The sequence below is a fragment of the Melanostigma gelatinosum genome (genome assembly GCF_949748355.1).
Source record: "Melanostigma gelatinosum genome assembly, chromosome: 2".
NCBI classification, from domain to species: Eukaryota; Metazoa; Chordata; class Actinopteri; order Perciformes; family Zoarcidae; genus Melanostigma; species Melanostigma gelatinosum.
This window is the reverse complement of record NC_136635.1, coordinates 6014396-6158574: the sequence shown is the minus strand read 5'-3', so window position 1 is coordinate 6158574 and position 144179 is coordinate 6014396. Positions and strand designations below refer to the sequence as shown.

General features: G+C 44.0%; 2 protein-coding genes across 2 annotated transcripts in view; one reads left to right on the top strand and one right to left on the bottom strand.

Annotated features, from left to right (window-relative positions):
• Window positions 1-43082: 43082 nt before the first annotated feature.
• On the bottom strand, window positions 43083-113996 carry mtss1lb (MTSS I-BAR domain containing 2b; the record flags this gene model as incomplete). Its single annotated transcript, XM_079289135.1, has 15 exons — window positions 43083-44750; window positions 47890-48055; window positions 48893-49075; window positions 49527-49682; window positions 53469-53543; window positions 53673-53943; window positions 55754-55851; window positions 55965-56072; window positions 56982-57139; window positions 61031-61105; window positions 62161-62252; window positions 63048-63132; window positions 92403-92476; window positions 93127-93188; window positions 113910-113996. 15 exons carry the CDS (start codon window positions 113994-113996, stop codon window positions 43864-43866), a joined length of 2577 nt encoding a protein of 858 aa, XP_079145261.1. The 3' UTR covers window positions 43083-43863.
• Window positions 113997-143490: 29494 nt separating this feature from the next.
• Window positions 143491-144179, top strand: part of dhcr7 (7-dehydrocholesterol reductase) — a 6424-nt gene continuing 5735 nt past the window's right edge. Inside the window, exon 1 of the mRNA XM_079289160.1 lies at window positions 143491-143595. The gene's annotated coding sequence lies outside the window, so the exon portion shown is untranslated. The remainder of the gene's footprint in view (window positions 143596-144179) is intronic.

Below are 144179 nucleotides of genomic sequence, written 5' to 3'. Positions count from 1 at the left end.
CCCAACAAAGAGGAATTATCGTAATAAGCATAGCCACAAGAAACGGCAATAATCCCAGATAAGATATTCAGGATATTTAAATCTTGTGATACATCATGTCACCTCCCACTAACAACAATTACAGTAGCTAAAGGAGTTTCACAGTAGGCTATGAGTTTAAGTGTTGTTGTTTTTTGAGATTTCATGACTAGATTACATAACTAATCACTTTCTAATCAGTGTTGTGAGCCTTATATAACTTCTGTGTTCGCCATTAGTCGGCCTCTGAGCAGCCTGGCTCAGTGTGGTTGGCCCATGGACGCAGCATCGCGGACAACTCAGCTGCCGGGCAGCGAGAGCGGGGGGGGGCCTTTATTGATATGCTAATGCTGTCCTTCATTAGTCGCCTTTAATTAGAGAGTGTGCTGCTGTGGTGCTTCTGGCTAAATGCAGCCACCAACACCTTATCAAACAGACAAGAGACACACCAATACCAAACAGCCTGGGAGAGAGAGAGAGCAAACTGCATCATAAATATTTGTTGATGGAAAGCAACGTTTTTGGGGGGAATTTGGGGGAAAAGAAGACCGAGGGATATTGGGAAATTGGTAAGAATGAGGAGGGAAGAGGAACAAAAGTGAATAAGTTTGCGAGGGAATAACGGGGTATAGACAAAACATGATTATCTCTCATCCAATCAATAGAAAACCCAATCACGTCTTCAGCACAATTTGATTTGTTGCAGGGCAACTTCATATTTTGCACATTAAGCAGGGCCTATGTTATTTGATTTCAGACACCAGTGTCTCTCAACCATGTGCAATCAAAATATAACTGAACCATTTGGAACCACTATCTTAAACACGGTTAGTAGTTTGTACTTATTCATGACCTTTACTCGCACTCTATTGAGTTATTGACTTCCTGTCTCGTCTCATACACTAATGTTGGCAAATGTAAATAACTGCAAAGAAATATATGTTTAACATAATTTAATGTAGGCTACATTAAAAACATTCATGGGATATAAATATAACATACTTAGGCTGTATGAAGACTGACTTATGTATCTATAAATATATCGGTAGACGCATCAATTTAAAGATGTTCCCTAAACATCTCATATGTAGCCTACTGCTGTCCAGCGACTCCACATTGCAGCCTGCAACAACATGAGGCTACTGTTTGAAGATCAAAGATTACATTTATTATTCAGAGCACTCACATACGAACGTAGCACTGGCAGATCGCTTGGTGTATTTTGAATTGATGAACGAATCTCTGTCAAAATCAGCTGAGGGCGGTGCTTAGAAACAGCTGTGGCGGCATGTCGTGAGGAGCTGTTTATTCCCGTTTCCACATCAATGCAAGATGGCTTGGCATCACCTGTAGCCATTGATACAGGCATTGTTGTTCACAGCTACAGTATTTCATAAATCCACAGATACTTTCTTTGGTTACTCTGACTATTTACACAGGTTTGTGCTTGTGACGGTTTGTATGCATTTTATTGAATTGTGCTTGCATTATTATATAAAGCTAATTACTAATGCTAAATAAACAACTAATGTGGATTTCAACTGTGTGTCATTTTAGCCAGTGCTCATTTAATCTCATTTTCCATAGTAGTACAGTTTGTTTGTTCCTTCAAAATTCATAGCCGCCCCCGGAGCTCTTCCTATCAGAATTCTCTGGCGCTGATGCTGATAATGTCCCCAGGAAAAGTAATTTTTCTTATTTTGTATCAAAATGTTGCTCCACTGGAGTAAAGGTATACAGATAGTGATGTCATAACCCAAACGTGTTTCTCTAGAGTTTGGTGGGGTTTTTAGGCCTGGCTGGTATAATCCTTAGGGGGCCCCGGGGCAAAACTGTGCATTTCTCCCTCTCTGTGGTGTATGTTGTATGGAGGCTACCTAATGTAGCTCAAGCGCAAGTTCAGTCAGGAAGACACTCACGAGTAATCTCTGTCTTTCCTCTCCTTGTAATTACTCTATTAGCTGATTGGGGGCATGCACTTTTAAGTAACCAACCAGATTCTGCACACCGGTTCCTCAAGCCAATCATATCGTTGCTGTCAAACGTTAAATAGTGTCCTCCTCTCTGCTGCTGTCAGTGGTCATTCCAGCTAAGCAGATGCAACCCGCCTCTACCCCAGTCGCCTCCAGCCAGCATCACAGTCATGCTCCTGATTCATCATCAGATTGCAACAACTCCTTTCATCACCACCACCAGTGTCTGGACTCCAGGGGGGATTAGGCCTGTTGGACCTCAGTATCCCTACCCTCGGTGATAGTACTTCAGGATGGAGTCCAATCGCCAAAGACTTTGTACTTTTCACATTTGAAGCTTGTATAATAAATCATTGTTGAATTATGAAACAAGTCTCTCCTGATTGAAATACCCTTCAAGGCCCATTAGAGCAGGGGTGTCAAACTCATTTTCACTCTGGGCCACATCAGCATCACGGTCGCCCTCAAAGGGCCGGTTGTAACTGTAAGACTGTATAACTAACCTCTCCTAACATATTGTTAAATAACTCTCTCTGCATTTGATTATTGTTTATTCAAGTGTAAACATATTGTACATGCAGTTATAGAAATGAAAAATGATATTTAAACACATTTCTGTTATAACATAAATCATTTTAATTTAGGGTTAAGAAACCCACATGACTCTATCAAAGATCAAACTATTAAAGAAAATAACAAAGACAAATATCATCAAGCACAAGTTATGACATTAACTTTGTTCAAAGCTGTTTGTGTCACCTCTCTGCATCACTAATGTTCCTCTCTGTCGTCGTCCTGTGCATGCAGCTACATCCAAGAGCTGCTCACTGAGAGTCAGGTCTGATGAACATGATAGATGATGTATCCGTGTTGTCTGTGCTTTCATCAGCAGTTCATTAGAAACACAAGTACCTGCTCGTCTCTTAGCTAGCTGTGTTGTTAGATTGCTGCTAGTTCATCAACTCGGTCTGCGATGGTGTTTCTTCACAAACTGACATTTGTAAAAGTCTGTATCTGGTCGGAGCTCTGCTCACATACCTTCAGCATGCACTGGGCTGTAGCTGTGTAAATATATTCTGCTGTGATTGCGTCTGCCTTTTAATTCTTGGACAGTTTGATGTTTTTCTTGGAGGCTAAATTCAGCTCCGTGTTTGGTGTCAAAATGCCGACGTGAATTGTATCCTTCATCACCGACACGCCTCATAGCACAGAAGACAGACCCGTTGTTCTCCTTGAAGCACAAACATGTATTCACTTTCCCATCTTTCATTACATTTTCTTCCCTCTGCATCAATTTTTCTCTTCGTGGACATTTTGGGATTATTTGTCGATCTTTTTCAATTGTTGGAAAACCTCTTTTCGGGCTGTTGCCTCTCCTGTCCACCTGTTGTGATAGTTTTAATGTCGGTACACAGACAACATGCTATCTCATAATTTCAACTTTCTATCTCATAATTTCGACCATGGGGATACTTTTATTTTCAAGTCTAACTTTTAATTATTTTTCCAAAAAGAAAAAAATATATATATATTTTTTGGTTTTGCTGGCGGATTCGTGGGCCACATAAAATGACGTGGCGGGCCGGATTCGGCCCGCGGGCCTTGAGTTTGACACATGTGCCATAGAGTATACAGAGCAAACAAAGCATGACACGCTTCATTATATTTTGCCTGGAGCAATGCTGGAATACCAAGCCCAGGTTTGCTGCTTGTTAAATTAGTGAACAATTATTTGATTAAACATAAATATACTGAGGTCTGGCCACAGTACAGTGGCCTGTCTTTGTCTGGTTGGCAATCCAGACTGGATTTAAGGCAATTTGTGATATTAATGTAATATCGTAGTGTGTATGTGAGCATTAAAAGGTGAAATCTTTGAGATTTCAGTCCTGGGTTTCTTCTGTAATCCAATATAAGAGCTGTTGTGTCTGTTTACAGTGCAGAAAAACAAACAGCATTGTTTTAATGAAGATGTCAGTCAATAACTGACCCGCACTGCGATCTGAACTCAATATTACCCAAGCTACCTCGGCACGTGGTCTGGTTGATCCCAATTCAGCAAGATCTGAACTCAGTGTGCAGACTTAACACTTGATGTGTCCTGGCATGATCAGATGACAGAAGTTGCAGGTCCTACAGTAGTAAGTTTTATGTGGGAAAGACACATTAGTGGTCAGATGATCAGATGGATTGTAGTCAAAAATCACATCAGTGATCTGACGAAAGTGAAGTCTCACGAGCTGGCCCTGAGATGTCCTACCAAGGCCACCATCTATGGGACTCGTGATTTGAAAGATTCTGTCAAGTGCTAGCGTATCAGTGAACACATAGCATTCTGTTATAATTTATACACGAGTCTGTGTTTGTTTTCATCTCTCAGTGTTACTATTCACAGACGTACTTTCTCGTATTGTGTTTTTTCCCGTTTTGTCATTCACTCTGTTGTGGACATTCTATGAGAGCATACAGCCCGTAATTTACTGAGACAGGTTTTCCTCCATCAAGCTTCTCTTCTCGAGGCCACTCGGTATGCAGATGAGAGGCTCTTGATGGTTTCGGAGGTACTCTGTGATTTCTGATCTGGCTTCTTCTTCTCATCTCTCCCTGAAGCCTGCCAGGCATGTGGGGGTATGATGAGAACCACCAAATGCAGAGAAGACAGATGTTTTTCTGTCATCCTCTCAGACACCAAAACTCCAGACATCCTTTTCATCTCCAGCAACCTTGCTTTGTTATTCTCTCCGTTGACCCCCCCCCCCCCCACCACCATCACACACCCCCTCCATTTTCAATAATATATATATTTAAACATGAGATCTGCCTGATTCATTGTGAGGTCTCACAATAGGCCACATATCAGTGTGATAATCAAAACATGTCACTCTGTAGCCTTCTTGCTCCATGATTAGAATTCCATCACAAGCAATCTATCACTCTTTATGCTAACAGTTTGTCGTCATGCTGTGTCAAAACCTTATTTTTTAAATAACCGTTATTGGATGAATGTTTTAAGAGGTTGTCTCTTGATATGCATTGCAGTATCTCGCAGTAAAACTAACATTGGTAGGACTAGTGCAGCGCAGAATGCTTGGCCTGTGGTTTTAATGCATGCAGCTTTGTAGAGAACTGCTCATACAAAAACCGGAACACATACTCCTACATTGCTCAGAAAAATATCACATGGGGCAGACTTTACTATCAGTGAAGGTGGGCAACCTGGGCCTGGGACCGTCAACTAAAAGGGCCCCGAACAGGTATAGATACACTGTAACGAATTGCTGTAAATTTATGGTGGATTTTCAACGGTATCTTACATTATTTCATTTGACTGTGATATACAGTTAATTGTTCATCCCTCGCATGTAAATGAACAGTTAATGCCGTAAATTAACAGTTAATGCTGTGAATTAACAATAACAGCAGAGTACTGTAAATTATCAGCATGATACAGTATTTTTTGTGAAGTGGTGGATATATGCATCTCTATACAAGTTCAGTGAATCACAATGAATCTACATCGTACTGTCTATTGTAGGTGAATGTGTCTGTAATGACGATAGAATATTTTTATTTTTCAAGTCATTTTTGAGTGACAAGACGTGACCGACTGCTCCTAAACGTGACTTTGGACATAACAGCTTCAGTTCATCCTTCACAGCCATGTGGAGATCAACCGAGGAGCCGCTTATCATCTGAAATTAAAATTCAAAGTCTCCGTTATTGTTCTGTCTTCATGATTATTTGAACTGTTAACATCTCAGATAATGTTTCACTTGTTCCGTTTCGTTTCATTAGGTTGCTAATATTGGTGGAGCTAGCTCTGTGACGTTAGCTAGCTCGAGCTCAATTAGCCTCAGAAAGGTTAGCTAGCTAACAGCATAGCAAGTTAATTTAACATAAATAAAGTTAATCACCAATTACAGTATTAAGATGTAACGTTAGTAACATAACTTGTGCCGTTATTGAACCGACTGTAGGACTGCAATCGGGACAATAATCAAAAGGGAGAGCGGACCAGAAATCGCAATCGTGTGTTCAAGACGATGAACAATTAAGATAACGCTAACAGTAATGTTATGTGTGTGTTATCCCAGGAGCAACATTAAAACCAGATCAAACTCATTTTATTGTTGCACATTAGTCCATTGTGGTAATACCTGTCTTATACCTGTCATCACATAGGAAAGTCTGTTATTTTAACTGTATGGTACACATCCAGGACCATACTTCTGTCCTTCACAATAACATGACTAGCAAATTACATGAAAACTCCATTTTGCAGTACCAGCTCCTTAAGTTAACGTCAATGCTGTCAACACATTCAGGACTATACTTCTGACCATACTTTAAACTGTCCTGATTTCAATCACCAGCAAAATACCAGCTGGTGCATGACAATTAAAAAAAAAAAGTTTTTGGTTTAGTTGATGAGGGACAGTGCACATTAATACAAAACATTTCTGTAAATGCGCCAGAGTTAGCCAAGAGACAATTTTTCATCTGTAGTCCCAATTAACAATTTTGCATCCACATACCGTATGTATAAAACAATTACTATTTTTAGAGCAGCGTTAGATTCGCCTGTAACTATTTTATGAAACAGTAATTTTTTTTTCAACAAAGACAAATGACTAGAGCAAATTATGGAAGAGATGATTTATTCAGTGCTGGCTGACTCGAAATGCTGAAGTGAGCATTTAAAGCACTTCTCATCATAGATGTTTTTAAAACTGCGTCCTGTCTGCAGATGTGTCTCCGAGAACTGAATTTGAAAACATACTGAGCAACAGAGAGTTGAAATGTTACTACATTGGGGATCAATTTAAATTCCAAACCATTAATCAATATGAAATTGAACGATACAAATTCTATCACTTTTATCTGGAGCATGTTGCCCTCAGTGGACATTTTACATTCAAAACTGGTGTCAGGGGTCATTGGCTATACTATAGGACCAATACTTTATCGTAAACTACACGGATTTTGTGATTAATAAAAATATATGTTTGGTTTTGAATAGAGAAAGTGTAACACTTAATATTGTAAATAGTAAGAAGACCGTGAGGCTACATCCACACTACTACGTTGTTTCCATTTTAAAACGCATATATTTTGCTATGTTTACGCCAAGCGTCCACACTTATTTATTTATTTATTTATTTTTCAGGGACAATGCACACTAATCAACAGTTACACTGTAAGTGCGCCAGAGTTAGCCAGAGAGGCTAATTTCCATCTGCTGTCCCCGGGCAGATGTTTCAAGGCAGAAAATCTCAAATTGAAACTGAGTTAAAATTCAAAGAGAAAAGGACAGCAACATACAGACAAAACCGAAACACAGCAAAAGAAAAGTGTACGACATTAAAGCAGAGCAGACATAACAGGTTTCAGAATGCGTCATGCAGAACAGACCCACCAACAGGACAAGCACATGTAACACTGAAGCACTTCACATACACAGCAAAGAAATGGAAAGTAGCAACACTGATCAAGACAAATGCACATATAGGCAAAACAAGCAGGCAGGACAGACAGTACATCAATGCTGGCACACCTGATTGGCAACAAGCCATTTCTTTAAGTAATGCTTGAATGTTTGGTACGTGTTTTGTGTGCGTATGTGTGGTGGCACAGCATTCCACGAGTGAGCTGCCTTCACAGAGAATGTAGATTTACTGAACGAGCTTGACCTATGTGGAATGACACAATCACCTCTTGAAGCAGATCTAGTGAGTCTGCTGCTTTGAGTGCTTTGTTTAATAAAATCACTAAGTGGAGGTGGGGCCATACCATGTAAAATTTTAAAAACCAGACTACTACACGACTCCGGGGTTTGAAAAAGCTACAGACGCCGTGTTCGTTTGAAAACTCCTCGCCTCGTAGTGCAGACGGGCGGAGACCTTTAAAAACGATGTCGAACTGTTCTACCTTTCTTTCACTCTTGAAAGTCAGATAACATAAAGAACAAGCCATCTAAAAGCTAATTACCTGGAAACTGATCAATATTTTCACCTCAAGACAATCCTAAATATGACTTAGTGAGGGTATTATGATGTTTGGTTATGAAAAGTATTGAAGTATATTACTATTCTATCTCAGCATACCCTGAAATAACTTAAATAAATGCACCCAAAGCGCTTAGAAAATATGCAGCTTCTTATTCAGAGGACAACTTTGTCATACTTTAATCACTAAATCCGCCCTTGAAACTCACACTCAGGTCTGGCCTACCAGCGCATATGTATTTTTTATTTTTATTTATTTATTTATTATACTATATTGATCTCGGCAGAGGAAATTTGTCTCTGCATTTGACCCATCCCTGTATATAGGGAGCAGTGGCAATGACAGGCGCCCGGGGAGCAGTGTATTGCTCAGGTACACTTCAACACGTGACACGTCCCAGCCAAGGATCGAACCGTTGACCTTCCGGTTACCAGACAACCCTCTTAACCCAGTGAGCCACAGTCGCAATTTGCTGGCAGTAAAGTTATTAGTTATACGTTAATATCAAGTCTTACAACAGAGAAATTTACTCACAGAAAAACACACCCAAGTAGCACGGGACGCAACATCAGTGAAATACACTTCGTAGAGATATTCATTTCCAAATTGGCACATTAGTTGCTTGCTTTCACATATCCTCCACAGTTATACAGTAGAGCATGGATTTAATAAGAGTGATGCTGTTCCTGTGTCAGAAAGGTTCCAGCATTTATTTAGCATTAGCAGGCTATTTCCAGGATCCAGCAGCAAACATGATGTGACAGGGCCCGTCCCAGCTGCTGCACAGAGTGCTGTGTGCTTGTTTGTGTAGGTGATAATGCCCTACGAGATGTCCGTTATCAGGAATAAATGGATGACGTTGCAAAGTGTGTGACGCGAAGGCCATTCATTCTTGTGTTTTGATGCTTTTAATGGTTTTATGTGAAGCACTTTGAATTACCTTGTTGTTGAAATGTGCTATACAAATAAACTTGCCTTGCCTATTTACACCTCAAAAGGCATTACACTGCTTATACCATGGTCTCTTGCAAAGAAAAGAAAAGACAAAAAATGCAAGATTCAAAGTCAATAACGTTGCGTACGGTTAACAAACAGTAAATACAATTAGTCAGTATGTTTAACAAGAAGACTAGCTAGCTATCCTGCCATGTCATTGCACCCCAATCAATATTTCCATGAAATCTTTATTAGCATATCACATTGAATCGCGAATGGGATGTGAAAGACGATCGCTTATGTGTCAGTAAGTTCAGAGGGGCAGAGTAACCCTGTGGTGTGGTGTTGGGAACTAAAGGAGCGTGTTTGGGTTATCAGCATTTAAGAAACTGAATTCTTGACATCAATAGAATTATTGATGTATGTAACAATTATTAATGATTATTAATAAAAACGGGGCACCACCCTGCGAACAGGGACCAATAACCAAACGATAAAACTAAGTCTCATAATTAGTAGTCACTCATAATGTCAATAGTCTGCGTATGACATCAGTGACAGTGAAGGTTTTTAAGTTCGAGCACAGGCTACTACATACAGTCTTATCAAATACATATGCACAAGTAATCACAGACGACTGCTCCTGAAAGTATAACAGAGTTTATTGAATCAAAATAATAAATGATCAAATCAATTAATATTGCAACCAACCAACGTTATCATACAATTTTATATGCCTAAACTAAAGAATGAATAAAATGGATGAGGGTGTATGTCTGTGTGTGTATGTGTATGTGTGTGTGTGGGTCTGTGGGTGAACAGGAAGGAGTCTTACAGCTACGCTAAAGACTACAAAGATGGCGGCGTCGAGTGACGCTGGCAAAAGGGGAGGGGCCTTAAGAACTACAGCTAAAAACTACAAAGATGGCGGAGTCGAGTGGCTCAGACAAAATGGCAGTTAGGCTGCTGTATGTAATCACGTGTGCCTGGGCAGCACGTGTGTTGTGAGGCGATCGTTTCAACGGGGTTTTTCCCGGGGTAGAGCTAGGAGCTGTGTGTGTGCGTGTTACGTGAGAGGAGGAAAGAGAAAAAGGAGCCAGAACTCGAAGTGAATCACGCTTCAGCGTGCGATGTGGTAGGGAGCCTGAGTTGCTGGTTCTATCATGCATAAATATACCGCTGTCGTCTTTGAACTGCCGGTAACTTATGCCGTGATAAGCCACGCACCTCAGCTCACTCACCGAGTCGAGTTAATGAAAAGAGAACTTCCACACGGAGTGGAAGACAATGAATAAAAATAATCCCAAAGAAACAGTCATAGCAGTTAATACACGAATACAGCGGCGCTTCTCTGCGCCGTAATGATTGCGTAATACCTCAATATCACGCGGCAGTAACTTAACACACAAAAACACGGGAATATCAACATATAAATGAATGGCCTGAATTAAACTTAAGTTAATTTAAGCTATTCTATGCCCAAATGCCAAGAATCTTACTTGTAGATGCTTCGTTGCAACGTGGAAGTGTTCGTGGCAAATTTGTCCTTTTTCTTCGAGAGGAAGGGGGGGGGGGTGCTTCTCAGCGCGGCGTTTGAGCTGGCGCTGTTTCGGTCCGTCGTGGCGCAGCTCGCTCTGGAGCAAACGCAGACGTGATCTATCCTCGCGGCAGGGAGGGTGATCTAACTTCGGCTGACGGCGTGGTCCGTGCGTCTTACCGGGAATCGTCGGTGAAGGAGGGAGGCGTTGTCGTCTTTCCTTCGCCGGAATGTGTGCACCAAAAGAAAAAGAAACAAAAAGCACTGAACTGATCGCTGAAGCAGATTCGTTATCGCGGGCTGTTTCTTCCAGCGAAATGGCTTGTCAGGGTTTGAGTAGGAGATAAGGGCCGTTGCTTCCTCGTGGCCTCCGCCGTGCTGGAGGGGGGAGGAGAGGCCGATGTATCTTCATGCGTCCAGGACGAAGGTCCGGGTGAAGAGCGGTTGCGTGCTCCCTAACTCAACCGAGGTCGATTGGAAAAGCTGGATTCTCTGTGGCCTGGACGGGGGAGTGGTCCGGGCGAAGAGAGCGGTGTGTGCCTCCTGTTAACCCCGGAGGGAGAGTTGGAAAAAAGCAAGGAGGTGTGATCTGCAGGCACTTTTGTTGGACAGTGGTTGAACCACAGGGGTCCTGGGGTCTCTTGGCCTTCGGCCAATGAGATTGCAGCGGTGCATTCAGGTGACTTCAGGAACCATAGTTTTTTTGGGGGGAGGGGGAATTCACACCCTAGTGTGACATTCCTTTGCTCTCCTCAAACTACAACTCAGGATGAGACCTTTGCTTGAAACAGTGAAGGCCAGATTCTCTTTGTCCACAGCACATGTTTAAGCCATATGGTCAGCGCCCAACATCCCCCCTTTGTTCTGAAGAGCGAGATGTTGGCTTCGGTCTTTAGAGCAAACCAAGGGCTGGCATGTGCATCCATGTGGTGGGGAAACCTGAAGAGGTGAGACAGTCCAAGTGTTCCTGAGACCAAAAGCAGTGGTTAAAACAGGCAGTGTTCATTGTTCATAGAGTTCAAAGTTCATAGTGGTCAAGTTCATGGTGTTCAAGTTCAGAGTTCATTGGCATCTGGGCAGATGACTAAGGTGGCATCTGGGCAGATGACTTTAACTACTTCTACCTACATCTACTATCATACACAATTCAAATCATAGGTGAGCAAAACATTATTCCCAAATAATTCAATCGCTATTATGATGTTGTGATATTCTAGCATTGCGGCATAGTGTCAAAGAAAGTAACAACCCAAATAAACAAAACAAAACACAAAAGAGAGAGAGGGAAAGAATAGAAAGACAAGAAGCAGGTGAGGGGCAAACAGTGGTTACTGGTTCAACTCCTAGACAGGACTGGAGTCCGTCGGCGGAGCAGTCGTAGGTTGGCTACGTGGTGTTACGAATAGGAGGGAATCCAGTTTAGTCTGTCGCTTCTGGATCTATTAGTACATGATATGTGCGTCTACCTCTCTCTAATCGGTAGATTTAGAGCGAGTCCTGTGTCTAAGTTTTGGAATCTATCGATATTGGAGTTGCGTTGCCAAGACTATAGGCCAGAGGTACCTGTGAGGATTGCATAACAGTAGTGGTAGCAGATTTACAGATTTCATTAGCACGGCTAGTGTGACTAGCTAGGCTGGTCCCTCGCTGCTCCAGCTGTTGACAGCTGGGCCTTCTCGGATGAGGTCCTGGGTTAAATCTGACTGCTACGGCAGAGGTTATGTCTTCTTTGGTTACTTCTGGTAGAGTCTATAAAGCATGCAAAGGGTTCTCTATGAGAGTGGAGCATCAGTTTACAGTCACAATGGTTTGTCAGGTCATGCAACTGTTCTGGTTGAAGTTGGCTGTGTTAGCGGTTAGTGCATGTCTACAGGGTGAGTTGGAGCATGCAGTTAAACGTTAGTAGTCAATAGTAAGCTGCCATTCTGCCGGTTGGTTTCGGCACTGGCGAGATTAGAGTGTACTTCCTGTGAAGTGCATCTCTCTAAGTTTCTGTTGTCAGAGATCCCACCCCCCCTCGCGCTGTTCAAGTGGCGAGGGCAGATATCCCACGTTACCGCCAGCACTCAGGGAAACGTCGCGAACAGTTTCACTCTGGAGTGTGTCATGGCGGGCTGGTGATATCTCCCTCCCCCCACCCTCCTAATTAGAGATGGAGACAGGTCCGGCACACAGGTCAAGTTCAGTTACCTACGGCACTGGCGACTTGACAGGCCCGGGCGATGACTCGGCTGAAAGAAGGCGGTGGCTTCGTTGAACAAGCTGGAGGTGGCTCATGCTGAGAGAGCAGGAGAACAAGGCTTAGTTGACGTAAGATTTTACGAGCTAGGGTGCTCGAAGGGCCTCTAAGGTTGTGGCACCCTAGAGGTGTATGCGAAAAGGTGGGGGAACACATGAGGCTCGTTTCTGACCCGGAGTCAGGTAGAGCAAGAGTGTTATGACCCCCCAGTAAGACTGAAGAATATGTATAGATTTATACATAACGGGCATTGCCTTTGCGAACAAGGTCGCCCAAGAAGGTTGAAGAACGAGGTGCGAAATGGGAGTGGTCGTTTACGGAAGTGTGCTGAGTTCTCTTCCCCCCCCCCTACCATGTCGACTTGGCAGCAGGGGGAAAAGTCACTTGGCTTAGTCAGGTGGGCTGCGAGTCAGCGTTACCTGATGTGTTGCCCTTGAGGGCGTCTTTCACCCCCCTGGTTCCGTTGGTCTTTCGACCGCCAGGGTCGTCTGTTCCTCGGGGGTGACCAGGGCTCGCTAGGCCAAGTCCTCTCGTCGTCTTCCGACGCTAGGTCGGAGTCGCTCGACTGTTGGATGCCTAAGACTATGGCGGTGTCTTCGTACCGATTTGTCGGCCGTCCGCGTGTCTCCCATGCAAGTTGCGCGTATTTCCTAATCTCTGGCATGGTGAGGTTACTCGTTCTGCAGTGCATAGTAACATCGTATCTCACGTTGTCGTGGAGATTGTGCAAGAAAAGCGACTTGAAGGCATGGTCTTCTTCTAGACCTGGGGCGTTACGTCCTTGGAAGTACGCAGATCTCAAGCGCCTGAAGTAGTCTCTCGGAGACTCTAGCCTTTCCTGGGAAATGGCAAAGGCGCCGAGGGTGGCAGAAGCTGGGTCGGTGTACAGGGAGTACTCCTCCCTAAGGGCGTGACAAAGGGATGAATAGCGGTCGCGGATGCTCGGCTGGAGCGTTTCAATGAAAGCGTGGACGCTTCGCGCAGTGGTTTTCCACACTAGCTTTAGCTTTTCGCGCGATGACGGGCGCGATAGGTCGAGGAGGCAGTGATCGATCTCCCTAAGGTAGTCATCGATGCTCGAGTCGTGATTATCGGGATTAAAGCACTCTACGTCTTTTGCCAGAGACTCAATCTGTCGAGTGCGCAGGCCTCCAAGGTTGATGGGGCCTGGGCCGTCCGAGTCGTCTGAGTCTCCATACTCGCGATGGTGGTAACGACTATCATCCTCCCTCCCTGAGGGGGATGGGGTCAGTTCTTGTCGCGCGCGTGAACTGCGTGGAGGATTGCGTTCGCCTGAGGTGGTTTTGAAGCAACCTGGGCCGACTAGGACCTGGTGTTGGTCCTCTCTCCTCCTGGTTGGGGATGTCGCTTTCAAGAAATGCAAGGTGGTTCGGGTCTCGGGGAATGAGGGAGCCGAGACCAAGAAATGACTGGGCTGAAAGGCTCGATAGGGGGTAGCAGTACCTACCGGGGTTGCTGGAACACCTTGAAGCGCTTTCAGTTTGTCATCACTCTCTGATGCTTTAGAGAGTTCTAGGTTGACCTCTCTGAGGTCACTGCGCAGGCTACTATTTTCTGACTGTAGGGCTCTACAGTCACGTGACAACTCCTGAACCTCTGTTCGGAGTGTCCAGATCTCGCGTTGCTGCTCGTCGCTCTGTGCCCGGGTTCGGGCAGCTTGCAGCTGCATTTTCTGATGATAGATGAGCAGTATTTCGCCGATTACGTCCTGAATCAGGCGCTCTCTGTTACCTGCTGGGTTATTTACATAAGCCACCAGCTGCTCTAATTGCTCGTCGCATAGGACAGCAGTGTATTTTTCAAAGTACTCTCTTTCCTTTGCTGTGAGTCCGAGGACATCAGCCACCGCATCTCGTAATGCGGTGTCTTCTGGAGCTACAGCTCCAGGAATGGGGGATTTCTCGTTGCTCATTCTCTCTAATGAGCACGACTCCCAGTGGTTGTTAATTCCCTAGTGTTAGAACGGAAACTGTTAGTGTTTACGGTTCTCAGTGAAATGTCTAGTTCTGTAACTTAGGATTTCTACTGTTAGATGTTAATTACTGTTAGTGTTACGGTTCATGCAGGCGCACAGTGAAATGTCTAGCTCTGTGACTTACGTTTCTACTGTTGCTGCTCTGAGGTATCACTACTGCTTTGCAGCCAGAGGTGCGAAAATGCTAATGTGGTTTAGCACTTTGGGCCTGTGACAGCTGTGTGTAACTTCTTTGAGGGATTTAAGAAAACAAGCAAGGTATTACAAATAAACGGTCAAATCTACTACACAGCTGGCTGTTAGTTTTAGAAATGAAACGAATCATTAAACCTGGAAGGGAAACGAAATAAAATTTCGAGAAGGGAATTAAAGAATAAGATTAAAAATCAAAATTTAAAATCAAAAATTTAATTACAATAAGACAAGATTTTGAAGATCAAAGCCTACCTATTTTGGGAAATAAGTTTCAGGAATTTGGATCATTCAAAAGAAGAAAAGAAATAATTTTTCGAAAGAAAATATTTTTTGGGAAAATTAATTATTCAAAAATAATTATGGATTAATGTGCATATATACTGTAACAAAACTGGAATAACGTAGCCTCACACGGGGCACCATTATGTTGGGAACTAAAGGAGCGTGTTTGGGTTATCAGCATTTAAGAAACTGAATTCTTGACATCAATAGAATTATTGATGTATGTAACAATTATTAATGATTATTAATAAAAACGGGGCACCACCCTGCGAACAGGGACCAATAACCAAACGATAAAACTAAGTCTCATAATTAGTAGTCACTCATAATGTCAATAGTCTGCGTATGACTATACATTCAGTGACAGTGAAGGTTTTTAAGTTCGAGCACAGGCTACTACATACAGTCTTATCAAATACATATGCACAAGTAATCACACACGACTGCTCCTGAAAGTATAACAGAGTTTATTGAATCAAAATAATAAATGATCAAATCAATTAATATTGCAACCAACCAACATTATCATACAATTTTATATGCCTAAACTAAAGAATGAATAAAATGGATGAGGGTGTATGTCTGTGTGTGTATGTGTATGTGTGTGTGTGGGTCTGTGGGTGAACAGGAAGGAGTCTTACAGCTACGCTAAAGACTACAAAGATGGCGGCGTCGAGTGACGCTGGCAAAAGGGGAGGGGCCTTAAGAACTACAGCTAAAAACTACAAAGATGGCGGAGTCGAGTGGCTCAGACAAAATGGCAGTTAGGCTGCTGTATGTAATCACGTGTGCCTGGGCAGCACGTGTGTTGTGAGGCGATCGTTTCAACGGGGTTTTTCCCGGGGTAGAGCTAGGAGCTGTGTGTGTGCGTGTTACGTGAGAGGAGGAAAGAGAAAAAGGAGCGAGAACTCGAAGTGAATCACGCTTCAGCGTGCGATGTGGTAGGGAGCCTGAGTTGCTGGTTCTATCATGCATAAATATACCGCTGTCGTCTTTGAACTGCCGGTAACTTATGCCGTGATAAGCCACGCACCTCAGCTCACTCACCGAGTCGAGTTAATGAAAAGAGAACTTCCACACGGAGTGGAAGACAATGAATGAAAATAATCCCAAAGAAACAGTCATAGCAGTTAATACACGAATACAGCGGCGCTTCTCTGCGCCGTAATGATTGCGTAATACCTCAATATCACGCGGCAGTAACTTAACACACAAAAACACGGGAATATCAACATATAAATGAATGGCCTGAATTAAACTTAAGTTAATTTAAGCTATTCTATGCCCAAATGCCAAGAATCTTACTTGTAGATGCTTCGTTGCAACGTGGAAGTGTTCGTGGCAAATTTGTCCTTTTTCTTCGAGAGGAAGGGGGGGGGGGTGCTTCTCAGCGCAGCGTTTGAGCTGGCGCTGTTTCGGTCCGTCGTGGCGCAGCTCGCTCTGGAGCAAACGCAGACGTGATCTATCCTCGCGGCAGGGAGGGTGATCTAACTTCGGCTGACGGCGTGGTCCGTGCGTCTTACCGGGAATCGTCGGTGAAGGAGGGAGGCGTTGTCGTCTTTCCTTCGCCGGAATGTGTGCACCAAAAGAAAAAGAAACAAAAAGCACTGAACTGATCGCTGAAGCAGATTCGTTATCGCGGGCTGTTTCTTCCAGCGAAATGGCTTGTCAGGGTTTGAGTAGGGGATAAGGGCCGTTGCTTCCTCGTGGCCTCCGCCGTGCTGGAGGGGGGAGGAGAGGCCGATGTATCTTCATGCGTCCAGGACGAAGGTCCGGGTGAAGAGCGGTTGCGTGCTCCCTAACTCAACCGAGGTCGATTGGAAAAGCTGGATTCTCTGTGGCCTGGACGGGGGGGTGGTCCGGGCGAAGAGAGCGGTGTGTGCCTCCTGTTAACCCCGGAGGGAGAGTTGGAAAAAAGCAAGGAGGTGTGATCTGCAGGCACTTTTGTTGGACAGTGGTTGAACCACAGGGGTCCTGGGGTCTCTTGGCCTTCGGCCAATGAGATTGCAGCGGTGCATTCAGGTGACTTCAGGAACCATAGTTTTTTTGGGGGGAGGGGGAATTCACACCCTAGTGTGACATTCCTTTGCTCTCCTCAAACTACAACTCAGGATGAGACCTTTGCTTGAAACAGTGAAGGTGTTGATAAAATTAGCTTATATACAGCTTTAATCAGCAATTAGCTTATATACAGCTTTAATCAGCAGCTAGCTTATATGCAGCTTTAAGTAGCAATTGGCTTATATACAGTTTAATTAATCACTAGTATATTAGTAGTTTTAATAATCATTAGCTTATGCAGCTCTATTAACCACTCATACAGTGCCCACAGCACACACTAGGGCCAGAGAGAAGCAGGAGGGAGATTACTGACTTAACTGCGCCACAAGGAACAGGACGCCATCTTTAGAGAAGATAAGGAAGGAACAATAGACAGAGAGATTCAGGGACAACGCCCTAAGTAGCCTTCTCTCTTGACAACTTGTTTCTCAGGTCCGCACTCATGCAACATTTCACGCACACTGATAGAAGAAGACGCCTTCTGGGAGGGGCCAAGGTGAACGGACGTTCACGGCTTCCAACCAGGTTGTATTCACATACAAATGTGCTCCGCCTGCATCTTTGATTTTGACAAATGGACATCAAGGGGTGGAACCCTATATTAAGTTTCACACTGCTGTGTTGAAGTGTGTCTCATGGTGAATCTCTGCGAAGTGCAACCATTAGCACCCAAGCTTGTTTGATTGCTGGGCTGAATAACTCTGTTGATAAATAAATCTATTGCTTTAATATAACTATACGCCTCTGAGAGCTTCTGTTTCATTCTTAAATCCGCTCTAAGTGTGAAAGACAGCTTTATTTTCACAACAAATGCCAGATTCTCTTTGTCCACAGCACATGTTTAAGCCATATGGTCAGCGCCCAACAGTGGTGAGGCACTGAAGATTACACTCATTGTTGTAAATTAGATATTGATATTAATTTTGTTTTAGGTTTCCAGCAAATCAATTGAGAACAGTGAACAGACAGTGTAACCACAACTACTTAGTAGGTATCCATTATCAGGAATGAATGGATGCCCTGCAGCCAATCAGATTGGAGTATTAATCCAGACCATGGTATAATCAAAGTTTATCAATATTGAACGCGTCACATGTTCAAATTGCACTGCATTTGACAAAGCACTTCACGGAGTCCCTAGCAATACATCCGTCAAGTGTGAAGTAGATCGGATGAGCGGTTCTCAAGATATGTGATGAAACACTGACTAAAGTCAGATTCATTGCTTCATAGTGAGATGTTCAATGAAACATATGACAGGAAAGAAAGAAAGAGAGGACGAATGGAGGCAAAGAAACAAGGGAAAAAGAAAATATAAAATTTCAGAGACCGTGCCAAGATGGTATCGGATAAAGAGAAGCAATCCATAAAAATAGTATGATAGTTTCTAGAAGCCATATTCATACCCAGACATATCAGATTACACAATTGATAATATGAAGCTGCATGATCTCCCAGTCAGATATAGAGGGTCTCTCAATATCAAGTCACCAATTGAACCCAAGCATAAACAGGATATAAGCAATGAATGCTGCAAATGAAACACCAATAACTGGTGTTTAATGTGTAAAGATTACAGACTTAAGATCATTGAACCATTGTTCGTAAGAGCCTGATACCTTCTCTTTCATTGGTGGTGTGCTGTAAAGCACTTCTGCTGCCACAACGGCACATTTGTAACTGAATAAGAATTCAGCTGTCAGCTTTATGCATCGCATCCATTAGATCATCCATTTGCACTGCACCATCCAAATGTGTGGCGACTCCCTAGCTGTTCTATCTGTGAGCGAAATCAACCTGATAATGATCTGATGAACAGCCGGGATGGATTTGTACCGATAGCCAGACTCCCCTACACCTTGCAATAAACTGCGACAATTAGTAATAAGCACAGATCAGGTGATGCGGCAACATGTGTGCTACGTGTATATATATATATGAATGAATGAATGAATGAATTTTATTTATATAGCGCTTTTCACAGACAGTACTATCACAAAGTGCTTAACAGAGCAGACATTTAAAAGCATAAAAAACACAATGTGACCCTAGGGTCAATAAATTACATACACAGAGTGAATAAAAAATGTTAAAGAATAAAATAAAAATAAAATAAAAATGTAAAACAAATGTTAAGAGCAGGTCTAGGACATGGGTTTACTTTTACACAAACGCCAGCCTAAACAGGTGGGTTTTTAGCTGGCTTTTAAAAGTATCCACAGTATCTGCGAGGCGTAGAGTTGCAGGCAGAGCATTCCAGAGCCTCGGGGCCACTGCCTCAAAGGCTCGGTCACCACGGGTCTTAAATCGTGTGCGTGGGACTGACAGAAGACCTAGAGCATTTGACCTGAGAGTGCGGGCGGGTGAATAGGGGCGAAGTAGATCAGCTACATAAGTCGGAGCCTGACCGTGAAGTGCTCTGTAAGTGATGGTGAGAATTTTGAAGTGTATCCGAGATGCTACAGGAAGCCAGTGGAGAGATCGGAGTACGGGGGTGATGTGAGACCGTCGGTTTGTCCTGGTGAGTAATCTGGCGGCAGCATTTTGGATGACCTGCAGACGGTTAAGAGCAGATACACTGAGTGATGTGAAAAGTGAGTTGCAGTAGTCAATGCGAGAGGAGATAAATGTGTGTATGATCATTTCTAATTCAGGCGTTGATAATACAGATCTCAGTTTACTGATATTTCTTAGATGGAAGAAACATGACCTGGACAGCTGCTTAACATGAGGGTCAAATGACATGGAGCGATCAAAGAAAATCCCAAGATTGCGCAGGTTGCAATGGGAAGCAGAGGAGAGAGGACCAATAATCTGCCTGATCATGGGGACAAACTCCTCTGGAGCAATAACTAGGACCTCCGTCTTAGAGTCGTTGAGTTGCAGGCAGTTTTCTGCCGTCCAGTCTCTGATGGCATTGACACAGTCCAGGAGCCTAGTTAATGTGAATGCCTCGCTGGGTTTGAATGACAGATGAAGTTGGATGTCGTCTGCATATAAGTGATAGGACACATTATAGCTTTTCATGATCGGTCCCAAAGGTAACAGATAAAGGGAAAATAACAGAGGCCCCAGAACCGAGCCCTGCGGTACACCACAAGACAGTGGAGAGGTAACAGACACAAAAGCACCCACAGAGACATTGAAACTTCTGTCACTGAGGTAAGATGTAAACCAGTCTAACGCTATGCCAGTTATGCCCACCCAATCACGTAGCCTCTTAATCAGGATGTCATGGTCTACAGTGTCAAATGCAGAACTTAGGTCCAGAAGAACTAACACAGAGCAGTCACCTGCATCAGCACACATGAGAATGTCATTTGAAACCCTCAGGAGAGCGGTTTCAGTAGAGTGTTGCTTACGAAACCCAGACTGGAACTTGTCGTACATGTTGTGCCTCTCCAGTGCAGCAGTAAGTTGTTTGGCCACCACTTTCTCTAAAAGTTTGGACAGGAAAGGCAGTTTTGATATGGGCCTGTAGTTCATGGGCAGAGCTGGATCTAAGTTAGGTTTCTTTAATGTGGGCTGGATAGTGGCATGTTTGAAATAGGAAGGGACAATTCCTGTAGACAATGAGGAATTGACAATAGATGTTACTGCAGGGCCAATAGTTAACAGAACGTTCTTAAATAGAGAGGATGGAATTATATCCAGAGGGCAAGATGATGGCTTTGTTTTGTTAATTAAGTCCATCAGGTCTTGAAGGCTGATAGGCTGGAAAGAGCCCATAACAGCAGGAGATTGCGCGTTGCTGTTGTGTGTCAAGCAACAGAGGACATGATCACCTATGAAAAACATGAGGGGAAGACGGATGTGATATACAATTATTTTTAACTAGTTCATTGATTTATACAACTTCTACTTCAGCATTCTCTGCTCACTAAGAAGCAGCTTCTTGCGCCACATTCAAAAGTAGCTGGCCTGAGGCCACATGACAATATACCCGGCCCATGGGTGATATGTGGAAGGTTCTGTATTGGTTTATTATATTTTTTCTACTTCCTACCTACCCCACTTACATTTAGTTTGTTGCGGGCCACAAGCCCAAAGTCTTGGTCTAACAATAAAGTTGTTTTATATACCAGTGCTGCTGGAGTTCTTTCCCTTCTCCATGCACCTTGGCAGTTGGTTAAGTTGTTGCAGAAATCCCTACTCCCTACAAAAGTCAGATTCTTGGCGCGTGTGATTTCAAGAGCTTTGTCCCTGTCTGAAACTATTTCACGATGGCTGTTACGAATCACTGAAAAATACGTCATAATGTGCGTAGGCATGTCGCAACAATGGCTGCACCTTGTGAAACCATGCATTCCTCCCAGGCAGCAACCTCCGGTTCTGCCGAGTGAAACCAATGCAGAAATGTCTTAAACTTGCATTCTCTCTACTGACCAGCAGGGGGCGACTCCTCGGGTTGCAAAAAGAAGTCTGATTGTATAGAAGTCTATGAGAAAATGACTCTACTTCTCTTGATTTATTCCCTCAGTAAACATTGTAAACATGAGTTTATGGTCTCAGTCTCTAGTTTCAAGTCTTCTTCAATACAGCATGATGTTCATTTCGTAAATTATGGTCCATAATAGTCAAATAACAGACCATAAAGCGGAGTATGCTTTAGGGCGGGCTTATTGTGATTGACAGGTCGCTTCCGCTAGCAGAGCCGTATACTGCGTCTCTACATCGCTCCTCGGCATTCCAAATATGGTAACGTCTGTTCATTGGTTGTGAAAAAAACAACATGGCGACAGTCGCAATCCAAGATGGCTTCAAAACGGCAGTTCACAAACCAATGAGTGACGTCACGATGACTATGTCAATTTCTTATATCGTCGAAGATTCTTCCAGACAACAAGCTGCAGCTAAACAAAACCTCACCCACGATCCTCTCAAGTGTGGAAGTATTTTAGACAAAGACAACAACATGGTTCTCTGTAAACTCTGGAAATTGGAAATGACTGCTGTGGACGAACACTTCAGAAAGCAAGTCTCGCTTTGTCAAGACGCCAACAGCAGCACGACAACATCGAATGTTTACTTTTTTTGCCCACCATGCATTGATATACTATCAACATGCAGAACGTGTTTCGTTAGTAGTAGTCACTTGAAATACGTTTTCCAGATGTTCTTCATTGCCCCCATGTCAAAAGTGATGTCTGCACTGCTGCTGTTATAGTCACGTTACTTTACACCATGTGTCAACGTTGTTATTCGGCCGTGATATTTTATGTTTACTTTACTGGCCATGTCTGACTGAGAAAATAGGTGAAATTAATGTCATACCATATTAAAGTTTTTATGCTAATATTAAAGTCAAGTACTTAAATAAAGATACTTATTCTTCAGTTCAGGAAATGGTTGCTATGACATACGGTGACAGATATTTAATCTATGTGTCACAACAATCCTTTGGAATTTGAGCTCCAGTACATTGGACAAATAGGGTTTATTATCTTGTTACATTTGTTTGTTTTCAAGAGAAGATGATTGAATCACTGTTTATTTTCATTGTTTGTGTGGGGGGTAAATTAATAGTTAAATACACATTTAATTAAAAAATACACTTTAGAATAATCTATAAATTAGTCGTTAAATGAATCAACTAATTGTAAAAAATAAACATCATTAGATGCAGCCCTATAACGCTCAGTATTAGAGCAGGGTCGTCCTTGGGCAAGACACTTAACCCCAGACATCCTGTGTGAATGGGTATGAATGCATAGATAGTTCTGATGGGCAGGTGGCACCTTGCATGGTAGGCCCTGCCATCAGTGTATGAATGGGTGTGAAAGGGTGAATGACATGTAATGTTAAAGTGCTTTGAGTGGTTGGTAGACTTGAAGTCCATTTACTGTTTACACAATTTTCTCAAAAGAGTTATTCAAAAGTTGTGATTTAGACCTATTTTCATATTCGCAAAGTCTGTATTTTACTGACATTAACTGCACACAGTGTGTGATTGTCTGCACCCCAGTACCAGTACCTAAGGAGAAATAATACAGTGCCAGTGGCTCATGCTCAGACTGGAGGTGCTGCACCGTCGACAGGGTGGTGATATCGCTGAAAAGGTGCACGGACGAATCTCTGCTTTGCCAAAACCACAGCTAATCAAGTTAAGGACTCAGTCAACCAAACTGCCCCAGCTCTGCCTCAGCAGTAGAATCACTGCTGACTTCCAAGCATGGAACATTTTCTGTGCCATTTTACAATGTTGTGAATCCATACGAGCTGTAATATTCCCTAAACATCCGCACTGCATCCACAAAAGGTGTTTTGTCTTAACTGCTCCGATTAGACTGCGTCTCACATTATTCCCAGCAAAGCTCCACCTCACTGGAGGTCTAATCAGCAGGTTAATGGGAAACACCTGTGTGGGTGTGCTGGGCCTTTCGGTTATTGGCATTGCTTAATCCTGTAGCTACATGTGTATTAGTTTGATGGGGTTATTAGGAGTGGTGTTAACTAAATATGTACATTTACTCAAGTACAGTACTTGTCATTTTTTGGGGGGTATTTCAAATTCAGACTGCTTTGTCTTATAGGGAAATATGATACCTTTTCACACCACTACATTTACTTAACAGTTGTAGTTACTATGCAGATTATGATTTCACATACAATATATTTGGTATGTTTCCTAAATTCTATCAATTGTTGTAGATTAAACTCCCTGGCAGTACATATTTGAATGCAGGAGATGTTCTTGTCATGTAATATTTTTTATAGTTTGGTAAAGGACATATTGGACATATACTGTAGTGAATTACAGGGTTTCCGTGATTCTGTTCACTTATTGCACATTTAAGTATTGTTTTGATGCTTTTATTTCAAAAGGCAAGACCTGCGCACCAGAAGTTACTTTGACATAAACCATGATCTGCTTTGCTCCTGGGTTATGTTCTTCCTTCGTTCTGTCACAATCGGAGAGCAGGCCAAACACAGACCAGGTAGGCAGTAAATGCCAGTTTGATGATTTAACAAAATAATTTCTTACAAACTGAGGCCTCAAAAAAAGCAGACAGGTAATGGGCGAACTAAACTCCATGTGAAAACAAACAATGAAAGACGAACCGACAAAAGACAATGGGAGCACAGAGACTAAATACTCAAGGAAAGGAGAGAGATAACGAGAGACAAGTGACAGCAAATTTAAAGTTACGCTGCGGACCAGCGGGTTGGAGGCTAGCTAGCTGTGTGCTAGCAGGCACCAGACTGGATGCAAGTTGACTGGGCTGCAGGGTGGAGGTTAGCCAACTGGGAGACAGGCTGGGAGTCAGAGAGGTTGATTAAGTCCAGAAGCCACCCATGTAAACAACTCCTTAACCATGGCTTATAGAGGAAACCTCCACGCATGCCAGCTTCAGAGCAGCCTGTTTAAACCCCCCACCAGGAGCTCGTGTCCGTTCCCCACGCAAGCATCCGAGGAAATATACCAGTTCACAAAGGTCATCATCAAAAACATCTGCTGGGTTCATAATTGGCTGGTTGGTACGGCCACAGTCTGCAGAGCAGGCAGCATGGGATGGACCCAAACGCAGACAAAGAGGAGGAGGCAGCAGAAACAAAGCCTTTGGAAAAGCTTACCAGCTTGATTCCAACAGAACAGGCAGGAAGCAGGAGGCAAGGATAACTGGTACAAAGCTCCGAAGACAAACCGACAAAGAACAAAGCAAACTGGGCTGGTATGTGTAGTAACTGACAAATTGGGATTTGGGAAAAGGTAAGCAGGCGGTCTGGCGACTGCAGAGCTGATGTGAGACAGGTGAAACTAATCAGGGCGAGGCATACGATCAACACAGGTGGGAAAACGAACAAAAAGGCAAGGAAGTAAAAGCAGACAGGATACACGGGGAGAGTGGACTTACAAAATAAAAGCACAAAACCTAAATAAATAACCATCACCCACATGAAGCGAAGAAAACCCAAAACTCAAACTCCTCCAGAAACACAGTCCAGTCTTTGCGTTAAAAGTCAGAGGGCATAGAGCCAGATTGTGACATGTGATAACGGACATAACGCTATGAATTGTGGGTAGTTTGTCCATGCAATGGAAAGTGTTCATAAAGGGCTCAAAATGTCTTTGAGAGAGGACTTGATGATTTTGACAGTGGGAATCCCCTTTCTCTGTTGCCAGTTCGTCGTCGTGCTTCGTAGTCTAGTGCAAGGAGAGTTAAAAGAGATGTCACTGCTCCGTATCACAGCGTCGGGGTACAACACATGCACAGGACAATCTGGTCTGCACTTGCCAAAAGGCTCACTAGCTGGTGCACGACCATATAACATGAGAACAATTCATTTGTTTGGTTTGATTCGCTGCATGGAGGGTTTCATAGATATATGGGTGAGAATTACCATGCTGCAATTATTGAGCAGATCTTTAATAAACGACCATGAACAAATTCTTTCTATTGGAAAACGTTACATCGTATATATCGGCTGCCATCAAATCCAGCGTGCCCGAAACATTCTGTCAGGCCAAGCGCACCCAAAGAGCACCCGAGTGCTTTCCTAGTGGCATGCAGACCTTTCTTTAGAGTTTTTCTCATCGCCTCAGCCCAGTGATTTTGGATACAGTGGATGACGGGTCTGATGTAGTTTTCTTTCCCAGAGAGCTTTTGTTCTGAACGTGCTCTTAGGCTTCACCTGTATAATATAAAGTTAACTGACCCAAATTTTCCGAAAAGTCTTTTCAATGTTTTTTTTGTTTTTCTCAATCAATAATAACAATAGTTTATTGTACATTTTGGCACAGCAGTAGGTAAAATAATGATGCTCAATAACCTGGAAAATAGGTGCTGCTTTGATAATTGTAAAATCATTCGTGTGACTAAATGATGTGTGACGTGATGTGGAATTGGTCTTTTTTGCTCATGGACACAGGACATACACCGTACGTCCCAGTGCATGAAATCATGCACAACAGATGCGACTGTGCACCGCAGAACAAAGGAGGCGGGAAAGGTTGAGACCATGAAGTAAAGTGTGACAGTAATCATGTTAGATGATGTTTCCAGGGCTTCATGTGCATGTCGATTTAAAAAGCTAGAAACCTCTCCAGCATTATTCATGAGTTCTCATTCTTCGGTTTCACCCTCACTGTGTTGTGTGTTGTGTCAGATAAAGGGACACCTTTAACCCGTCTTTTATCTTCAAAGAGACTAAATGGACACCCACACACACACTAAACACACCTCCTGCACTGTACCTATCATCTCTAGAACAATGAGGTGAGTGAGAAAGAGGCAGCAGACATGTGTATATTCCACACACTCTACCCTTCAAAGTGCAAAATCAAAACAGAAGGAAATAATGTTGACAGGCAGAATAGAAGGAACAAATACATGAATAACATAAACAAGTTATATTTTAAAGAAAATGCAGCAGTAAATATGAAATATAGTGACTGTCACAGTGTGTCAGATGTGAGCTTGTTACATTTCACCATGTTTGATCTTTGGAGTAACAAGCCAGTCTCTGGTGACTGAGGGAGTTCATGTTGTAAAAGCAACTTTGAGATGTATATTCGCACTAAACCAGTGGGTAAACAAGCAGCACTATTCCAAAATCAATTCAGTGATGCACTGAAAGCACAACTCTCACAAGCTGCAGTCTTGCTAATGATGTGTTGACACCAAACGCGAAGTCAACTTTTACATACAAAGTCAATGCGAACACGAGTGAATGAAAGCTAATTGGTTCGGGGCCATGAGGCAAATATGCGAAATTTGTCTCATTCGCAAAGTTGCGTGAGTTTAATTTTGTGTGTCGTTTAATGCCGATCAGCGGTGAGATTTTCTTCTTGTTGCCACTAACCTCAACATGTTGTTGAATCAGAAATGTAGGAAAACATATTGTAGTTGTCTGTGGACACCCAGAGCTCGATATAGGTGAACATATATCCGAAATGCTGAGAGTACTTCGAGGAAGTTCGAAGATGTGTGTGAAGTCAATCAGTCGGTAGTTGGAATTTAATTTTCACTTGTTTTTGGAGTTTCATGGTTTGTAGTTATCGCTGTTTTCTTTGGTTGTTTGGCTTTAGTAACGTTGACTCGTAACCAGGTGGCAACCTCTGGTTCTGAAAAGTGAGGCCAATGTGGAAGTGCCTTAAACCTGCCGTCTTTCTACTGGCCACCAGGGGGCGACTCCTCTGATTGAAGGCGACTGTGGCTAAGTGGATAGCAGGGCCGTCCTTCAATCAGAGGATCGGTGGTTCGATCCCCGGTTCTGGCTACGCTAATGGCACGTCAATGTGTCCTTGAGCGAGACACTTAACCCCAAAAATTGCTCCTGTAGCTCTGCCTACGGTGTAGAAATGGGATTGAATCTGAATTGTAAGTCGCTTTGGATAAAAGCGTCTGCTAAATGACTAATGTAATAATGTATAGAAGTCTATGAGAAAATGACTCTACTTCTCACTTGATTTACTCCCTCAGGTCTGTGGCTCCGCCTTTCCTCTCTGGTGGAACAACTACTGCTGGTTGATGGAAAGCGTGTCACTAACTATGGATCTGCTTTTTCCCGGGAATGATACCACAGCCAGACACTTTGCAATACTGCAAATGCAAGGTCTTGTGTTCCCTCATTTATTGATAGACAGCGACTGAACAGACATTTTCTCAAATGAAAGGATAAATGATTGCTTTCAGGATTATAACAGATCAGGTAACAATTTGTATGACTGCTGGTGTTGGCTGTCAAAAGACAAATTAAAACACAAGGACACACTCACTACAGCAGCTGCCAGTAAACACTCATCATAAAACATAGTTAATTAAATGAGAGTTCATATTTGGTGGATTTTTGCCCTCAGATAACATAATATCATCAGTCACATAAACACTGAACCTTATTCCCAATAATAAGCTACTGTGCAGCGGTCATGTAATGAAGAAATACAGTAACAGTGTTTTTTTTTATGATAATATGGCATCATGTTCACACATACTCAGTGTTAGTTTATATCCTTAAAGGTTTGTTAATTATATTTTTTGTATGTATTTAAGTGTAATCAACGTGTCATTCAACTGTGTTTCTTTGCAAAACTTGTACCCAGGAGAGAGTGTAGAGGTTGACTAAAAAGGGGCCCAGGGTTTAGACCTTGGGGAACTTCATATGCTACTTTGTCTGCGTGCTGCACTTCAAGTGATTATTTTCAATGTGTCATCCAGCAGCCTGCTACTCATTGCACTAATGCTGAGCCACACCATTGTAGCACTTAATTAGAGAACCAACATGAGAAGGACAGAGAGGCAGAGATGCACTCCCACTCACTTCTCTATCGTTTCAGCCGAGCACTCGCACCCACACACACACACACCCACACACAAAAGAGAGTACATCAGGTTTACAGTCTCAAGCTGCTGCAAGTTTGAATGAAGTGTGCCTCCCTCAGATCAATTTTGGCCCACATATTCTTAATTAAAGTTCCTTTGTGTGATTCGGTGCTGGTAAAGTGGGAGTAGGTGTAAGTGGGGGTAAGTAAAAGATGTCTGTCCTTGCTCTGTCAGTGTGGTTTAATCAAGGCGGGCTGACAAGATGTGCTTCAGTTAACCAAGAGGCTATTCACTGATTCTCAGCAGATGATGGCTTTGACCTTTTTCTTGGTTTGATGCTTTAAAATAAATACTTTTACCCATCTTCATACTGTATAAGCTCACGAATAAAAGTAAACATATCTTGGCTGCTTCTCTGTCATATCTGCATTGAAATGGCCTGTAGAGAAGCAGTGTGTGTACTGCCATTGCGCCGTTTGCCTCAGAGTGGCTTCTGCATGTGCAAGTTAAAGGTCTTGGGCACCCCCTAGCAGCACACAATAGAACATAAAACGTTTCCTCATTTCCTTCTCTCTGAGTACTCTACAACTCTCCGTCATGGGAAATGACCTGGAGACAGGACACTAAGCATCCACTTAGGGAAACTGTAATGTCCACTGAGGTGTGGACACGACCTGTTTTACCGTCTCTGCTCTAGTCATCCTAATCAGTCTCTGGATTACGATAGAGTATAGGGCCACATTGAGAAAGAATCTAATATTTTGAGATTAAAGGCTGTGATAGTTGGACTGAAACTGGAAGCTGGCTCCACAGAAGATGAGCTTGATAACTGAAGCCTCTGGCTCCCATCTTGCTTTTTGAGACTCTGGAACCACAAATAACGCTGAATTTAGGGAGCGCAGCTCTCTAGTGGGGTAATATGCCTGATTTTTGCAATGTTACGTAGATAAAAAAGGGCACTCCTTGAAATTTGTTTTAGCTAGGTGTTAAAGGACATATCCTGATCAAAGACTGATCCTGATCAAAGATTCTTTATGGTGGTGCTGGATCCCAGGGCAATGCCATCTAGAGAAACTATATCATCAGATAACTGATTTCTGAGGTGTAGTAGAATACCTTTGTCATCAGACATCAGAGTTTAACATCATCAAGTTGCAGGTCATCCAGGTATTTATGTCCTTAAGGCTGCTTAAAGCTTAGCAAAGTGGTTGGTTTTGTCTGGCTTGATCGACTGATCGAGTATCATCTGCACAACAGTGAAAGTTGATGGAGTATTTTCTGCCTAATGGAAGCATATCTAAGGTGAATACAATTCATGGTCACTCTGTGACCATGATCTGATAAATAGGACTTAAACCAGCTTAGTACACTTCCTTTAATGCCAATCAACTGTTCTCGTCTCTGTAATAGCATGTGATGGTCGATGGTGTCGAACGCAGCCCTAAAGTCCAACGAGACAAGTCCTTTGTCTGATGCAATTAGAGTCATGAGTAGTTTTCACCAGTGCCATCATGAAGGGTAGCGAGTCTGGTAGTCAGAGATGTCTACAGTAGCTGGGCAGAGTTGTACTAGCAATGCACCCTCTGTGAAACTTTCAAAATGCTTTTTCTCAGGCACGATTTCTCTGCTGCCACATGGAAATCAATTGGGAGAAATCTTCTGAAAGGATTTCAAGAATTTGCTAATCAAGCCAGCCAGCCACCTCTTCAGTGCACAGTGACCTGAAGACAAGCTTTCTTAAGTTTGTGAGCTGCCGAGGCCAGGCTTTTCCTCAGGCATGTTTTAGATGTTTTTTCTTCTGTTGATGTTGATGATAGAAGTGCTTAACAACTATGAATGTAGGAAGATGATCACTGCAGCTTCTCTGCCAGAAATCTTGGATGAAATATGATGAAATATGACACAATATGACGGAAAAAACAATGCTTGTCATTAAAGCAGCCACAGATGGATCTCAACTCCAGGGAACTGACTGAGATCTACAGTGACCTCTGACCAACACCAAAGATGTGAAAGGTACCTACAAGGATGCCATGGAAGGAAGCAGACACGGCACCAAGATACATTGGGGAACTTAGCGCTGTTGGGGTCTGACCATATGGCTTCAACATGTGCTGTGGACAAAGAGAATCAGGCCTTCCCTTTTTCAAGCAAAGGTTTCTTCCTGATTTGCAGTTTGATGAGAGCAAACCTCCTCTGAAGGTGTGAATTTCCCCCCCCCACAAAAACTATGGTTCCTGAAGTCACCTGAATGCACCGCTGCAATCTCATTGGCCGAAGGCCAAGAGACCCCAGGACCCCTGTGGTCCAACCACTGTCCAACAAAACTGCCTGCAGATCACACCTCATTGCTTTTTCCATTCGAACTCCGTCAAACAGGGAGCACACAACGCTCTCTTCGCCCTGGGACCCGTCCTTGGACATATGAAGACACACCAGCCTCCTACCTCCAGCGCGACGCTGGCCACGCAGGCCACGAGGAAGCAACCGCCTTCTCCCCTCCTCAAACCCTGACAGGTCACAAGCCATTTCGCTGGTCGAAACAGCCGTGTTTTCTTTTTCTGAGTTAAGGCCCCTTTACCCCGCCGAGACGAATCCCTCCCACGACCCGTCTCCGCTTCTTTTTCTTTTTGTGCACACAACCCGGCGAAGGAGCACGACTAAGCCTCCCTCCTTCTCCGACGATTACCGGAAAGACGGACGGACCACGCCGTCTTAGCCGAAGTTAAACGATCCTCCTCCCTGCAGCGAGGAGAGATCACATCTGCGTTTGCTCCAGAGCCACGCCAACGGACCGAAGCCGCACCAGCAAAAGCCGTGCGAGACACAGCACCCGCTGCAAGGCCGCGCTGCAAGCTCCCCCTGCCCCCCTTCCTGACGAGGAAAAAGGACAACCTCCCCACGAACACTTCAACGAAGCATCGACAGGTGAGGTTCATGGTATCTGGGCGTAGCTTAGCTTAAATTAACTTAAATTTAATTCAGCCATTCATTTATATGTTGATATTCCCGTGTTTTTGTGTGTTTAAGTTACTGTCGCGTGATATCGAGGTATTGCGCAACACCTCGCGGATCAGAAGATCCGCTCTAGGGTACATTCCCGTATTCTGTTTGTGTTAAGACACTGTCGCATTATACGGAGGTATTTACGCAATCATTACGGACCACAGCAGCTCCACTGTATTTGTGTATTAACTGCTATGACTGTTTATTTGGGGATTATTTTCATTCAGTGTCTCCCACTCCGTGTGGGAGTTCTCTCTTCATTAACTCGACTCTGTGAGTGAGCTGAGGTGCGTGGCTTATCACGGCATAAATTACCGGCAGTTCAAAGATGACAGCGGTATACTTATGCGTGATAGAACCAGCAAACTCAGGCTCCCTACAACATCGCACGCCGAAGTGTGATTCACGTCGAGTTCTCGCTCCTTTTTCCTTTTCTTCCTCCTCTCACGTAACACGCACACACAGCTCCTATCTCTGCCCCTGGGGAAACCCCGTTCAATCGATGGCCTCACACACACACACGTGCTGCCCAGAACACACGTGATTACATACAGCAGTCTCACCGCCACTTGGTCCGAGTCACTCGACTCCGCCATCTGGTGGTAGTTTAGCTGTAGTATCTTAAGGTCCCTCCCCTTTTGGTCCGCGTCACTCGACGCCGCCATCTTTGTAGTCTTTAGCTGTAGCTTTAAGACTCACCTTTCTTTACACACACACACATACACACACACACACACACAGACATACACCCTCATCCATTTTATTCATTCTTTAGTTTAGGCATATATAATTGTATGATAACGTTTGTTGGTTGCAATATTAATTGATTTGATCATTTATTATTTTGATTTAATAAACTCTGTTATACTTTAAGGAGCAGTCGTCTGTGATTACTTGTGCATATGTATTTGATAAACCTGTATGTAGTAGCCTGTGCTCGAACTTAAAAACCTTCACTGTCACTGAATGTATAGTCATACGCAGACTATTGACATTATGAGTGACCACTAATTATGAGACTTAGTTTTATCGTTTGGTTATTGGTCCCTGTTCGCAGGGTGGTGCCCCGTTGTTATTAATAATCATTAATAATTGTTACATACATTAATAATTCTATTGATGTCAAGAATTCAGTTTCTTAAATGCTGATAACCCAAACACGCTCCTTTACGTTCCCAACAGCGCAGAAATGTTTGGATGGTTTTTGAGGTTCTACACTGGCTCTGATTTTCTGGTGTCTTGTGAAAGTGGAGTTTACAGTTGAGACCAATTTCACTAGAAGGCCAATTGGACGTACAGGTGTCTGACAGCCTCGATCATTTTCCTGACTTTCCATCTCGAGAACATCTGGGTATTGGACATTGTGTCGGCAGGAACTGTGATGTCAAATGTCGTTGCTGAATGTTGAATAAGGTGAAAAATTAACACTTTTGTACAAACTGTGCAAAGAAACATTCATTAAATAAAACACAAGCTGAGAAAGGCTGTTCTTATTCAATGGAATATTGTATCTTAAATACAGAGAACCTGTTTGATCAGTTACGATCAACTTGTGTTGCTAATGGTTGTAGTCAGTGGATTCAATTTGTGGTCAGGGATTTTAAAAGCAGTTGAAAGAAAATGATTTTCTCAGGAGTATTTGCATAAATTGACCATTGTTTGTATACTTCCTTATATTAGATTTATTTTAAATACTTTCAGGACATTTTGCTGCTATTACGGACTCGTACTTGATATTTCCAATGCTGTTCAAAGACTGATACTCTCAAGGTCAATTGCAAATTCCATGCATGAATTCATTCTGAATTCATTGTTCAGTGTTTGTATACTTAACAAGTTAAGTTCATGTAATAGTGTGTTTGAGTAATGTTCGAATCATGAACGGCATGAGAGATTTTATATATTTCTTCTGCAGTAATGGAATGTCACTCAGGCACCGTACTTAAATGTAGGTTGTACGGAATTTAATTATTTTCATTCTCTGCTAGTATATATTTTTACTCCTCTACAATTCAGAGGAAACATTTTCAAAACCGCTCTGCTGTCCTCTTCTGCTCCAGAGTCGTGACGAGGATACTGTGAGAATGGGGCGTCCTCAGTGTAAACGACGGGCAGGCCTTGATCTTATTGTGTGTGACAATAAATATCCAAATAAAGTAGTTGCAGTCAACAGAAGCACTGTCATTGCACTAGAAATGCATGGTTTTAAATATCCCTATACTGACATGTAATGTAAAAAAACAGCCTGTCACACTGTTGTTTTATTGTTCGATTTTGACATCAGATGAGCGCACCAACTTCATTTTTTGAATTACGTTTGAATCCATAACAAGAGTATCTGCACACTGTGTACACACCCCTACACGGCGTGTACACAGTGTGCAGATACTCTGTTTGCGCAGCATCCCCCCCAGCAATGACTCTATCTCTTGATTTGCCGTTCTGCATCCACAAATGAAGCTTCCTTCTCCTGCGTAATGGTCTGAATTATTTCTACGCTGGAACATCTGTATTTCCCTGACATGCCCATTTTACATTTGCCTTCATCCACATTACGGTCCGTGTTCAGTGCAGCGGGGTCTCTGCTGTATTAGGGTTCCTGACGTTGGCAGAGAAGCTGTGGATCCAAAATCTTGACAACCAATCTCATTGTTTCTTGAAAAAACTACAGACCCCTTTGAAGAGCATGCAAATGTACTCAAAATATTACAACACTTTTTGTCTTGTAAAGTTATGACTTTATTCTTGTAATATTTACCCTTTTTGTCATTAGGTTAGGCCTTTATTCTGGTAATATTCACATTTTAGTCTCATAATATTATGACTTTATTGTTGAAATCTCAATTCTTTCCCTCTCAATGTGGCCCGATACTCTGTCGTACTCTCTGGAAGGTTACTTCCTGTATAATGAAACAGGGCTTTTCCAACACTCGATGTCTGTTGTTACAATGCCTACATTTTGCTATAAAAGCTAGGGTTGGTAATACTCATCAAAAACATTTTTTGTTATATTTGTTGAAATTCTCTTTAGAGCCCAAAAGTCAGTAAAAAATCAAATGCTCTGACAAAAAAAAGACACTTTGGCTGTAGAAGGAATGTAATAAAGCCATTTAATCATTTGATTCAGCATTGTATTGTATTGCAATAGTATAGATGTAATTTAACACAGCTGTGGTTTCCAACCTTCTTTAGAGCAAAGCAGTGTTTACTGGCAACCTCATGTCTCATGTTGTGACCAGTTCAACAAGAGTCACGTTCACTTCATACATTGTTTAGTATTTAGTGACCTGAAGAGGTTAATCGATTCAGTATTCCAACATAAAAATGGGACAATAGTCAGAGAAATTAGCATCATTTGGAGAGACAAAAATGTTTGATTTCCCTATTTCATATCTTGGTTATCATCCTGTGACCCCTCAGATTTAGGGGCCCAGACCTCCAGGTAAGGAGCCACTATTCAACACTTTTCTTTCATATTATTTCACCTGCAAACTAAATATGAACAAGACATATCTTGTTAAAAAATACGTCAGAATGTAGAATGTATTCAGACATTGAGCAATACTTACATACAAATTGTGTTATGGATCGGTAAATCCTGATGCATGTGCTTTTTAGATCATGTAATACAATGCAATGTATTCTATCTAACTTTGAGAACGCTGCACCCTTCAGACCAGCGTGAGCTTCAGTACCCACAACTATGAAAGATAAGTTGTCAATATTTTCATATGACATTTTCTCAGTGGTGTCCAGTCCCCTTAAAGATCAAGATAGAATCCAATAAGTGGACATTTATTTTGCTAAATGAGTTGAAAGGATACAGAACTTGCTTTGTATTGATACTTTTTATTTGAATATGATGAGAATATTGTTTTCGTAGCTATGGTGACATATAGGTTACATGACTGATCAGGTAACTGGACACCACCTCATACTAAATATGTCACAGCATTTGACATGACACTTAGTTATTATTTAGTCAGAAATAAAGCAATGAATTCATATCTGAATATATTATTGGTTTATTTTAGCATTGGTGGTCACTTTCTTTACTGCTACAACATTTAAGAACAGTGTGTACACAAATGTCTTCTTTTACTCACGATATCTGATTTAAGTTAATATTGTTGCTGATGAACGTTCAGCTGATATATAATCTCTTCCACACACATTTCATCACGCAGAACTTTCACTGTAAAATAGCATGATGATGTTATTAATGTTTAGGTTCATTGCCAGCAGTTAGCCTCTCTGACCCCTAGTGACCGTCAGAAGGCATACCAACAATTGACCGAGTCTGACCCATATTCATTCCCTTCTCTCAGCGCACAGAATCTCCTGAACCGGCTCAGGACCGTAACCCCGTTTCCCTGTTGATTAATAAGACCCGTTTCACACGGCAGCGCACAGTTTAAGTACAACTTTTATTAATACTGGAATCATCACAGTGCGTTTTGTTACATTAGCAGTGACTAAAGTTAACAAAAAAAGGGTCAATTTTACAAAAAGGAAGACAGAAAAAAGAAAACCTTATCATCAGCGACAGAGGCCAAACAACTGCAGAACTCAAGTCACAATAAATTAAAGAAGAGCAGAAGAGTGGACAGGAGGAGGAGCAAAAGAGAAAGACGGGACCACAGCGGGGGGCAAGATATCGGTTTGTACAGACGTAAAGCAGATGTCACAATGTTATCCCTTGAACACAATCGGCCTTGATGTCAACGCCCCACTGGTGAGTTGCGGAGAGATTTCATTGTGGAGGCCGCAGAGGGAGAAGAAGAGATGGAGAGCGAGCGAGAGACACGACTGAGAGCTGGAGTATTGACAGCGAGACATTCAGTTCAGTCACGGCGGCACCAGGAGGCCTCTTCGGCCACTCCGCTGCGCTCTGCACGGCTGTGTGACGGGAAGTTGCAACGTGTTTCGTCATGACCCCACCCCCCCCCCCCCCCCGGAGGACTTTATCTCTGGAGAATCTACCTTAGTCATGTTTTCAGGTGTGTGTGTGTGTGTGGTGGGTTTCTTCAGTATTAGACAGCAGGACAGATTGACAGATTGTGTGTGGGAGGGAGGACAGAACAGTAGGGGTCAATGCGTAACACACATCCATGCAGCCATCCACATTCAATGTAACCTGGGCAGATGGCTAAAGGAGCGGGATGTACATCCATGCAGATTCACAATACCTCTCACAATCCGTCCTTTAATGGCACACACGGGGGTCGTCCTTATTTGAATCAGTCGGAAAAAGATCTTCAGCGTGTTCGTCTCGGTTATTGTAAATAGGTGACATGTTAAATCAAGTCAAAAGCATGGGATGCATGTTTCGTTTATCTTTCTTTTCTTTTTTTTGGAATACTCAAACTGATTTGGTAATTTAAAGTATTAAATCAAGACTTTGACATCATCTTGTTTTTAACGTCTACTTAAAGTATGACGAAATGACCTCTTACTAATTAACAGTCAAATTCAAGGGCGATCAAACCAACCTTTTCTCAGTTCAATACAGTTGTTGCCTCTACACTTGTTTTACCAATAATGAATGGCTGCTAATGTTAGCAAACGTTAGCAGCTTTAAATAGATGTTTAAAGCGGGTTTTAAACATCTATTTAAAACCTGATTCAGGTTTTTACTTTACAATTTGTTCCATCTTCTGCTAATGCTCCATTACATCTTAGCATTCAGGATTATGCTTTAATTGTCACTTGTGGCAACAACATTTGCTTCGTTTCCCTTTGAGTGGATTTTTATTTCAGCCAGTTAAGCTCAATTTACCAGAAGTACCGATACCCTTTATTGCAGTCTGTTGACAGCCATGGTCTCCTAAAAAGTACGTACCCCTACAACAACACTGCATGGTCAATTATGTTTCAAAGGCATCTTATTGTTGTCCGTAACATGGGAAACCAAAAGTCAACATTCATTTATATTTGTTCTGTAAGTTAAATAACGCAACAAACGTACTTGATTTAAGTTAATTAAACCACGATATTTTACTCAACCAAACTAATCTTTTTTTTTTTGTGTTTCAATTTGTTTAAAACCAAAATTGTTTTTGCGGAGATACTATTTTCCTCCTTTAACGCCTTTGGGAATGCAGTTTAGTTGCATGTAAACGTCATTTTTTAGGAGACGGGGTCGGTTTTGATGGTCTTACCTCCACTGTGCATTACACACTGGCCGATTCCTTGAGACGGCAACGTGGTTAAAATAGTCCCACTGCATGTTGAATTACTGCTCACATTTGCATCTTTAGGTTTCTTCGACAGAAGCTCACCAAGAAGCCATCAAAGTAATATAAACTGCCTGTGAGATGATGCCAAAAAAAGATGTCTCAAAAAGCCTGATCAAAATTAATTAAAAAGTAATCTTGCACTGAGATGGAGCGTCTGGCTGCCTTGAAGCCAGCTCATGTTGCAGTGTGCAGCGGGAGAAGTTTATCCAAGCTAATGCTTCCAGACCTTCTTTGAACAACACACCCCGGACCCATAATGGTACCACCCGTTAGCCATTACCACACACACCCACATCCGAACCCTGGCACACACTCATACCTTCAATACAGAGACACACACGGGGAGGGAAGAGAGTGAAGGGGAGACACAGACAGAGAGAGAGAGAGAGAGAGAGAGAGAGAGAGAGCTGAACTAATATTAACTGTGGAGTGAATGAAGACTTCATCAGAATTATTTTTCATTAGCTTTGATGGGTTGCGAGGCACGAAGAGACCGAGTGCAGCCGATGGGACTCTCGTCATGACAAGCATTGTTTTATAACTTGTCAGCTAAATGGCATCCCTGGGGGTTCTGCACCAGCGGATGGAGGTCAGAAAAGGAGAAGATTATAGAGAGGAATAAGGAGAGAGGGACGGGTGTAAAAAGGTCTCCATACATATGGACTTGAGATTCTGTAGGCCTACACCTCCAGGCTTTCAGACAATGGTGCTGTTGAGTGTTTAAGTCTCCATCCTACTGTGGTTCCACCATCTCGACAGACTTCCCCAAGTTCTCATCGAAGAGTGAAGGAAAAGCTCAACATTTTGGAGGATTAGCTTTTTAGCCGGCGTTATTTGTTTTCTCTCTACCTTTTTATCACTGGGTGCCAGGCAACCAGCCGAGACTCCAGGAAGTCACTCGACCTGGCCGAGAAATAATCCAGCACATTACCCCCCCCCCCATAAAACCACATGTTTATAACTATCTTCATCTTTAGAGATGGATAATTTAATGTGGCAATAGGCAGGTTTCCCAACTACCATTGTTGTTGGTGCCGCTGTAAAAACCAAAGCGCTAACCTCTTCCTGTTGTGACTGCGCAATGGTTGACGCACTTCCTTTGTGCCAAAAATGGAGCTTTAATTTTACCAGGAGACGTAACACAGGACCGAAATGAATGCATAGTGAAAGCAAGGTTTATAGGGAACCAATCTAAATGCCAATGGTTTCATTATTTTAAAGCCATTATATTGTGCAATCAACATTTAAATAAGTCAAAGCAAAAGACAACATGTGTATTGCCACTTTAACTTTGGACAAAGCCAGCTAGCTGATTCCCTGTGTACCAGTTTGTATGTCGAGCTAAGCTAACCATTCGCTGGTGGGTATTTCCCAAAATGTCAAACAATTCTGTGAGCGTTTGACGGTCTGTGTGCGCTCATATTAGTCAAAGGTACATGCGTAATACTCAACAGCACTATAATCGGTCGGGCTAGCTGTATGTGTGGAGACACAGTGTCATCATTTCAACTTTGAATCAAGTGTGCTTACTTTATAGAAATCACTGTAAAATGAAAGAACTGCACCATGTTCCAAGTTTGTCCTAATCCAGATGTTGCCCAGCTCACACGCTAGCTTTGCTAGGCAACAAGACCGCTAATGGCAGAAGGAATTCTAATGCAGTAATGTCACTGAAGGTTCAGATGGGATATTTTCAACCAATTAAACTCAATACAATTCTGAAATGAATGTTAAAATGTTGCTTTTTACAGTGCTAGTTGGACATGCTGTACAGTAGTTAGTTAGGACTGTGCTGCTTTCTCAGTTGAGGAAGAGAGGATTGTTTTGTGTGTATATCCTATGACGTGTGTGTGTGTGTGTGTGTACGCACGCATGCCTGCACGCATGTCAACCTGGTTATGTGTCTCTGTATGTTACAGAGCGTCCTGTTGTCCGTGTAGCCCCTGCCTTGCCCTCGTGCCTGTCGGCCTATACGTCTACCCAAATACACATACACTCGTCAAAATGGGCATATTGACACAACTGTAGCAGAAAGTAGTTATTTCAGCTCATTTAGACAGTTAGTTCAGTACACAGTAATTCAGCATGTTTAAAAAAAACAAAAAAACATTATTGTTTAGTTAGATCACTTTTTTTTTTGTGCTGTTAACTGGGCATTTTAAAGGAAATAGCAGTGTTGTCTCCCACTCATTCTACAGCCAGTGGTGTGACCTGACCGTCTTGTCACATACATTGTGAGCGTCCTGGTCGTTGTTCTGAGTTGGTATCCATTATTGGGGCAGTATTTTCTCAAGCAATAACTTACTGTAGATAACTGGCAGTTTGCACTGGAATTACACATTCAGACTAACATCCAGAGCCGTGCCATGTGGCATAGCTTTTAGACCAGGGGAACACAAGTGGACAAAACAGTGGTATTTTCCTTTGACGCGCCCACACTGGAGCATCATTGTGAATGTACGCACATGCACACTGCCGCTGTATTGCTTTCTGACTGTTTTAAACTTCATTCGGTTGTAGAAGAACAAAGTTCTGACATCGCAACGGTTCAGCCACGTCAAACCCGCACAGCAACGCCCCCCCCTTTCACCTTGCAGTACATTCAGCATACGTACGTATGTTCATGTACAGTGACCTCGACGGGCGGTCTTACGCAGCAGACTCTTCAGATGAACCTTTTCACGCCCGGAATGTGGTTTTTTTGGGGGGGGGGGGGGGGGGTTATGGAGCCCAAGCCCACTGCTCTCCCCTTCCACCCTTTTAACCAGTCAGATTCAGCTGATACGACACACACCATCCACATGTGACAACACACATACAGTAGTCCCACCCCCCCCCTGCCTGCCAAAGCACCGTTTTTAAAGTTCAACAAAGAAGAAACGTGTGCTGGCAGAAGGTGACAATTAAAAAAAAAAAAACATTCTCCTCTCGTTCTCTTTAAATTAAATATCATCACAATGTTCTTAACAAACAGCCAGAACTCAGGAATAAGTCAACAGAAACGGGGTCTGTGAGAGCGCTGATGAGCAGCTAAGAGCGTACAGACATGTGATGAAGAGTTCACCAGCCAAACAAGGACACACTCACTCTCCCCCCCACACACGCTATCCATATATTACACAACCTAGGTTTGTTCTAATTGTATTTATTTTTTTACATGAATTAATATTAAGACTAAATATTCAAAAAAATAACAGAAATACTGGAACTGAATATTCCATGTAATGTTTTCTAACAAACCTTTTAAATCTGTGCGCCTGATTCCCATTTACAAGTACAGCACATACAGTACATATTGTATGAACAGGCAGTGAAACGCTCACTCCGCACACACACGCACACACATCTCCCTCTCTCTGTCAGCTTCAATAGTCTAACTCAAACCCTCCTGCTTCTTTGTCGCCGGCGAGCGGCATGGACCGGCCTTTACCGTTTCTCACATCTGAGTGTCCGTAAACAATCCTTTCATACAGCTGCGTCCTGAGCTGAACGGGGTTTATTCTGCACTGAGCTGAGCTGAACCGTACTGGGGTAAAGTACTGTCCACACAAAGAACCTGATTACTGGGAATACGTTGACGTTCGGTGACTGGATACATTTGTTTTTTACGTTTCAAGGGACACCGCTCATCAGTAGCCAGTGTTGGGCAACTTACTTGAGAAATGTAATCAGTTACTCAACAGCAATAGTAGCTGTTTACATTACTTTAGAGAAGTCCTATTCCCAACTGACGGGCCTGGGAACAGACAAAGCTACTCATTGCTAGCTAGCAGATAGCTACTGCCCAACACTGAGCAACCAACTGTACGTGTTCTCTCTCTGCTTTTTCAGTTTTTTTGCCTCTTACGGTAACACTATTGCCACTATCATCCTTTGTGCTCGGTTTCTTCATGGTGTCCTTTTAGAGGAAAATGACTAGTTATTGAAGGTTTTAACTGGAGCCAATCTGGGACACAATTCAGCTATGTTCAAGGTTTAACTTTCCCATAATGCAAAAATATACAATATTTATAGGTGAGACTGTATCTGCAGAGGAGCTGGCGTGCCGATGTGTATTTGCACATGGACGTGGACATTGGCAGTCCCACAGCCTGTTGAAAACGGCACAATATAATTATGCATTTCCAACAAACATAATCTACTCCCTGCAAATATTTTCAAGTCCATTGTCGATGAATGCTTAAGTCTTGTTGAACCCAAATTACAAAGACACATATTTTCTATGCGTGTTGATAGTTTTAGTTTTATCTGTCCAGGTTTCTGCATCCACCCCAACACAACGGAGAGAAAACTATTTGCATGCTACCGAGAAAATACGTTTGTTTGTCACATGGGTCAACCAACCGTTTAAACTTTGAAGCATATATCTAAAAGCAGTCTGACCTTTCTGTACAGTGTATTGTTTTTGCATTATGTGTTCAGATACAAGTGCAACCACATGATGACGAGCTTCCTTACCATTCTCAATGCACAGCTTGTAGAATCCTTAAGAGTCCAGACACTCAACCCATTGTTGGATAAATATTTTTGCTCTACTTTTGCCTTCTCTCATTTGACCAATCACTCCGATTCCACCGGTCTTCATCACTTCCTCTTTTTCCCCTCCCTGTCTTATGCTTCCTCTACGAATTCAATCATTTACTTCCCACTTATTGGCAACCATCTCTCCCATTTCCACGCTCCCTATGATTCAGTTTGACAACCGCGACACCCATTGGCTTGTGTACATGCTGTATTACCTATCAAAGTGCTTTACAGTTATTTCTTTCAGCATTTGTGTGATCTATTTCCTGCACCATAAAGAGACAGGGACAGGGAGAGAGACACACGCCAAAATAACGGCGAGGCATGAATTCACAGTCGATGTGTAATTTAGCATTCCTGATGATTGCCTGAATGTGACAAAGGAGAACCTTGCGGTCCCCCATCGATTCTCCTCTCGGAAACAAGAAAATAAAATACATTTATTGCTCCATTTCTGATTTAACATTTTCTCTCTGGTTCTAGAAAATATATATGAATATATCTATGCGCCTAGATTACTCCTCGTAGCTTCTCGTACGCTTGTAACAAGGTAAATGACGTCACGATAGGAACAAGAAAACACACGTACGACACACAGGAGAAAAGAAGCCCTGCCCTCGTTGGGTAACCAGCTGTCCTGCAGCAGAGCTCTACCCGCACCCCGCCCACCCCCCCCCCCCCCCCACACGCACACACTCAATCACGTGTGCACACACACGCTTTCATTTTCACATGCCTACACATGAATCCACGCACACACAGAGAGAGAGAGAGAGAGAGAGAGAGAGAGGGAGAGAGGGAGAGAGAGAGAGGGAGAGAGAGAGAGAGAGAGAGAGAGAGAGAGAGAGAGAGAGAGAGAGGGGAAGGGGGCACTAGCACGGTTCAATGCCAACAGTATTTTTTTTTCTTTTTAACATTAGGATGAACCAGAGGAGCCCTCTGGCTTGTTAGCTCCCCGTGCTAATACCAAAGCTTCAGTTCAGTGGACTAATAAGTACATTAACGTATGTTGCTGCTGAGACAGCCGGGGTTCTAATCCAGCTGGTCACATGGCACTCTGACCCCCCCTCTCTCTCTCTCGCCCCCACAGGGCCCTCCTTCAGTCCTCACTCTTTCATCTGGGATTAGACAGCCGGGTTATTTGGAGAAGAGGATGGGGAAGGGTGTAAGTCGACAAACGGGAACCCAGTCTTTCCCTCTTTCTCTTGCTTTTTCTTCTTTTAATCGTATCTGTCTTTCCTGCGAGTCTTTCCGTCCCTGGATGAAGGTGTAGAGAAGACAAACATGCGTCCAACACACACTAGTTATAGTGGCCTGCTAGGAGCCTGTCAATATTCAGTATTTCACTTGTAATTGTCAGCATGAGTTAACATTATTAATGTTATTATCATTATATTATATATCATTTACTCTAATGGTGTCTTTAAACTCATTTTTTGTGTTTGTTTTAATTCATCTTCTGTTATATTATATCTTTCCCTATGTAGTTAAGTGCCTGTGTATGTACTAGGCGGTTGGGTTGCACCACACCAACACCTGACTCCCTATTGGCTGACAAGTAACATCCTCTCGTTGCTTCTCCTCCAATCACAAAATGCGTGGCGCCGAGCGGTCATTGGAGACGGTCTTGCGCAGGCGGACTCCTCTCCTGATGGTGGTCAACATGTCACCGGACCCTTCTGCCCCCTCCGACCCTGACGGAGCATCGGTGGGGCCGGTTGGCGGCAGGGCCGGGTCATCGGGGAGGGCCGGGTAAGGAAACTGCCCCTCTCCGAGAGCGTGCGCGCTGGCTACCAACTCACCGATCTGCTCCACGAGGCTGTGCCGATTGGCTGCGATCATCTGATCCTCCTCTGATCCGGCCCCAGAGCCCGTTCCCATTGGAAGGCCTCCGTACTGCTGGGCGTAGACCTCCAGCGCCGCCCCCGATCCCCAGGCGGTGTTAGGCAGGCTGAGGCGCTTCGGTGACGCCTTCACATAATCGAGCGCTCCCTGCCCATCCTCGACTCCGGTGAAGAACACACACTCCTCACTGCCTACACGCACAGGCACGCCACCTGAGTGCCCTCCACCGGCGTACCCACCACCAGCTGCGCCGGGTGAATGCGAGTCTCCGGGGACTGTGGGTGTCTTGACGGGCACGATGGGTGGTCGGATGGGTATTGGCCCCGCACTGGACAGCGTGCGCCTCACGCCCGGTTTGGTAGACGGGGTTCGGCGGATGGTGGCGGTGCCTGGAGTACCTGCTCCACCTCCACCAGCTCCGCCGGGTTGTCCTGGTATCCCATGACCCCCAGGACCAAGAACCCCACTGGGTAGGCCAGCTGTGCTAGCCGGCCTCTTGGTCTGGATCATGCGCCGGTAGTTCTGGGCGATGTTAGAGTGTCGAGGAATGGTGGAGGACTTGTCAAACTCTGTCTGTCCATCTGGTCCTTCAGCATCACCGTTCACTGAGTAGCAGTCATAATCTGAACCTAATGTGGGGAAGGGAGAAAAAAGACACGTGATTGAGGAGAGAATCGCCATCAAAGGAAAGAGTAAAGACAATGTGCTGTGGACACGTTATTAGATCAACACGGGGATGAAAACATAATTTGGATGAAGGAAGCATTGTGTGGCTCAAACACATCAAATATTATTCAATTACATCTTGTTATTGTCATCTTCCAGCTGTTGTCAAGGAAACTGTCAGAACCCTCATACACTGTGCTGTGCGTGGATGATTCGGGATCATTTACTTTGTTTGATTTTGGAATCTTCTGGTGAAAGTGATGAAGTCAAAATTTGGCAGAGCTTGTGAATATTGATATTTCTCTTCAGGTTGGCTTTCCTGAGATTTGACTAAATATAAAATGATGAATACCAGGAGGTATGTCATAAATGGGGGGTCCTTGGAATGAACAAGAGTAACTGCAACAGTAGTTAGAGCAGCAGAGTATTCCCATGTTTCCTCAGAAGCCAATGGGTGCTGCCATGACAAATGATAACTTAGGGACAGCTTGTCAAGTTTACACTGTCTACATGCATGCAAAATTAACTTTCATCGTAGCTTTACTTGATTTTTTAGCTTTACTTGCGCAATGAAACAATGTGGTTACGTTTAGGCAACAAAACCTGTTGTGGTTTGGGTAAAAAAAAAGAAAGTTTGTTGCACAGGTCCATCCTCTTGCCATCTAAACTACATCAGTCGCTCTAATAACGCTAAGGGGCACTGACCAAGCTGAAACATGACGACATGACTCTCCTAACGAACTCACGAGCAGACCACTGCCTCCTCGACTCTCCCACAGCATCACGTTAAGTACGTTAAGCTCTACTGCTGCCTTCAAAAGTATAAAGTGTTTCCTGAACCGTACTTTAACTATTTTCTACCTACGTATTTGCATCTGTGCTTTTGTAATTCTTTGCCCTCGACACCTTCAGAGACACAAGACAGTTAACGACGATGTTGACGTCGCTAACATTAGGCCATTGCTTCACATCATGTATTCCCACTCTGTAAGAAGTGACCGCTGAGGCACCGTTCAAGATCTGATCTGATCTGTTCTGTGTATCCACTCCAGATTCTTGGTAATGTGGTCTATTTTCCATTGACGGATATGTATGCACATTTTGGAGCATTGCATTAGAAAAGCTTCAAATTGGAAGTTCGATAAAACTTAAAAAAAATAAATTACTCTCACTCGATGTGGATGTTGCATGTTGTAAAAAAGTTGATGAGCAAAATGGGAAATGGAGACATGTCTGCAGAATACATTCTGACATAGCGAGTAAAATATTCAAATGTAAATGCTTGTCTTCGTCTCCGGACAGCATGAAACATGGCCAGTATTAGCTGACATGATACAATAAGACCAACACAATGACACAATTATTAAAAATTTGAAACAAATTTCTCAATACCGCTCTTGCTTTTTCCATCTTCGATGTGTTAGATGGCCAAGGTGACTTGCTTGTTTCTACTTCTTCTACTGTGTTTACTGGCTGATTACAGACATGCGTAGCCTGTAACTTGTGTCCAAACTACGCTGTAGCCTAGTTCAGTGATTCTTAACCATAGGGCCGCGGCCCATAATTGGGCCGCGAGCGCCACCTAGAGGGCCGCGAAAAACTTTCAGTTTTGCACCTGTGGGCCGCGAGGGCCGCGGGACCGCATAGGTTATCAATTGACGACACCAGAGATATTACTGTTATCCATGAGATGCTCAGTTACAATATAGCTTCCCACCACCTGGTGGCGGTAATGCGTCAGTCAGTTGTTTAACAAGCTGCAATAAGCAGAAGAAGACACTCAGCTAGCCGCTAGCCTGTAGCGAAAGTTATGGATAAGTTATTAAAAAGAAAAAATGAAGACGACAGTGGTGCCATACCCCCCCCCCCCCCCCCCCCCAAAGTCTAAATGTGTGCGCAAGTACCACCCTGACTTTCTTAAGTACGGCTTTGTGAACGGAGGCAACGAGGCAGAGCCGAGTGCTCAGTGTGTGGAATGTGGGATAATGCTATCAAACGAAGCACTGGAGGCTAATGCTATCAAACGAAGCACTGGAGCCTTCAAAAATAAAGCGACACCAAGTGACGAAACATCCAACGCTCGTGAGAAAGTCTGTTGGGCTTCTTGTTGTGTATGCAGGTTTACATACACATGATAATAGATGTATTTGTGATCATCACATTGTATCATCTCATTTATTTAACAAGGGTTTTGCCTGTTCAACACCGGCATCCTCGATCCCCTCCTTCCGTTCCTACAGCTTGTTTGCGCAAATACGTCACAAAACATGTCCGTGTTTGGTATCCCAGCATGCCCAAAATCCTCATCTTTGCAAAGAAATCATCGATTTTCTTTCATTTCTTATGGTTTCTCCACAAAAGGAGCCCACACACACACTGTCCAAAGTCGCCATAACCGCTGCAAGTCGTATCTTGCAGCATTTCGACGGAAAAAGACACATTACAGACCCGACAACGTGCTAGCGGATGTTACCATGGAGCTACTGCCTTCATAAAACGCTAGTACTTATAGTACAAACCTTATCCTCCTCTTCCATAAGCCGTCAACCAACGTTTGCGTAACTGAGCTATTCTCATTCTCGTTCGTGCGCTCGGTCGCAGCCATTACGCACAGCAAGTCCGCTACTCACACACCATGTCTTCGACCATATATACATCGTTTTTGCAATTTGCAAAGGCTAAAACCTGTACAGATACAGCCACCGGCAGTTATTTATACTGAAAGATACTTTTTTATTTTATGCGGACAAACATCTTAAATTTGTACTGACTCCAAAGGCCCACTGCTCTGTTTCTGTATGACCTACAGGTTGTCTGACACTTTTGATGCATATAGTCAGAGTGGGCCCCGGGACACTTTGTACTTGAAAAGTTGGGCCCCAAGGTCAAAAAGGTTAAGAACCCCTGGCCTAGTTCATTTGCTCAAAAAATGGAAACACAACTTTTTTTGGGACATTTCCAAAGTTCCTTTAGAATTAGCTTGACTTGACTAATGACACAACACAATTAAACCACCAGAGGAGGAATACCGGCTTCTACAACTAATCATGGGTAAACACTCGGGTGTGAGGACAAAAGGTGGACAGCAGGTTAGAGTTTCACCTTGTGAAGGAATGGTGTCCTCAGAGCAGGATGGGGTTGTGGTCTCTGTGCTGTAGCCACTGGAGTAATGCAGGGAGTCTCTGTTGCTTTTCTGCTGGTCCATACTCAGTCCTCTGGTCAGCACCATGGCCAGGTCACTGGCTGCTGGAGACACCTCCTCTCCATGCTGAGGACAGATGGACAGAGGCAACGTTGGAATGACGTTTAAAAAAGCGTGTATATATATATATATATATACATATATATATATATATACATATATATATATATATATATATGTTAGTTCACATGCTGCTATTGCTTATTGTCTCATCCTCAAATGAGATCAAAGTGGAAAAGCTTCTCAGGCATAAAATGCACCAACGTCTGGCTGGATTTGGCTTCAGGTAAAGACATAACTATACAAGCCCTGAGCACATGTTAAGCCACTACAGAGCTGCTCTTTAGTTCATCAGCTTCTGTTATTTACGTTGTTAATCAACTGGATCTGTTTTCAACTAACCTTTGTCCGGTTACGAGTACTTTTAATGTTGAGACACATTACTGGGCGTCTCCATGTTGTCTCTTGTGGAAAGCACGGTTAATTCGTATTTAATATTACCTTCATTGAACCTACCCTGAGTGGGCTAATATGTGCTTGCATTTATGCATGGGTTCATCTTTACAAAGGCATGTAGAATAACCACCAGCAATTGGTTTGGGTTCATTGTGGGTCACACCCTGAGGAAGGCGAGTGTACTGATACCTGTTGGTGTATTTTTTTTTTTACTTATTTTATTAACTCATGAGGCACCATAGGCACACTTTTGTATTCTCTGTATGAACTTGTTGTATTTGGCAGATCTGACTGGGCAGCTTATCAAACTCACTGTACAGTAATTGGAAGATGCTCTGCTCTTGCAGCCGAAATGTTCCAATATCCTTCCCCACGCTGTCCTAATCTATTTCCTAGAGTTGTTCTACTGCCATTCTCCGTTATCTCCGGCCTGCTTGTCGCCGTTACCTTGGCAGCGATGGTAGCCGGGGTCATCCTGTGTCTCTGCGCGTCATCGGGGTGCGACGGCCCGGCATATCCCTGGGAGCTCGGCGACATCTCGTTCTCCCTCAGTCGATCGAGGGGTTCCTTCCTCCTCTGAACCGCCGCCGCGGCCACCGGCTGCTCGTACTGACCTGCTTTGGACCAATCCTGAAGGGGCGAGTCAAATTAATACACAGGAAGTAGCTAGGTGGGATTAGCAGGAGAGACTTGTCCACTATCCAGCAGTTTGAAGCCCTTCATCTGAGTGCAGAGAGGGGGGGCCTACACGGGGTGGGATTGTGCGTGGGTTGCTTGGAGGAGTGTGTGTGTGGCCAGGGTTTTTTTTGGAGCGTTTGAATGTGTTTATGTTGATGAGTTCGGTTGGTCAGCTCCCCAAACCCTGCTGAGTGAGCCAGGGGGGGCCGAAAAAAAAGAAAGAAAATAATGCATGCAACAGCAGGTGGGGATGAACACTTTGAGGAAGTGAAGCAATGTGGTTATGAATTAATTGATCAGGTGTTGAAAATGAAAAAAAAAAATGCAATAACTGAAACGTATTAAACAGAAACAGAAGGAAAATGGTACAACTGAAGAAATGGAAGCTAATGGAGAAACAAACCTTCCAGATAGGAACCTTTGATGTGGGAGAGGAGGAGCTGGATCCGGGGGGGCAGTTATAGGGTGGGGACTCAGGAACAGGAAGAATGACAGAGAGAGGCCTGGTGGAGCCAGAGTGAGAGAGAGTGGGGCGGAAGGTAGCGAAGGACGAGCCAAACTGCGGGATGAGAGACACAGTCACGTCGTCAGAGGAAGACTAAGACAGCGACCGAGACAGACACACGGAGACTGTGGTGAGGTGGAGGAGCCCTCGGCCCAACACAGGAGAATAAAAGCAACACAAGTATGCACACACACCTCCTGCACGACACACACTCACACAAGTCCTCAGTGTGAAACTGATGAGCGGGAAGAGATAAGCAGCAGGTTTAGAATAGAAGAGGCCTCGAGTGGCTGCTGTCCATGCATCTAAAATGACTAGAAGAACTAAGTCAGTGATTTCTAGAAGGCCTACAGCTCACAGCTACTTTAAACATCTGTTAGAAAGGCGATGTAATGTGTGTTAAAGCACAGGCATTTAAAAACCAGACGCATTTGGTTTTTCACAGTTACGACTTCAGTGCAGTGATTGTGCATCATTGCAGCACAGAGTTAGACGACGGTAACTCGATGAAAAAACGTTTTTGCTGATGTGCTCATTGTATTGCTGGTGGAGCCGTGTTTCGGATCCAAAGTGTAAAAGACAGTCTTGGATTGTCGCTGTAAAGAAAAGCTCAGAGCAGCGTCTGTGCACTGCTCTTCATCACAGGTGGGGAAGTTGACCTTCATCCCTTCAGTCTTTTCTCCTGTAAAACTAATCGAAGTCGGTTTTTGAGTGCTGCGTCTTCTTCGTCTCATTGCTGCCCCACTGAGGACTGAGTATGGACCTTCTGCAGCAGCAGCTGCAGTCATGTAAGTGTTTTTTTTCAGCCACAAGGGGCAGCAGTGAGTTTATTGTCTGTTTTCTCTGAAATTCCCTTTATATTCTGACAGCAATCATTAAATCAAATGCTCTGACAGAAATAAATGCGGGACCAGTGGCTGCTGCAGGACTGTAATAAGGTCGTTGAATACATTTGAGCCGATGATGATAATTAGACGGGCTACCTCATCGCACTCTGCTCGAGACCTCGTTTCACGTCACCAGAGTGATCCACAAGATGCCGACACAGATGTGAGTATTAGTAAAAGCCGTGTTCTTAGTTTACATTCATAGTGATAGTTTTGCAGAAGAAGCTTTGAGGGATTACTGTTGCCGACTAGGTGACTCTCTCGCTAGATTTAGTGATTTTTTTTTAGAGCTCGTGCCAGCTGCTGTAATTGGGAAAGATTTTAATTGGGAAAGACTTGGCAACACTGGGCTGGGTTTTAGCTTTTTCTATTTTTATTTTTGTATCTATTGCACTCTTGCTAGTTTCTCCTGTATTACCAAACCCAGCTTTAAATGTTAGTACTCAGTTTTACTTGGTATTGTCTCAATGAAAGTGACCAAAAGTAACATACCAAAAACTGACAATTCAAAATGTGCAATATAAACAACCATTCAGTCCGAATATCATATTTTATTTTTTGTTGTTTTTACTTATTTATTATCCCTTTAATGGGATTAATTATTTATTATACTTGTTTTGATCTTTGTTCGTTTGCACTATCCACTCCTCTGCTGTAATCCTGCAAATGTCCCCGCTGTGGAACTAATAAAGGGTTTTCTTATTTTATCTTAACTCCAAAACTACCAAAAGCCTGTTTAAGTCTTTACACGGTTATAGAGATGAAACTTAAACCAACACAGAGCACAGCCATCACACCATGTTGTTATAATTACTGCTCGCTCTGCTTTTGTCACAGGCAGATGCTGTTTGATACGGACACAGAGAGATGGCAGCTGTTGAAACTGATATGAGCTGTTTCAATTATGTTAGGAGTAGAGAACTTATAATACCCGGATACAACCAACAAGTTTCATGTGCAGAGGAGAACAGAAGTTTGCGTTATTGTGTTGTCCTCATGGTGGTGTGCGATTTAATCAAGCTAACCAGTGGCTGTGGTGCACGCGATCCATCTCCACCATGCGCTCCACTTCAACTGGAGACGTATCACACACACACAATCAGATGGTTGTAAAGGGCGTGAATCAACCGAGAGGGAAGGCAGTCATTTGCGCAAGCTGTTGCGGATGACAGGTGCTGCCGAAAAAAAATCCGACATGAATATTTACTTTGCCTCGCGAGCATCATTTGAATTGGATTGGTGTTGCAGACAGATGTGCGTACTGGTCAAAGGATGCACAATGCTGCGAATCTTAAAAGCTAAATTGTAAGTGTCACTGAATTGCCACACTCCGCTGGGGCGAGCCACCAATATACAGCAATATGGGAAACGTAAGTAGGGAAAGAAAATATTCTCTTTGTGCTCAGGAGGACTCCACTTTGCATTTGTTTATTGGGAAAGCATGAAAATACATTTATTCAACAAAAACCTCATGTCTGAGGTGTGCTTTTCAGTCATTGTTCTCTCGCAGGTCGATGGCGGTACATTTGACGGTGCTTGATGTTCCACCAAAAAGCATTCTCTGCTGGAGAGCCCGTGCAGCCCACAGAGAGCTGCTGCTGTCTGTGGGCTGCAGGTTTCCAGACTATCCAGATGTCTCCCACTGGTTTCAAAAACCCATTCAACTTTTAACACAAAACTCCTGCTATCTTTGGTCCACGTACCTCATCATTCTAAACAGCATGCGTGCTGTAGTTCTGTCCTATAATGCTTTTTATCCTACCACAACCAGCACAGTTGTTTGAACAATGGTCCCCCTTTTTTTTACGAGAAATGAAGGTTCTTCCACCAGAAAAAAAAAAGTAAATGGAAATGTGTGAAGTAAAGTAAAGTTTTATCTGCAAGCTGTTTTAATGGATTCCCTGAAATCACTAAGAGACCAATTTGGGTTGATGAGCAAACTTGCTGCCGAACAGATGGCGGTATCCTCTGGCCGTGGCAAAGACATCAGAGGCTTTGGACGCTGATGGATGGAGGGATAAAGACCCTTTAGGTCGATTGTCTCATCTGTTTGTTGCCCAAATGAAATTTCTGGACACAATTCAAAATTCTAAACTTAACCTTGTGCCTCACCGAACAAAAAGGTGCTCTGATGTCCAAAAATGTCATCCAATTATGTATTTATGTTATTTTCCACTTTCACGCAAATATTTTAACCAACTTCAGTCTCTATCACCAGCACCGAATGTTCAGTCATTTTCATAATTTCAATCCTTTAAATGCCAGTGGGTTTACATAATGCCACTGTTTTTATAAATATAAAAAAACACAAAAAATGAATTATTTTCTGTATACTAAAGGCAAGAGAGGTTTTTTTACAGTCTGGAATCTGTCAATGATTCACAGCAACACTGATTTTGATACGTTGCATTAACAATGCAGTGCTCCATAATACAGCAGCAGCGCCCCTAGAGGAAATCAGGAGAATATCATGTATTAGCCACTGTATGCATTAACACAGCCAACATGACTGAAGCATTAAGGGGTTTGGGAGACACTCCCTTCAGAGATAGCTGGACTCATCTTTGTTTTTGATTAAATCTGCCAGGCTGGTAAATATGGACATGATGCGCACAGTTCACTGATGTTACGTTTTGAGGATTTCTGGGTAATGAAATCCTCAGTTATCCCCAGCTGCTAATGGGGTTCAATTCCTTATGTATTTGTAAAAAAAAAAAAAAAACCCATCCAGACTCTTTTAATCCATAAATGATGTTTTTAAGAATTGTGTTCATTTATTGGCCTCTGTTGTGAAATAAACATATTTAAAGCTCCGACGAGTTGAACTGATACCAAACTGTACCTGTACTTCCTCTATTTGTGCCACACTTTCATTGCTTTTAACTTCTTCATTTGGCTTGAGTGCTATGCTGCGTGGGACTGCTTACTGTACAGTATGAATGAGAGTACTTACGGTGGTGGGGGAGCTGCATTCACTGACTGACTGGCATGTTTCTGAGGCCTCTGACGATGCGGAGCTGGATGACTTCTACAGCGGGAAAACAGAAAAAACACACATTTAAAAAAAACACGTTTGTGTAAGTGAGCATCAAGTGTGAAAAGCTTAAATGTACTTTTTTTTTGTTTTATTCAACATGCACAAAAAACAGTGATTTACCTGGCTAGTGATGTCCGAGGGCATGGGCGAGGGGGGCTTGGAGTAGATGTTCGCATCCTGGGACACAAAGCCCGAATCGTGGGAGGAGACGCTGCTGAGGCGGTGGGCGGCGATGCCCCCCGGTGGCAGAGGCTGATGCGGCAGGCTGCTGCGGTAGCGATAGGAGGAGGAGGAGGAGGATGAGGTGGGTGAGTGGGGCAGCGAACCTCCACCAACCCCGCCGCCTCCCCCCGATGAACGGGAGGCGCTACTGTGGGCGCTGTTGACACTGCTGCAGGAGGAGGAAGGTGCAGAAGAGCAGGGAGGGGGTGTAGGAATGATGGAAGGGTGAGGAGTGTGACGGGAGGATGAAGGTGACGATTGCCATCAGTATTTAGGGGGATGGAGCACGATGACCGGGACGTGTTGAGTCCATTCAAGGGGAGGAAGTTGACAGAAAATTTGTAAAATATGAGGGGTTGGTTTTTGGCGAAGATGATGAAATTGATGATTGGAGGGTTGCGATGGAGGGGTTTTGCGATTGGTGTGCGTGATGAGGTGAGGTTCAGGAGTAGTTCATAGCAGGTTGTTGGTTCAGCAGACGCATCAAAGTCACACACGAGTCACAGTTAAAAAAGCGGAGACCCCCGGGAAAGAGAAAAGGAAAGGAAGTAAGCAAAGAAACCGAGAGAGAGGGTAAATCACATAACCGAGAGAAAGAGGGCAAATCAACCAATCACAGGATTGCACGCAAACAAGAAGCAAAAAAATAAATAAATAAAAGACAGACAAGTGGAGAAAGAAACAAGTACAGAGAATGACGGTTATGGTGAGGGAAAAGGGGGGAGAGGAAAGGGCGAGAGAGGGAGGAGGGGGGAGACAGAGAGTGTGTAAGCTCCGGGGCACACACACACACACACATACGCACACAAACACGCACACAAAACACTGCAGGCAAAAGGCTGTGATCGTGCATGCTTTAGAGCAGGGGTCTCAAACTCATTTTCACTCAGGGCCACATCAGCATCATGGTCGCAAAGGGCCGGTTGTAAATGTAACTACTCGTAACATATTGTTAAATAACTGTCTCTGCATTTGATTATTGTTTATTCAAGTGTAAAAATATTGTACATGTAGTTATATAAATGTAAAAATATATTTAAGCACATTTCTGTTATTATAACTTAAATCCTTTTAATTTAGGGTTAAGAAATCCACATGACTATCAAAGATCAAAATATTAAAGAAAATAACAAAGACAAGTTATTACAATAACTTTGTTCAATGCTTAAAATCCTTTCAAGGGTGCGTTTGCACAATCCCACGTGAAGTATTTCCTGTGTTGTAAAGACACGTTTAAAGTAGTCTCAATGTGCTCACAGTACATTTCCATTTCAAGTGTACAGTAACCAGCCAAAGAGCTGCTTCTGTGACTGTGTATCTCATCATTTTGACTTTCTATCTCACAATTTTGACTTTCTATCATAGATATGCCTTTCTATCTCATAATATCGACGATGGGGATATTTTTATTATCAAGTCTAACTTTAAAAACAAAATTATTATATATATATTTTTTTACTTTTTTTTTTTTTGCTGGCGGATTCGCGGGCCACATAAAATGACGTGGCGGGCCGGTAGTTTGAGACCCCTGCTTTAGAGCGTCGCCTTAAGGGCGACTGCTACTACATGCAAACACTGACGGGGAGTGACGCTTCTCAGACAAAGAACTACAGAAATACACGTCTAGTTTACTCTCTTACTCTTGCAGTATTCATTTTGTTATTCATAGATTCTGAATGGGAGTATTGGACGCATCTGCGCCTAAAGAACGCTGACACTCGTTTATGCAAAAAATTCGATATCTTTCCTCATGTCAAAAATATACGTAGTTCTACAGAATGTTTCAGAAGGTGACTTGAGCGACGCAGTAATGATGGACTGACACGCAGACAGACCGGCGGATGGACAGACTGAACAGTCACAGTGAAACAGACAAAATCGGTGAAGGCTCCTCTTTCTGAAATCAACGGAAAGCACCCTGCAACAGCAGGCGAAAGGTGTGTGTGTGCGTGTGTGTGTGTGTGTTTGTGTGCGAGTACCTGCACATGCTGCTCTTGCGGGAGCAGGAGCTGCTCGGGGACGAAGGAGGGGTCTGATAGGACCAGCTGTAATCGGACCCCTTCAGATCCTTAATCACCTGAGAGAGAGAGAGAGAGAGAGAGAGAGAGAGAGAGAGAGAGAGAGAGTTTGAGCCGCATTAGTTTCTTTCATCTTTCATGGTGTGTGTGTGTGTGTGTGTGTGTGTTTTACCTGTTCACTAGCTGGGGGCAGTTTGTGAGGATCGGTGGTCAGCACAGTGAGGTCATCAATGATGGCCTGGAGGTGGGTGATCTCTCCCAGCATGGCGATCTCTCCGTTCTAACAAGAAACAAAGCAAGGACTCTTATTTCCCGCTGACCTCGCTGTCCTCCAATCAAAGCCCAAAACACTTGTCATACAATATTGAGCGCTGTAGTATAATCGGAGGTGTGGTGTTTGACCAGATCCTTTTAATAACACTTGGACGGTCACTTGTGGAGCGCTAGATATTCTTACAGGTCCTCCTGGCTTACTGTGACAGCTATAACAGAGGGGGATGACACGCCATCACAAAACAAGCTACGATGTGTCAATCAAGAGAGACAATCTTAAAATCCCACGATTAAATTCTAATTGACAGTCGTGCTGTCGTGTAGACTTGTGTCGAAACGATAGGACTTCAGTTCATTTTTGTCTCGCACATGTTAGTGTTTCTAATGGCTCATCGTTTATGTTCATTGCATATTTTCTTTATGATTTTCCCTAAGTTTGATATATATCACAATATATATATATATATATATATATATATATATATATGTATATATATACATATATATATATATATATATATATATATATGTATATATATATGATATGATTTGATATCAAATAAATATTCTCATTGATATTGTGGTATTCATTTCAGTCATATTGCTCAGCCATACATACAGACTTGTGTCATCAATAAATCAGATAATATTAGTGTTGGACTTCAACTTTCTACTTTTGTTTGGTTTAATAAAATCCAAGGCAGAAATGGTGTGAGGCCATTTTTCCCGGTGGAGATCATGTGCAGCGATTGTGTCGCTTTTTGATTTTTTTGCAATCACACGACCAACAGCCCTCGAGTCAAATTAAGAAAAGGCGCCGAACGTGAATTGTAGTCAGTGGAGCTGCTCGGCAACAACGGAAGTCTATGGTCAACACTGTGCAGAAAGTTGCCCCTCAGAAAGTTGCCCCACTCACTACAACAGGCTGCAGGAAGCCGATGACGGTGCAGAAGCGACCCCTCTCCTCCACGAGGGCCCGGCGCACCGCTTGCTTCTCCGTCTCCTCCATCAGCAGACACATGTCCGTCACATCCTGCATGGCGCTGTCCAGCTGAGGCTGCAGGTCCACTCGTCCTGGGTTGGGGGGGGGGGGGGGGGGGGGGGGGTGAGAGAAAACACATTTGAGATAGAAGAGAGTGAAAAAGTCAGGTCAGAGAGAAGTCGATGGTACATAAGTATGAAGAATAAGTATGAAGGTGCAGATTGTGTAAGTGAAAGAGAGAAAAATTTTGAAGAATAAAACACGAACAGGATGTGATGGGATATATCTCGTCACCAGCCCCTGCTTCCCATAATGCACTGCTCCATCAAACCACTGGCATACATTAGGAAATTCTGACTGATTGTTTGATGTTTGGGCTCGGTACTCGTTTTCATTTCTACGTATATTTTCATGTGTTATATTAGAAATGTCATTAGACAGACAGCGGCCCCTATGATGACACAATGTCCTGCACTCTAAAAAAGTATGACTTTAATCCCATTCTGTTAAAACCTTACTCCCTGTATCTATGCCTCGATGACCTATATCTTTTCCTTTATTAGGTGGAAGTTATTAACAGTATGTTGTAACATTGGCTGTAATATTGCTCTCCTTTATGCTCTGAATACTGAACAGATTGGAGGCTATTCACTTTTTTCTCGTCTCTCAAGCATCTGATACCGACATCCTTTATTTAGCATGTGTACGAGACGCACTAGGCTTTCAAGTACAACTCCTATGTAAACCAATCAGAATCAGTATTAGACGCTCAGAAAAAAAGGCTCTGGAAGTATGATGATGTATAAAGACTGAAGAAAAAAACACACAAGGTGAGAGAGTCAAACAAACACAGTGACACTTTGAACCAGGAGACTGTGTCTGTGTGTGCGTGTGTATATTATATACATATATGTATGCATATAAAATTAGTTTTTTTTTAGCATAAACATGACGTTGCAATTAAATTCAACAGAAAGACAGTTCAATCTTGTGGATACTTACATATCTATAACGCCATATGACTGCTTCAACTAATGCTCGGGCTAAATGTGCAAATGAAAAGTCACCGTGTCCGACGTAAAACAAGGTAACGACATTACAGAGCCAAAACACAAATAAAGTGCTTCTGCCCTGAAACTTCACCACTCGCTGTGAATGCACAGCGACCACTTGATGACTAAAGGTGAGACATGGCTGCACACGTGTGGCGTGCAAATATCTCAATCCACATCGTACTGTCAATAGAAGAAAATATGAAATGCAACGGATGGAAAGCAAGACATGAAATACATCTTTGTAGTGTTACAGCATGCACAGAAGTCAGCAGAGCGGTCTGCAGTAACGGCGAAAGAGTGATGGGACCATGAGAGCAGGACGGGAGCCTGCAGTGTGACTACAAAGCTCATAGCAGAAGTCATGCAGGAGTCATGGAAGAAGTTAAGTTACATCATGCGTCTATCGGGGGGTGAAACTGCACCACTCCAACGTATGAAGCCACGACAGAAGCTCTAATCTGTCACCTGGAGACAAACCAATGCGTGAACCTTCTTTAGGAACTGATGTGGTGCAAGTGGTTTCATGAAAAAGTCATGGTAGCTATGGTAATAAATAAAAACAACACCGTGTTGATATCTGTTCCCAAAAAATGGAGCTCAGGGGGCCCGAAAGCTGCACGTTCAAAAGGTCCAACATATTAGTTTGTGGTTAATTCATTGTTGTTTGAATACGGTATGTACCCTAAAAGCACATCACAACCCTTACATGTAAAATTATATTGATTAGAAAACAAATCCTTAAGAACACAGTATTATTTTCTTGTCCCTAATAACTTTTTAATCATTTACAGATTCCAAAACCGTTTTACATATTCAATGTTGAACAGATATGGGCTACTGTAACCACTTGATAACTTGCACGTCCTTGACATGTTTTTTTAGTCGAGTAATCACAAATCACCATCGTAACTGTGTCTGCATTAATATATAGTTATGTATGAGTGGCACAAAATGAGGCTGAACCTAATCTAGTAGAATCTGGAGGCAACGGAACCAGATTTTGGCATCGGAAGCGTCCTGGTTTCTGTTTGTAGTCCGAGTATTATTGACCAATCGCGTTGCAGAAAGCTTTGGTTGAATACAGGTCAACGAAGAAGTGACGATGATTTAACTTTTTAGTTAGTTTAAGATTTGCTTGCAAACTGGCTACTCATGAAACAACCCAGTCGCACACTTCACTCTCGCATCCCAAATTGCTGATCGGACTGTAAACAATGGGCAACGCACGGAAAAAGGACGTCTCGGCCTGGATATCAATCAGCTCGCTATGCCGGAACCCCAGAAATATAACTCCTTGTCCCCAGAGGCTAATCCGTCATCGGACCAATAGACGATGGGTTCCAAGACTGAGGCCAAACAGGAAAACAGGGTTTTCTTGATAAAAGAACACTTTTCAGCTCTTTAGCCTAGAGGGGACTTGACAGTTTCAGTGACTAAAATAAAGGAATGAAACAGGTGTAATATGGTTCAGTGTGTTTAAGGGTTCAACTCAAACGGTAGGGAACGTAAGACAACACCCGCATTGCTACCTGATGCTGGGATAAAGTCTAGCTTTACAAATGTTGTTCAGTTGGTTTATGATGTGCTTATGTGGTACATTTCACAAACTATTCATCAATTTACCTCAAACTAACACCTACTTTATTTAGGGATCCCACTGGCAGGTTAATCCAGCCTTGATTACAAGACTTTCATGACTATTCCATATATTATAAAACGATTCCCTAAGATACACAGAAACTTGTTCATGACCACTGGGTAGACCACATGTAGTAGTAACCCTTGGTAGCATGCTGGATAAACTGCGTTGAGCTGCACTACACACATGCGCGTTTGAAGGTTGACAACATCAGTAAAAACACGAATGTGATGTGGCAGAGCAGGAGCAGGTCGACAGGCTGATACTTACCCTGGATCTCTATTACAGGGGGGGGGGCAAATACCACAGGGAGGGAGAGACGAGGGAGAAGGGGAGGCCGCGAAAAGGAAGCAAAATAAGAAGAGAGATAGAGGGGGGGGGGGGCAGAGAGAGGAAAAGGGTGGGAGAGAGAGCAGACATAGCAGAACTCATTGTTAAGGTTAGTACAAGGAAGCCATCACAAGACAGCCACGTTAACACAGGTTAGAGCAAAATAACCAAAAACCAAATCCAGAAATAATAACACCACCAAGCATCAGCACAGGCCGACCAGACACTGGCAAACAGACCAGGAAAGGAACCTGCACTGTTTCCCAGTCAGTTTTACCAAAATGCTTTACTGTAATTGTTTAATTAAATGTATGTATCACATTTCATGTATTACTAATATTTCATTCAAAAAAACATTCTTAGTACATCATTTACACTCAGAGTCGCAGTCACACAACTGTCTTTAACAAAAGATAGATTACAAAAAAAATGTAATTTTGAAATTTGCTTTACAGACGTCTTGCATTTATGCATCCATCTGCCCGGCAACTGAGCGGAAGCTGCTCCGGAAAGACAGCACTGATTATTGGTCGCTGCATCGCTGAGTGAAGTGTTCCAGGACAAATGAGAAAGAGGCCTGCAGAACACTTCAGCACCACAAGATGGCGGTCTAAACCTACCAAGGATTGTGACCTAGACCGGTGAATGACTCAATGTTCTGTTGGTGTGTGTGTGCGTGTGTGTGTGTAGGCACTGAATAAAAACACTGTTTTTTAGTCTGTTTTCTGATGATCGCCATTACAAATCAGATCCAAACCATAAATCAACATTTGATCTAGTTTTAGCCAAAGTACTATAGTTGTTCATTTTACTATTCAGAATGAACATGAGCTCCACAGAAACACTGATACCTGTAGAGTTGATGTCGTCACTGTGACCTTGCAAAAACACAATTTGACCTCTACGATGTGACTTTTTGTGTCCGTCAAATGTGACGGAGCTCGACTGCTGACCGTTACCTTTACGAGCCTTCTTCTGGAGTTTCATGGTGTCAGACGACTTCTTCTTGATCTCGTGGCGTGACCTCTTGTACTCTGAAAACAGGACGAACGGGGGGGGGGGGGTGCTTTAGTAACAGGGATGTAAAGCACTCCGTGTGAACTCACATTTCCAACATTAACTTGAATGGAAACGCATACCAGAAGCTGTGAAACCAAGAGCTCACTGATAAAGACTCAACACTGACTGGAGGAGAACACTGATCCTTATTGGTTACAGTCAGCATTGAGCAATATCTTTGTGTCAGTGAGGTATAGTAGATCTGAAACCAGTAAGTTTCATATAAAAGCACGAGATGTCATGAACTGTCAAAAATAAGCATTGTTTTTATGTGATCTTATCATCTTGTGTCATGAGTCTCATCTGGTTTGCCCATGTGATAGTGAACTGTCCAATGAACGAGTTAGCTGTCATGTCACGGTTTGTTGGCTGCGCCGAGGAGATTATCGGTTTGTTGATTGGTTTGTCTGCAGTATTATGGAAACACAACTGTCCCCAGTTTTCATACAACTTGGTGGAAGGACATAGCATGGGCGAAGTAAGCACCCTTTACTTTTTTTGAGCAGATCTGAATCACGGAGGCGGATACACACATTATTTTTCTCTTCTGGAAACAGCCTTTGCAGAGGTGTGCCATTTCTAGCTTGTGACAGGTCAGTGTGAACACATCCTGCATTGGTATGTTGAATACTTGGCTAGTGCACCTTCCTGGTGGATTACTTACTGTAGAATACATGTAATGGCGATTGTTGAGACGAAACCCTCTCTCATGCTGTAGTATTGGAAGGCTCGGCCTTCAAACTGGATTTCCTTTATTGTGTCACTGGTACTTGTAGCAACATGCGATGCTTTTTTGGTTGGAACATGTCACGAAGTATGACGCGACTAGTTCTTTAGAGTTTAGTAAAGCGATTGTTCCAAATAATTGACAGTTAAGGGATCTACTGGCTGATTATGCTTTTCTTCACAGTGATCAATAAGCCACAGCAGCTCGCAGCGTTGGTACATCTTCTTTTGAGGCTACTTCACGATGTGGGGCTAGAACCTAGTAATGCAGAGCTTTTCGTGAATTATCATTATGTGTATGTACCTTTGGCATGATCCTTATCCAGCTGGTTGGCTGTCTTCTTCCAATCCTCAATCTTGTCCTGGAGAGGAGTGATCAGACTCTCCATCAAAGCACTGTGGGAGAGAGTTGAGAGGAAGGCAGGTCAAATAATTACACAGCCAGCCACTACTGCTTTGTTTCATTCAAAATTCAATCCTAGGACAAATGTTTTCATTGTGCGGCTGAAGAGAGACTGACTTTGCGTAAATAGTAGGGACCCCCATGTTCCAGCCACCAAGCCCCAATCAAATTCTGGAATGAGATCCTTACACATACTTCTCTTGACTTTTCTTATTTTAGTATCTGGAACACTGCCCCTCTCCTTTTACAAACATGCATACATATGTGATACAACTGCAAACAAATGTAGGATCAATGGAACGTGTGCACATATACACAAACACAATAATGGCTTTTTAGCTTTCAGATTGACTCAGCCGTCAAAGGGACCCCTGTCATTCCCGTGGTCGTAGATCATCATTATCATCACCATCAATGTAATAGCTTGTGCCATGGAAAAGTCATAAGACAAGCGTGGAGAATGAAGGAAAAGGCAAACGGTGGTTGAAAGCAGACTCTCTGTGATGTTTCCAGAGTGGTCTGTGCTGTGCGCCAATAGTTGTATCCATTTACAGTCGCTCCAACATGGACAGACAAAGTAATGTTCTCTAATGGAATCCATGCAGCCGAGAAGAAAACTTCACCAAGTATTTATGGCAGCATAACATCAAACACGAGCATAAACACCCACAAGGTTTTGACTTCTAACCCCCCCCCCCCCCGATGGGCTACAGAGTAAGGACAACGAAGGAAAGAGAGAAGGACAGAAAAAAGGTGAGAAGGAAAGGAAGCGAAGACATGTATCTTACTTGGTGAACTGGCGGAGTTTGGCCTCAATGCTGCGATGCCTCATGCACATCCTGGTCAGAGCCGAGCCGATGTCTCTGGTTGCTCCTGGTGATACAAAGCAGCCAGGTTCATATGAGGAAACACACACACACACACACACACAGGCATATGCACACCAGTGGCGGGCCGTGCATTTTATACCTGGGCCTTCACTGCTGTCCTGCAGCTGAACACACGTATTCGTATTAAACCGTTCGGTACGAGGCTTACGAACCGAACAATACGTTTGAATAATACTCGTGCATTTGGAAAATGCATAAGCTTAACTTGTGGGAAATAGAATGCAACGGGCTGTGACCTCTGAACCCGGAACAAAAAAAACAGTTGAGGCACCGCACGTGTTCTGGGAGGCTACGCTAAACTAGCTTAACGGGAAAACAACAGCAGCACACTCGAGGGCCATTCAGATATTAGATGTAAAAAATCAAACGCAGTTCACTGACCAAATGCTGTTCACTTAAAGACAAACTCCATCCTCCTTTCTTTGTTGACAAAGAGTTTAATCCCACAGTTAAATCCCAACTCACAAATCCGTTTCTCCTCCTTCAGCCATTGAGTGTTAACAAAACAAAGCTAGGTAAGAAAATTAGTTAATTTACACCAAGCTAAATGCAAAAAATGTCAATTTCTTCCATATCTTTCAATTTGAACTGTTACTACTCCAACTAAGCTTTGCCAGCGTCCTTAAGTTTCGTTTCACGATGGTCACGTGCTCGCCCACTGACCAATCACAGCGCACGCTGTACCTCACTGCAGCGCTGCTCCTTAAAACTGAGCTGCGCGTTAATGCTGACGTAATTGTAGGCCAGCTAGAAGGCTCTGGCACATCAAAGAATACGCCCAACATGTCAAACTAAAGATCTGATTGGTTGAACAATATGACAATCAACAATATCGTCCCCATTCACTTAAACTGCAAAGGGATTCACTGTGAGTCTGCAGGCCTCGGGCCTCTCTTCTTACCTAGAGACAGCATAGAGGTGAGATCTGATTGGATGAAAGCTCTACTTAAAACAAGCTGAACTGGAAGCAGAGCAACTGAGGAAGACAGTAGCTGTGCAATGAGAAAATAAGATAATGGGAAAAATATTTTTATAAATTACAATACATGTGTATTTAAGAAAAATTGTTAAATTACACAATAGCGATAACTTTGTGATTCTGTTTTGGCCAACAGAGAAGGCCTTGCTGGCCCTGACGGCCCACCACTGATGCACACATACAGATATTACCAAACTCATTGCACCAAAGGCCCTTTTGTGCTCCACGGAAACCACACGAAGCCGTGATCAATATTTACATACACAGCTATTAGTGTGCAGTGTAATGTAAATGCTGGTAAAAAGCATTGTATTCTTCAAACAGAGCCCAGGGTTTTGTATCCTTTTACATTCAGCCAGTATTTACACAAGACCCCGATCCGCCTCTCGTAGATACTTCACACACACTCCCCGCTTCGTCCAAATAAATCAGTGTCTGGTGAGTGTGTGTTTGTGCGAGAGCCAAGTGCTCAGGGACCAGTTTCGTGAGCGGCTAACCTGTAACTGTAAACACCAGGCTATTTTAAGGCAGAGTAGGTCCATGTGGAAAACGCTGACCCCCCTGGAGTTAAAGTCAGTTTAACTGATGGCAGGAACCGCTAACTTCCAAACAAGGTGCTCACTGCTGCTGCCGCCGCAGTGCAGGTGGAGAGCCTTACAGGAAAACATGGGATTAGAGCTTCACTCTCATGCTATGCACCTAGAGACTTTCCAGCAGAGGTATGGTTTATATAGGACACGGTGCCGCGTGAATACCATAATCACCGCTGCCACGGAAATGTACACACTGGAACATTCAGATTAAAGAGCAGCCAGATGGGATTTCCTCGAGAGACACTGTTTATCATAAGGGCTTAGATGGGTTTACACAGGGATGCAGGGAGAGTGTGTGTGTGTGTGTGTGTGTGTGTGTGTGTGTGTGTGTGTGTGTGTGTGTGTGTGTGTGTGTGTGTGTGTGTGTGTAATATTTGAAAATGTTCATCACCCGATTTATGTTTTCATCCTGACAATTTAAAGAATGTTTGTCAATAAGTTTGGTTCAAACATTTAGGGTCCCCCCCAGGATTAACCGACTTTATGTAGTAACATTGAGTATAAAGTTGCATTATCTCCTCCATTAGATTTTGTGATTTAACAATGAGTCATGCCCTGGTTCTGATCAACCCAGAATTCCTTGCTCCTGAGCACATTTAATGTAACTCATTGTCATTTCCCCACCAGCCAGTCTGTAGATGCAAACCAGTCATATGAGGCACATATGTTACCACATACCTATACACTGACACACACACACACACACACACACACACACACACACACACACACACACTTACACTTGCACTGTGTGTTGTTCACATCCAGAGAGAAGTGCTCCATTCATAATTAACAAATTCCTCCCTCTCGCCTCCTGTTCTACCCGGCAACCATTCATTAAAGCAGAGCCTCCCTCCCCCGAACACACACACACACACACACACACACACACAGGCTTCAAGTTGACACCATGCATGCCGATCAGTTGTAGAGCTGAAGCGGCATTTTGAACTGTGCGTTGAAAGTATGATCAATAAGAGGTTTATGGGGAAAGAGTGAAGCAAATAGTCACATGACTGATGAAGAGAGAAGCGTGGGATATTTTGGAAATATTGGAAAGAAATGAGACAGGATGAGATGGAGGGAGAGATGAGAGGGGATGAAGAGGAGAGGGGTCGCCTTGCACATTTTAATGAGCTCACTGCTGGCGAGAGAAACATGGGACTGGAGTTACAGCCAAGTGTGTATGCGTGTGTGTGTGTGTGTGTGTGTGTGTGCGCGCGTGTGCGTGCGTGCGTGCGTGTGTGTGTGTTTGATCTTGACATTTCTGATGGTCCGCTTCCTGTTTGTCTGTTATTACCATGCCTCTCAGACTCTATAGGAGATCAACAACAGAATACACACTACTCACATCTGGAATACAGCTACCGGAAATTGAACACTGGGATAAGAGACTTTCACGACCGAAATTGGTTTCATTCAAAAAACAATGCAGTTTAGTGACGTTTCAAAGATAAAAACTCTTCTTGCTCGATCTGCCAATTCATCAATCATCATAACTGCTGTCCACAATCATAGTTGTTGAATGCTGTTGTAATAGTAGCTCTGTTTTAAGCGATACATTTTGCATTATCAAAACAAAATCTTGATGAATATATATTGTATATATCCCTCTACAGAGCATGTTTTCGTTGCCCAACACCAAAATGCAGGCGGTCAAAGTTAGCTAACACATTCGCTGTGTAGCTTTCTTCCCCCACTGCTCCTTAATAAAAGACAGATAACACCAGCCTCATATCAGTTCACCTCCAGCATTAGTGTACACCACAGCCACCTATGCATCCAGTGTAAAATGTTGCCTTTCTGATATAATATACAGTATATTATATTGGGTAAACCTCCCACAAAAAGCCATAGCAAGAACATACAGCCAGCAGAGTCATGAAACGTTGTGCTTCACATCCAGTCTGTTTCAGGAGGGACATTGATGTGAAACTCAAGTTCAAGAAAAAAGGGCAAAGCCTATGGGACATTATTTTACCTTCACAACATAGAATATATGTTTGGTTATTGCAGTGTTTTATTTGAATACGCTGTACCAGTGTACTGAGATTATCTCCTGGCCTCCCAGCCCCTCTTGTGTCTGTCCACCCTGCAGAGAGAAGGCGGGACTCCCTCCTGGGAAATAGGACTTGACTCTTTCTCCTTCCTCTCCCTCTGACTCGCTGTCCCTTTCCTGCTTTTGATCTGCTTCCTGGCTGTGAAAATATATGTACATGTTTGTGAGAGGGACACGCCCTGAATACTACCATTGTACTGTAGTTTCACAGCTGTAGAATAATTTACGATTTTGTATCATTTTCTACATGATCCATCATGAAAAATGGTGCAATGAATCAGTTGTACAATATGCAGTGAACCTGAATAAGCATCAACTTTGGTCAAACCAAGTTTATGAAATATATGAATATAAAAATCTATATTATAATACAGCAGCCATTCCTGTCCATTCATTTGAACAAACAACACACAGGTTTTGTGGGGTGCTGAGTTAAGGGAAACTAAATAAACTTTGTGAAACCCTGATATTTTGTTAGTATTTATGCCTTCTTCTAAATTCTACAAGAGTAATATATGTTGTCAGTTTGTCCCGTTGTTTAGAATATTCTAAATAGATAAATGATTTGCTTTGTTAACAGCACGTAACATCAGCAGCACAGTTACATCTTACTACGTTCCGTCCATTTCCCTCATGTTCTGCTTTTATTGTTCACACAGTTCTGTTGATAAAATATTTCTTGGTGCGTTCATGGCACAGAGTAGAAGGTTTGTTGGATAATGCATACAAACAATCTGTATCAGTGGTTTACAAAGAGCTTCAGCATTATATGTACCTGACCTTATAATATGGTAATAAGCACCTCTAGCTCTGCTTTGTTCATCAACTCCTGAGCTACATTTGTAGTATTGAAAATATAATTACACTAGTTATACCATAGACATGCATTCTCCATGTATCTCCTTTCATATAGAATGGAGCTCTTCAGTCCTATATGAAGACTGATCTATAAGCATTGTGTTTATTACTATTTCAATGTTTATGGGAGGTTTGTGTCATTTATAACATGGCTTTATGGTAATAAAGAGTGATTTGAAGTAAAACTCTTCGTAAACAGTGAACATGATAGCATTAGTATAAATTGTACCATAAATGGTGTATTTTAGTGTATTTTCATCAACATGGCCGTAGTAAAGAGGAGACATGCTGTTCCATCACTACCCATGGCAGCTTGTTTATAATGGTGATATAATATATAATATATACTTGGCTTGGATAAAAAAACCTCACATTTCTTTCCTTTATTGCATCTTCATTCACTCTGGAATGATAATGGTTTCATATTCATTATCTTCATAACTTTCAAAGGAGACCAGAAATATGCAACACTTTTTTTGAGACTAAGTACAAGAACATGTACTTACATTTGCATACTTGCTGATACCGAGTAACAATACGAGTACTAAATACTACCACTAGAGTGCTAACAATGACTTTGATACCAATGACATTTGTAAATGATATGTGTGTGTATGCAGAGTAATGTGTATTCCACTGAATAAATAAAACAACGTGTTGGTTAAAACCATGAACAGATTAGATAATGTCGAGTCATGTTTAAAGACAGTGGCAGTCTGTCCACTGAATGGCAATGTAACTATTCTTCCTCGTCACCTAGCAACTGACTTAACTGACAGGTTTGTTACGGTTTCCATGACAGCGCGGATCTTGGCCTGTTGCTAGGGTGAGAATCAGAACGTTTGTTGCTGAGATCAAATTGTCTGTTGCTACGGAAATGAATGTCTGAACTTCACTACAAGAGAGAGAGACACACACACACACACACACACACACACAGTAACCTCACTGTGGAAACCGGATGAGGCCGTAGAGCACAGAGAGTGGACAGGAACAGATGAATCAGCACACACACACACATATTCTGGAAATTATTACATAACTAAATTATCAAGATTGACACCTTTTCTTTTTTACAGTACATGTACAACGACAGTGTCACGCAGCCAGCAGCCATTCGACTGTGGATCACGAAACAAAATAGGATATAGTAATGCAAAAAGCATTTATAATATCTGTATTTTGCAACCTTGTCTCTTAACAATTACGTTCCCATGCAACTAAACTGTAATCTCAATTATCTTTGCAGGGGAAAGTATTTTTTCTCGGAGTACGGTTGCAGCTCAAACACCTGGTTAACATTGTGAATGAATTCAAAACAAAAACTCAACAAAACTACTTGTTTCTGTTCAGCAAAAGACGGTTGGGCTGAAAATAGTTTATGTAACTAATTACGTAACGTTGAGGGTTTGCCGTAACGTTAAGACTTCGGCGTCACGTTAAGCATTTTGCTTATTGTTAAAATAAGTGAATGTTGATGTTTTGTCCCTCAGTGGATATTGATTAGAAGCGTATTTGTGATTCATCAAAAACAAACGTAATTGACAATGCATTTTGCCACCGGCCACACCTCATCTTGTTCATATTCTGGAGTGATTACAGGTATTTTACTGTATAATGACAGTTAGAATTACAAACACACATATGTGCTGATGCTTTCCCAGAGAATATCAATGAGCCTTAAACTGTCTGCTCTGCTAATGATAACATGCTCTCTCGCTCTCTCTCTCTCTCTCGCTCTCTCTCTCTGGGGGCATCTGTGGCCTTCCCACCAGTGCATCTCCATGGCAACTGTTATCTAAGATCTTGCAGAGGGATTCGTCCGCCTCTGTCTCTCCATTTGCTGCGCAATGCAAGCAAACATGCAAGTGAATGGTAGCGATGACTAGACGCCCTTTTGCCAAATCTATCCAGCATGTGTGTGCATTTCTTGTGTGCGTGTAGTGTAGACCAGGTAATGGGGACAAAGTAAAAACAAGTCATGTTTTCTGTGTTAAATATACTGGGACAGCTCATAATGAGATGGACACACAAGGGGACACCCAGGAAGACACACACAAACACATGCACACACATGCTCTCCTCATTAATCAAACTGTAACTTTTTTTCATATATTACCTCAAGACAGAAGGGGACAATGTGTGGGAATTTTACATAAATGGCAGAAATACAGTCTACTGTTTGGAAATCTGCATTAAGAGCTGCTACACCTGAAGTAATGGTCACGCCAAACCAATCTGTAAATAATCACTCTGCCTTTCCTTAAGTTGAAGTCCGTACAACTGGCAAAGCCAAAAATGCATCCATGGTTTTGGCACAATCCTCGGATCACCTTTGTTCACGTTAAATTGTAAATTTGCACGATCAACCAACAAAAAAAGATGAGCTGTGTTTGGAAATGGATGTCATGTTTTGTACAATATTACACTACCAGATAATATATATTACACAAACTGCAGTATTGCCCCCACACACTCTTGACTTTGACACAGCAAAACCTTCAAAGCTATTTTTATTTTTTATTTAAAATCCTTGATAACAATATATCGGTGCATGATATATATTTTTATTTTTACTTAAATACATAAAAAAATGACAATCTTGATATGGGTCCCCTACTGTGGATTGTTTTGTTTTTTTCTTTACAAAATGGGACAATTGCAACAATTTTGCTGTATTTGCAGTAAGCTAGTATCTTAATGTGTCAGCCTGGCTGATTTGTTGGTCTGGGCCTGGAATGGATACCTCCTACCTAGACAGAACAAAAACAAGCTGTGTGAAGAGGCAGACTGGCCATCAGCGAGTTTGGGAAGAACGAAAGGCCGATTCCAGGCCTAATCGGCTGCTGGTCAGTTTTTATTTTCCAATTTATGTTTTCAGCAGTCACAGTATGGTCCTCGGCTGTGGCATGGGCCAGCCTGGCCTTAACAGCCGAAGACAGCACCGAGTGGAACAATGGCTATCAGACTGGGCCAATGTAATACTTTTAGTATTGAGGGGGGGATACGAGCAGCCCCTCCCAATTTGGACTGATCCTCGATTTTGTTGAAATCTGATTGGCTCAGTAATTTTCATCGTGAATGAGACGAACTGTGGAGTATTCCAGCCCACTAGGCTTGTCCGGTTTTGTCCTTGTCTTGTTTTAATTCAGTGCAGTGGTGACATGCTTTTACAAACTGAGGAGGCAGGTGTCAGCAAGACATCCTTAAGGGTCTTGAAGGTCTTCAGCATCATGATGTTGTCCCTATACTACTAACATTAAAAGGCCGCTCAATCTCAGTCCAACTCAGTCCAGTAGGTCCCCAGCTGTGAGAAGAAGTCAGCTAAAAGCCCAAACTTTGCAACCTTAATTAGCAGCAGCTCCTCCAAATGTTCAATGTTTAAGTCTGCACAAGTATAGTCCACTTCCAAAAAACGGCGACTCTCTTAGTTTCTCTTCAGCTTCTGCTGTAAGGTTAGAACAACACAGTCAGTCGAGTTAATGTAAACCACACTCTTTTCCTAAACCTGACTAGGTGCTTTTGTTACCCAGACCTAACTTCCTGTGAACATGGAAGTTTATTTTCAAAAGATGCTATGCATGTGACAAGTGGAAACTGAAACGCCCTACTTGACATATCCAGGGCTGACGTAAGAGGGGTACCTGAAGCGTCATAGCTGGAAGCTTAGGGCCACAAAATGTGTTACAAAAACAGGTCAGTTTTCCCTTCATGTGGAATCGATATAAAGCAAGTATTGTTGCATTAGCAGGTATTTATTGATATTTAGTGTCATTGTACGTTACATAGGCACACATGGATCAAGGGTTAGGGGTCACTGAACGACCCCATAACCCACTGGAAATACGGCAGCGTTTAAAAGTATGTAAGATGTAGATGTAAGAGATGTAAGAGAAAGGAAGGAAGTGGACAATATTGAAAAGAGAACGAGGAAAAGGATGTAGTAGTAGGTGATATGAGGGTTAAGAGGAACATGGAGTCGGAGATGACGGTAACAAGAAGGGAGGGTTAATGCCGGAGCAGGTGAGGCTGCGGTTGCTAAGGTTACAGACGTCTGCGGCAACCGCCCATCCATTCCCCGTGACAGCAGCATCTCTGCGGTGACACAGCAACAAGAAGAGGACGGGAGGGAGTTAGAAACCAAAAGGGAAGACAAAGAGGGGCAAAGATGGAGGTGATGAGGAGACAGATTAAAGGGGGGGGGCAGAGGCATCAGCAAGACTGCCGTAGTAGCAGCGCCAGATAAAGCAGAATAATTCATGAGGCCTACATTCTCCTCTCACTATGAAAACCAAGTCAGAGATTGTGCTTCCCAGACAACCAGGCAGCCAGACGTCACCGTGGCCAAAATAAGCCACCGGTCCCTGATATATCTACGCACACTGAAGTGTATTCCAGGGTAAATCCTGTGCTGCCAACCTCAAATACCGCATGCTGGAGGAATGCATTACAGCATGAAACACGATACTTAAGCAATAAGCCACAAGAGGCCGTGGTTCTGAAGGGTTCTGACTGAGGAGAAAAGGAGTGACAGTGTAAGGGCTCATTAGGTTTGCTAATCAATATTGTGGCTGAGCAATGTGGTGAGCAACTAATATTGTGAGCAATGACATTTGTGACTGAATAACGTGATGATAGGTAAGGTAATATAAGCAGCTTTGTCCAATCAGAACGTCTCATGTCCGGTTTGCACAGTCAGCATGAACCCCGTTGCAACACATCGCAGCAAGACTATAGCTGTCGACTTAGATGAGCTCATGGCGAGTCTGTTTACCTGTCTGCCTTCTACTTGGCGCAGAGGCAGGAGGAGCAAAGGTTTTCACGAGTAATGAGGCCACGGTGTGCTCGAAACGAATGGTAGAGATTCAAGTGAGGTGAGACAATGTCCGAGTGGACCTAAACCCTGTACTGTGTATTGTGGCCATGTTATCATATAGCAAAACAGTCCTCTGCAGTTCCCTTTATTCATTAACCTGGTATTTTTGGCTATATATGATTTTGTAAGATTGGTGTTTGAGGTTGTTTCTGCTTTTCATACACAGTCCATCGATCAATCATGTGACAGTATGCAAAACAATGATACTGTCATATTTTTAAAGGAACAGTGTGTAGCGATAATGGGATCTATTGGCATAAACCAGGGATTCCCAAAGTGTGTGGTGCGCGAGAGGAAAAATGTAATGGTGGTATAATGGTGTAATCATTCATATTAAATATAATTTTCACAAAATAAAAACATGAATGTAACAGACTGTCTCATGTTTGTCATTCTGGTGTCAACAATGATATGTCCCTTGAGGGTTGCCGTAGTCATTCTGGTGTCAACAATGATATGTCCCTTGAGGGTTGCCGTAGCTGCCGAGCTTCAATTGGATTGGCAATGTAGATTGCCCAAAACCACAATGCGTGGTGTGCAGTGAGGTTCTGGCTAACAGTCTGAAGCTCTTATTTACGTCGCCACCTGAACACCAAGCATGCCAGTGCAAGTCAAAAGCCCCTTACATTGTTTATATCCAAATCGGAGGAGTTACAAAACAGCCAAAAACAACTGCAGTCTCATTCTATGTGTGGTTAATTGTAAATTAAATGTGATGCAATCTGCCTCTGAGCCTGTGCGTGTGTGCTCGCATCCTGATTGCTCTTTAAAAGTGACGCCTTGTGTAACTGAAAGTTATTGAAACTTTGTTGCAGTGTTTCAGGGCGTTTTCACACCTTCAGTTTGTTTGCTTTGTTCTGATTCAGGGATTAATATGATACAATGTTGCAGTTGCCCCTTTGTTCGGTTTGTGTTCACACTGCAACATTTAACAGCGGACTAAAACGCCACGCGCGAGCAAACTGTTTTCTCATTGGTCCGATTTCTATGAGGCTATAAATAGGCTCTGTTGCTTCTTTTTTTTTTTTAAGGTGTGGGGGATTGGGGGTGCGTGAACCCGGTCGGGATGTAGAAGGGGGTGCGCGGCCTAAAAAGATTGGGAACCGCTGCTCTAAGTCAGCGGTTCCCAAACTTTTTAGGCCGCGCACCCCCTTCTACATCCCGACCGGGTTCGCGCACCCCCCCCCCCCCCTTAATAAAAAAAAAAAAAAGAAGCAACAGAGCCTTTTAAGCCTTCATAGCCGCATAAGAATCGGACCAATGAGAGAACAGTTTGCTCGCGCGTGGCATTTGTTTACAAGATTTAGTCCGCTGTTAAATGTTGCAGTGTGAACACAAACCGAACAAAGGAGCAACTGCAACAAAGCAAACGAACTGAAGGTGTGAAAACGCCCTGAAACACTGCAACAAAGTTTCAATATCTTTCAGTGACACAAGGCATCACTTTTAAAGAGCAATACGGATGCGAGCACACACGCACAGGCTCAGAGGCAGATTATCACATTTAATTTACAATTAATGAGCGACTAATGTAGCCAGGATGTCTTCGGACAAAGCATCGATGCGGCGACACAGTGTTGTTGGACACCGGGATCATGCACAACTTTTTTGCTTCTTTCTCCCCAATCATACATTCCACCATCTCTCTGGCAGCTGGCAAGCTCACGTCTTCGGCGATTGTGTGCGGTAGCCCCTTTCTCGCTATTCTGTAACCAGATATGAAGCCCGTAGTGCGTCATTTATAGACCCAACACATGAATGAGACTCCAGTTGTTTTTGGCTGTTTTGTAACTCCTCCAATTTCGATATTAAAATACGTAAGGGGCTTTTGACTTGCACTGGCATGCTTGGTGTTCAGGTGGCGACGTAAATAAGCGCTTCAGACTGTTAGCCAGAACCTCGCTGCACACCACGCACTGTGGCTTTGGGGAATCTGCGTTGCCAATCCAAGTGAAGCCCAGACACAGATACTTTTCATCATATTTCCTCTTTTTTTCCCAGTCTGCTATTACACCATCAGACCGCCATTACACTTTTCCTCTCGCGCACCCCCTAGAGGCAGCTCGCGCACCCCCAGGGGTGCGCGCACCCCACTTTGGGAATCCCTGACTTAGAGCATCACTTTTCCATAGGAACAGCTATGAGAATAGCCTGAAGGCTTAAGTGCCCAGCTTGACTTAACAGCTTATGTAACCTGGTTTGACTTCCAAATGCCTTTGTTCAAACTCAAACTTGGCATTTTCTCAACCAAAACCCAGCTGAAATATTCAAGCTTCAGCAGGACTGGAACGACAAGTTGTCCTGTCAGACAGACATTCTTCCAGTGGACAGAAATTTATATTCACACACACACACACACACACACACACACACACACACCACAACATGCCAATTTTGACTTCCGATCCCCTCCCTGCACCTGTGACATCAGATGGTCAGGGCGAGGTCACTTCCTGTCAAAACACATCTCTCCACCCCAACTGCTGTTGCCATGGTGACAGGAGTATAAGATTGCCAATGGCCGCTGAGCTGACATGCGCTCTCAAGGCTAAAAAGGCAACGCATTCTCACTCCCAACTTGTCAAATACGATTTGTCAGTGGCCCTAAGCTTCAAACTACGGCATGTGTCAGGTTCCACTCATTACATGCCTATTGTCTTTTCTAATTAACCGTCTGCCTTAACAGGCTGTGGCTCAGAGGTAGAATGTCCTCTGATCAGAAGATTGGCGGATCGATCCCCGACCTCTCCAGTCGAAGTGTCCTTGGACAAGATACTGAAACCCAAATTGCCCCTGAAGTCTGTGCCATCGGTGTGTGAGTGTGTGTGAACCAGAATTTAGATTAGATCCTGGTGTGCAGCTGACATGTAGTGTCCAGGGCCCTGAGTGGTGGGACGACTATAAAGGCTCTATATAAATGTAAGTCAATTTACCAAGTTCATTCAACAGGAAGTTAGTTTTAGGCAACAAAACCACTTTGTTTTCCACTTACCGTCAAAAAACCCATGTGCTTTTTTTGTGACAAAACATAGGACACGTCAGCGGGTGACCCCCCTGTCGCCGCTGCCGGTCAGTCATGTAGTGTGAAAACATCAACGACTTCAAGACAACAAGTTGTGTCGTGTAAATTTGGCTGAACTTGACTATTTAACGACTCTCGCCACTACAGAGTGACTAGCGACCCGCGTGACTTAACGTTTCTGTAAAATCCTCTCCTCGTCCGTTAGCACAGAAACCATTTAACAATTTTGAGAAAAGAAAGTAGCATTTATCTCGTCTACATCTGCTTACAGGACACCTCCTCAGCGAACCCATCACGCTGCCATCAACCTGAACAATCGCTGTTCTGGTCCAGTCCGGTTGATGTTCACGGCCGGTCAGTACAGTCTCCAGTCTCCTCTAAGAGTTAATAAATTAATAAATCAGCATTAATAAATCATTATGAGGTGGTGTGGCCATGACTGAAACTCTTCTTCTGTCCAAACTTTTTCCATTTATGGTGTGAAATAGTTAAGTACACTGAGTGTTTAGTCACAAAGTAGACAGAAGCTGCACAAGATTCATGACATAACCCACTGACTTATTGAAAAACAGAGTTGGCCGTTCACGTTCCCCTCTTGGCGATGTTCGTCTGTTGGCTGGACTGACAGAAACACTCATACTGAGCCGGCCACAGCTAAAGGTGTGTCTACTATTGTTAAGGATAAAGAAAAGGTGTCTTGTACTGTAAGTTCAATATAGGCTCACTTTTTAAAAACATAACCACCTGATAGATGCAGTCCTGGAAGCACAAGCTACAATTCTGTTATGTTAATTGTGGAATATGAAATGTTGACTTAAAAAGACATTGCTCTCATCTTCATCTGATTTTGGCCTTCAACACTTTATATGGTGGTAGATGTGTCACTGATGAGGATGACGCAGATCCATTAGTGCATAACATCCAGCAGGAAAAGCCCAATCTCTCATCACTGATTACGCCTGATGGACTTTAAGTGCTTTTAGAAGTCACGTCAGAGGAAGTTGTTAATTAATCCTAGTACTGACCTAAAGAAAGCCCCCAGTGTTTTGAACTTACATCACATACTTTTTTACATGTATGAGTTTCGTAAACTTATGTATGTAACTTAAGCTACGTAACAAAGGAACTTATTTTAACCCAAGAAATGAAAGTTTAAAACCGTGACTGGTACATTTAGGTATGTGTTGATGTGTCTCCTCCACCTAGGGCTTTATTTAGGAAACACTCCTGTGTGTGCTATTAGATGGGGGGGGGGGGGGCACAAACAGCCTATGTGGTCCTATGGGTTGGACTTGGCCTGTGAGAGCTCCAACATAGTGGCTAGACATTTCAAACTATACTAACTATACTACGACTGATTCAAACCACAGAGAAGAATCAGTCTCTCATGGAAAGTCAAATTGGCATCAACCAGTTCTAGACTTCACAGGAGGTGAGCAAAATGATGTGAACTGTGTAGTGTGATCCAATGTATTTGTCCAACAATAAATAGTTTGCTTTGTGCCTTTATGTTGTAACGTTACATTGTCAATGCGTCAGAGAGAAAGAAAGTTAAAGCGGAGAATCCAATCTGTTTGTTTTGTGCCATGAACAGTTCCTTGATTTATTATCCAGATGTCTTGTATAACATATATTGATTTTTGCAATAAAGAAAAAGAATAATATATATTACTGGGAGATGATTTCATCAATATCAACAACTCTTCTTGGAAGAAGAAGAAGATAGAGATGCAGGATGATGGAAGCAGCTGTACGTTACACAGAAGTAACCTTGATCAGAGAAGTTAATGTGCGTCTGTGTTAGACAGAAAGAGGTCACGTGTCAGAGTCGGAAGCTTCAGCTCAATAGCATTAAAGACACCTGACTGTATGGGAGTATGTGCATTGTTGTTTTAGGGAAAACAGCATGTTAAAAACTCTGCCAGCTCTCTGTCTACAGTTTCCTACTCACATAGAGATGTGTTGCTTTTCTCTCACATAATAAGCACATCATAAGCATGCAAACACCTTGACAGCTCAAAGCACCGACTTGAAAGTGCATCAGCCATAAAAGAGCAGAATAGGAGTGTTCTATGTACTCCGTGCTCTTGTTCCTCACACACATCTTAACTCACATCCGGTTACTGTGTGATGCACTGTGCACTGTTCTTTACATCACAAATAAAGCATTGATGTCAGCCACAAATAAAATATTTGTTTTCTACCTTGATATTTTAAGAGCTGATAAAGAGACTTATGTCATAATTTCCATCACTCTTTGATGGCGGCGTCCAAAATACAGGTCCATCGTCAAACCCTGAGACCATGAAAATCTGACGTGCAACCGCACCAAAGCACAGACGAGACCCGGAGTGCAGAGACCAGTTGGCAAACATCATTGAATTTGCTCCAACCACATAGAGGAAGGCCACTGCCAGGCGGCATCCTTACCCGCCGGACACACACATGCACAGACACGCACGGACACTCAGCGCCTTGGACCCATTAACACGCAGGATGCTGTAGAGCAGAGAGTTGTGCTAGTGTAATGTTTTAGAGTGGAGTCAGCTGGGCCTGGGAAAGCATGCACACTCTCTGGATTTGATTACATGGGCTTAAAATCTCTCTCTCACACACACACACACACACACACATACAAATGAATACACAAACTGAACATAATATACACACTCTTTCCCCCAGAGACCAAGGCAGGGCTGAACTATAGGCCTCCAGACAAGGGCATATTTAGTCAAAAGGGGAGCTAAAAATAGCAACGCAGAAAGTGAAACCAGCACTGACATTACTCAACGAACTGCGGAAAAATGTACAAAGAGAAAAAAATGCAGAAGGACTTAAAAGGCTTTCCCCTGGATCCGTCCCCCCGTCACTGCTCTCCAGTAAGGACAGAAATGTGGGTTGTAAAGTGCAAGGCGGGTTGATAGATAGGCCTCTACGAGTGCTGTAGACACATGTTGGGCCGGATCTTACCTGGCGCAGCCTCCCCCCAACCATGAGCACAAATCATCGGCTTCTGTGTGAATGAAAGACCAGCTTGGAGGTTTGGCACTTTGGTCTTCCAGAGTGACATCATGCCTTTGGATAATTTGCCCATCATACAGCTCAGTTCCCTCTTAAGATGCACTCTCAGTCTCAATTGCCTAATTGTACCGCGTTGTCCTGCTACTTTCATGTTTGGTTTTCTTCTCAGAAGCTTGAGATTCTGAGAGCTTATTCTTGACCAGATCCCATTCCAGCAGAATAGCACTCAATGGCGTGCTAAGAGTTAGCCGTTTGTCCACGTTCAGGTATTCTGTACCAGGGGTTTGGTTTATAACAGTATCCCACGGCTGGTGGTCAATGCGTAGAAGATAATCCGAATTGTTCACAATGAATGTAATATTACATGCAAATGAAGACAACTGGGGAAAAAAAGCCTAACTAATTGCAAAGAGGCAAGAATCAATAGCTGAAGATATTGCTATTTTAAAAAACTATTTTCATGTATGATTTCATGGCTTTATCATTAATTGCTTATCATTAAGTCTGGTTTCATTTAGTGTCTAATGCAGTGGTTCTCAAACTGTGGGGTATTACAGTTATTACATTATTATTATTTCTTTTTTTTAAAGTAATTAATAAATACATGGCAAAATGCCTGTACTTTCGTGTAAATGTTTACGTCACGCCGTTAACAGGTTACGCTTGCACATGCGCGACGGCCATGATCCTTGGCGACTCACATGTGTGGCTTAGTGTTCCAAATGAAGAGACATTTGGCGGGAACAGAAAAGCAACCGCAAGCGATGCATCCGAGACGAACAGCAAGCAGCCAAGAAGAACATATGATGACGCCTCTCTTGCTCTGGGTTTCACAGTGAACGCGGTAGGAGATGAGGAGAGACCAGTCTGTGCTTTATATCTGAAAACTAGCTGCGGATAGTATGAAACTTGTTTTGTTTAGTTTTTCACAGGTTGCACTTTATTGTTATCTTGAAAATATGTTTAGTGCAACACAGGTCAATTGCAGCCAATTGCAATAAGCTATTTTTCGCCAAATTGTATTCATTTTTGCACAGATATAACTTTATTTGCATTGTTCTAAAAAGGTGATTGCACATTTTATTTGTTTTTGTCTGATGGCACAATCTGGTTTACTTAAAAGTGATTGCAATTTTCTTTATTCTATTATTTGAAAAAGCACAGATGGAGGAGTCACAAAATGTTGTTTCAATAAAAGTTCAACAAACCATTTTGTTATAATTTTGTTGGGGCGGTGGAGCATGAACATTTATCTTCCTCCAAAGTGGGGCGCGACAGAAAAAGTTTGAGAACCACTGGTCTAATGTGTTTTTTATGCAACCGTTTTAGTATTTATAGATATTTTATTTCTCATTTTTCTCTTCTTAATCATTTGTACCATGATCAATTTAATCAGTGTTGTATTTTATTAATTCATTCAATTGTCTTAATTTGGCTACAGTTTCTTCATCTTCTCTCCATTTTTGCCTTATTTTTATCATGCCAATCATTGAGCACAAGGATTTGTTTGCTTTATGAATAAAACTCGATTCATTAATTGATTGACGTCACATAAAATGTGTGCCTGGAATGACCCATCACCTCTAAATATAACGCTTTAGCTACTGTTACATTTAATTGATCAGTTATAATCACTTATATTTTTGACTAGTCTGATTACATTGTTTTACATTTAGTTTTGGGGCTCCATAGAATGCCTTGTGTTTCTGTTAATCCACATCATTCGTAGACAAGAAAGTACTTTAATATTTTATCAAAATGGGTTAAAAACTACATAAAGAATCATATTGTAAAGGAAGACTGTTGTTGAAGTGTTCTTGAGCAAGAAACTGATTTGCTAGCAGCTCCATGGTTGATGACCTCACTAATGGAAAACCATGGGAAAGCAATATCACACCATCATCACACAGCACATTACTGTTTCACCTTCCCCTTCCTCTGATCCTGCAACCTGAGCCTGAACCAGAATCAATGGAAAGGAAAATCAATTAAAATTACATTTGTGCACCTCAGCAACCCGACATTGATATGACGCCTTTACTCGTTGATATGAATGTCTTGTATTGGTCTTACATCGGTACATCATTGTATTCGGTAATTATAACACCGGGGCCACGTCCAGACATGAACATTGTATCCATTGTAATCTGGTAAGAACGCTGAGCAGTAAACAAAGCCGTCGCTTGAACGTGTAGGCGGCGGTGCTTCTCTCAGCTGTTGAGAGGCTGATTTTCTGCGCTGTCTGGAGTTCCTAAACTCTCCAGACGACGTGACACATGATCTTAAAGAGCTCGCTCTCTCTCCCGCTGCTCTCGCAAGTGAAAGCTCCGTAACATATTTCTGTCGCTCTGTTGATGTGTGTGTGTGTGTGTGTGTGTGTGTGTGTGCATACTCCAGCAGCCCACTGAGGTGGTCAGCTGAACAATATTGTATTGCCGCCGGGCAATTTCCTCATTTTGCACAGTTTGCAACAGTTCAATAAAGATTCAACATTCATGCACAAAGAAACAAGGGTTATCCCTCACGTGTACACTGAAATATCTGTCAAATGAGTCATGCAATCCGGTGCAGAGTCTTGTTTTTTTATTAAAGTAACAAAAATGAAAAGGTCTGCCAGTAGGGTGAGATATCATCTGTGCACTTTTACCGTGGGGAATCTCAACAAACGATCTTGAAACAAGGACTATTACTGTTTTTGTATCTAGACGAACTCCCTCTACGCAACACATATCTTAAAAGAAAGTCTATTAAAGGAATATTGATATTGGAATTTTACGTTTTTGAGAAAGATTAATAAGAGATTGATACCAATCTCATAGTGTATCCGTACATGAAATATGTTGCCTGAGCCAGCTGGAACTATGAAACGTGCTACTTGCGAGAACGATGGAAGCATCCTTTTGGTCGATCACAAATGAGATGATGTGTCCGTCCCCGGTGCGGCGGTTATAACCTGTCGAAGATTCGAGATTTTGATCTGAAATCATTCTTGTCAGGCTACGTTTTATTGAGCAAAAACAAGAAATACACGGTGAGGTCAGGGGTCAGGACCAGGCGACAACCTCCAGTTCTGCCAAGTGAAGCAGATGAGTGTCTTAAAACTTGCATTATCACTACTGACCAGCAGGGGGCGACTCCTCTGGTTGCAAAAAGAAGTCTGATCGTATAGACGTTTATGAGAAAATGACTCTACTTCCCTCTTCATTTATTCCCTCAGTAAACATTGTAAACATGAGTTTATGGTCTCCATCTCTAGTTTCAAGTATTCTTCAATACAGCATGATGTTCATTTGGTAAATTATGGTCCATTTCGAGTCAAATAGACATAAGACGGAGTATGATTTAGGGCGGGCTTACTGTGATTGACAGGTCGCTGCCCCTACAAGAGCCGTATCCGGCGTCACTACGTCACTCCTCCGCATTCCAAATATGGTCACTTCCATTCCTTGGTTGCAAAAAACAACACAATGGCGAACTCAAGGCTTCAAAACGGCCTTCCACAAACCAATGGGTGACGTCACCATGACGACGTCCACTTCATACAGTCTATGCTCTGAACACAGGACTGTTCCAACAAGACTTATTTATCTTTGTTTGACAGCCATGATGGAATGGCTTAGCTTCAGTCAAGTTGACTGGTATTCCTTGACACGCACTCTAAGAGAAAAGCAACCAAGAAAGAATGTGTGCTCTGCGGCACACATGCTCCCTGCATACCACACATGCTCCCTGCATACCTACAGCTTCACATCAGCTACGGAGTGCAAAATGAGCGCGCATTCTCAAACGATCTTTAACAGCACTCACGCGAACATGCAGGCGTGCCATCTGCACGGACGCATCATCCGAGCTGCTTTAGGCCAAGAGATGTGTCTGGGTGTGTCGGGAAGCAGAAAGAGGATTATACACACACACACATACACTTATGAATGGATATTAACCTTTATTGTAATTACAATGACTGTTTAATCTCACGCTAATACGTCCCTCGGTGTCTGACAAACCAATACGATTTAAATGAACACGTGGATACGAACCACTGAATGCCTCTGATTAACAGCAACCACAATGCATTGTACTCCTTTTTTCCGAATGCGTTTCTGTACTCTGGATGTCAGCATCAATCATGTGGCTTCCGCCAATTCGGGTTGTTGTGACGCTGCTTTTGCGGCCCCCGTCTCTCTGAGAATGAAAAACAAATTAAATATGCATATAACTCTAATGTGGCGTTATAACCAGCGAGAGCTGCGCCGTCAGACCAGAGGCTCGGCTGTGCTGAGTCACACACTGCAGTGGACTAAATATAGCATTGTGGGTAATGTAGTCCGGGCATCATGCATGCTCCTCTACCTTTCTGCGCACTCCTGACCCCCCCCCCCCCCCCAACAGAGAACCAGATTGGAGGAAAAATGTGCATAATGAGAGCACAGATTTTTACAGACGGATGGTTTAACATGTAACACACATACAGCAAAGGGAAACGTCAAATAAGCCCCCCCTCTCTCTCTGTTTGTCTCTTGTTATCACACACACACACATCAGGAGGTGACAGCGTGTCCCAGAGAACACTTTAGTTCTGAGCAGACTGGCTAGCAGGAGGTCAGGTATCTGTGGGAAACACTGCTCCGCTGTGACTGTTACTAATCTCTCTCTCTTCAACAACTCTTCCATGCAGCTCCCAGGAGTAGTCAACGTACCACAACAAATTACCTTGAAACGTTCTGTCAACATGAAGTAAATCAATGCACAGAATAAGGCTGTCCAAGACTACATATAAATACATTGTGTGTTCATCAGGATCGTGTGAGAGAAAACATATCAACTCCACTTTCAACTGCATCCCGCAAGATGACCTTGAGGTTTTTTTTAAAGGTGGAGAATGAACCTCCACGTCCAAAGACATCACAATTGTTGATGGAATAGAATTGGTGCGTGGAGGAACGTTAGCCCCAAAAAACACAACACACTGGCATCTGTGTGTGTCACTGTTGCCATGGCAATGTGCCAAGTGGCGGAGGCAGAGCTGCAGCGGGGAGACGGGGATGAAGGGGGGGGGGGGGGGGGGTGAAAAATGGAATGGATGAAATATGACGTATACAAGCTATACCTACCGGTACACGGATAGACACGTGGGCATCGTGAGGGACAGAGAGAAGCACATACGTAACAAAGCATGACGGCTCGAGGTTGTCCTCTGTAGAGGAAACACAGAGTGTTTAGCGCTGTATTCATTTGTCAAGCAAGACACGTTCCAGATCCTCACACGAGAGAATGTGATGCTTTTTCTTCATTTTATTACATTTTTTTAAATCGACAATCTTTTGGTTTTGGACTCTTGGAAAGACAAAATAAGAAATTTGAAGACGTTACCTTGGACCAGTAGTTCTCTAATCGCGTGGCGCGAGGTGAGGATGAGATGCATTCATGACAAACAAGTCAACATGCTCCGCTGCCGGTGACCATAAGAAAACATGACGAAGCCTATATCTTGCTCTCGGGCTCACAGTGAGAGATAAGGAGAGACCAGTGTGATGTCTGAAAACACAGACATCTGACCATATGAGACCCAACATATGTCTGTTATAATGCCTGCATGTCTACTGTTTACCTCCTCTATGTTGCAACTAAAGATAAAAACAACCGATGCCGTGACAAAGGGTGGAGCATCCCTTAAAGGGCGTACTCTGCTCATTACGGTCAGCGTTTACAGGATAATGTAATCAGATGCAGTCGATGGAGGGTCCTCCGAGGGAGAGCAGTGCATGTGTGTGTGTGTGTGTGTGTGTGTGTGTGTGTGTGTGTGTGTGTGTGTGTGTGGTTGTGTGTGCGTACAGCTGAGACAGCAGCAGCCACAACAGTTATCACGCCTGGCTGATGGCTGTTAATGCTGCGGATTAACACCTAACTCTCACTGACTCTGAGCGCACACACACACACACACACACACACACACACACACACACACACTCACACACACACACACTCACACACCAATATACACAGTTCTATCTAAGTGCTGCAAATTATATGTTATATTTAGAGAAATTCAGTGAGAGTTGCTACAAATTTGATGATAAAAAACCCCAATAACTAAATGACATCACTGAATTTACTGTAAATTTGAAAAGAACTCGATGCTGCCGTAAACAGCACATTAAGGACTCGACTAAACACCAGAACACACACACACACACACACACACTCTCTCTCTTGCATACATGCCACTTCTCACTCCAGCCTCTTGTCTCATTAAACAGGACTTGGCCTCGGAGCAGCAAGACTCACTAGGCTCAGCTTCCCATGCTTACCGAGTGAGTGCACTGCATGTGTGTGTGTGTGCAACAGAGCATGTCTTGTGTTGTTGACCTCTGGGACAATGCTGCACTGTGATATCAGGAAATGTCCTCATAGAGAGTTGCCAGAGACAGAGAGAGGCATAGAGGGAGGAGAGCAAAGGAGCAATGGGAATGATGGGAGGCAGTATTTGATGGGAGAAACGTGTTGGGAAGGAAGACGGAGCCGAGGGGAACAAGAGCGGAGTCGCGTTCGGGTGAGCGATGGGGCTAGAGGAAGCACGAGAAGAATTGGATGAGTGAGAGAAAAGCTCCACTCGAGGAGGGAGAGATAGGGGGGGGGGAGAAATACAGTAAGGTTGAGGCTGAATCAAAGACAATAATGTTGTTTTTTGTAGCCCTCCACAACAACAGGCCTCTCAGCCATCGCCTACTTACAGAGGGAAAGAGAGGCTGAGAGGGAAGGAAGGAAGGAAGGAAAGAAAGCAAGACAGAGAGAAGGACGGAAGGAAGGAAAGAGAAGGAAGGAAAGAAAGAAGGAGATAATTAAAAGGAAATGTGTGTACTTAAAGGTCTCATGTCTGGGGATATAAGGGGACCCATTTGGAGAAATGGAATACATTCTTCCTAAATATGTTTTCATTCTTGTATAATGACCTTAAACCTGTTAGACTGCCAGACTGGACAAACCAAACACTGGCTCTACAGAGAGCGCTTCACGTTTTTACGTTACCTGGGGGCCACCGTAGTTCTACGATACGCTGAATTACTCACTGAATAAGTAAAAGCGGTACTTTAATTTGTTTTTCCATTTCCTGAGCTGCAACTGTGAATCAATGAATTGATTAGTCGATCGAGGAAATCTGTATCTAAAGACATTGATAACCAGCAAATGCAAAACTTGTTTCTCAGTATTGAAATTGTCACTATTTTCTGACTAAATCTATTCATAAAGCCTCCGGGTAGGGTCAGCTTTATCACCTTGCACTCTATCTGAACACTCGGTAATGCCTCGCTACCCAACAATGGCAATCACTTCCTGTTTTTATCTCCGGGTAACTTAGATGATCGAGCTTCACTGGTGGATTCTCTGACCGTTCCATTGGACATGGGAAAGAGACAAACTTGGAGAGAGGCAGACTGTTAAGTTATAGATTAATATCATATAGACTATAAGTGGGAATGTACTCAGTGGGGTTAAGGTGAGGTCGGCAGCTAACCAACCCGGCCGTGTGCACTACATTCCCCGGCTCAGCCCCTTTGGTTGTATGATCAACTGTTTCAGATCAGATGTTCCTCCTGTTGGACCGTGAGTGGCGTGCTATCTGCGAAACGCAATTAAGCCATCTTGCTCAGATTTCTCCTCTCCTCTCGGCAACAACATGCCTACTTTTTTTTCTCCTCTGCCACCGCTTCCCTCTCTAACCAACACTCACTCACTCTCTCTCTTTTTTTTCCTTGTTGCCTGGCAACCACGCTCGCAAATGTGATCCCGCTTGTCCGTGATTGGCTGAGGGGACGGTAGATCCCTGTCGGGAGTCGGAGCGAGAAAGGGGGGGACATGCATGCGTCACACATAAACACACACAACTGAAATGAGGATATAAAACGCATCGTCTTCTATGGCGATGCCCACTGTTCCCATTGCATGTCATTGAAACAGGCTGGACCATGCATGTTTGAGCAGTGCCTTCATGTTTACACACACACATGCCTGTGAGCTAATGCCTGTCAGAATAGCATGTGCAGGGGTGAGTGTGTGTGTGGGGGGGGAGCTGTGGTACTAACTAGCAGGTGGTCCTGCCACGCTGAATAAGGGAAACCACTCTCGCTGAGTTGCATGTGTTGGTATGTACTATGTGTGTGTGTGTGCGTGTGTGTGTGTGTGTGTGTGTAGCCGTATTAACTTAAGTGGCCTCACATCGCAGCATTCCGTCTCTTCCTCCCACCCAGGGAGTCATCAGTGCAGCCAGCATGGAATGCCCTGCCAGGCAGCCAGCTAGTTAATGAGGGAGCATTGAATGCTTTTTTTCTATCATACTGAATGAACACACACACACACACACACACATACACACTCAGCAGACAAGCTTTGAAGCAAAGGAACACAAGCAGCAACCTGAGTTTCTTTTATTGTGTTTAGTTATTACATCACATTCTTTACAGCTCTTATGCAACAATATGTCACTGAACCTTCTCTGTCTCTCAAAGTACAACTTGACGAACAATGACACGCTGAGTCAGCTGTAACACCTGAACGCCACAAGTTAGGAGTGAGCATGAGAGAAAACAGAGAAGTTTAAATTAGCTAGCTAAGAGGAATTGTTCAAACAAGTCATGAGTAAAACGTTTCAACAATTTGCTAAGAGAAAAAGATAAATGCTGAAAAAACACGGCAGTCTCTAAACCCATCGGCTATCGGCCGGACGATCATTTCGTCTCTGGGAGCGAAAAACAATATTTGGGGGGGGAGGGGGGTGGTGTTCCGGTGTGGCCAGCGGATATCGGGTGAAGACTTTCTCATGCCGCATTGTTTACAGTCCGGTTAGCAACTTGTGACGCCAGAATGGAATTGGAGTTGGCAGTCAACGTCTACTGTTAATCTCTATAAACAGATATCTGCATGTGAAAGCAGATACGTTTTCTAAAAAGCAAAATAAAAGCTATGTCATCGACAGTCGATGGATTCCAAATCTGCATTCGGGCCAATTCGTTCCACCTCTTTTGCTCCCCACAAAGACTGTTTACCTGCATGCAACCAAAGCCTGATTTTCTGATGCCTGCATTCATGTGCATCTGTTCATAGAAATCAAAAACATAGTTAAGAGTAACAGATAAGCATCTAAAAAGGAAGGTTCAAATAAAAGTAGTTGTGAAATGTAAAAAAGAGTTTGAAATATCTTAAAGTAACGGTGGAATGGTTCAAATAGCTAAAAGTCATGCACAGATGGTTCAAACATAGAGCCACAAGTAACAACATGATTCAAAAGACCAAGCCCACGGAGTCACGGTGCTGCTGAATCAGACAGGGTAGTGGGGATGCGTCTGAATAAACCACTGATTTCGCTGATAGTCGTGTCCACACGGCGACTCCCTCAACAACAGTCCGCTGTTCATGTTCTGTCTTTATCGCTGGCTCAAGCATGGACCTCTCAGTCTTTTCAGACAGTCATCGCTCCATTCCTTGGAGGACTGGAACAGCCCACAACTGTTGCCCTGCATCACTTCACTGCCATTTAAACGCACAAACTATCGTTCATTGTGCCTCGACTCTGAGGTCTATTTAGAGGAAATCAATGTTCTCTTCTTTTTCGTCGGGTTTTAAATGTGCCGCGTGTAGCAGTTTAAAAACGTTCCCACATTAAAGTTCTTACTTTGGTGAAATGACTGTCAACGCATGAGACCAGGGTCAGCCTCTGTAGTCACAGCAGTAGTATTATTGGTGGTAGTGCTTCTCAAACTCAAGACCACATTTCCCATAAACTTTCATTGCTTCCTGCCCCCCCCCAAACCAAAGCTCCCTTCCTTTGGCTGCATTGAAGAAGATAAACATCGTGGAAATGAGTTTTCCAGCCTCTTTTTTTCTCCTTTCCACCATCTGAAGTGGTTTTCTGCTCACATCTTGTTTAGCAGATCATTTCACAACATCAAATGTGTAGGGTGTAATCGAAAAAGCATTAAGACCATGCGTCTGTTGGCACCATCAGGCAGGAGACTATAAAGCTACGGAGCAATGTGGCTGCATGTAGTCCAGAGTACTCTCTGATTTGGGCTTTCTAACACACAAAGATGAGGCTTTTACACCCCGAAAAACTTTTCTAAAGTTCTATCAAGACTGGATGAAAAGCAACTGAAAGGAAATATAGTCAATCGCACAATACAGGTGTTTACTTGGGTTTATTTAGTCATATGACTGCATTCACTGAATGGTGAGCTGATTGGCATCACGTGCATGTTGCTAAAAGGTAGCTTTCCTGAGCCACAATCACATCACTATGAACGTACTCAGTCTTATGGCTACTTATATAAAAACTCTATACCATCAGATCATCATCTCCGTCACCTGTTTCTGTCTCACACACACACACACACACACACACACACAGCGACACACACACCTATCCTTGTGCCAAGTGTGTATAAGAGACCTGGGATTGACCTGTTTTACTGCTGCTACTGCAGAGAGGGTGTGAGGAGACGAAGAGAGAGGGGATATAACGAGATGCATCATCATCGTAGACATCATCACAGACGTCATCATTATTGTCATCATGGGAATAAAGAGAGTTGGTGAGTCGAACAGAAAAACAGAAAATGCACATGTGTTTTTCTGCAGACAGTTTCCCCGAACACAACTTATAAATTAGTACACACACAGTCACAGTGTCGGAACAAAGCTCTGGTGTTGGTTAGTCAGCTGAGAAAAGCCACACGAACAAGCTCTCACACTGTTGTCTCAAACAGTCAAACAAACTTACAACCAAACATGTCTCTGTTTTGATTATGAATGTGCCCATTTCAGATGAACATAAGATCATCTGAACAGAAACACAATTCAGAGTCTGTGGTCGGAACGCAAAAAAAAAGGCCAGTGAGGCCGATAAATCTCGGCTGCTTCAAATGTACACAGCAGCCCGATTTGGACAAGCTCTCTTTCATGTGGTTTTAGCTTTTTTAGCAAAAAGTTCTCAAACTGTCTCCAGCATAAAAGGAAAGTGAGAAGAAATCACTTTAAGATGAAACATAGAAGGAACAAACAATGCTGTATCTCAATGCCTGATGTCGCTCAGCAAGGATGGAGAGGAGTTAAACAGTGCTAAATGGACAGGTCTACGTGGGAAACATCACACACACACACACACACACACACACACACACACACACACACACACACACACACAGGGCCTCCATCTACCCACATCAGGGCAGCAGACGTGTTGTGTTTGTTGATGTGCTTCCATTTTGCTGTGGTATGCTGTCACATACACACACACATACGAGCCGTTGGCCCTGGGGAAAGTGAATGTTTGGGCTATAAGAGGGGAGTGGACAAGACATCTAAAAGTGCACTCAAATTCACCCCTCACCAGGGAATTCACAAACACTTGCACATTTACTCCTGCTTGATTTCAAACACACACACACACACACTCACACAAGCACAAGAAAAACTGTTTCTCTCACCCTCCATGCTGCCTTTTTTTTACATTTTCAGCTTGAGATGGACAGCTGAATATATCTGGTGCCTAAAGCAGAAAACAAGGCGTGGCCGTGATCCAGCGGGATAAAAACCAGTTGCTCTTTTGAGGGACTTTTTTCCATTGGCCACCTGACACAGTATGTACTGTATACAACATGTCTGTCTGGACCAAATGAGTGGACCAACCCATTATGCCATCTGTATAGTCAAACCAAAAGACCATGAAGGTTAACTTCCTTAAAAAAAAAGAATTCCAAATATGTCACATATTTGAGTGAAAATGTGTTTGTCAACGATCTAAACAAAATATAGACTTGGAATATTCAACCTGATTCAATATTAATATAATTAAGAGCTACACATTGCCTGTGGAGGGGACTGTAAAATGCTGGACACCAGAACTCCCCGCAGTATTCCTCATATATAATATTCAGAGGGCCATTTTTTTCATTTCCACCCAGCTGATGAATACACTTTGGTTCACATAAAATTGACACGTTGAATGGAAACGCAGCCAACGCAGTCTTTTAAACGGGAGAGTCGGTACAAGAGCACAGCACAGGATCATCAGTACCCTTTGGGCTCGATTCTCACACACACACACACACACACACGGCGTAATAAGCGGCACATTGACACAGTGAATGGCAGGAAGACAGAGCGCGTCATTATTCCTCCATCCATTTAACGAATCTATTAGAGAACATCACACACTGAGAAAGAGCAGCGATTGTACAGAAATGTGACAAATGGACTCCAGCGGGACTGACTCATCAGTACAGAAAGTACAAAGAGCCTCTGATGCATCTCTGCCTGCATCTCCGTGCCAACGTCGTCGTTGATGTTATATTCTTGCCTCTCTGTGCGTGTGTGGTGGTGGTGGTAGTAATGTTGCAGTGTAATGAGCTGACTGAGCTTGGTGATTTCCTGTCTGGGCTGTAAAAGCAGCACGAGCCTCTTCCTGTATCCTCCTCTGTGGGGTCCCACCTGGGGCCACACACACACACACACACACACATACATCAGCATCACATTACTGTCTGACAGCTGCACCTAATAACAACCAACAGGAGGAGAAATTCCCTGTGTTACAGCCACAGTAGTCTTCCTCGTTTCCCTCTCTTCCCTCAGTGCTGCTATAGTATTCAGATGGCTTGCAGTGGGCGGTGAGTGTTTGTCTGACCCTCAGCCCACTCTATTAAAACTAGCGGCCAGCTCGAAGCCTACGCAGGGAATATCGAGCATATCGAGCCAAAAAACACAAATAGAATCCATTGACCATAATCCTAAGAAGTTCAGTGGTTTTTTTTGACTGAGTATAGCACAGTTTGCATTAAGATTTTCAAATATTCCAGGATGTGCGGCCAGCAGCGGGGTAGAAAACACATCAGTATCCGTATTTAGAAATGACGCATCTTGCTATGACAAAACAGTCTAAGCATGAGGTAAATGTACATTTTCAACACTTTTTATCACATGCCATGGGTCTGGCTAGCCAACAGGAGACATGGGACTTGAATCAAAGTTAGCTCGACAGGTAGTGAGAAATAAACTATGATTGTTCAAAAACATCAACTGGCATCACAGGTTAAAACCACAGAAGCAAGACAAAAACTCTGGTGGATTTTCATGCTTCACACATTGTCAAATTTTAAGATATGAAAGACAAACAGCAGCTTCTACCCAAAAACACTGGTAGCTGCCTCAAAAAAACAGGCGGCAATCTCCGGGTCTGGAAAGCGAAGCAGATGCGGAGGTGCCTTTGTGTTTTCAGTTCATGGAAGTAAATTGACACATTTTTGTCCCCTAAAATTGGCTTGTTCAGTGTTCAGCTGTACTAAGTTCCACCCTCTTGTGTCATTTCGGGTTGCAACAAAAACAAATGGCGACGACCAAATTGCAGAACACGAGGCTTCAAAACGGCAGTCCACGACCCAACGGGTGACAAAACAGTGACTACGTCCAAGTCTTATCCACAATCTCTGCCCAAAAAACATGATGTTTGCTACACACTGGAATGGAAAACTGACTAAATCCGTCCTGCTACACAAATAGCTTTTAATGCCGTCTCCGTGATACTTATGTTCGTCTCTGTAAACAATGCTGTTCAACTGCTTTGAAGTTTGGGACAAAGCTTACCTTCAGGCTGTCGGAAACACTTTCATCAGTAAAAGGAGAACTTTGCAGGCTGGTTGATACAATCTCGACAACATAATGAGATTCCTAACAGCACTGCCATGTTAAGGGCGATTCAGAGGTGCACAGCACAACACAGCATTGGCAAAGGGACACAAACCAGCACGCACACACACACACACACACACACACACACACACACAGCTGTTATCCTACCTCTGGTGTTGGTGGCCATGTCTGCCACCTTCTGAAAGGCATCCAGAAAAGCCACAGCAGCCAGAACAGTGGTTCTAGATGAAAAGAAAACACAAATTACTTTCAGATAAAATGGTATTAGAATTATAACTTGCATATAGTAGTCTGTTTTTTTATTGATAATGTAGCGATGGCATGTTTGATTTGGTCAATCCATTTAAAAATAGTGGATTTGAACTATTTAGTGTTGCATCCAGTAGTTCTCTACCTCTGTAACCACAGCACACCTGCAGGAGAAACATTAAAAACATAACAGAATTCTCTTTGTTTATTTTATGTTGAAACTTTCTTTTACATTTATTTTTTCTGTAGATGCGGTTGAATTGAAAGCAGGCATGCATCCCAGCATTTTGATACAATTCAAGGGAAACAACCCAAACAATGACTGCATTTACATGAAGGCATATGGAGGTCTCAATGTTGTTTTTACAGAACCAGGTAATCACAGAATTCTTGACAATTCAATGAATGCCTACTTCTCACAAAAAATATGAGCATTAGTATCAGCCAAGAGAAAAAACGAAAAAAAACCATAATAAGTAGTCTGACCTTCTTATCCCCAAATGATTTGATTCAATGCAGCTTCAAATGTTCTTTGGTTATTTTTTTTGTGAAAAAAGTGTTTTGAAAATGAATTAATTTGTCGTTAATGTTATATATTTTTTTTGTTGTCAAAGAAACTTACCGGAGCTGGGAATGCAGCTTGGTGGCCTTGGCGGTGAAGTCCTCCCACACAGGATAGGAGCACTGGCAACACACAGACAACAATAGACATTAATATTGACAGATCTCACACACATAGTGGATGCCAGGAAAGAGAGAGAGAGAGAGAGAGAGAGAGAGAGAGCGAGAGAGAGAGACACTTAGAAAGTGAAATGGCACTAGATTGGATTTCATTAAGACATTTATAAGTGGAAATTTACATTTACTCAAGTACTGTACTTAAAAGATTTAGTGGCCTCTAGTGCTGAGATTGTAGATTGAATCCGAATGAAAGCCCCTCTGCTCACTGCTCCCTTTCCAAGCGTGTTGGTGGCCTTCAGGTAACGTAAAAAACGCAAATGTATCGCTCGAGAGCCACTATTTGGTCTGTCCGTTCTGGGCTACCGTATGGCGGTGCAACGTTACGTTCTCTCTCTATTTAGATATAAACGGCTTATTCTAAGGTCACGAAAACACAGTGATTCTTTGTTTTCAGGTCTTTACGCACTCATGAAGACACAGTTATGAATTTTCCATTTATGCTAATAACCAAATCACACACTCTTTGTTCTCCTCCTGAACCTCTGCAGGTTTATATTGTATCTCTTTAACATTAGCTTCTGTCATCAATCAAATTCCTTAATCTCTTTCTACACACACACACACACACACACACACCCCTACCCTACTCTCCCCCTGGTTTCACCCCCTCTCCACCCTTTTTCTTCATCCCCAAAACAACAGTAGCAACTCCTCGTCTCCTCCCCATGCAGCCATCTCATCTGTCTATTAAAACACACACACACATATATACGGATCACTTGACAGCCACATTGGCATCAGGCAGCATCAAAGGGTCCGACTACAATCTCAAGTCAAAGCTGAAGCCATTCTCTAATAGATGCTCCCCCCCCCCTCTCCAAGCCCTCCCGGAGACTGGATGACTGCTCTATCACACACACCCCACCCCTCAGCCTCAGCACACATTATACTTGATCCAGGTTAACCTACAACCCTGTTAAATGCCTGTTAATTGTGTGCATGGGGGGGGGGAGTTATATGACGTATCCTTACAGGAACAGAAATATACGAGAAACCTGGCAAGATGTAAAAAGAAACTTAAGGAAATGTAGAGAATAATGAAAAATGAAAGCGAAGGAGGAGAGTAGGAAGGAAATGTGTTTGTGCGTGTGTGTGTGTGTGTGTGTGTGTGTGTGTGCGTGCGTGTGTGTGTGTGCCGGGGCGTCCTGTCGTGATGTCAGACTGGCACAGACAGTGAGGGCTGTATACTCTTTGATCTGGCCTGTTTGATGTGGCTTAATTTGGTCTGAAATCACAGTACTATTTCCCCTTGGTACCAAAAACTACCCCTCCACCATCCACATACACACACACACTCATATTAAGCCTGCTCCCTCCCCTTTGCAGGCTGTTTGAAGTACCCTACGCCCTCCTCCTCCTCACACACACAAACGAGCAGCCCTGCATCTTATTAGCATATTTTGTGCATTTCAATCCAGTAAAAGAACCTGGTGGCAAGTGACCAAGTGATGATTGAGTGTGATTGCTTCCGGTTCTCCCCACACACACACACACACACACACACAGCGAGATAGAGTACTTTAAATGGATAACTACCTGACACATTTCCCTTTCACGAAACCAAGTCACCCGCTAAAATTTGAGGGAGTGGAAATGCAGCAGTACTGTGGATGTCCAGTATCTTAATGCCTGTGCAGAGATTAAGCTAGCTGGAAACGTACTCACTTTGTGGATCAATATTTTCCTCCAGTCCCTCTTCATGGTCTCCCCTCTCTATACGTAATGCAGTACATTCATAAAGCCACTGGATACGCTCAACACTCGCCCGGATTCTTTTGACTACTCAGACACATGCTGAGGACCTTTGTGAAGAATCACGAGAAACTAAACTTACAAATTCAATTTGAATCACTCAGTGTTAAATTCATATACAAAGAGCTGCAGTAGATAGATTTGACAACCTCCAGAAAACCTTTGATTTTCATAGAACGACCGATCAAAGAAGCTGTTGTTAAGTCCTATCATAAATACAGAGCATGTCGTGAATGTCATCTCTGGTGCACAACACAAATATGGTTTTTCAAAAATGTGAATCTTTTCTTTGATGGATATGATCTTACAAAGACAGGGCCTGTCTGTCCGAGGTCAAAGATCTGCTTTGTAACTTCTCCTGAAATACGTTTTTAAGGACGTAAGCCTGCGAGCTCCACGCTCCATGAATATGTCTGTGAGAGTATGTTTGTCTCAGCCCAGAGAGCTCAAAGACCGCGGCCGTAAACCACTGCGCTCACATGATGGTAGGTCTCACAGTGTCACGGTGGCCGGGGGGGCAAATACATCAGTGTGTGTGAGAGAGAGAGTCACGGAGCAGGAGACAGCGAGTGTGAGAAAAAAGCTTTCTAATTGTATACTATTACATCACCACTTCCTGTGTCGCCCCAAAAAGAAGTCAGCAGGGCACGCATGATTTCCTCCTACACACAGATACAATACAGATTCAGACACACACACGCTGCCCGAGTGTAAATCCCTGTGTAAATATATCACAGCTAACAATATAACCTCCCTCCCTGCTTCTACACATCATAAATATTACGGTGCATCAGATTCTAAGCACTCGGTACATAGGTTCAAAGGCTGTGCACCATCACAATGTTTTTGTGTGACATTTATGGGATGAGACGAGGGACATTTCCGGTCTTTGTACACTTCACCTTGATTCTTCACCTTCCCTTCTTACCCTCCCTTCCTTAAGGGCTGCCTCCATCAGGATGGAGCCACTTTGGATGTGGAAAGCTGTAGCGCCATTCAGGCAGTCGAAATCAGAGACCTTTGAATATCGCTGTGATAACTATTCACACCGGAGATCTGGCTTCTTTTCTCACCCATGAACCTAAAACCCAAACAGCCATGGAGGCAAGCAGCAAACTACATTTGGACAGGACGATGGTTCCACCCGTAAGACGAGGGAGGGGTCTGGTTGTACCTTCAGTTCTAACCTCAGAAACCGTTCAACAGTCCTCTTCCTTCCTTCTTTTCTTCCAGTGATGGTCCCCGATCTTAACAGGTCTATCTTTGATTGATGGATTTTATTTCCTTTCCTTCCCCCCCTTATCAAACCATCACTCCTTTGTTCCTCCTATCCCTGCCTCTCTCGAACCTTAGTGGTGTTGAATTAAAAGCTTGATGAGCTGATCATCACTGACAGTCAGTAATTGTACTGATTTGACTGTATGATTGCTTTCATTTACAGGCTCATTGGTCACATGTCTCTGCCATGTACTGTATATTCTAAATTCCAGAATAAGTTGTCAGTGGTACTATAGATATGCATATTTAATGCATGTGCAGAGAAGACGTCCCATTCTCAATCCCGCCTATTCCACTCCGATTGGTCGAGTGTTTCTCCGACTGGCAGAAACAGCAGTCAATGGGTACAACACCAGATTTCATCAAAAACTCATTGTCTTCAGGGCAACATTAAACTTCCTGTTAATGCCATCCAAAGCATGGAGGTTTCCACTGTTGTAACAAAAACCATTAAGAATATCCTTTGTTGGTTTCACACGATCAATACATTTTTGTTCTCGGAATGTCTCATTAAAATCGTTCTTACTTTATATACCTGGAACACGGATACTCTATTCTAAAATGTTGTACTTTAGGATGGTTGCGCGTGTGACTGGGAAGAGTGGACCAGCATGCAAGTGATGATTTTCCAGTAAAACAATTTATTCAGATCCAGTACAAAAAGGAGAAACATAAACCATTTCATAAGGTTTATCACTTAAGTTCCCGCAGATAATTAATACGAATCAGGGAAACAGCTGTTGACTCACATCCATACCAACTCTTAAACGGACATATTTATTGGATCAAAGTGAAAAAAATGGGAAGTTATCCCCCGCATCCGCTAGTGCAGATCGGATGTGTCACTCACTACTGATTGGTTCGGGCAAAACACAACAAAATAACACCTTCCCTCAACAAGAAATGTGCCAACATGAACAGTGTCAGGCTGAATAAATGAAGCAAACACAAAATGGCAATTCAGTCTGAGTCTTCTATGTTTGTTGGCATTTTGGTGAATCTGTCACAGCTCTGCCCCTTCTCTCCTGTCACTCTATCTCTCACTCACCTAATCAGCTCAATCAGTGCACCTGTTAGTCACACCCACCTCATCAGCTCAATCACTCTCACCTGCTCACTCTGCGGCACCTGCTCTTTAGACCCCAGTCTCACACACACTCTCTGCCAGATCGTTGTCCGCATTATGCCAGACTTTCCCGCGTTTACCCTCCGACTGGTTTCCCGATGCCGACCCTGGCTGTTTGGACTTGTCCTCCTTGCCTCTGCAAACGACTCAGCCTTCTGTCCCCGACCACGAGCTTCCTCTGGTTTCTGTCTGCCTTCTCCCCTGACAGCTTGGCGGTCCACCGAGTGGATTTCTCCAAGTATGCAGATCCAAGACTGCTTGCCTGTTTCGTTTCAACTATTCCGTGTGTCTGTCGTACTGCTTCTGGGTCCTTACCACAACCGTTACAGAATCTGCACCAAGAAAAGTCGTGCTACTTGCTACTACCAATTTCTGTTTGCACTGTTATGCTTCGTTCACACCAAATACGTAGATTCCATATAAAGTCTATGCACAAACGCGATGAGACTGGCGCGGCGTGAATTTGTGGCGCGTTTGGGGCGATTTGGCGTTTGACGCGAATTTGCATCAATCGTGCCGCAAATTTGCGTCAAACGGCAAATCGCCCCAAACGCGCGAGTTGAAATTTTTCAACTTCTGCGAAATAATCGCGTGACGCTGTGGCGCGATAGCCTATCAGCGTTGAGTTGCTCCCCCTGTCATCAGTGACTTTCTGCCGTTGTTGAATCAGGAAATAAATCCTGTAGCCGTCTGTGTTCACCCAGAGCTCTACGATACCTCATATCAACAGAGACCGGACCAAACTATGTGTATAAATGTGTGTGTAAACCATACGGTACAAACAATGAACAGACGCTGCCGTATTTACGTCTACATGACGTTATTCTGACTGTTGGTGGAGCTGCTACAATGTTAGCATAGCCTAGCACCGATCGATCTGCTCCATTGAGAAGACAAGTACAAATCGGCATCATTACGTAGTTATTTCGGAGTCCCTTTTTGTCGGTTTATTGCCGTTAAATCACAGCCAAATCAGTTTATTTTGTGTTCCTACAGCTGTAGTAAACAGCGACGTGTGGCTTGCTAGACACAGTGAATACAGCTCTGGCCAAATAATCCACAAGACTAACACCGCTACACTGTTTGTTTGCTGTTGGTTAATCTTTTTGTGTGTGTGTGTGTATAGAAATAAAAAGGTAAACTGTGTTTCCCACTTCAGTTGATCCGTCCTAAATCCAACAGTGTACAGGGACACTTCTATCGTCCTATGTCCCGCCAATAATAATCCCTAAATTCCTGATACTGAGCAATATATTGACTATTTTTTCCCTTTTCCTCCAGTCCCTTTCCTCTGGTCCTGACTCTGGACTCTGGAGTGCTGTCAACAGCCCTCTGGCCTAGTTCTCAGAGCACCACCAGTCCTGCCCAGCACTCCGCTGAGAGCTCCACTCCACCACTCACTGCAGTGATGAGAAGCTTACTGTCTCCTCTCTGCCTTTTGTTCCCTTTGTTTCCCCCACAGCAAGACAGGAAAACAGAGGAAATCCAGCAAGAGAGACAGAGGGGGAGCGCGAGGATGGGTGGAGGCAGGCAGAGAGAGATGTAGGGATTAGCCTGATTTTTTTGTTGTATAATCGAGCCAATTCACACGTTAAAAGAGAAACGCAGAGCCAAACAAAAGGGGCTAATTTCACAGTGCTTCATATGTATAATCGACTGGCTGGGAGTTTTGAAAGAGAGGATCACAGTCATTTATATTTATCAAGGTTGGGGATAGATCTATAACCCACAGAGAAAAATACTATATATCTATATCCATGTCTCTTAAAGAGAACGGTGTCTTTGGTCTGCTTGCTTTTGTCACTTACTGTATATAGGGCTCACTGTCCTGCTTTAATTAAAATACACTTTGATTTCACAAAATCTGATATTTTCCAACCAAATAATTCAAACCTACAGGGCCTATACTGGAAAATGCTTTTACTTTATTTTTTACTTTAAAATCACTTTACTTTAATGACCCTGCAAACATCTCCTTGGGATTTAGAATAGAATCGTTTCACCTGGATCATCAGTAAAATGTCAAATTATTTCTCAGCCTCAGGCACATCTGTCAACAACGGTCATCATAATACATCTGAATATTTATCTAGATATTCTTCTGAAGGATGAGACTGGCTTAACTAGAAAAGTGGCAGCATTGGATTGGTCTTTGATCAAATATTTAAGGGAAAAATAGCATAAAATTAAAGCGCTATCAAAAGCTTTTGTGACGGTTGGGTTGAACCATGGTTGGAGAAACCATCCGACTCTGCAGGGTTTCCCCCAGGAAGCGGTTTACATTTGCATTTCACTTGTTTAAATAAAAAGCATTGTGCAGTAGATAAGCAGAGTCATAATTTCCTCCACCATGCTGAGTGAAAAACCTCTCCCAGCACATTGGCTGGCACTTTGAGGATCAGCATGCAGATGAGGAGACAGAGTCTGCCTCGCTGCATAATTGATGAAGTGCAGCAGCTAATTCCAATCTAAACATAGTGATGAGGGAAAAAAGGAAACCATCTGTGTGTTGTGTCTCTGCGCAGCAAGGCCAGAGATCACAGACGCCCTTATCAGTGAAACATCTGCCCGATGGGATGTCTGCACCATGTTTTTTGGGGCAAAACAATACCGATGAATGCCATGTAATATGGCAGACAGGGGTAGCCATGAATGCATGCATGCACTTAATCAGTCGCTACACGACACGCTACTGTATGGATACTACTTCCCCAGACTTTAGAAAGCTCCTCCAGCCTCAGTGTGTGTTGTAGAGTGTTGTAGAGAGAGATTTACACACAGGACGGACAGCACACTGATAAAAAGACAAGACCGAGGCGGGGCCATCTATATTATCTGTCATTGGTATGTTTAGGAGCAGCCATCGATCATCCAGGCTCTTATAGGTATAAGGATAGCTTTTTCCTTTCCTCTCCTTCGTTTGGCTGGAAGTCATTATCTGCACTGCTCCAACCGTGTGAAAGGGCCGCTGATGCACGCTGAAGGTGCGTCCGTCGGACCACTTAGTGTAAGTGACAGTTTGTGTGAGCCTCAGCACTTAGAGAGATATGTATGCAGCCTGATGAGACTATGATGAACTCAAAATCTCAACACTGGCAGCAGATTTGGTAGTTTGAAAGGCATATAAGGAAGCATGTCATTATCTGAGTCTAAGTTAACAAAGATTGCAACAATTTATGGCTTTAGAAGCGTTACTGTGGACCTCCAGAATTAGTGTTGTGGACTGAAATATTACAGTTTCATACCGGGAAGAATTCAAATCAAAGGAATATAGATCTGACATTAAAGCTGCACATGTTATTATATGTTGTTTTTTGCAATACCAATGGGTCAAATGACAATATGTGCAATGTGTAAGGGGTTGCTCGTAGTGACAAACCCACAGAGAACTGTCCACCGTCTCCAGCTCGCCTCAGCTCCGTGGAGCATTTTAGCTTCTTTCAGCATGTTGTTTTGATTAAGGGACCTGCAACTCAACTGTTCCAGTTCAGTCTGACCGCTTTCACTGAACTCCGTTCCAATCGCAACAGGAAGCTGTTTTCAGTAAATTATCTCTGGATAAACCGACAACCTGGCCAGCGCCAAACAGCAAATAAAATACGTTAATGGCTAGCTGGTAGCATTTTGCTGCTTGATGGAGATCAAAACTGAGCTAAAAGGCTGACATTCAAGCCAATACCTTAGGTCTGCAATATGCTAATAGGACATTTGCATGGCTTCTCAGGCTAATTTAGACAAACATCTTCCAGCTGTCTGTTCAGAAGAGTTTCCAAAGATGATTGTTATGAATTTACTGTTGCATGTCACAGTTTTGCTAATGTTGGGCTGTCCTTGGCCAACGTGCAATGTGGGACATGCATCTAATGTAAAGCTTTGTAAACACATGACAGGAAGCAGGGGGACACAGCAGCACTACAGGATGCTGGGAGATGAAGAGGCTGTCATTGCTGATGGAGAGGAGGGAGCGGAGTTTCTTTATGGCTGAATGCAGATGCTGCATTGTCATGTTTCCATTGCTCTGAATTTCTCTACAGCTGTACCTTTCTACTCAATTATGCAGCTTCAGGCACGAAAGAGGAAATGAGCATTTGAACTGCATAGACTAACACATTAACGCTTGCTTAATCCGTAGTCTGATACCACTACCATGCAAGCCCCCACCCAAGTAAGCACATGAAATCAAACACGCCTCTCTCTAAAATGAAGACGTGATGTGTAGAGCATGAAGAGAAGAAAACGTTCTGCTTATTCAATCGTTACTTTCTGAAAGAAGAGAAGATGGATTTGCCACATTCATTGTTATTCTCCGTCTCTGGCCTGTTCATAATGATCAGTGTGTTTTACAGTCAACAGCTGAGTGTGATGAGAAGGCTTTGACAGGCCTGACAAAGGGCTCAGTGAGAGAGGCTGTCTTGGCTGGCTCCCAGCAGCCTCCACGCCTCCCACGGCCAGTCCTCCCTATTCATCTGTGCCGGCCCTAACGAGCCCCGGGGCCCAAGCCACCTCCGAGATTTTAACGAGTTCTAACGAGGGAGATGCTCCTTTAAGCCACCCTTGATTGGGCTGGCACCTTATACTTGTGAAACTGAACTGAAGACTTTTACATGGTTGTTTTTGCATTGAAAGAGTTTCAAGGTCATCTGAATCATTCAAAATCGAAACACTGCACGTTAATTCCCCTTCAGCTGCAAGACGCACCAAACCTACCTCCACCTCGCTCCTGCTTCTGTGACTTTACACATCATCTTCTCCACAAACTAGACTCCTTCTTCACTTTGTCTTACACCATATTTGACATGGAATCAACTTTTACCTTCAGAATGAATTTACCTTTGCAGATTCTTGAAATATAAGGATGTTAGAGTATTTTTAATGTGTGTTGCTGTGATACGCGTATTGCTAACTGCATTTTTGCATAAAGTTCACTTTTTGAATTCAGCTCTGAAATTTTTGCGGTCAACAATTGCAAACTGTCTGACGACTGATCTTTGAGAGAACAGAAATACAAAGTCAACGGACAATGGTCTCCTGGGTGAGAGTCTGGTGGTTTACACCCCCCCCCCCCCATCCACCCCTCTTACAGGGGTTGTATACAAATACATACTCTTCTCTATTAATATACACTTGACACTTTGATAGCACTATTGTTCTAACACACTCTTATTTGTTTGTTTACCATATTTTATTGTAAATTGTCATTTGTATTTTAAATGATGTCTTAGAGATTTGCACTGTGTTTATTGTTATGCACCAATCACCAAGTCACTTGTATGTGTAACGTACTATGCAATAAACCCTTTCTGATTCTGATTAAAGTGCATTACTTTTCGTAGATAGAGAAACAAAAATAGTATGAGAACAGTCTGGGCTTAGCTTCAACATTTGGCATGGAGGTGCAGGATGTTGCAATTGATAATGTCTTTTTAAACAGCTGACGCATTAAACGATTGCAGAAACACAGCAATCCTCCAACTGCACATTCACTGCATGTTATAGACAAAGATAGATACAAACACATCTTACCAAGTTGTTAAAGCTCGCGTTAATTCACAACAGATGTGCTCAGTTAAGCTGGTTTAGGAACTTCCTTGAATCAATCCGTCTGAATTTGCATCACTGAAAAATACCAACAGTTGTCTCTGGAGAAAGAGACATTTTTCGTGGACGACATTTTAAAACGTCACAGTAAAAAAATGAATGACGGCGGAATTCTGTTTTTCTTTGGTTTTCTGCTATCATGCATGCTGGCTCACTGTTGTGGCTTACTGGGACACTTGAGCAAAGCTGAGTCATGGTTTGTGTTATTAATAGCACCTGACTTTTTTCTTCTACGACAGGTCAAAATGTCTGCTGTGAAGAAGGCCTGTTGGTAGGGCTGGGCGATATGGCCTAAAAAAAAAATCTCCGATTTTTTTACAAAAAATCCGATTCACGATTTAAATCGATTTTTTTCCCCCAAAATTTTTTGCAGATGACAGAAGCTGTTGAAAACAATTTTTTCTTTTATTTTGTGATGATTTTCCCAAGTAGGTTGATAAAAATAAAGTGCAAACAAAACCTGAACATTGTAGAAAGGTGCCTGTAGTATACAAAAAGTATTTGGTCACTCTTTTGTTTGCCTGAATCATTTAAATATAAAATTAAATTAAACATAACATTAAATGGCATTAAATAGTAGCCTTCCATTGTAAACAACTGTGCAAATGTAACTTTTTACAGTAAGCTTTTCTAACTGAATACACTGATACAAACACAGCATGAAATAAAATGTATATGACCCTTTAACATTCACATTTTCAAAAGTGCAACATCTGATCTAACATCAACATAACATATTTTGCACAGTAAATAAGTGCATGTAAACAAAATCAAGTGCATTCACAACATAACCAACAGTATTAAACAGTAGTGCATGTTTTTTCTAAATATTTTTTGCCAGGAAGACAAGCCTGTCTACTACCTCTGGCTTCAGGCATGCACGGTGGCATGTAACAATGCCCCCCCCCACACACTGAAAAGCCTCTCAGAGGGGGCACTTGTAGCTGGCACAGAGAGGTATTTCTTTGCTAAAGTACTTAGCCTTGGAAAGTTAAGTTGGTGACGCTTCCACCAGTCAAGTGGATCGGTGTCTGGGTCAACCTGCTGGACCACAGGTCAGTTGTTGCGGAGTAGAATGACATCCCCTCCAGCTCCGCAGAGATCCTTTGGCGTGTACTATTGTACAGCCGAGGCAAGGCAACGTCAGAAAAATGTTTACGGCTTGGTAGCACGTACCTGGGGTCCAAAGCTTTGAGACGGTGAATAAACCCCGGCTTTTCCACGGTGTATATGGGCACCATATCTTTTGCGATATACATCGCGACTGCATCCGTGATGGCTTTCCACCGGGCACTCTTCTTCTCATGCGGAGTACAGTTGGTGAATGTCTCCAAAATGCTGGGTTGTTGTTGTGAGGTGGCGGCGGCGGCGGCCAGCAGTGAAGCTGCTGGCCGCCATTGTTTTAGTTTGTAAACAATGCGCGCGCACTCTACTACGGGAACCCAACGGGGGGGAGGGGTGGGGGCGATTTTCTCGATTTTCAATAAAACACATCGCCTTAAAGCACACATTCGAATTAATCGATTAAATCGATTTATCGCCCAGCCCTACCTGTTGGACTGATGGAATCAAGGCTGCATGGACATACAGGAGCCATGACGACGACTGAGCGGCCTCTGTCTCTTTGACACGCATCCCGGGGCCTCTGTTTTACGACCGCTCGGCGGTGGGAAGTCCCCACGGACCACACAGACACAAACACAGCACTAATTATATGCTTCCACAGAGCATCTTCAGTTCTGCAGCATGGCCAGGAGTCATAGGACATCATTGTCACAGGCTTTGTAAAGGGCTGGACTACAACGGGCAGTCTCTGTGAGGACACTGACCAGTTCACTTCCAGTTCTCGGCTGATGTTGTTTTCCAGCTTTCTACTTTATGTAATGAGGAGACAGACAGGCCACAGACATTGTTTCCACTGATGGAATTTGCTTCTTCAAGTTGTACATACATACATACAAATTCACCACTCTCCATCAATCGCTAGAGGAAAGCTTTCAATGCATTTTACAGTGAGCATTGCATCTCGTGTTGTTTTGATACTTTTTTTTATGTAAATTCGTTTTCAACAGGCTAATTGAGTGAGGTGACAATTGGGGCAACAGTGCAGCAGTTAAGCCTTTATGTGTGAGTGACAACTCACCTGGAGTTTGTCAAACTGTGGACTTTGGGGGCATCAAGTCTCTGTTGAGACTAAATGTGTTCTTTGTGGCCTGAATGCCAGGTGCTACTGGACAGAAAATCTATAAAAATGTCTGCCACTCGTCACCTGGATGCTACCGTCGCCATGAGGAGTGGTGGATCATGTTTTGGAGCAGCAAGAAAAACAAGAGAGACCTTGTGGGAAAGTAAATCATGAGTTGATTCATGAATTAGTCAATCAACAGAAAATGAATGGGTAATCATTTTCCGAATCAATTCATTGATATCATGATATTTTTGAGTAAAATTGGCAAATCAGCTTCTCATATATTCATATTTTGCTGGACTTCTTAACCTGTGAAACTTAAAGCTAATTCAAACTGTTTGATCAATTTTCAGTGTCAGCAGAACATAAACGTCATCATCGGCACATGTCTGCTCTCATGCAGCCCAACATCTAAGACAGACCTTCGCATTGACCAAAATGCAGACTGCACATGTATGAACACATCTGTCTGGGACACACCTTACACCTTATTATTACTATTTATCATTATATCCATCCCCAAAGAGAGCTTTGTGGTCTGAAAGGCGATACATGTTCTCTTCACATAACCATTTTGAGTCTCTGAGACAGATTGTTGACATAGACAGGAAACGATGAGTTGAGAGGGGTATGACGTGCAACTAAGATCCCCTGCTGGCGTCGAAGCAGAGACCCTCAAGGTTTATTGGTAGTGGTCTTAAAAACAGATCCACCAGAACAGACCTGAACCAATGTTTTAACGGCATCTTTTTGGAATTGAACTTGTCATAAACAGTAATTGTACGCCAAAATGTAGAAAGAGTCACGCCACGGGGCGGTCAGCTACATGAAAGCACTGCTGCAAGGCTGCAGGGACACTAAACCCACGTGCACATGTGAGGTTGTGTGTATTCATTGGTGTACTATGGTAGACTACACACACTGCAGTGTGAAGCGTGGTCATGGTAAGAGGATACAAGCTCAGCAGATGTGGCTGGCAAACACAAGCCGCAGTTCCTTCCTGGTTCCCACCATAACTGAGCTGAGGACTTAACTCTGCACGACTGAAGATAAAAAGAAGTCTTCAAGGCAAGACAAGTCCTCCATTTATGACTGATATCTGTGTTCATTGGATTGTTGAAATCCTCATGTCCCATAGCTTTATAGCAGTCATTGCTATGAATCAACCAGTGAACAGTATGGCAATAACTCTAGTGGATTCCAGTAAAAAAACAAAAGTATTTAGTTTGGATCTTTTGGGATTTGGGGAAACCCTCTTAGTCTGTTGACACTATTCTCCTTCTCATGTTTGAAAATATGGCTTTTAACATAATCTATAAATATCAAAGCACAAGTTCCTAAAGCTGAAAATATAATATCGTTAAAAGTCCTCATTTAGTCTGAACAACAATCAACTTAATAAAATGGAATCAATTTACAATAATATGAAATGTATAGTATAATTTACCACGACTTAGCATAATAATAGCATCATTATTCTTCATTCAGCTTAATAAAATATAAAACCTATGCAAGAAAATGTCTGTGTGCAAATAGTGTAGGCTAGCTTACGATATCTGTTCCCTTTAGCCTTTAAAGGGCACATATCATGCTCATTTACAGGTTCATACTTGTATTTTGGGTTTCCATCAGAAAATGTTTACATGCTTTGATTATTTTTCTCATATCGTCTTTCTGAATATACCTGTATTCACCCTCTGTCTAAAACGCTCCGTTTTAGCGCCTGTCTGTTCAAGCCAAGTGTGCTCGGACTGGCTTGGTGAAAAATATGGCGCAGCTTTGCAAAGGAAGTTCTCAATCCGTGGAAGGGGATACTCAGATCAATGTGGTATATTCTAATGGGATAAACCGGAATGGCTTGTTGAATCACATGTTTTACTGATTTAGCCGGCCCACTAAAAAAACTGACTAGATTGTCTAATTTCACAGTTTGTAGGTTGGGAGGCACTTTAGTTCCCAAATGTATGCACACAGGCACTAAAACAGTGACTTTCACATGATATATTCCATTTACATGCAGTGCCTGCAGTATTTTAACTACATATAATAATCAGCATAAATCTGTATAGAAGCATATATAAGTGGGACTTTTTGAGGGAAAATTAACCTACATAACTGCAGATGTACATGTGCACATGTGTATACTGTTTTTTTGAGGCCAATACTGATGATGTTCGAAATATGGGTGATATCTGTATGCTGGCATTTTAACACCTGAGACACATTGGATATTTAATCTATTAACAACATTTAAAACAATACTTCACACAGCAATTTAGGACTACGCGCAAATGCTTGAGCTAATAATATGTAGGTCTAAAGGAACGGAACTAACAAGGTCAAAACAGCTTAAAACGCCTTAAAAAAGATGCTCTCGCTCTTTTTTAAGGGACCAGGAAATCATATTCTTCTTTATTGTATCCTACTGCGACTGTCAACAAAATATTACATGTACCCAGCAGCCACCGGTCCATATAACCGGCTGACCCTGAACGTGACCTCTGCGTCTCATCATATTACCCCTCTGTCACCTGTGCGTGTGTGTGTGTGTAATTCACTAGAGAGTTGCAAGACATAGCTTCCAGGGATACACATTAGCAGACAACAACATAATGTCCTTACACACACACACACACGCAACATTTAAGAGCATATGGGAAGATCTCCCAATGTACACCATTACATATTTACAATTATCAGGTCTATGCAACACCAGAGACACCAAGGCCAATTTGCATGGAGCATGTACACACACACACACACATTAAGCAGACACACACGGAGGGACAGGCTTCATTGGGTGGAGGATCTGCTGAGGACATAAAGAGGAAGGGAGGACCCGGGGAGGAAGAGAAAGATGATGGAGAAAGAGGAAGAAAAAGTGCTTTCTAAACAGCATGGGTTCCATCTGCTGACACCGGCAGACAGCAGCATTTAGCTTGGCTCTCGTCCTGAACATGAGCCATGACACCTAAAACCACCACGTACAGATTCCACTAGTAGAGATGAAACCATGCAGTTAATAAATAATACAATGAATGAATTCATTTGATTTGATTCACTTCCAGGCCCATAACATCAATTCACTAGCTTAGGCCTCCACCTCGGCCGGAGCGAGCCTTCGTCGGTTGTTTGGAGTGTTGAGGAATGGTTGATGGAGATTTAATAGCTTAGCTGAGGATCCACTGCGGCTCCCGGGCCTTGCAGACCCCCAAAATAAGCCTGTGCGCTGGTCGGCAAGATCGAGTGAGGATTTGTGGGTTTAAAGACGGCGTTGGATATGGCCGAACCGATGTTGGACGGGTGTCTGCAGGAGGGCTGAACTCCTGGAATGGGAAACGAGAAAGCCATGGCGTTGCGGTGGCCCAGACGTGAGCTGCATCGAGGACGCGCCCTTGGCGGACGGGTGTCGCAGCGTCATTTGATGATTGGGTAACCGACTGCTAGGTTGTCAGGAGTTTAAGGGATGGACTTGCTGGGCCTTGCTGGGCCCCACGTGATGGCTGTGGCTACTATTGGTCCGATTTCATAGCATGAGGGGAAACGACTTGGCATCTGCTTGCAAGATCCGAGGCTGGTCTACGGCAAACGTCGTCCGTCGTGGAAAACCCCCCAAAAGACGGCAGAGGGAGCGGCATCGTTGTTGGCCAATTATGTGGGTCCATCGCTGGAAGTGGGCGGGGTGGGGGCACTGGCATCCCGGTGCCCGGTGTCCCGGCTATGGCAAGTTGCTGTGGTTGCTGGAAGTAGGTCCGTGCTTGCTGCGTCCCGTTGCCTGCTGCGTTACGTTGCTGCGATACGTTGCGTTGCGTGGCTGCGTCGTTGCTGCGTTCTGTTGTTGCTTGATGTGATCCGTTGCTGTGGTCCGTTGTTGCTTGCTGCATCGTTGCTTGCTGCGTCGTTGCTTGCTGCGTCGTTGCTTGCTGCGTCGTTGCTTGCTGCGTCGTTGCTTGCTGCGTCGTTGCTTGCTGCGTCGTTGCTTGCTGCGTCGTTACGTTGCTGCGGTCCGTTGCACTGCGTTGCTGCATCCCGTTGTTGCTAGCTGCGTCGTTTCGTTGCTGCGATACGTTGTTGCGCTGCATTGCTGCGTTCCGTCGTTGCGTGACTGCGTGGTTGCGTGACTGCGTGGTTGCTTGCTGCGATTCTTTCCCACTCTTCTTTTCTTCCTTTTCTTCTTGCTCTCTTTTCTCTTGTTCTCTCTTTTCCTTTTCTATCTTTCTCTCTTTTCTTCTCTCTTCTTCTTTTTTCCCCTCTTCTTCCTTTTCCTTTTTCTCCTTTCTTTCTCATCTCTCGTCTCTTCCTTCTCTCTTTTTCTCTTTCTGTTTCTCTCTTCTTCTCTCTCTCTCTCTCTCTCTCTTATTTTTCTTCTGCATAGTGTGAAGAGCATGCGTAGTAGGAAAAGCGGGATAGGGGAGGGGGACGGAGGAGAGGGAACCTGGCAACCCGGTGCCTGGGTACGGGCAGAAGAAAGGTGGTGTAAGAGAACAGTGACGGGACAGCTTAGAAGGGGGGACGGAGGAAGGAAGACCTGGCAACCCGGTGCCTAGGTACGGGCAGAAGAAAGGTGGTGTAAGAGAACAGTGACGGGACAGCTTAGAGGGGGGGACAGCTTAGAAAGGGGGACAGAGGAAAGAAGACCTGGCAACCCGGTGCCTGGGTGGTGTAAGAGAACAGTGAAGGGACAGCTTAGAGGGGGGGACAGCTTAGAAAGGGGGACAGAGGAAAGAAGACCTGGCAACCCGGTGCCTGGGTATAGGCAGAAGAAGGGTGGTGTGAGGGAACGGTGAAGGGACAGACAGGTGAATCCGGCCAAAAGGTGGGATGGAATGCTGTGGAAATGGAAGGGAGGAAGATAGAGTCGAGTTTGCCTGAGGTGGTGGAGGGGGATGAGAGGTGAGGCGCTGCGACCTGGCAACCCGGAACTTTGTGGGTTGGGGGGCGGACCTTCGGGGTGCGTGGTGGCGTCACGGTCGTTGGCATTACGCCGGTGTGTTTGGATGTATGGAACGTTGTGTTTGTTGTTTTGTTTTTTTTCTTCTTTTCCTAACGTGACTTTGGGAAAGTTGTGAGGAGTTGGCACGGTTTGCTTTGTTGCTTCGATGCTCTTAGTAGGCGGACTGTGGTCCAGTTGGAGATATCAGCTGGTATGTCTTCGATGGGCGACCTGGCTGGAGCGCTGTCTTTGAGCGCTGCGTGCCGGGTAGCCAGAGTCGTCGGAGGCTTGTTCCCGAGCTGGGTCTGGAGCGAGCGAAGAAGGAGAGCTGGATTTACGTTTCCGTTGTCTACGTCTGGAGGTAGCGGGTCTCCCTCTGCCACCGAGATGTGAGTTAAAGGAGGACGGCCGTGAGTCCGACTCTTCGTATTGTCAGATGCTGGCGGGTGGATGCAGCTGGTCGGCGAGGTGGAGATCGCGGGTCTGGCTGCCCGGACCCTCTCGATGGCGGTTGGCGGCGTCCTCTGCGTGGTGTTCCGGTTGCGAGTGCAGAAAACGTGAGTGTGCCGAGGCTTAGAGTGGGTAGGTAGTTATAGGAGTGTGGCCGGAAGTGGGCGAGGCTGAGGTGTGGTCCTGGTCCTGAAATTCAGCTAAGTTTTATCTCCAATTCATCGTCAGTTATTCTGCAGATTATTTTCTGTTAGAAATGATGTTAGATGTTAGAAAATAGTGGAAACACTCATTGTTTAAAACAAACATGAATTATTGAAATTGATTGTTTTGTCCAACCAAATGTTCAGTTAACTACCATGTACGACAAAGAACAGCAGTGAATGATCCCATTGGAGCAGTTGGGACCAAAGAAGCACTTTATATAAAATAGTTGCAGATTATTTTTAGGTCAATCAACTGATCGGTTAATCAAATAACTGTTTCCACGTTTTATTTATTTTGCTTCCAAAGTACGTCAATTACCGGCTTACACACAGATTGAAGAAAATATCGATATCGCTACTAATTTTCTTCAGTTTAATAACATTTTGAAGGATATTTGGCAGATATTTCAACTGCGTCACAAATCAGTTTTTGGTGTACAGCAACCAATAACGTCCATGTGTTCTGCAGTCCTTGTGTAGCCTTTAGGTGAACGTAGTGCATATTAACATGGAGCATGTGGACTGTAACAGCTGAGGAAGAAAGCGTGCATATATGTATAAAGTGGTCTCATCTGTTACTGTCTCATTCCCTTGTCTCAAGTTTTGCATCCGCTGAATAACCGAAGCTGTCAGAAAAAACAAAACAGCCTGTTTCCGAGAAATAATGAAGAAAAAACGATGAATCCACTTGCTCCTTCTGACAAATGGCTTCTTCTTTATAAACATGGATCAAAGCCACATTGTGTCCTGTTGAATGCGTATGAGGGCCGATGACTCAATGATTCGCATCCACTCTCTGATGTTCATTCACTGCCTCCTTGGGGATTCGGGGAATTGAGACAGGGCAGTAGTGTTTTTTGGCACAGATTGCAGTGACCCACATATATCAGAGTGCGCTGGATAACATAAACAAGACGAGCATTAGGAACCCAATGAATAATAGATGACAACAGAGGGAGAAGGAGAAGCAGCGAGATGCCTTTTAAAGGGGTGTTCCTCCAACATCAATTAGCCTTTCTAGAGCGTCAGTGTCTGAGAGAACAAGAGAAGTATGATATACAGATAAATACCATATAATAACGTCTTGAAGCTTTAGTAATATTTATGTTTGGTGATGATTCTGGGAAAAGTCAAAGTGTCCGCTGAAACCACAGCTTTCTTTAAACTACAATGTGACACCATGCTGCTCTGTAGCCCAGAGGGCATGTCAGCCATGTCTAACCTATTCAAAAGACTACCACTGCTGACGATGGACCATTACCATGCGACGTCATTTGACAAGAAGCATCTGAGACGTAACTTACTGTCCCAATAGAAACATGTGCTGAAAAGTCTCTGACGTCTCACTTTATACCTTCGTCCATGTACTCTGTCGACGAACAGCACAGATGCTGTGTCATAGGTGCTGATGTTGCTATGCGACCAACCCCGAATGCTTTTCCGAGGGATGAGCATCATTACGAGTCTGTTATCCTCGAAAAATGGTTGCGTTTTGGCGGAATAATGATTTCCCTTTAGCAGGAACTGTCCAAACTGTGAATTGGCCTCCCTACACATGTAAATGGTGCTTTTATCAGTGAACTATTTGTGACGGTCACATCATCGCCGCCAAGTTACAAAAATTCAGAAGGGCATGAGGAATGCGCCAGCTTCACTGCGGCGAGTTTAAGCTAAGCTTAAGAGTCTGTCGTCTTAGCGTCCACAGCTTTAATTTGGACCATTTTATGAAAATCTTGCTCTCGTCAGTTCCCCGACTCTATGGAGGCGGAAACGCAAATCACTGGAATACACTTTTAATTTACCCACATCAACTTTATTAATGATTTTATTTACTCATGTCACCAGGCGATGTATTGACTATTCGAAGTATTCTTTGGTCAATGTATCATGTGTTGGATTATGTACTTGATATCCAGGATCATACTTACTGTGTATCACTTATACACCCACATGCTTATACACTGCACAACCAATCATCTCCCCTCGACCTCTACCATTCAGGGTCATACAGATGACAACCAATGGGCAGAGTATGGAGGAGAATTGAGAATTCATCTTTGATAAGAGACAAAGAGAGAGACAGACAGTATTATGTATGTTTATGTTATTGTAGGTTTATTTGTTGATGCTTTGGCAATATTGTTTTTTAAAACTTTCATGCCAATAAAGCCAAATTGAATTGAATTGAATTGGCAGACAGACAGACAGACAGACAGACATGCAGAGCTGCATGGGCGTCTGACAGGCAGACACATTGACCGAGACTGTACCGTGAACCATTGAGAGGGACGCTTTTATCCAAAGCGTCTGCATGGGTGGGTACTGAACCACGAAAGCCACGGCACCAGCTGCTGTCAGTGACCATGCCGGAGCCGTCAAGCCGCAGACTGACAGACAGACGGACCGATCACACGGGCAGACAGACGGGCAGACAGACAGAGGAGGCAGGGAGGCGGGGTGTCTGACGGCTGCGAGGCTTCTCACGCCTTCATGTTTTCCTGCCGGATCGGCCTGACAGAAAATCAATGACGCTGCACTCTCATGGAGACTCACAGTAAAAGAAAGAAATGAAGCCTGAACATGCGATGGTCATCGTGTGTTTCTCATACAGGAAAAAAAAAACACCAAGGCGATGGTGGTGCTGCTGCTGCTGATGATGAAGCATTACCAGACCAGGTCTACATGCGTATGTAACGGAATGTGTCCAAACCGACGTGTGCGTCCATTGCCGGCGCGCTCCATAAACCCATCGAGTTGAATAGAGTTCCTGGTTAATTTAGGCACCGGACACTTTGATTAGAATATCCGCACTGACGCTGAGCGATGATGTGTCCGATAACGGATGCATGTGCTTTTACATTCATCCAATATTCTAAGAAGGGGGGAAGGGGGGATTCGCACCGACAACCGCTGCACGACTGTCAGTACAAGGGTGCCACCTCTCCATGTTGACGTTAACATACCATCACAATCAGCATCAGTGCATTGCTGCTAAAAAGAGGAGATATTTCAAAGCGAGTCACCCTGCTCCATTCTGATTAGGCTGCGTGATTATTCTCAGGGAGGAAGCGCGTGTGTTTAACCACGAGCACGGATCTAGTGAAACGTTAAAAAAACTCAAGCTTTTATTTACCTTCATGTCGTTGACAATCGCCTGGAATAGACCCCCAAGGGCCCCGCATTCCTTCTCCACGGACTCCATGTTTGCCAAATCCACCATTCACCGGAATTTGCAAAGGCGCGCACCAACTGCGCGCTACCAACACTCAGCAGGAAGAAATAAAAATAAATGGCAAAATGTATTTCCAGAAAAATCACGACCGGGCTCTTCACCTTCTCCTTTCAACCGGGAGACCGACAATAACGGCGGGGGTGCAGTAAGAACGGGAGGAAGAGGAGGATGAAAAAAAAGATGCCGAAAGAAACGGCTTGCGCTGCGGTCTCTACCAAAACCAAACGGAAGATGGGTTGTGATAGAAGATGGGCTCTCTCTCTCTCTCTCTCTCTCTCTCTCTCTCTCTCTCTCTCTCTCTCTCTCTCTCTCTCTCTCTCTCTCTCTCCGGTTCCCGTCAGTCAGGCGTAGCGGGGGTTCAGATGGCACTGGGACGACCGCTCATCTTGGCGCAGCGAGCGCTACGCGGTGTCGGCGGGGGACGCATGTGAAGGCAGCGGAGAACCGGAGCGATGGATCGCCGTGTATGTCAGGATCTGTGTCTGTGGGTTCCGTGTCTGTGGGTTCCGTGCCTGCGGTCGTGCGTGCACGTGCGCGTTAGTTAAAGGCAAGGCTGTGATTGGCGCAGGGGTGGTGGGCTCAGCGGCACGGGCAGAGCAGCCAGTAATACGATCCGTGCGACTGCAAAGGAGTCCAAAAAAAAAGGAGGCTGGACAACTCCGGACGGACCTGTCACATGGCAAAACGCACGCGCGCACACACACACGCACACCGCCGTGGACCACCATAATACAAATTCTGCAGAGGGTAAATGTCGAATAGAATGAGCTACCAGAAGAGTGCAGTGGAGGAGTGGTGTTGAGGAGGTATTGATTCCAGATAAGACCAATCTATCTGGCTTATTGATATGGAAAATATAGTTCCATAAGATTCATCCGTCAGCTGGGATGCAACACAGCAAACGGAGGAGGGTTACACTTCTGGTGTTCACGTTCTGTGTAGAGTCGGTTTAACTGTGGTTTGACTGAAATCCGTTCAAGTCAGTGTTTCTGTTGTGTTGTGACCTCAGTGGTCATCGGTTCACCCAGCCTCACCATGAAACACAATGTCATGAAATGTAACCGCCAAATGTGACTACATTGGGTGTTAGTAGCGTGACTTCTGAGTCTGTATGAAAAAGCAGGTTCTCTCTTTGACCATGTTAAACTGTGCTTCTTTCAGGGCTTGTATGAATGACGCGCAGCACCAGTGCTGCAAACTGGAGTCACAAGCCAATATACTGGCACGTCAATTTCATATGTGTGCAGATGAAGTTAAAAGAGCTCTCTTTCGAAGCTACTGTGCTCCACTGTACAACCGTTATACAGTTATAGTAACGCAAAGATGAAAAATATTCAGGTGGCATTTAATGATGCGTTCAGATTCGTGCTGAAGTCACTACAAGACAGGACAGGCTACCACTGCAACACAATACATAGACATCTTTCTATGTATTCTGTTGGTAATGTCAGTTCACTTTAAATGTTTTCAACTTAAATTCTGGCCAGATCTTGCTCACTGCATCTTTAACAGTTCTGTGGATGAATGTATTTAGATGACTGTGGTCATAAGTTTCATAGTAACTCCGGTTATGAAGCTATGCCTGCAGTGTAGGAATTTATGCGATTCTGCAAACTATAAACATGTTTTGCGAGGCAGTTGTGAATCAGTTTTTGTGTCCTTCCTCTTGAACAAAGCTCTGGCTTTAAACATCATAGTTTGATTGGTTTGGATAAAACGAAGAGAGTGGACAATAAGAAAACACACGGTTGTGTATCGGTCTTAATCTGGAGGGAAAAAAGTGCAGGTTTTTTGTGTCCGTACGCAACATGCACTGTACTTACAGTGCAGAGCATTCAAGTAACATGATACTGCAAGCGACCAGAGTGATGGTTCAGGTCAAAGGTCACAGAGCCCTGGATATTCCTGTGACCACAGATGGATCATGTCAGGGAGAGGTGCTGGGAAATTACACAACGGAGGGGGTAGATGGGACCTTTCTTCCTTGTATCGGTTTCACATTCACATGATAACTGCATGATGATTTCAGAGCGTGGCGTCTTTAATATTCTACTTGTATTGGAACTTAGTCTTTGTGGAGAGGCCAGAAATCACGAACTCTACTCAAAATAGTGGAAATATGTTGTTGTGACATATGTTTTCTTCTGTAATATGACTAAAAAACTGAAATATTTGTTCCCATTTGGTTTCTTTGTATTTTTAGAGAGCAGGTGACAACAGACACATCACACTGGTTTATATATAGGCACTAATGTTCACACACACATGCTCACCTCTGTGCTCATGCCAAGTTTGTCAGCATCCTGAAGGAGACCTCGTATGGATACAGGAGAAAACACACAGAGGTGAGCACCAGTGTGTGTGTGTGTGTGTGTGTGTGTGAACACCAGATGTGCACTCTGTGTTTGTGAGCATTCATGTGGCTACATTGGTCCTCTATAGCAACCTTGACAGAAGGAAGGATGTCATAGATATCACATAGCCAGTGTTTTTTCTTGCCTTAGTCCTAACCCTTCCTGTGTCTTGAGTGTGTCCTGTTCACAGTTGCTTCACACACACACACACACACACACACACACACACACACACACACACACACACACACACACACACACACACACACACACACACACACACACTCTCTCTTGCCACCTTAACACCCGGCAGATTGACCCGAACCCTCGCACTTGGCAAAAAACTGAAGACCACGTGTTCGGGCGCAACAAAATCCCCCTTCCTCATTCTCTCCCACGAGGCCTGTTCCTGAAAACGGTCCGATCAGTGTAGAAAGTAAACCGACTGGGTGTATTAACAGCTGTGTATGTTGAAGTGACAGATTCCAGCCAGGTTAAATCAATTTGACAAGGTTTTACCGCATTCCTGACTGTGGACCTGGTTTCTATTTAAAGATGTCTCACACACAGCTACTGGAGGGCCAGCCGGTCTTATAAGAGAAAACCCTATCTGAGTTTTCTCAGCTGGTCTTCTCTTGGTATTGGACCTAGAAACATACAATTTCTGGGAAAAAGTGGACCACCAATTGTCCATTTTGTCATTGTCACTGTCGCGGTGTTCCAGACATCCAGGATTTGATTTTGTGTTCAGATATCTGTGACCAATTTCTACTTGCATAATAGACATGCCTTTTGAATGGCATGGGATTTTGGGCATGAAATATTTTAATGTTGGGAAAGGGGTCATAGGTCTGCAAAAAAGTATTAGAGGATAATCACACCTTGCCATGGAAAGTCACTTTAAAGGCCCTGACCCGCCGTCTCTGGCTTTGGTTTTTCTGCAGCAAGCAAAGGACTTAAGTCAAGAGGGAGCACACAGAAAGCTCTTCTCATTTTTCCTCTTCATCTCATCGGATCATTCCAACACATGGACTGAAGCGATGGGCATGTGAAGGCGATGGGCAAACGCTGCTTTGATTAATGCACGATAGCAGCGACTTGTATATCTGCAGTCCTCGGTTTCTTTCGGAATGATGAATGCGGACTACCACCATCTGCTGGTATGGAGAATTATTTCCTCTCATGCAGGCGAGAAACGTGCGTGCTACTTGGATTGTAGTCTTTGCGGCGTGTTCAGACACAAAGGATGTGACACAAGGGAAGCAGTCGTCCTTCATCGCTGCTAGTTCTTTGATGTTGCTTTTGTGCATCTGGGCCTTTATTTGACCGTTGCATGCTGGGGGTTAAAACAAATCTTATTGTTTAGATCTAAAACCATTAGCTGGAAACCAATTCAATATATATATTATTAGATTTGTATGTACTCATCCTAGTATTTCCAGAACTGTTTAACTGCACAACACACAGTGATAAGACACCTGTTAGCTTTAGCTAGCTAAGATGACACATGTGAGAAATTGCAGCAGGTAGCTTTAATAACACTTCATCACCAAGCCGAAGACTCAGTGTGAAATTAACTGTGAAAGGGTTGCAGACTCTCAATGGGCAGCACGGCTTAAAAGAACAGACGCCTTCCTCACACAAGCAACTGATGATGAACATGTTTCTGTTTCAGGAGATGGACGTCTAATAAAAGAGGCTGAGTCACATCCAGCAGAGAGAAAGCATCAGCCTCCCTCTTGCTTGAAAATGCCGACTGCAGATTTCTCACATGATTTCATGTAGAAATGATTTCAAATGTTACTGTCACAAGAGGCTTCAAATGGTTTAAATCCCCACACCAAATCCAGCTGTCTTTACTTCTATTATCGTCATGAATATTTATGTGATGAATGTTTTTTTTCATATTTTGTGGTTGGTGATTGAAATCATATTTTTTCCACCCTCTGTTTTTGCAAACACTTGAAATAAAAGTACACTTTAATTCAAAGGTTTGGAGTCGTATTGATGTTTTTCTTCTTTTCCTCACAAACTGCTGTTTCAACAAAGATAAAAACAGTAATTTAGACACCAGATATATTATTTACATTTGAAATAGTTTGACCCCAAAAGAAGAAGAATTAAATCGTTATAAAATGTCCCGACAGTGTTGGATGACATTTTATGCAAATGTATCTCTAAATATGTTGGGGAGCCATTTTTCTTTGGTTTTACGAGACCAGATTAAATAGGTTAAACTGTGATCTGACACTCCGTAACATGTGCATCTGATAATCCAATACAAACTAGCCCTAGACTAAGCTCATCATAGACAAAAGAAAATCACAATGTTTCTAAACAATTAAAGTAATTGAGCGGTTTTATTGCAATCTTTTCTAATACTTTTGACAACCGTTCAGGCATTAGAAAAGTCATAGATGTAGGTCTCGTTTCATGTTAGTCTATATGTTTTTAGAATTCATGTCATTCCTCAAAGTTTTGGAGTGAAAGCAGGTTGAAGCTTCTGTGGTGCGGTGGACTCTGTCCCTGTCCCTGGGTGGGGTCAGGGGTCAGATGTCAGCTGACGGTAGAATCTGCTGGCTCGGCGTTTCTTTTGAGAGGAAGCAGCAGAACTTGAGCAACTGAAGTTGCCTGTTCCGAAAGCAGATGTGAGCAGTTCCCAAACCAACGGTGCACAGATATATGTGAACTTGAGCCGGTGTCATCGGGCCAGCTGCTGATTTGATCGTTTGTCAGCAAATTACTATTACAGACAGCAGATTGTATATGACAGATAAAGGCACACGAGTTGAGACTATTTCCTGTCAAAACCACATTTAACCCCCCCACAGTCCGATATGTTTCTTATGACTTTGACTGGTTACTGAAGAGTTTTGTTGATTTAAATCTTCTTGTTTGCAAATGATGTTTGCGATTCTATCGGCAGCTCAATATCACTGTAGGAAAGGATAACACGGTTTACATCCAGTCCATCATTCAATGCCAATGCAGAAAGCAATGGGCCCTTTTATGTAGCGCGGCAGAGGAGATGTGGAACTAAGTGTTTTAGTTGTCTAACCTCACTAAACCATTTACCGTTTGCAATAACCAAAGAAATGTGTACATTTAACCAGATCTGCGGCAGTACAGTATTGAAATGAGTTGTGCTTATCTCTGTGTACTGTGTTCATCAAAAACAAAAAGTATACTGGTATCATATTTCCGTTACTTAACCCCTCCATCGGTGTCATTAATTTGCTCTCCTCTCTCTCTATCCCTCCTTCTTCTTTCCCCTCCGGTCACGCTTCTTTCTCTCCCTCGCTTCCAGAGTCCCTTCCTCTCTGTGTGCTGAGTAAGTCTCTGCGTCTGTCAGGACCAGACGGAACGGAGAAACGTGCTCGGGGAAGAGGAGAGAAGAAACAAGGATCAAGAGAAGGAGTGTGGGAGGTCGCCATAGAAGAGGGGAGATAAAGGAGGGAGTGCAGGAGAGACCCCAATTTTTATTCCCGTACTGCACCCCTCCTCCTCCTCCTCCTTCATCTCCTCTGTATGGCAGAGCAGAATGTAGGTCTGCACTTGCCTAAAGCCATCAGCAACAATCAGTTCTGCCCCAGTTACTGACGCATCTCACAGACTAAACACACATACACACACACACACACACGTTACAACACGCAGACATACACACGCAAATGCACATAGAAACAGACGTGCTTACAGTGTGCTTTGCGGAAACACACACAAAGGGAGCAGTGTGTCAGAAGAACACACACACACACACGTTGGCATACAGAGGCATGATCTACAACATGCCTGCAGAGACACATGCAGACATCTGAGGAGGATCATGTGTCACACTGTAGCAGAGAGAGCGTTTGATATCTAATTGAAATGTTGCTATTATCGTGCATATTTATGCGATGCAGACTTAACCTGCTGACTGGGCCTGCTGAAGTTAACTGCTGAAATGTGAAGAATGGGGATTTATTCACAGAATTTGAGTATTGCATTTTTAAAAATCTGATTCTGTGAGGATTTATGTCTAACTCGGCTGTATTTCCCTCAGTAGTGTCCTCTAAGACAGGGGTTCTTAACCTTTTTGACCTCGGGGCCCAACTTTTCAAGTACAAAGTGTCCCGGGGCCCACTCTGACTCTATGCATCAAAAGTGTCAGACAACCTGTAGGTCACACAGAAACAGAGCAGTGGGCCTTTGAAGTCAGTAAAAATTTAAGATTTTTGTCCGCATAAAATAAAAAAGAATCTTTCAGTCTAAATAACTGCCGGTGGCTGTATCTGTACAGGTAAAGGACAGTATAGGGCTGTAACTACACTATCAGTGAACAACTGCCTCAAATTTGAAGAAGATTGGACAAAGTATGACCATTCTACAGTGTTTCTTCCATGAAGAGATCCAGGCGGAGCTCTAAAAGGACATTTGGAGACCCAAATGGACACATGGTAACCAAATGATATTCTGACACACTAAAGGTGTTTCTCCCTTTATATTTTGATATTATATTATTTTCCTTTCATTTTTATCCTTTGCAAATTGCAAAAACTATGTATATATGGTCGAAGACATGGTGTGTGAGTAGCGGACTTGCTGTGCTTGATGGCTGCGACCGAGCGCACGACCGAGCATGAGAATAGCTCAGTTACGCAAACGTTTGTTGACGGCTTATGGAAGAGGAGGATAAGGTTTGTACTATAAGTACTAGCGTTTTCTGAAGGCAGTAGCTCCATGGTAACATCCGCTAGCACGTTGTCGGGTCTGTAATGTGTCTTTTTCCGTCGAAATGCTACAAGATACGACTTGCAGCGGTTATGGCGACTTTGGACAGTGTGTGTGGGCAAAATGAAAGAAAATCGATGATTTCTTTGCAAAGATGAGGATTTTGGGCATGCTGGGATACCAAACACGGACATGTTTTGTGATGTATTTGCGCAAACAAGCCGTAGGAACGGAAGGGGAGGGGATCGAGGATGCCGGTGTTGAACAGGCAAAACCCTTGTTAAATAAATGAGATGATACAATGTGATGATCACAAAGACATTTATTATCATGTGTATGTAAACCTGCATACACAACAAGAAGCCCAACAGACTTTCCCACGAGCGTTGGATGTTTCGTCGCTTGGTGTCGCTTTATTTTTGAAGGCTCCAGTGCTTCGTTTGATAGCATTAGCCCACATTCCACACACTGAGCACTCGGCTCTGCCTCGTTGCCTCCGTTCACAAAGCCGTACTTAAGAAAGTCAGGGTTGTACTTGCGCACACATTTAGACTTTTGGGGGGTATGGCACCACTGTCGTCTTCATTTTTTCTTTTTAATAACTTATCCATAACTTTCGCTACAGGCTAGCGGCTAGCTGAGTGTCTTCTTCTGCTTATTGCAGCTTGTTAAACAACAGACTGACGCATTACCGCCACCAGGTGGTGGGAAGCTATATTGTAACTGAGCGTCTCATGGATAACAGTGATATCTCTGGTGTCTTCAATTGATAACCTATGCGGTCCCGCGGCCCACAGGTGCAAAACTGAAAGTTTTTCGCGGCCCTCTAGGTGGCCCTATGGTTAAGAATCACTGCTCTAAGAGTCCCGCCCACTGCCGCGCCTCTCTCCGTAGGCACAGCTGTGCCTCATCTCCAGTGATCGCCTCCAGCTGACATAAATACTCCTGTCACTCTCATCCCAGTTGTCAGTCCGTCCGTTTACCTACCTGGTATTCCGACCCGTGAGTAGTCCATTTGTTCACTCTCTGGAGTTCCGCTACTAACGTTGCCTCTCGTTTTTCCGACCTGCCTGCCGTACAGTGTCGAGCCTCGGGTTTTCACCTGTACGAGGAAGCCTTCCAGTTCGTTCCTCGGAGATCAACTGTTTAGTCTTGGCGTTCCTGTGTCGAGTCTCGGGTGTCACACAGACGATCCAGCCTGCCTGCCAGCCACGGACGCGGACCGGCCACTTCCCGGCTAAGATCCGAGCAGAGCGCGAGGACGCGCCTCCGTATTGACGTTTGACAGTTTTCCTGTCGGCTTCGTCTGCCGCTCCGCAGGATTAGCCACTTTCCGGCTTGGAACTGGGCGGAGGCATGGAGACGCCTCCTATTGACTTTGTCCATTTCCTGTTTTTTCCCTTGACTGAGAGAAATAAACGAACCTTGGTTTTGAAATAGAACTTTGCTGTCTCATCTTTGCTGTCCCATCATAACAGAACGGACTGACCATAACAATGGACCCAGCAGCCGCAGCAGGATCTCCACCTGCAGATCCCCTGCAGGTGGCGATCACAAACCAAGGAGTTCTTCTGGGACAGCAACACCATCTGCTCCATGATATGCGGGGATCCCAGCAAGCCATCGGATCTCAGGTGGCTGAGATCGGCAGCATGGTGCAGGGACTCGCACAGCCCTGTCCCTCCCCCCTGGATTCAATGGCGGGGGACGTGCAACTGGTCCGTGAGTCATCTGGTCCATCTCCTGAACCTTTCCACGGAGACATGAGGGCATGTAGAAGTTTCCTGCTCCAGACGATGTTTGTGTTTAACCAACGGCCCCGCACGTTTGCATCGGACAGCTCCGATGCAATGTAACGGGTTGTTACATGGCCGTGCTCTCGACTGGGCCCAGGCCTGGTTCACCCAGAACCCGTTGGATACGGTTTCTTTTGGACAGTACCTGGAGGCCTTTCGGAGAGCTTTCGACCACCCTAGATACTCTCAGGACGCTGTTCAGAACCTCCTCCGCCACCGTCAGGGCTCTGCTGAACATTCCGCTGAACATTCCATCAACTTTCGCATCCTGGCCGCAGAGTCCGGTTGGGAGGAGAGGGCGCTACAGGGGGTTTTTCTCAGCAGCCTGTCGGAGGAATTAAAGGACAGGCTTGCTGTTCTGGAGGAGGCGAAGATGCTGGAAGACCTGATCACTCTCACCATCCGACTGGATCCTCGGATGCAGGAACGTCGGAGAGCGCGTAACAACAGGTTCCCGGCTCTGGTTCGTCAGCCAGTAACCACTTCCGGTCACTGGGTCCCAGCTCCCCCTCGCCACCGCAGCCCAGGCCACCAGCACTCGCCTGCTCCGGCACCTTGTCCCGAGGATCGGGATGAACCCACGCAGTTGGGACGGTTCCATCTGTCTCAGGGAGAGAGGGAGCGACGAATCCGTTCAGGAGCCTGCCTCTACTGCGGCGAGCCGGGTCACCGTATCCCTGTCTGTCCGGTGCGACCAAAAGAGAGGGCTCGCCAGTAAGAGTGGGAGTACTGGCGAGCGACTCCACCCGACTTCCCCGTTCCAAGTCCCGTCTCACACTACCAGCTAAGTTATGCCTGCCGTCCGGTGCTCTACCAGTCTTGGCCCTCATTGACTCTAGAGCAGAACAGAGTTTCTTGGACTCCTCCTTGGCCTTCGCTCATGGGATTCCCTTGGAGGAGTTGGAATGCCCTCTTCAGGCGACCGCCCTCGATGGAAGTCGTTTGACCAATGTCACGCACCGGACTTGCCCTGTTACACTGCTTGTATCAGGAAACCATCAACACGAGATCTGTTTTTACATCTTCTCTACGCCCCTGACACCTCTGGTTCTGGGCCATCCTTGGCTCCGGGACCACAACCCACAGATAGACTGGGCAGGAAACAGAATCATCGGGTGGAGCCCTAGATGTCTTTTGAGGTGCCTCAAGTCCGCCATTCCCCGGCAGACCTCTTCTCTCCACACCCCTACAACTGGAACTGATCTCACCTCGGTCCCCTTGGAGTATGCAGATCTCGGCGAGGCATTCAACAAGGAACGAGCCCTTTCCCTGCCACCCCACCGACCCTACCATTGCACCATTGAACTATTCCCTGGCGCCACCCTGCCCTCCAGCCGACTATACAACCTTTCCCGACCAGAACGTGAGGCAATGGAGACCTATATCACAGACTCCCTCGCTGCTGGAATTATCCACCCATCATCCTCCCCGGTGGGAGCAGGGTTTTTCTTCGTGGCCAAGAAGGACAAGAGTCTCCGTCCTTGCATCGACTACCGAGGGTTAAACCAGATCACCACCCGGAACAAGTATCCGCTACCTCTACTCGACTCTGCTTTTGAGTCCCTACCCGGAGCCACGATTTTCACCAAGCTAGACCTCCGCAATGCCTACCAGTTGGTTCGGATACGGGAGGGGGACGAGTGGAAGACCGCTTTCAACACTCCCCTGGGACATTTCGAGTACCTGGTCATGACATTCGGACTTACAAATGCACCAGCCGTTTTCCAGGCTTTGGTGAATGACGTGTTCAGGGATTTTCTCAACCGGTTTGTGTTTGTCTACATCGACGACATTCTGATTTACTCCTCGAACCTACAAGAACATTGCCACCATGTCCGTCAGGTCCTTCAGCGCTTACTGGAGAGCCAACTCTTCATCAAGGCCGAGAAGTGTGAATTCCATGTCACCTCTGTCCAGTTTCTTGGTTTCATCATTGAGGAGGGTCAGATTCGCAAGGACCCGGAGAAGGTTAAGGCGGTCACCGAGTGGCCGGTCCCCTCTAACCGGAAGAAGCTCCAACAGTTCCTTGGGTTTGCAAACTTCTACCGCCGGTTCATTCGGAACTACAGTCAGACGGCGGCACCCCTAACCAGACTCACCTCCTCTAAGGTGGATTTTTCCTGGTCCCCCGAGGCCAACCGAGCGTTTAACATCCTCAAGGAACGATTCACCTCAGCCCCCATCCTAGTGCAGCCAGTTTGTGGTCGAGGTGGACGCCTCCGACACCAGAGTAGGAGCAGTATTGTCTCAGCGCTCAACCACTGACTCTAAGCTCCGCCCGTGTGCTTTTTTCTCTCGCCGCCTTTCCCCGGCCGAGCGGAACTATGATGTGGGCAACCGGGAGTTACTGGCCGTCAAGCTGGCTCTGGAGGAATGGAGACATTGGTTGGAAGGGTCAGTCCACCCGTTCATTGTATGGACCGACCACCGAAATCTGGAATACATCCATTCTGCCCGGCAACTGAACTCCCGCCAAGCCCGCTGGGCTCTTTTCTTTGCCCATTTCCACTTCACCATCACCTACCGCCCAGGGAGTAAGAACATAAAGCCCGACGCCCTCTCTCGTCAGTTTTCCCCAGACGAGGCTGACCCAGCGCTAGACACAATTGTTCCACCCGCCTGTGTCCGAGGGGTCCTCACCTGGGGGATAGAGTCTGCAGTGCGGGAGGCTCAGCAGACCCAGCCAGACCCAGGAGGTGGTCCTCCAGGGCGCCTGTTCGTTCCCCTTTCTGTCCGTTCCCGGGTCCTACAATGGGCTCATGACTCCCGTCTCTCCGGCCACCCTGGGATAAGACGTACAATCAACTGGCTCCGGTGCTCCTTCTGGTGGCCATCTTTGGACAATGACACCCAAGCTTACGTCTTAGCCTGTACCACCTGTGCGCGCAACAAGGCCTCGCACAGAACCCCTGTCGGACTATTACGACCTCTGTCGGTTCCCCACAGGCCTTGGTCGCATATGGCATTGGACTTTGTCACCGGATTTCCCCCCTCCGAGAGCAACACGGTCATCCTGACCTTCGTGGACCGGTTTTCCAAGGCGGCTCACTTTATTCCCCTTCCCAAGCTCCCGTCGGCCCGCGAGACCGCAGACTTGTTGGTTCAACATGTCTTTAGACTCCACGCCATCCCTATGGATATTGTTTCTGATCGGGGCCCTCAGTTCTCCTCCCAAGTTTGGAAGGCGTTCTGCCGCAGCCTTGGTGCCACTGCTAGCCTCTCCTCCGGCTTTCACCCCCAGACCAATGGGCAGACCGAGAGGCTTAACCAGGAGCTAGAAGCCATGCTCCGATGTGTAGCGGCGGCAAATCCATCTTCCTGGAGTCGTCACTTGGCCTGGATAGAGTACGCACACAACAGCCATACCTCCACGGCAACAGGTCTCTCCCCGTTCGAGGCCTACCAACCTCCCCTTCTACCCAGCCAAGAGGTCGAGATTTCCATCCCGTCTGTCCAAATCAACCAGCGTCGATGCAGAAGAGTCTGGAGAGAGACTTGTGCCGCCCTACTTCGTTCTTCCGAACAAAACAAGCGTCTGGCTGATCGCCGCCGCACACCCGCCCCCACCTATCTTCCCGGCCAACAGGTCTGGCTTTCCACCAAGGACATACCCCTACGCACTGAATCCAAGAAGCTCTCTCCCAGATTCATTGGCACGTTCCCGATTGTCTCCGTTATCAACCCGGTCACGGTCAAGCTCAAGCTCCCGCAATCCATGAGGATCCACCCTGTTTTCCATGTGTCTCTGCTCAAGCCCGTTCACTCCAGTCCTCTGAACCCGCCGGCCGAACCCCCTCCACCCCCCCGACTCATCGAAGGCGGTCGGGTTTACACGGTCAACCGTCTCCTGGATGTCCGCCGACGAGGTAGGGGTTACCAATACCTCGTGGATTGGGTGGGGTATGGTGTGGAGCAGCGGTTCCCAAACTTTTTAGGCCACGCACCCCCTTCTACATCCCGACCGGGTTCACGCACCCCCAACCCCCCCCCCACACACACACACACACCTTAAAAAAAAAGAAGCAACAGAGCCGCATAAAAATCGGACGAATGAGAGAACAGTTTGCTCGCGCGTGGCGTTTGTTTACAAGATAAAAAACACAAAAACTCTTCCTGCACCGTGCCTTCGAAAAGGTAACGGACGTAACGTTACGAAGGTAACGGACGTAACGTTACGAAGGTAACGGACGATTGGCCAGATTGGCCACATCTGTAGGCTCGTCTACTTGCAGAGAGTAAAACTCACTCTTCTTCACGCGACCGACCAATGTAGCCAGGATGTCTTCGGACAAAGCATCGATGTGCGCGACAGTGTTGTTGGACACCGGGATCACGTCCAACTTTTTCGCTTATCTCTCTCCAATCAGACATTCCACCATCTCTTTAATGGTGGGGGGGGGGGGGGGGTACTGTGAGGATTTATGTCTAACTCGGCTGTATTTCCCTCAGTAGTGTCCTCCTAAGAGTCTCGCCCACTGCCGCGCCTCTCTCCGTAGGCACAGCTGTGCCTCATCTCCGGTGATCGCCTCCAGCTGACATAAATACTCCTGTCACTCTCATCCCAGTTGGAATGTATTTAATCTGAATAAATCATTGTGACTCATCCTGATGCCCATCTGGGCTGCTTTCTAAAGGTCCCATGAGACGCTCTGTGTTGTGGTTTCATTACTTCCTGTCAACAAGCACACATTACCTCCAGTCTGTACACATTCTACCAACACATATTTTACAACATGCCGTACAAAAAGTGTTGCATTTTGTAAAATCGCGATGAATATGTGTGATGAGCATGTTGCAACAATTATCTTACATTAATTAGTTTATTAAGAGGGGGGGGGGGGCATGCAAAAAGGGCCGAATCGAATACCACTTGGCAACAATGGTGCTCCATGTTCTCATTCATTTTGTTCATGACATGAGATTCTTTTTGATCCTATATTGTTTCTGGTCCAACTGACATGTAATGAAGCTGGTTCTGTAATTCTGGTGTTTAGAAGCATGTGCTTCATGTATACTCTCTTCTTTTCTGGTCACACAATAAAAAATACAAAATAAATGCAGAGAAATCATAGTTTCAGAAAACAGTTCAATCTGACTTCAGCAATTCTACACTTAGAGAGATATAAGCAGAACAGCATGCGTTTTCTCTTCTCGCTTTATCCACGAAAGGTTGTGCAGTCGCGAATAACCTTGATTATTCCTCAAAGAACATTAAAGAAAGCAATTAAGATTTTCATTCATTTCAATCCTATCTTCAACAAACAAACATATAACATTCCCTAATAATTTGTTTTGGTACTCACGCAGCCATCAGTCGGCTTCTATTGATTCTGTATCTTGATGAAAAGCTTTCATTCTGATAACGTAGAGTTCCCTTAGAACACTTCAAAGGTCAGACAGCGGAGACGAAAAACATCCTCCGAGGGCTGAACATGTTTGTTTGTGATGCTAAAGCTGTGACTGAAATCAGAAACACAGCGGCAGAAGGTGTCAGCTGAGACTTCTCATCAATCTCTGATGTATTCTCTTCACCCTTCCAACTGTCAGCGGGCCGTTTCACACTTTTATCTCTGACACCAGGGCTTCAGCACTGACATCTTTTACTGAGGAGGTGAGATGCAAAGGCAACACTTTCTATTTAAAATATGGGGACATGTGCAAGAAAAACCCCAGCAGATTCTTAAATTTTAATGTTGGATGACGATGCTGATGGTGATGGTGAGGGGGGGGGGCATTTACATCAGGACAACAGGAGGGAGGATCTGCTCTTTCATTTTTCACTTTCATTTACATAAAATTATTTAAGAATGAATGAATGAATTTTATTTATATTGCGCTTTTCACAGACAGTAGTATCACAAAGTGCTTAACAGAGCAGACATTTAAAAGCATAAAACACAATGTGACCCAAGGGTCAATGAATTATCTACACAGAGAAAATTAAAAAATTTAAAGATAAAATAAAAAATAATAAAAAATAAAATAAAAATGTAAAACATATTTTAAGAGCAGGACATGGGTTTACTTTTACACAAACGCCAGCCTAAACAGGTGGGTTTTGAGCTGGCTTTTAAAAGTATCCACAGTATCTGCGAGGCGCAGAGTTGCAGGCAGAGCATTCCAGAGCCTCGGGGCCACTGCCTCAAAGGCTCAGTCACCACGGGTCTTAAATCGTGTGCGTGGGACTGACAGAAGACCTAGAGCGTTTGACCTGAGAGTGCGGGTGGGTGAATAGGGGCGAAGTAGATCAGCTACATAAGCCGGAGCCTGACCGTGAAGTGCTCTGTAAGTGATGGTGAGAATTTTAAAGTGTATCCTAGATGCTACAGGGAGCCAGTGGAGAGATCGGAGTACGGGGGTGATGTGAGACCGTCGATTTGTCCTGGTGAGTAATCTGGCGGCAGCATTTTGGATGACCTGCAGACGGTTAAGAGCAGATACACTGAGTGATGTACAAAGTGTGTTACAGTAGTCAATGCGTGAAGAGATAAATGTGTGTATGATCATTTCTAATTCAGCTGTTGATACTACAGATCTCAGTTTACTGATATTTCTTAGATGGAAGAAACATGACCTGGACAGCTGCTTAACATGAGGGTCAAACGACATGGATCGATCAAAGAAAATCCCAAGATTGCGCAGGTTGCAATGGGCAGCAGAGGAGAGTGGACTAATAATCTGCCTGACCATGGGGACAAACTCCTCTGGAGCACTAACTAGGACCTCCGTTTTAGAGTCGCTGAGTTGCAAGCAGTTTTCTGCCGTCCAGTCTCTGATGGCATTGACACAGTCCAGGAGCCTAGTTAATGTGAATGCCATGCGAGAGCCATGTTGCACTGCTTCTTTGATACAGCACGGGGTCCTCGTATTCATAAGCCACTTAAACACAGACAGAGGGACACACACACACACGAGTACGCACAACCATGGCAGCATATGCACACACAATATTCATAAATTCAGAACATTGTACGTACTGTTGAACACGGTGGATGTTTTGCGAAATCGTGATGCCTCTACACAGCAAAGCCCGGGTTATCAGGAGTTAGAACAAGTCTCACATAAGGTTGTACCTGTTAAACAGACATGCTTCTGTTGTCAAAAACCCTCTGTTGCACTGACGTGTACGGTTGGGCACACACACACAGATACACACACACACACACACACACCCCCAGGCGTGCTTCTCGGTTCATGAGAAGTGCAAGGCTGAGCCAGCAAGTTCACACAAAGAACGAAGATGGAGGCGTAGAATTGCCCGGGAGATGAGGGGCGCAGATTGCACTTACGATTCATCCGGGATGCCGGCGGCAGAGGCACTTGAACACGTTTTGGCCATTAAAGTAGTTAATCATTATTCTAGAGCAGCAGTTCCCAAACTTTTTAGGCCGCGCACCCCCTTCTACATCCCGACCGGGTTCGCGCACCCCCCCCCCCCCCTTAATAAAAAAAAAAAAAAAAGAAGCAACAGAGCCTTTTAAGCCTTCATAGCCGCATAAGAATCGGACCAATGAGAGAACAGTTTGCTCGCGCGTGGCATTTGTTTACAAGATTTAGTCCGCTGTTAAATTTTGCAGTGTGAACACAAACCGAACAAAGGAGCAACTGCAACAAAGCAAACAAACTGAAGGTGTGAAAACGCCCTGAAACACTGCAACAAAGTTTCAATAACTTTCAGTGACACAAAGCGTCACTTTTAAAGAGCAATACGGATGGCGAGCACACACGCACAGGCTCAGAGGCAGATTATCACACTTAATTTACAATTAATGACCGACTAATGTAGCCAGTGTTAGGATCTCGGTCTGACCTAGTGTGTGCTGCTCTGTTTTTCCCCCTGTCAGTGTTGTTGTTTGAAGGCCATGTGCTAATGTTTTGTTTGTGTGTCAGCCTATAGTTTCCACCCCTGAGTTCCATCTCCAACCACGCCCCTCTCCCCAGGCTCAGCTGTGTGGAATTCCGGTGATCAGCGCCGACGGACTTAAATACCCCCAGCTGTCCTCCGGCGCGTTGTCAGTCCGTACGGTTACCAGTCTGGTTCTAGTCGCCGTGAGTTTGAGCAGTGTTTTCATGACGAGTGATTTCTAACCTTTCTGGCTGTCTGCAGCACTCCTGCCGTGCAGAGTCGATCCCCGGGAATTCACCTGTGCGCAGAGGCCGATCCAAGTAGTACCACGGAGTTCACCGGTCGGCATCCCTTGTTTTCATCCCGGACCGTTTCCAGCCGTGAGTAGGTTGAGTTTCCCTCCCGACTCCGGAGACTGCATCATTCTTCCTCGGTTGAGTTTCCCCCCCGACTCAGGGAGAACGGACAGGCTTTGGCCACTGGACACGTGCCGTAGTCTGTTTGGATATTGTTGTCTGTTTAAGTCTGCAGCTATATATATATATACACACAAAATAAAGATCTTGAAGGATTAATCTGCTGTGTGAGCGTGCGTTTGGGTCCATCTACTACACCACCACATAACAGAACGGACTGACCATGTCGGTCCCAGCCGCCGCAGCAGATGTTCTTTCTGTGGATCAGCTGCAGAGGGCGATGGCCAACCAGAGCGCGCTCCTCGGGCAACACCATCAGGTTCTGCGGAACCTAGCGGACGCGCAGCGATCTATCGGGGCCCAGGTAGCGGAGATAGGCGGCCTGCTGCAGGACTTCACGCTACGCCATTCCCCTCCCTCGGAGCCGGCTCCTGAGGACGCATCCAGCACCCGTGAGTCCTTTGTTCCCTCACCGGTGCCCTATAATGGAGCGTCCGGGGAGTGTAGAGGGTTCATGCTCCAGTGTGGATTTGTGTTTAACCAGCAGCCCTGCACATTTTCTTCGGACAATGCAAGGGTGGCCTTTACGGTGGGGTTGCTGCGCGGCAAGGCGCTGGTCTGGGCGGAGGCTTGGCTCAACAGGCGCAGCGCAAGCCGGGTTCCCTACGAGCTCTTCGCGGAGGAGTTCAGGAGGGTATTTGACCACCCGGTTTACACCAGGGACGTTGCTCAGCGCCTGCTCAGTCTTCGTCAGGGTTCCACCAGCGCAGCGGAGTACACGGTGGACTTCCAGATTCTGGCCACGGAGTCCGGTTGGGACAAGGAGGCGCTTAAGGGGATATATCGCCACAGCCTTTCGGATCTGTTGAAGGATGAGCTCGCAGTCCGGGAGGAGCCAGAGTCTTTAGAGGAGCTCTACACTCTGGCCATCAATAGGGATAACCGTATCCGGGAACGCCGCCGGGAGAGGAACTTCCGGCCGTCCAATCCGGTGCGTCAGTTGGGTTTCCGTCCCAGCCTTCAGTTCCCGAGCCCGTCCGGACGGTACAGCTCTGCACACCCCCGTTCTCCTACCTCGGCCCCTCCCCCTTTCGAGCCGGAGGAGGCAATGCAGCTCGGGGGGACTCATCTCTCTCCGGAAGAGAGAGAGCGACGCATCCGCTCAGGAGGCTGTCTGTACTGTGGTGAGTCGGGACACCGCAGGGCCGTCTGCCCTGTTCGACCAAAAGAGAGCGCTCGCCAGTAAGAGTGGGGATGCTGGCGAGCGATGCAGAGAGAATTCCCCCTTCTAAGCCTCGCGCACTGTTTCCTGCCACCCTGAGTTTAGCTTCTGGGCCTGTGCACCTGTCGGCACTCATTGATTCAGGGGCGGAAGAGAACTTTTTGGACACTGAGTTTATTAGGAGTAATGGGATTCCCGTGGAGGCGTTGGAGTGCGCTCAGCTAGTGAGCGCACTGGATGGCAGTTCACTGGCAGAGATAACACACCAGACTCAGCCAATTTCCCTGCTCGTGTCCGGTAATCACAGCCAGAAGACCCGGTTCTACGTGTTTCCTACCCCTCAGACACCCCTGGTCCTGGGACTTCCCTGGCTTAAGGATCATAATCCACAAATCGATTGGGCTGGGGGTAGGATCACCGGCTGGAGCTCCACCTGTCACTCTCGCTGCCTCAGATCTGCGGTCCCCCGGCAAGCTCCTCCCCCCAGCAGACCTGACACCGGTCCTAGCCTCTCCGCCGTGCCCCGGGAGTATTGGGATTTAGGAGAGGCATTCAGCAAGGAGCGGGCTCTTTCACTCCCCCCTCATCGCCCCTACGATTGTGCTATTGACCTGCTCCCGGGGCGCCCCACTTCCCACTAGTCGGCTATATAATCTCTCCCGGCCAGAACGCGAGTCTATGGAGAAATATATAACTGAGTCAGTCGCCGCAGGAATCATACGTCCCTCATCTTCACCTGTGGGAGCGGGTTTCTTCTTCGTCTCCAAGAAGGACAAGAGCCTCCGTCCCTGCATCGATTTCAGAGGTTTGAATCAGATTACTATCAAGAATAAATATCCTTTGCCACTCATCTCGTCTGTTTTCGACTCCTTAGCCTCAGCTAAGATATTCACCAAGCTGGACCTACGCAACGCGTATCATCTGGTCCGAATTCGCGAGGGAGACGAGTGGAAGATGGCCTTTAACACACCTTTGGGACACTTTGAATATCTGGTGATGCCGTTTGGATTGACCAATGCCCCTGCCGTCTTTCAGGCACTGGTTAATGATGTCCTCCGCGACTTCCTCAACCGTTTCGTGTTTGTGTATATTGACGACATTCTGATCTTCTCCCCGAATCCCCAGGAGCACACTAACCATGTCCGCCAGGTGCTGCAACGACTGTTGGAGAATCAGCTCTTCGTTAAGGCTGCGAAGTGCGAGTTCCACGTCTCCTCTGTGCAGTTCCTGGGCGTCTTCATTGAGGAGGGTCAGGTGAGAAAAGACCCCGAGAAGGTTAAGGCCGTAACGGAGTGGCCGGTGCCTACCTCACGAAAGAAGCTCCAGCAGTTTCTGGGGTTTGCGAACTTCTACAGATGGTTCATCCGGGACTACAGCCGAACGGCAGAACCGCTGACGCGACTCACCTCCTCCAAGGTGTTGTTTTCATGGACCCCAGAGGCCGACAGGGTTTTTTCTGCTCTCAAGGAGCGGTTCGCCTCGGCTCCAATCCTGGTCCACCCAGACGAGACCCGGCAGTTTGTCATCGAGGTGGATGCCTCCGACACTGGAGTCGGAGCCGTACTGTCTCAGCGGTCAGTCTCCGACTCTAAGCTTCATCCTTGTGCTTTCTTCTCTCGTAGACTTTCCCCTGCTGAGAGAAACTATGACGTGGGCAACCGAGAGCTGTTGGCTGTCAAGTTTGCGTTGGAGGAGTGGAGGCACTGGCTGGAGGGATCGGTGGTCCCCTTCATCGTTTGGACCGACCACCGAAATCTGGAGTATATCCACACGGCGAGACGCCTCAATTCTCGCCAGGCCCGTTGGGCTTTGTTCTTCGCCCGCTTCAATTTCACCATCACCTATCGGCCAGGTCACAAGAACACAAAGCCGGATGCACTCTCCCGTCAGTTTGCCCCGGAAGAGGGGAACTCTACTCCCGACACCATCCTGCCTGCTGCGTACGTGCTCGGTGCTGTCACCTGGGAGATAGAGAGGGTGGTACGTGAGGCCCAGCAGGCTCAACCTGACCCTGGAGGGGGCCCTCCGAATCGTCTGTTTGTCCCTCCGTCCGTCCGCTCCCAAGTCCTGCGGTGGGCCCACGACTCGCATCTCTCTGGTCACCCCGGCATCCGGCGGACTATAGACTGGCTCCGCCGCACCTTTTGGTGGCCGTCCCTCGAAGAGGAGACCCGTACGTATGTGCGGGCCTGCATATATATATATATATATATATATATATATATATATATATATATATATATATATATATATATATATATATATATATATATATATCTCTAGAGATAGAGATAGAGATAGAGATATCTATAGATATAGAGATAGATATATCTATAGATCTATAGATATATCTATAGATCTATAGATAGATATATCTATAGATCTATAGATAGATCTATCTATAGATCTATAGATAGATATATCTATAGATAGATAGATAGATATATCTATAGATAGATAGATAGATATATCTATATAGATATATCTATATATATAGAGATAGATAGATAGATATATCTATAGATAGATATATCTATAGATAGATATATCTATAGATAGATATATATCTATAGATATATACACACACAAAATAAAGATCTTGAAGGATTAATCTGCTGTGTGAGCGTGCGTTTGGGTCCATCTACTACACCACCACATAACAGCCAGGATGTCTTCGGACAAAGCATCGATGCGGCGCGACACAGTGTTGTTGGACACCGGGATCATGTCCAACTTTTTTGCTTCTTTCTCCCCAATCATACATTCCACAATCTCTCTGGCAGCTGGCAAGCTCACGTCTTCGGCGATTGTGTGCGGTAGCCCCTTTCTCGCTATTCTGTAACCAGATATGAAGCCCGTAGTGCGTCATTTATAGACCCAACACATGAATGAGACTCCAGTTGTTTTTGGCTGTTTTGTAACTCCTCCAATTTCGATATAAACAATGTAAGGGGCTTTTGACTTGCACTGGCATGCTTGGTGTTCAGGTGGCGACGTAAATAAGAGCTTCAGACTGTTAGCCAGAACCTCGCTGCACACCACGCACTGTGGCTTTGGGCAATCTGCGTTGCCAATCCAAGTGAAGCCCAGACACAGATACTTTTCATCATATTTCCTATTTTTTTTCCCAGTCTGATGCTCACTCTTGTTTCCTCTTTTTTCACCTTGACTCCGCGATGGGCCGATGTGCTCCCGATTTGTCTGTGCTATCCCTTCCTCCTTTTCGGTCTCCTCCGTCTCATCTTCCTCTGACTCTGGCTCGATTGCTTCTCCCGGTCTCTCCCCAATGCAACTCTCCGTTCCTCTCGCCTCCGATTCCTCTCTCTCTCTCTGTCCCTCTCCTCTTTTACGACCGATAGCTTCAGATGTCCCACCTGACAGTTTTTAAATTAAAATTACATTTTGTTTTTATATTTAATATTATTACACCATCAGACCGCCATTACACTTTTCCTCTCGCGCACCCCCTAGAGGCAGCTTGCGCACCCCCAGGGGTGCGCGCACCCCACTTTGGGAATCCCTGTTCTAGAGACTTCAAGAGAAAGTCACAAGACCGAGTCAGCAGTTCTAGGAAGTTGGTAGGGCGTTAAGGTCATTAGTTAGGCCCAGGGGTACATATAAATAAACATACCCTTGACAGTAAGGTCACTGAAAATGCTGACGGGTACATATAAAGACAAAAGCATACCCGGGTTTCAAAGATCCCACTGGAGTAAGGGTTTTTTGGTGTAATCAATCAAATAATGTTTGAAATTCTGTTTGAAGATATGTTTGATGTGATGTGTAAAAATCCGTTTGAAGTCAGAGATCTGAGCCCCGGACGAGTATAAATAGGGGCAGTTTGAAACAGTCATGTGAGCGGTCGTGTGAGGAGTCTCGAACAAGAACGCCGTGCAGGCTCCTGCCTGCACGGGGGTAGAACTTTAAACTTCTTGCAGACCTCCGGACTTTGAGAGTCAGAATTTTTAAGAATACTTAGAAGATTTTTTGAAGTTGAGTCAGGAGAGAAAGCTCACTCGGTCTATTCCTGCGCTGGGTGAATCATTAACTTTTTCCTCCATAGACTACATAGCCAGCTAGTCTGCTGGCTGAGTCAGAGTTTTTTAAAGATCATTTGTCTGTAAACTGCTCTGAAGGGGTTTAAACACTCTGGTGATGTTTTCTTATATTTTTCAGTTAACGATTTTTTTCTCTGTATTTTGGACCAAGAGATTATACTTTGATTAACGATTTTTTCTCTGTATTTTGGACCAAGAGATTACACTTTGATTTCAATGCAAATAAATAAGTAACGAATCGGCTTCTTCGACCAAATCCTTTTCTTCATATTTTCTTGAGAAGCCAGCCCAGAGAGGCGTTACGCCTCAGCAGATCCCCTTCGGCCCCTGAGGTAAGTTGTGTTTGATCCAGCTCGGTACACTACTGATTGCATTCTTGATATGCTCCAAACACACTGATACTTATTCGAATTAGTTTCGCTCTAGTTTAAGAAAGGACACCCGGGAGAGACCCGCTTGCGTTTGAAAGAGCTTTATATCTGTTTGGGCTCTCAAGCAGGATCTTATCAATTACGAAAGGATTAAGAAAAATCTAAACAAAAGTAAATAAAAGAGACAAGTAAATACTGGACTCTTATAAAACCAAAGGATAGTCAGAGCGATGGACTACACTGTCCATGTGAGTTACTGCGGATCGATTCAGATAAGACAGCAAGCCAGCCTTCGACCGGGCTGGTGGTCGGCAATTAAAGAATATTCGGTACAAGATTAGAGCCCGGTAAAGGTCACTATTAGAGTAAAGCAGTGCGCGAGGCAAAACAGGGAGAAGAATTCTGGAACCCTTCTTCCCCAATATCTCCCGCAAGGTCAGGTGTGAAAATCATATAGGGAACGAATTAAAAAGCGTGTCCCCTCCTTCAAGCCAAATCTTACGGCACAGGGAGGGGCCGACTCCTCCGGGCACGAGTCACGTGGAGTCGTGGTCCCTCTGGTGGATCGCAAGGGTTGATCTATCGCCGGCAGACACGCCTGCCTTCTGCGCATCAATGTTGGTACGGAGCTAAATCTGCTCAAACTTTTGTGCGTTTCACACGAAAGGCCTCCTATTTGCTTATTACTAATTATTTCCAGATAAATTGAAAACATTTACATAAGGAATCTAGTTTTAATAACTCAAATAGAAATAATAAGAAAAATAATAAAAATTAATTTTTCAAATTTTTTATTATCGAATAAAATAATTAAAAATCGTGAGGGGTCACCCCCCATATCACGTAACAGTGTATACACTCACTGTTATGCATACAGACACATGCATTATCCCAGGGGCGCTGATTAGGGTAAGATTTGCCATGCAGTGGACTTTTCACCACATCCAACACATCACTCCCAATTCGTACTGACGCTTGGTCAGTGGGCCTAAGCTTCTGTGACACTTTAGGCTCCCCTCTAGCCTTTTAAGCCCTAGCCCTATTTTTAGGCCTCTGCTCGAAAATTGCATACCCATACTCAAAAGAGTGCGTCTTTGCAAGCACAAGGTCTATTTGAATAATTGGTATGTTGTAATAATAAACACTTGTGAGATTTGTTCAGATGTGTAAATATCAGTGTATAAGTTACTGGTTAAGAGTAAATGAACATGAGACACAGCTCAAATTGAAAAGTTTCAGGTTTGCCTGAAAAAAAAGCCCCTTTATAGTTATTTCATTGAAATGATGCAGCCCCCGGCCTAAAACATCTCCCAAATCATAGCACATATATGTGAACAGTCTCGCTGCAAAGTTTTACTTTGATAAAGTGAAGCAGAACAAAATGAGAGAAGTTTTAGTACAGAAAGTTTAGGAGAGATTTCCAAAATGTGCATTTGGGCACCATGTGCGCCATTTGAATTTCCTCATGTACTAAACTACATATTTCACTTATAAATTACTAATGGTGTTAAATACATCCAAATGCAGCAATTTATGGCTTTTTTTTGGAGAAAAGAAATTTATATATATATTTTCCCATTCAAAACACACAACTCAACTGAATCCAAACGATTTATTTTTACTGTAAACACTTGAAACAAACTGTAAAAACCAAAAAAAAACATTTACACGATACTGAGCAGTCAATGCACTCTAGTATCCCTGAAGGTCTATTATTATTGCCTAATGTGCCACAGGTAGAAGCAGTTGTTTTTGGCATTGAGGCAGAGGGAAACATCACACCTCATGCAATAAGTAGATGTCTTCACCCTCGGTATTCCATGTTCAGTGCACCTCTTGCAATGTTTCCTCTGCCCTGTTTCGAAAAACCTGTTGTGCCACCTGTCGTCGTCGTCCTCCTCACTGTCTGAACTTTGTTTTACATGCTTGGATGCTGGCGCAGAAGCGCCCAGAGAGGCGCGCAGTCTCTTCTGTTGAGCCATGGGGGGAGGTGATGCGGCTGGCTGAGGCTGTGGACGTCGTTGACCTTTCTTTTGTCCTCGAGCCGATCGTTGACCTCTCTTTTGTCCTCGAGCCGATCGTTGACCTCTCTTTTGTCCTCGAGCCGATCGTTGACCTCTCTTTTGTCCTCGAGCCGAACGTTGACCTCTTTTGTCCTCGTCGTGCTGGCTGTGAGGAAATTGAAGTGCCTGGCACACTGGCATGGGGGGGCTGGTATTCCTAATCACTGTAAACTAGAATATGGATGAAAAATAAATATGTGCATTCAGTAGTTTGGTTCAGAAATTGTAATACATGTAAGCACTCACACACACAACAAAAAGCACATGTTATGAGCAAAAACACAAGTGGATGCTGGAGCACAGACACTCACTCAAACAGTACACTCAGCGCACACACACACACACACACAAAAAAGCACATGTTATGAGCAAAAACACACTTGGACACACAGACACACTTGTATACTCACATGACAGAATTTTGGCCTGAGAAATCTAGATAGATAGAAAATTCGACACCAATAAATCGACCAATAAACTGATCAATAAATATAATATTTACAAGACAATCATACCTTTCTTGTGATGACGATGAAAACGAACGGTGAAAAGTAACTCAAACGACACTAAAAAAGGCAGCCGAGACCAAGCTGCAGCTGAGCGTAATCTGCTGTGCGTAATGCCGCTGGCAGCGTGCTCCTCGGGTTTATACTTACGCAGGACAATAACTTTCGTTCCCATTGGCCGACCTCCATGGTACATACCTCTCTGTATTCGTTAGAGCCAATAGAATTGAGCTAATCACTTGAAAATGAGTGACAGCACTGTTAGCCAGTCAAAATCATCAATTCTCCGAAGAGAGTGACTTGCAGGTTCTGGGGGACAGAGCAAGTTCCTCCTTCCCCTGTGGGGTGAAATCACCCCTCCCAAACGAAAGGTGTGTCTCTGTTGCTAGACAGGAAGTCCATTGAACCTTTTCCGGAGGGAAAATGTGGGGATTTTAAATTTTTCGTCTTGAAAACGTTAAAAGTGAGTCATATTTATGATCATAAAGCGATAATGTGAGTATGTGTTGCTGGTGTCTGTTGGCTCATATCTCAGCGATAGTATGACGGAGAGAAATGTTACGGTTATCACCGTAACCGTTGTGTTCGTGGCGTGCTTTCTGCCATCTCGCTTTGTTTGTTAGCATCAAGCTACGATTGCTAAGTGTGGAAATGTCCCGAGTGTGTGCACTCCTGGCGAAATATGAATATGGTATTGTAGTTATGCTAACGTTAGAGGACTGAGTTGTGTTTGGAGTATGTTCAAATGGCTTTGAAACGATCTTATCCCAGGTTTCTGACGTTTCATATGATATGCGACATCATTATTAATTAATATGTGTTCAAGGATCCTCGGGTTCAAAAGCCTAGGGTCCCCTTAAAAGGGGACCCTCGCCACAAAGAGGCTAGTGTCAGTTTTGGATGTGTCAGCGATGGCCAGTCCGTTTTCACTCGTTACATTTAGGCAACAAAACCACTTAGTTAAGGTTTAGGAAAAGAGTGTGGTTGTCGATAACTTGACACGTGACTAGAGCGACAAACCAGTCACCTGACTAACTGAAGTAATTTACGACTCGTGGAAGAAAAACTACCGATTACTTTTAGTTTTGCACGGTACATGAGCGGTGGTGTCCTGGGTGAAGGTCCTCTGTTTGTTTGACCCTTCCACCTGCCCTCTGTGAACTATCGTTCACGTTATACCGTGCAGTTGCTCCGAGCATCTAATAATGAAGCTGGTGGTTTTACATTGGAGTTCGTTGAAAGTGTGGTGCATAGGCGTCAGTCAGTATTGACGAGTTGGGATTGAGACATGGGGTTGATGCATCCGGTACTCATTTGGGCTTTTTTTTCAATGTAGACATTTTGTTATCTCACAGAAGGAAAAGCACAGGTGTAAATAATAACTTAATTCAATATAGTTTACCACTTCTAGGCCCTGGTATCGTGCATGCTGGCTCACTGGAATGGGCGACTGGGGGACACTTTGATTTTATTCGTTAAACCTGTTAACTGCCGTTCAGTTTTTTTATAATTGTTTAAGATTTCAGACACTTTTTGATCACAAACATTTGCGTCATCGCTGACAGGTGTGGAATCTAACAACTGTAGCAGACTGGTGCATTTTTACATCAAATTTCACAAGGTAACAAAAACAAACCAGCACTACCAAAATCTCGTCTCTGTCTCAGACACATTGTGGAGCTGTGATGTCTGCTGCTTGACCCAGATACATCACACTGTCTGGATACAGCATAGCAACAAAGCATCTGATCAAAGAGGATAGAAGAGGGGAATGAAATGAGGGAAACAGAGTAAGGACTGAAGAAACACAGACACAAAAACAAGGGGAGTCACAGAGGGAAATAGGAAGGAGATTAATAGATGGAGAAGGATGTTTAAAAGAGCAGTAAAAGAAAGATGGAGGTCAAGTGATGATACAAGATGATGCTGCGGGGGGGGGGGGGAGTTCTTCTGCAGGAAATATTTCGTGGAGACGAACCAAATCGGGCTCTGTTCTTTTGTCTTATCTCAGCGAGAAATTTGAAATATCCTCCTCACATCAATGAAATAAACTTAAAACCTTTTTGGGTCCTGTCCAACAAGCACACGGCCGCATTTCTCAGCAGCAGGGCCGGAGTCTTGAAGAGTTTCAGCAGGAGTGTGTTTGGTGCTGATTACATGAAGGGGGATAATACCATGCTGGAATGTCTAACGTGGCGCAAAAAGCCACAAGATGCGAGACAGCAATTTATCTCCAATCCCAACATCAGAGCCGACAAAGCATGAAAGCATGTTTTTCATAATTTGGATGATGATGGTTGTAACTAAATCATTTTATACAGCAAATAGTGATGACATGTATCAATATATTGACTCACCCCATTGGTAAAAAAAGTGCAGAATAAAACCCGTGTCATAAAAACATGTCATAATATAGTATGCCATAGAAAATGCCATTACAAAGTCAACATGTCATCAGAATGTCATATACGGTTTGCCATAAAAGGGTCATAACAAATGGTATGCCATTATAGTATGCCAATACAATTATTATAGTACATTATTATAGTTTGCTATAAATATGTCAAAAAATATCTGAAATATATGATAGTCGTATGCCATAAAATGTCCTAAAAATATCATAATATTGTATGCCAATAAAATATAACAATATCATAGTGTAGTTTGGCATTAAATAATTCATGATGTAGCATGCCATGAAAAGTCACTGTACAGTTTGCCATAAGAATCATAAAAAAAATGCCCAAGTATATGTAATAAAAATTACAAAAAATATCATGGCATAGTATGCCATACATATTTAATTATTAGAAAAAAATCATTGTATGGTGTGCTATGAACACGCCGCTGAGAACAAGTTCAAAGATTATTGTAATCCTACACGAAGAGCAGGTTATGTGCAGAGTCTGATCCAGCACAATGTTACAGATCTGTACTGTCTTCATTCTTAAGAAGTTGGAGTGGAGGTGGTGTTTTGGCATTGTGCATCATTTCGTGACTTTTATCCACTCAACATGTGCAGTAGCTGTCACATTTTCCCTTTTGAGTGTCCTGTCTGTGTCACAGCTGAGTACTACCCTCTAGTGGATAGTTTATGTACGTGCACCTGGAAACACAAATCCATTTGCATCACAAGTGCTGCAGATTGTATCTATCATGTATCGGTATCATTGGGCAGACTGACGGTTTTTTTGGAAACCACAAAAGGATATGTTAAATAAATGATCGACGGACACTTAACCATTGCATCCAGCTGTGACAACCATGATATAGTGTATTGGAAAAATTTAATTTCATGTAATTCAGGTTACACAAGAGACAGCCCTCCACTAGAACTTCTGGCACTGCAAAACTTCTAGTCTGCTGTGTCAGAAGCAAAGTGCCACATGTTGGATCCAAATTGACAATTGTTGTGCTCTCTGGTCAGGTTAAAGGTTATTTTGTGCTCTGGTTTCTGTATTGATGATGTTGTATCTTCCTAGTTTTGCTAAGCCAGAAATTGGACATGACCATTTCTGATATAATAATATTTGGAATTATCTGAAACGCCATAGAATTGTGTATTGATTGTATATGAATGTATTGAAGATAAGACTGACCAATTATTAGTTGCTTGTCCAGAATCAAATGTCCAGCTGCACTTCAGTCCAGGTTGTGTGTGTAATTACATGTAGCCTCATGCTGTTTTAAGTCTCAAACACTTCTGTACAAGTATGAAATTACAAATATATTTTATGGCTATTTTGTGTTAAAGTGTTGTATGATTTTTCCTAATGTCAGTTTTGATGGTAAAATACTACTTTTTCAAATGTTGATTTCATAGAAACAAGAGATGCACTCGAACATCTGGTTGGGTGTGTCGATTGTATTTATCAATGGCATCATCGAAATGTAACAATCTATTAAAAAGCTAGGATGCCAAAGGCCATTATAATAATGACAGCTATTTCATAATGTTGCCATTTCCTTGTTTACTCTCGCTGAACCAATCACCTACGGGTGGGTCTGTGTGGTGATAGTGGCTCCAGTTACTATTGCCCAATCAGAGGCCAGTTTACTTCCCGGGGGCCCGCCTTTGCACGGTAACCATTGGTTGAATTTTAATGAGCAGTGGTGTTATGGGCGGAGTCTGTGGCTCTACGGTGTCCAGCGGTGAACGTCACACGATAACCAGCACCTGGAGCCGGGAGGAAAGAAGAGACGAGCAGCCTGCCTCCCTCCTCTGTCTGTCTGTATCTACGGGTGAGTAAGCGACCCTATATTAATCATTATGATGCGGGTTCATGTGTGTTTAACGTCACTTCAAACGTTATGCTATTTAGGTAGCACGGTTTAGGATACAAAGGATATTGGACGTTTAAGGTCATAGTTATTCGAGGTAGTTCGTGGCAATGAAGTGGCAGAGAAAGGGGCGCGTGCAAGAGACAACAAGTGCTAAAACTCATCTTATCGAACACAAAAAAAGACTGAAAGGCTTCGTTTTTATTGACGTTATGCAACGGTGCCCCCCCCCCCCCGCGCTTCTATTTCATCTGTCAAGCTTCTGGAACTAACCTGAGACGAGACATGTTGGACAGAACAGGAGGCATTGTTATATTGTTTGTGTAACGTTAGCTTTTGTGGGCATAGTCTACTGCAATTCCAGCAGATATGGCATTGCCTTTGCTCCACAAGTGTGGTAGTGTGTGTGCGTGTTTTAATCTCATCATTTATAAATGATTGGCTTGTGAAACTGCACTGCATGTTTTCGACCTGTCATAACACATTCACTTTAAAAGGTTGCACACTAAAGGACGCAGAATCTGTGAAAAAAAAGAAGATCACTC